General features: G+C 40.3%; 2 protein-coding genes across 6 annotated transcripts; one reads left to right on the top strand and one right to left on the bottom strand.

The window, feature by feature from the left end:
* Positions 1 to 1,879: 1,879 nt before the first annotated feature.
* Positions 1,880 to 72,822, top strand: EPHA1 (EPH receptor A1). Of its 4 annotated transcripts, none has more exons than XM_039338669.1 (18): positions 1,880 to 2,208; positions 10,375 to 10,442; positions 35,632 to 35,907; positions 41,432 to 41,822; positions 55,023 to 55,178; positions 55,655 to 55,990; positions 58,988 to 59,112; positions 59,231 to 59,390; positions 64,669 to 64,768; positions 64,895 to 64,944; positions 65,586 to 65,720; positions 65,812 to 65,997; positions 66,396 to 66,457; positions 68,017 to 68,226; positions 68,546 to 68,695; positions 70,016 to 70,209; positions 70,631 to 70,786; positions 72,315 to 72,822. In XM_039338669.1, exons 1-18 carry the CDS (start codon positions 2,112 to 2,114, stop codon positions 72,391 to 72,393), a joined length of 2,931 nt encoding a protein of 976 aa, XP_039194603.1. In that variant the 5' UTR covers positions 1,880 to 2,111; the 3' UTR covers positions 72,394 to 72,822. The 4 variants fall into 4 exon arrangements, with proteins under 4 accessions (XP_039194603.1, XP_039194605.1, XP_039194606.1 ...); XM_039338671.1 differs by having other exon boundaries at positions 65,625 to 65,720; XM_039338670.1 differs by having other exon boundaries at positions 1,881 to 2,208; positions 65,598 to 65,720.
* A 4,406-nt stretch (positions 72,823 to 77,228) lies between these two features.
* On the bottom strand, positions 77,229 to 103,832 carry ZYX (zyxin). 2 transcript variants are annotated; one of them, XM_039338675.1, is made up of 10 exons: positions 103,513 to 103,832; positions 95,999 to 96,276; positions 84,815 to 85,026; positions 83,043 to 83,141; positions 81,535 to 82,026; positions 79,886 to 80,036; positions 79,458 to 79,627; positions 78,410 to 78,588; positions 78,162 to 78,282; positions 77,229 to 78,071 (listed from the first exon to the last, which is right to left on the bottom strand). In XM_039338675.1, the coding sequence occupies exons 2-10, from the start codon at positions 96,252 to 96,254 to the stop codon at positions 77,961 to 77,963; spliced, it is 1,791 nt and encodes a 596-aa protein (XP_039194609.1). In that variant the 5' UTR covers positions 96,255 to 96,276; positions 103,513 to 103,832; the 3' UTR covers positions 77,229 to 77,960. The 2 variants fall into 2 exon arrangements, with proteins under 2 accessions (XP_039194609.1, XP_039194608.1); XM_039338674.1 differs by lacking the exon at positions 103,513 to 103,832 and adding an exon at positions 96,911 to 97,084.
* Positions 103,833 to 104,293: the final 461 nt, after the last annotated feature.

The following is a 104,293-nucleotide window of genomic DNA, read 5'->3' on the forward strand; positions in this document are numbered from 1 at the left end:
AAAGAACACACAACCCAGAAAAGACTTTCCTCCTCCTCGTCTTCCTCTTCCTCCTCTCCTCCTCCTCCTCCTCCTCCATCATCGTCATCATTTATAATCTGTATTATATTTTACTCTGCAACCCATATTTTTACTTCAAAGTTTTTATAATGTTATATTAGCATTAACCAAAACCTGATATTCAGAATAGCGAAGTGAGAGACGAAAAAAGGCTTGATTAACTAGTATTTTTCCAGTGCTAGATAATATACTACAGACTTCATTTTATGTAACTTCTGAAGAGCTTTTAATCTATTTCAGGTCACTGTGAGAATGTCCTCACTTGGATGGGTTAGCTTTTCTGATGAACTTTCGTAGTTTTGCTGGAGGCAGATATCCCCGAGTTGTTGACAAATTGCAGAAGCTCACGTGGGGCACCCAAAAAGAGGATCAAAAAAAGGGGGAAGATGGTGGATATAACCATGCAGTTGAAGGCTCACATCTTTAATGTACACACAATGCATGTTTAAAAGGAACTTTCATCAATTGGTTGTGTTCACTATCTTGACCTCTCTGATCCCTCCATGAACATCCCTGTCTTTTCTCCATGTCATCCTTCCAAAGAGACCGAAGAATTTGAGGAACAGCTTAAATACTGTTCCAGTTTTAACATTATTTAACACTGTTATTTCTGTTAGGGACGTTAGTAGGTGTCAGCTCCTAACTTTGACTATTCTTTTAAAAAAAAGTGTTAAGCAGGATCAAGCTAGCTTATTCTTTGGATGAGTGTGTGTGCCAGGAAATCCAAGGATTGTAGGCTGCACTGAGAAACCCCAAAACATCACAAGAAGAGAAAGGCAAACCTGTTGGAGATTGTTGCTAAAAATCTGGCATGGTAGATCAATCCTGATTTGAGACTTTGAACCAGTCTTGACTCCTGGTGACTTCCTGAACTAATCTCTCCAGTTTTCTTGGCAACATTTTCAGAAGTGGCTTTCTACTGCCTCCTTCCTGGGGCTGAGAGAAAATGACAGGCCCAAAGTCACCCAGCTGGCTTTGTGTTAAGGCAGGACTAAAATCCAGTGTCTTCTTGTTTCTAGCCTTATGCTTAACTACTACTCTAACCACCCTTCGTTATTACACCGTTTGGAATATTTGAATTTCTATATTAAAAAAAATGAGCAGACCTTTTGAATAATTTACCTAGACATATAATAATAAATAATAATGATAAAGTTGGAAGGGACCTTGGAGGTCATCTAGTCCAACCCCCTGCTCAGGCAGGAAACCCTATACCATTTTGGACAAATGGCTGTCCAGTTTCTTCTTAAAAACTTCCAGTGTTGGAGCATTCACCGCTTCTGGAGGCAGGTTGTATATGAATGCAGGTAAGCATGTTTCTATGCATGAAGGCCAAGATTTTGTGTATTCTGTCCTGCTATGTGCCAGCGTTGCATTTCAAAAGGCAACTGGATTTTCTTGGGGTTTTTTCCTTGAAATTTTTTCACTTCTCATCCAAGAAGCTTCTGAACTGAATGAAGAAACGTCTTGGATGAGAAGTGAAATCTTTTCAAGGAAAAAGCCAAGAATTGAAAAATACCCTTGGGACAACCATGATCTGGATAATTGAGAATCTCCAAAGTCATCTACCCTGCTATGTTTCACACTATCCTGTTGTGAGAAGGAAAGCCTATTGGGCATGGGTCTGAAAAATTGTCACCATGAGCCCACTAGGTGGCCCTGTGGAGCCATCCATGGAGCCTGACAGAGTGCGGAGGTGGGGGGGGGGGGAAACTTCCCAGGAAAAGTGGCAACTACCATTAAGGTGAGCCTATCTACTTGTAGCTGGCCCAACCCCTTTAGAGCTAGTAGCAAGCAGTTGATTGGGAGAGAACTGGTTTCACCACTTCTCTGCCGTACTCTTTCATCATAAGTCAGGGCCAGGCAGGTAGCTTTTGCAATGCAGGAATCTCCGTCAGTCCTTTGGTTCTGGTGAAAGTCTCACATCAAGGGCACCAGGCGAGCACCTCAATGTCCCAGGCCTGTGGCCACCAAGCTGAGAGACTTGTCGAGTGACGGCAGGCACTGAGCCTCAGAGCCAGGGTCTGGGTGCAGGATTGCCTCCACGGGAAATGGAGCTGAGATTCCTTGACAGAAAAGCTGCTCTATCTCTGGAGCTGCTGTTTCTGTTCTCTGTTTCCTTTCTGCAAGGGATACCTGCTAAAGAAGGTAAGGGCAGCTGGGGAGAAGGGAAAGATAATCAGGTTTCAAAATTTGGCGGAGCTGCAAAACATTCTTGGAATGTTGCAAGAGGGAAGTTTTAGATCCTGAAAACTGAAAATGCCAGACAAAAGGAGAACATACTTCGCAAGGAGGACCTGTTACCTTGAAAAACATACAAAGTGGCAGCATGCACAAGGGTTGAAGTTTGGGGAGGAGGGCTGGGGGATTGGGAAATGTTGTCCTCGGAATTTTTTTACACAAAGATGAAGCCTGAATCTGCCAAACTTTACTTAAGGTTTGCTTGTCAGCAGCGTCCAATGATCAGCCTGGATTTGCTGCCCTCTCAATGTATGAAACAGCCCTAGCTTTGGAAGACAATGAGGAGCCTGACAAGAAAGCTGGATTAGTCACGCTCCATCTTTGCCCACTGTGAAGTTAACTACCCTGCTGAAAAGCAGGACGAAGGTGGGCCCTGGCACTTCCAATAGCTGGAAAATCTTTGCAGGTGACACATAATAGCCCTGGAGCTCTGGATTTCCGGGAAGCTTTGGTTGGCTTCCGGATTATAAGGTTGTTTTTCAAAGGATCTTTTTTTTTTAATGAGATTATTTGGTAACTGAAATCTCCTTGGTAAGAAAGCAATAATGCTATGAGTCAAATGAACTTTATAAAGTTGATTACATTAACATCTTAATAGAAACAGGAATCGGGTACCTTTGGCTTGTCTGGAGCAGGCACGGTTCGGCTGTAACTCGTAATTTCTCTGTTGGTTCACAATTGCACACCTCCACCCCCTCTCCTGATACAGTACAGCAGGCATGTAATTTTTTTAATGGTATCTATAAGACTTGCTGGGCACATTATCTATAATTAATAGAAGCAAAATTAGGCTTGTCTGAATTAGCTCCTGTAAAAAAAAAATTACTAGTACATACTGTTAGCAGAAGTTAAAAATATCTTTGTTGTTGTAGAGCATTAGTAAATTCCTTCTTTGCAATGGATATACACTCCAATACCCAAACTTCAAATAACTCTGGTCACCAAAACCCAACCTCAGTTAGCATTATTTAGTGGCTGAGGCTGTTTCAAACTCAGGGGTGCCCAACCTTAGTAACTTTAAAACATGTGGATTTCCACTCCCAGAATTCCCCAGACAGCATGGCTGGCTGGGGAATTCTGGGAGTTGATGTCCGCAAGTCTTAAAGTTGCCAAGATAGGACACCCGTGTTCTAAATTATTGCAGAATCCCTTTCTACCTAGCTTCTTATCCTTACTTACGAGCATCTGACTTTTCATTTTCTATGTTAAAAACAGAGCTAATGGCTCCAAACTGGGATGGAAAATACGCATGTCTTGCAAATGGTCTACAAATGAATTGTGATGTTTTTTGCATTTCTGCAATGATAGGTCATGGGTGGCTTTACATACTGAAAAATTCTTAAGAGAGTCCTTCTGTTTGTTTGCTTCCTTGCTTCACCTACCATAAACCAGCTCAGACCTAATGTAGTGACTCCCATAATAAAGTTAAATATTGTATTGGTTCAGAGATTTCACACATGCTAACTAGGAGAGGAATCTGCAACATCTCACTAATAACCAATTCCACTAATCACCATGCCTGATTAGAATAATTTTACTTAGAATACTTTGGTTTAAGTAGTTTATGTGATTGGTTGAACTTGACACTGTAGCTTTAGGTAAACAACAGAATGGACAGGAATGGCCTTTAACCTCCAATTATTGAAAGACCGACAGTGACCTGGGGTAGAATCCTATGTTTAAATATAGCAGCCAGTTATAAATGTCTGAACTGAATGAACACATGCCACCAGCAGATTCAAGATTCATAAGTTACATTTAAAAAAACCAACAGTTTAAAATTCTAGTACTTTCAATAATGTCTCATATTCCAGGAAAACCTTTTCCCATTATAATGCTTTTCTATGTAGTCTCAGCTTCTGATTAGATGACACTTTCTCCTTGCAGAACTTAGCCATATTGATGACACTGACAAATCATGAGTTCACAATATGACCTTTTATTTCTCCCAAATTTAAGGGCAATTGCCCTGAAACTCCTCATCTGGCCATAATTAAGAAAATTATATAATTTGAGCTGATGCTCTCTTCTTGGCACCTGCGTACCAGCTTACCTGCAGCCACTTTGGTAAGGATGTTACCTGCTCAGGACTTAAGGAATTGAGTTCCCTTGCTCACACCTAAAGAGGTACTGTGTGAGTAAAGGGAGATAGGGCCAGGCCCCCAATTCTTCCTGCCAAGTTGCATACTTCCCTCTCTCTAGTATCCATTCTTTGGTTTTAAATTTCATAGCACAAAAATGGAAGGAACTAGATATTCTACTTTTAAGAAAATAACTTGCACCTATTAATCATTTCAAAGCAGATTTGCTACGGTTCTCTTCTGCCACCTCCATCAGTCTTTATCCAACCAGTGTGTATTCAGACATTCATCTCTTCTGCTAAGGTTTTACTCATTGTATAATTAGAAAAAAGCTCTCAAAGTATTCTTGTGTCTAACTTTCCCTAATGGACCACACTTGTAAGCATTTTTGAATGCAGCCGTCTGTAGGAGACATTTTTATCTATAAATTTTAAGCCAAGAAATATAGGCATTAGCAAACTCTGAATTTACGTGTCTATTTGTACCATGATATATTATTTCCCAGAATGCATTGTTTCACTTGGAGGGAATCCAGGATGAATTTCTTTCACATTCTTAGCATATGTATTGCATAATTTAAGTTTTAGTTTCATTCCTAGCATTCATATCCAGTTACAAGAATTCTTACAATAGGGCTGCAATCCAAACTTGTATCCACATGAATTGCTATAGTTAAGAGGCTGGATTTAAGTATTGTATTCCAACATAAGATTTTTTTCAGATTTGGAGTTTATAACTAACATTTTAGTCATTTTTTTATTCTTTAGAAATGCTATTTGAAAATGTTATTAGCATTATTTCAGTATAGTTAGTGACTCCCTGTGTATATTTTTTTATTAAATTTGTATGCTACCCAACATATGAAGGAGTCTCATGCAATGAAAATATTAACTTTTCACATTCATTGGTTGATGACGTCCAGTCTGAATTACTTAAGAAAATAAAGTTTCCCAAGATAATTAAGTTTTTCTAATATATCTTTAACCAGAAGAACCTATATTGTCATCTTAACAATCAAGCATAGGGCAGACTATGGTGTAGCTACACAGAAGGATCCATAGTAACATGTAATACTGAGAGGTCTGTCGGAGATCCTTGGTGAGATAATATTGGTTAGTGCTTAGGATGCCTCTTTATTATCTATGACATCTCATTGATGTATAGATGTTCCAACCTTTTTAAAAAAATATGATTACCTTTGGTTTTCGCAATAGGAAGATAAGATAAGTCTTCAGAGAGACATGACAGCAGCTGGGAGACTGGAGGGAATTAGTACTTCTGTCATGCCTTCACAGCATGTTCTCATTTTAAAGCCTTCACTCACTTGTGGGAAATATTTCATGACTGAAATTCCTGATGGAAAAGTGGGTCTTAGAGAGGAATGAGGAAGCAGGGAAGTAAAAGCAAAAATGAGAGCATGTACAAATAATATAATAATAATGCCTTTATCCTGTTAGTATTAATTTTTTAAATGTTTCAGGCCACACAAGGACATAAATTAAAGGAGCTGCATTTTTTTTCCTGGGATGGTGCACTGATACAACTGCTTTAAAGAGATCCCTGCTGCCTCACAATCCCAGAAATAGATGCAGTTGCTTGAATGGTTACTTAAAGCACTACATATGTAACCTCATGCACTCCAAAGCACTTTTTTAAAAACTGGGTGCATAGTACTGTACTACACAGTTCTAATGCTTAGCATAAGATTGATTTTAAGATATTCTAGAATGTATAAAGATGTTCCAAATTTATGTTGGAAATGTGGAAAAACATTAATGGGTCATTTTATCATCTAGAATATTTGGGGTTTGAATATATAAAGAAATTTAAAAGTTAATTGAAACTCACCATGAACCACTGAGTCTTTCCTTCGTCTTTCCATGTTCTCATTCCAACTCCTGATCTGTCCCATTCCTTCCTTGATTTCCTTAATACTTGGACTGTGACAGCAGCTCAAACGTGATATTGTTTCCGTGGAGTAAAGAGGAGGGGAGATGTTTCTTCTACCCCTTGTTGGTGCCAGGAAGAGGAGAGGAGAGTGCTGGGTGTAGAAGAAAGAATCTAGAGCAGAATTGATTTAAAAAGGAAAAGAGAAGATGGAGTAAGAACTAAGAAGTTAAGCCCAACAGTATGGGCTTCTCTTTCCCCACCACCAATACAGCATGGAATATAAAGATGAGCCCTTAGAAAAGTCAACTGAAGTTGCAAAGACCTATTTGTATGATTTTTAGATACAACTATTCCATGGAAGAGAAGGGTGTAGAAGGCTGTAGAAGGGTGGTTCCTATTACAATGTTTAAAGTATGTTTTATATTAATCCCAAATTCAACTTTGCAAACTCTCTGCTATTTATAGATGGATTGGTTTGATTTTGGGTATGCTGAATATGCAGAATCCCAAAATTGAACATGAGAATTCCATCACTCAAGGTCAAAAGGGAGCAGAAAGAAAGCAAGGACTACATTTTAACTTTGAAACTCTCTTAAACATCATGAAGCTTCTTGGATTTAAGTTTGATTCACACTCAATCTTTTTACCCATGTAGCAGAACAAACAATTCAGTTATTTGTTGTCTAGATTTAAGACAAAAACGTTTATGAGTGTACAGACTTTCTTTGACTTACAGAGGTTTTTTTTTTCTTTCTTACAGTCTACTAGCCGATCGGGTCTGCTTTTAGTTTAGTTTCCTGAACCTGTACTAATTAACTGGCACTTTGGGTAATTTCCACTTGTCCCTTTTCATGCTTTTGCTAGCTTAAAATGAAATAAATAGTGACATGGTGTTCATTTTTAGAATGCAAAATCTAAACAGGTGGTTGTTGGTTTCTTTTTTTAATTACTCAGATTTATGATGCATGAATCCCTGGAACTGCCTTGATTTTGAAAGATGTTAGATTATGAAATCTAATAAATCAGCTGTAACCTAATAGCCCCAAGGAAATAGTTCCCTGCAAGCAAGGGAAGATGAGCTAACCAAGATTCATGGTTGTTATTCTTTTAACCAAGTGACAAAGAAGCTAAGGAGGGGAAGGGAGGAGATGAACCTCCATGATCCAAATTTCATTTTCTTTGTTCCTTGGAATGGAGTAAAACAAAATTGGTCCTTGCATCCTTCATTGGAACAGTGGGAGGAAAACTCAACAAAATAAATTGAAACAACAGCAAGAAAAATATCAAAGTTCTTTCCCTCCCTCCCTTCCTACTCCTCCTCTATAACTCCATAGAATATTCTGCAAATATTGATTTCGTCAGCTGTCCAATGCCCTCAAGTATTAGTTATAGTATTACAGTGTGGGAGATGCAGAGTCATCAGATGTCGAATAATGTGAAGAATGGCTTTCTTTAACAGTTTAATTTTCTCAAATTAACAAAGAAGATGGATGGTCTCAAGCAACTTTTAAACCAATTTATTAAAAAGGTATGATTAGATCCTTCCAATTATAGTTCCATCTGTGGCTGGTAATTTATACGTTAGTTATCTTAATGGGAATTTGGTTTCTTGGCTGAATGTCAAAAATGCGCTAGGCCCAAGCAAGTTGGATTAGGACAAGCAGTTCAACAGTCGACTACTGTTAGATCTCTGGCAAAAAAATACATAGCATCTCCTGGCCAAAATTCTTTTATTCTCTCTCAAGGGAATTTGGGCTTAAATTTAGCATTACTTCCAAGACTTCTCTTTTTAATTATCTCTCTTTATCTAGAATCTACTATTAGAGTGAGTTGTGAAAAGAAGATAATTTGATTCACCCTATATTTGTCACAAAAGGGCTTCATTGTTAATAATTAGTAGTAATTAGTAATTTTTACCCCAGATTTCCTTTCTCCAAAATTGGAAAACATAAAACTCCAACATTTAGACTTCCATTGTTCCAATGTGCAAATATTATTTCCCTTCTTTCTCTAACAAATATATACCTGAAAGGATATACTATGTGCATTCATGAATTATTATTCCAGCATTTATTTTACTGATAATTTTGGTGAATCTAAAGTAAAGAACAATATTTATAGCTCAGGACTAAAATGAGGGGATACATTAGCACCAAGCACCAAGTGTCCCTCAGTAAATTTAAAATAATGTTTTTTTCCTTTAAAAAATAAGCATATGTTTATATAAAAGGTTCATTAGAGAACAGCCCATGGAACAAAACCAACCATTCAAAGATTTGGGAATTATGTGAGAATAATTTCAATTCAATATATTTAATAATGTTCTTTTTCTTGGGTTGCCTATAGAATTTATGCAGTTCTCAATTCATCCCTACTAGTGTCAAGGCCATTACTCTTTTTTTTTTTTTCTTATCAAGGTTGGAGAGTTTCTTTTAGTTTCTGCACAGATATTTAAAGCTAAAGACTTACTCCATTAGGTGGCCTTGCCACTATGGATTGGGGATTTAATTCAAATTTGGAATAAGATATCTCTAGTTTTTTCCCCATTCCATTCTTTGGATGTCTGAATTTATTATTTTGTTGCCGAGAGGCTGGTTTTCTTTCTCCCAAATGTAGATACATAGGGCTTGATATGCATAAGTCTTGTGGTTATATTAGAGAAGATTATATTAGGTTATATTAGAGAAGAGAGCTACCATTGCACCTGCTTAAGCTCAGAATTGCCATGTTTAAGTCTTTGGCTTGGTTTCTTCTCTCTGCATGTGTATTACCAAACAGGAAACGTTCTTGATCTGTTTATCACAAATATTGACTTCCAATATTCTTAGTGGCTCATGGATTTGTCCCAGTTTCCATTGTACAGGTAGTCCTCAAGTTACAACCCTAACCGAGCCAGGCAATGACAGTCCCAAGTAAAGCAAATGACCACATGACCAGATCCAATTTTAAAACCTTTTTCACCTTGGTCATTAAGTGAATGCAATGATTGTTAGGAGAACATTAAGTGAACATGGAGGTTGTTAAGCAAATGTGGTGGTCATTAAGTGAGTGCAACAGTTTTTAAGCAAAGCCATTGTTCACTATGGGGCATAGAACACAGCAAACAGCCATAAATGCAGACCAATGTTTGAATGCCCAAACTGCAATTATGTGACCACATGGGAGGGGGCAACATCAGAACTACAAAGTCAGGTCATAAGTACATTTGGGGGGGAATCTGTTGTAATTTTGAACAGTTGCTGAGCATCCAGTGGTAAATTGAGGATTACCTTTAGCCCTTAATAATGGATACCAAGGACAGGATAATTACTTGAACAACTCTTAATCTGCTGTTTTTTGAAGTACCAGATTTAGTTTTATCCCCCTTGCCTTACTAATTAGTCACTATCAGAAAATATTACATGATAGCTGCCTTTGCCGTTATAACTATTTGGGTTTATTTGCAGATCTTTGACTGTATAATTACATTTTATTAACATAATCATTAGGTCTGCGCTATCTACAATTGCAAATGTTATAGGAACAAATAGAACATAGAATCATAGGGCTATAAGGGACCTTGGAGGTCTTCTAGTCCAACCCTCTGTTCAAGGCAGGAGACTTTATCCCGGGCAAATGGCTGTCCAGTCTATTTTTGAACACCTCCAGTGATGGAGCACCCACAATTCCAGGATGCAAGCTATTCCATTGATTAATTGTTCTCCCTGACAGAACATTTCTCTTTACCTTTAGATTGGATCTCTCTTTAACAAGCTTCCACCCATTTCTTCTTGCCCTGCCCTGCCCTCCGGTGCTTAAGAGACCTGTCACTTCTTAAAAAATCCTAAGGATCATGCTGACCAAACTCCTAGAGCTATATTTTGTTTCCAGGATTGCCTCTGAATAGCAATCAATGGGAACTCAAGCAGGAAGGTTACTTTACTTCCACGTAATGCTTATGGACTTCCTTGAAAGCATCTCTTTGATCTCTGGAGAGAAGAGACCTCTGGACCTTGTAAGCTTTTGGTGTGATTCTTCATTACTTGTTTCAGGCGAGGTTGGTATGAATTTCAAGTTTTTGATGGCTGACTCAATTTTTTTTTTTTCTTATTCTTCTTTTCAGTTAACCTTCTGGACACAAGCACTTCTCAGAATGAGCTAGGCTGGTTGCCAGACCCTCCAGATTCAGGGGTAAGTAGAAATCACAAAAAAATATAATGCAGGGCTTTTCAACCTTTTCACCCATTGTACCACTTTTAGGATTTGGCAACATCCGAATACCACCAGTCGCCTAGCAAGGTGTCAAAAACTTGATGACCCAAAAAAAAAAAAAAAGGAAAAAAGTGATAAAGTACAGGTAGTCCTCGACTTACAACAGTTTGCTTGGTGACTGTTTGAAGTTACAATGGCACCGAAAAAAGTGCCCCCCAAGCCACAGCCGAGCGAGACACCTGCCTGCCCGCCCGGCCACACTCTTCCTCCTGTCCGAGGTTTTCATTGTTGTGAGCATTTCTGTTGAGGATTGGCAGCAGGGGTGGGGTGGGGGGTGTCTGGTTTTTATTTCCCCCCCCTCTGCTGGGTGATTGCAGTAGGTTTTGGTCACTTCACATGACCCTGGGACACTGTGACCGTCATAAATATGAATCAGTTGCCAAGCATCTGAATGTAAATCACAAAACCCTGGAGATGCTGCAACATTCCAGCTGATCGGCGTTGCTTCTGGGCTCAGCAGAAGCACCAGGATCAGCGCCAAGCTCCAGCTGGAGTCTGGCACTGATCCTGGCGCTTCCACTGAGCCCTGATAGCCCAGAAGATGCGCTGATCAGCTGGAAAGCGGCACTGATCCTGGCGCTTCCGCTGAGCCCTGACAGCCCTGCAGCTCCAGCCATTTCTCGCTCAGGCTTGTGCGGTGCTGCCACCGGTTCAGCTCATTCCCTTCCCCCGCTACCACTTTTCTAGGATGGTCGTGTACCACCTGCCAGGTGCCAATATACCAGGTGCCAATATACCCGTACCACTGGTTGAAAAGCCCTGCTATAATGCAATAGGTCTTGGAGTATAGAGCTGAATTTTCAATGGCAGCTAGGAAATCTCTGCTAGAGATTAGCTGGTTTACTTAATGTCAAAGAGAAATACCTAGCTGTTTGTGTTGCTCTGATGCTTAGCTCCTAGAAAGAGCAAAGTACCCTGACAAATGAGGGTCAATGGAAGCAGAGGCCTTGGAAAAGTTGAATAGGGATTGAAAAGACAGTAAAGGGTGCTGGAAAGCCTGACATTTTAAATGATTTTAAAAGGGGATACTCCAGAAGAAAAAACAAAAGCAAAGATTTAGAGGTGAAGACAGGAATAAAAACACTTGGAAAATGGGCAGAAAGATCTGTCACCAAGAATCTCCCCTTTTTTAACACTTCCTCTCCAGAGGCAAACATTTTTTGCTGAACTTCACCTTATTGATATGAGTATAATTTTGTTAATACACATTACTTTCTGTGTGGTGTTCTAATCTGTGAGATAATCCATAGGTTGCTTCTTGGATAGATTTTGCTGATTTTCTGATATCTGGTCATTTCTTGTTCTTTTCCTTCTTTTATTGTTTTTTCTTTTCTTTTTTCTTTTCTTTTTTTGTTCCCTTTTTATCTAGCTTTGCTTGCTGGTTTATTTTTTATCCTGTTTCAACAACAAGCCCATTTATGAACTATATATTAACTGACCAAGCTTTATTTCTTAGTGCAAAAACTCTTATGCTGCAGTACTAAAGTTTCTAATTCTGCAATGGGTCATCAGTATTTAAGACATTTGCTAGATGAGACCCTTGATCAGATTATAGTCTCTCCCTCCCTCCCCCACCTCTCTCTCTCCCTCCCTCCCTCCCCCACCTCTCTCTCTTCCTTTATGGCTTTATGGAAGACTACCTTGCTGTACTTTGCAATTCTTTGGAATGCACTGTACATTTCAGTTGCCTCTGGGGAACTGTCACACATGTCAGTTTTTTTGATCTTCCTGCAGTGCTTTAAATATTCTGAATTTCTGCCATTTGCTGCCTCCAGTTTATGGGAGAAATTCTCCCTGCCCCCATCCATACAAAAGAATGGATTTTTTCCCCCATTCTTAGGAAAATGAATGCTGCTGTCCTGTTTTTGTGTTTTCATGTTTTTAATAGTTTTATTTTTTAATTTTTTCAATTATTTTGGGCATTCATTTTTGGTTGATTAGGTATTTGTTTTATGGATTTTTAACTTTGTAAGCAGCCTAGAGGCATAGTAGTGAGATGGGTGGCTATATAAAGTGAATGAATGAATGAATGAATGAATGAATGAATGAATGAATGAAAAAAGGTTTACAGAGGCTGTTTCCTGAAATCATAATTCCAGAATTTCTAATTGGTCAATTGAACATCATTTATTCATTTTCATTTTGTAGTTGTAAAATACAGTCAAATGAAAAATCATTAAAAACACTACAAGATGCCTAAAATGTATTTCAATCCCCTTTCTAATTGTAGTTAGAAGAGGGATGGTCTTTTCAACAAGCAATTCTTCCAGAGTAGAAGGCATACCAAGGTAAATGGTGGGACTAACTACTGATGCTAAATACATCTAGGGCAGGGGTAGGCAACTTTGGCTGGCTCAGGAATTCTGGGAATTGAAGTCCACGAGTCATAAAAGAGCCAAGGTTGCCTACCCCTGGTCTAGGGCATATTTGTCCCTCCCCCACACAAGCTGTCCTTCTGAATTCTAAGAGGTAGACATTGATGCAACTCAGTACTAATGGTCTTGCAAACAATTTGAGCCTACTCTGTATCATATATATGCCACAATCAGTACTTTGCACTAATGTACAAGAGGAAGCCTCTGTTCTTATTCTACTTGTTCCCATCCTCTCTGATCTTCCTTGGGGAGGAAGAGGGTCTATAAGCAACAATGCAAGCTTTTGCTCCATTTTTCTTTTTTTCATTTAATCGTGACTGACTCTCAGAGATTGCCTGGACAAGTCCCTGCAGTTTTCTTGGCAAGGTTTTTCAGAAGTGGTTTGCCATTGCCTTCTTCCCAGAGGTGAGACAAGTTGAGTAACCAAAAGTCTCTCAGATGACTTTGTGCCCATGGTGGAACCTGAACTCGCAGTCTCCCAGTTTCTCGTCTTAACCTTAACCCCTACACTTTAACCCCTACACCAAACTGGCTGTCTTACAGCAAGTACAGCCTCCTTCCGTTTGGATTACCCTGATCCAAATCCTTTTTGCCCACTAATTCAGCTCCCATTTTCTTTTTTAAAAAAGTCAGTCACATTAGTGCTAAGGGTGTAATTAAGTTAACTTCTAAGTTATTCCCCATCCCAAACAGGCAGCCTTTATGGTGCAATGGCTAAGAGTTAGACTCAGAGCAAGAAAACATAAGTACTAGTGACCACTCTTAGCTATGGAAGCTCACCGTGTGTCCTTGTACAGTTGTTCTTTCTCAGCCCTACCAACCTCATAGGCTTGTCATTCTGGAGCAGAAAAAACAGGACTTCTGCCATGTTTAGATATAAAGCATATCAAATAAAACTTATTCACTAATTCCTAACTAAAAATACTTGTAGTTGAGGCTTTTGCAATATTGACTAGGAGTATCTGCTGAATATTCAGTGTTTATTCTACATAGAAAGTCTATGTGATCTTTTTTGCTTTTTGTGGCTAAATAAGGTTATGATAGTCACCTTTTTTTCTTAAGTTGTACTACCACAATGTAAGGACACAAGATGAGCTGAGGCCAAGATAAGGAGGACAAGGGATATTAGTTTTGAGAAGGGGGGGGGAGCAATTTATGGCATTTATGGCATTCATCCCACAAGGAATTATGTTTAGCATTACTTGGATATAATTTAACAAATTTTTATCCCAGTTTGGGGTCCCTTTTGATGAATTAACATAGTGCAATTGCCAATTAAGGCTAATGAACGGCAGAAAAATGATCATAATAGACAAAATTATTTACTCATTAATTTACAAAGGCTTATTAGCTGCTCCAATTGAAGCTGAGTCTGAATAGCATACAGTTTCCACCTTCATAAATTCAGATTAAAAACAAAACATTACATTTAGCAATATAGACAAATCCATAGTAAAAATAAATGTAAAAAAGTGGAAACGTACAATCGCCATGCTATTCATTAAGGCTTTCTTCATCAGAAGGAGATATCATATTATGCTGGGCCTCATGGTCAGATGGCCATGATTTTATGGACTTCCTTAAAACCAACAGTTAGGCCATTCTGATGCCTAGGAGAAAAACTTCCAGATAAGGAGGGTACAATTGAAAATGCATACTACCACGAACTTTGCGGGTAACAGTCTTAAAAAAATCGGGAACCCCTAGTATAGGGAGAGGAAAAATCATCCCATTTTTGGGATGCCACAAAAGAACTAAGAAGAAATTTCCATATGACTTGCTATCTTGGAAAAGGCTGATTTCTGATTTAAAGATTTCCTGGAAAAGGCATTTGCTGAGTGATCTTGTCCAGGACAAATGAGGGTTGAAATATAATATCAGCATTTTAAATGTGAAACAAATAGGCTGTGAAAGCCACACCTATGCTTTTAGGTTGGATTATATTGCTGGTCTTTTTCAAATGAAATTTAATTCCCTACAATTTCGTGGACATATCTATATAATTTTTGGGGGGCAGCAACATAGAAATGATTTACTAATGTCCTCTTCTGGCATGACTTTTCAGCCTTCCAACATTACAGCACTTGTTGGAGACTCCCATCCAAGTATTAACCAGGCCTGGCCCTGCTTAGCTTCTGAGTCCAGAGAAGATTGACCACATAATATCAGCTATTAATAATAATACACCACCTGAATCCATCAAGTTTCCCAAATGTTGTTAAAATAAGCTGTATGCCCAGCATAATATAGTAGCCTCTTGGATTTACAGGAGCTTCCATAATAATGGCAAGGCATATGTCTTGTGAATAGATGAGGATATCTCATCGCATTGTGGTTAATGACCACCGAACATTCTTTTGTGTCAGGGTACAACTGACAGCTGAACAGGGTCAGAATCCTGAGATTCTTATAATTGCTAGATAGTGCTGCTAGGCAACAGCCCTAACAAATATTGTGCAATGTTCATCTTTGCCTGTTTTTCTAGTTGAGCCCAAGGCATGTCTCAGTCACAAATGTTGTCAATTATTTCCTTGAAGCCAAAGATCTACCATCTGTGTCCTGACACCAGACTGTGATATTGCTAGGCCTGCATGCTTACTTATATTTCTTCTAACCTTGGCAAGCTGCTGGGTAGCTGTTGGGTCATTCAATGCTGTCCTTTCAGAGTGGAGCCAAAAAGTAATTGCAACATATTGGCTACCCTGAAGGAGACAGGTTTGGTGGTCTCTGTAGTCTTTCTCCCAGCTTGTAACTGAACTAGAACAGAAGACTGGGAAACAGAATTTCATTTTTTCCTCTTTTTCTTGGCATGATTCATATTCCTTTCCTACCCGCTTCATAAAATGGAGACATTTTATGTGGTTTTGCCCTTATTTCTCATGAATGTTAAGTGTTTCATAGGGCTGAAAAGAAAGTAATTGCTAGAAAATGGGCTTTCTATAGCCATTTCAACAGTTGGCATTTGTCCTTATGAACCATCCTAGTATTATCAGCTTAGGAAGAGCTTCATTTGTTATCCTTCTCCCATCAAAGGTATGTTTTGCTAGGAACTCAAGGAAACCTGTTCAATTGCTCCCCAGTTTTGGAATTCTCTCTGAAGAGGATGAAGCTCATTTCCTGTCTGTTATCTTTTGATTGGAAGCAAAACCCATTTTTATTTAGTATTTAGGCATAACAGTAGGCATCGGTCCTGAATCTATAGGATACAGTTTATCGGTGTGTTTATAAATGGTATTCTTAACTTGCTTCATTATTCTACTTTTAAAAATTTGTCATCTCCATTTTTTAGTGAAAAAGTGAAGTATACAATGTACAATCATAAAATAATCTGTCTTTTTCAGAATACTTTTTCAGAAATAAACAAAACATTTAAACAATAAAGAGGGGAGAAAGCACCAAATAATTTTGTGATGATGCAAATTTATAAGAAGTTTGGTATAGGTACAAAGCTGTTAGGACGTGGAGCTCAGCCACTATATTCAGTTTCCTAAATTTGTGTTCCTGACAATTGCAGACAAGCTCTGCAGATTAATTAAGAGATGCATTGGGGGGGGGGGTTTCCACTCTACTTATATCCCTATAGGAAACTCATGCATGCTTTCTTCCTAATCTGTCCACCATCTTTTTAAGCAGAATAATGGAAGAACAGAGTTGGAAAGGATCTTGGAGGTCTTCTAGTCCAACCCCTACTGTTGCATCCTTCGCGAAATGGCAATGACACGAGAAGCAGTTGTAGTTCTCAGGAACTTCTTTATTTCTGTTCAGCATACTGGTTACAAGACGCCGACAACGCCCAAATCTCCCGGCCTCTTTTATAGGCCATTCCCGGGCCAATCTGCAACATTTGGTGCGCCAGCACCCGCACATGCGCGCACGTGCTGGCGACAGCCAGTCTGATCCCGGGCAGCTTGCACCTGCCCAGGACCGTTGCAATGCCCCGAGCCTGCTTCCACAGGCTCAGGAAATAACACCTACCATTTCAGACAAATGGTTGTCCAATCTCTTCTTTAAAACTTCCAGTGTTGCATGGCAGATCTGTGTTGTATTCCTCACAACATGAAGATCTCTGCTTTTCTAACACAAGTAGACGAGAGAAAGAATATGCAGAGAATACAGTTTCTTTAAACACCCCATAGGATTCCTTGCAGTATCAAAGCCTTTTTTCCATGTCACAGTGCAGTAAAAGACATTGTGTTCATCATTTAAATAAATTGGGTGTTGAAACAAGCTTGTATAGAATTCCCTTAATTCAACCTGAGGCAAGCACTTTGTGCTGATTGGGACTTCTCACATTTTGATTGCCACGTGGTTAATTGCATTTTCCTCCATTTCTACATGGGTAAATCTCTTCTTCCAGTGGATGGCTTTGCTAATGCTGACATAGTAGATACTGTATGTGAAAAATAATTTCTGATTCAGTCCAACTCTTGTAGTCTAGCATAAACCTTTGTGGGTCAAAGTGCTTTTTATCATTATAAATAGTCATTTCTGGATGGGAGAACACCTATCAATATATATTTATCTATAAACATACACTACAGTGATCCTTTCATTCATGCACTTCTTTTTCTGAGTGAAGAAAGAGAAAAAAAAATGTTCCCTAAAAGATGAGACCAAGAGAACAAATAGCCCAAGCGGTAGATGTGCGCATGTCAACCTTATGCTGAATTTATATTAAAATAGAATGTAATAAAAGGGCAAGGTCTAATTGGCGTGGTCGTGACTCATTTCCGCTCCTTAGCTACTGTTGATAAAATATAATGAGATCGGTACACTCATAAAAGTTCTGAGTAACTTTTGATTGGATTAAAAAAATTCCAGCCAGCCACTGTTGTTGAAACCAAAAGCTACCATTTCAAATTTGCCAATGAGTTCTGATTTTTCAAGTGCTTTGATATATTATTTAGATCTCCCTGTTTGTTTAACTAAATGTTGAACATAATGTCTGTGACGTAATATTTTGGAATTCTGTGGGGAAGTTCTCCTTCTTAGTGGTTCACTGATCAACACATATATAGACACCTACATTCAGAGTGAAATCGTGACTGATTTTGGTTGCACATCACCTTAGAACTGCCTGCCCCCATTAGACTAAGCTGAATTACATCCTCAAAGCATTCAGATCTGTCTGTTCAGTTCTACATGGCACTATGCAGCTCATTTGGATTATCTTCCATCGGAGCATGCATGTCTCAACAATTTGTTGGTATTAGCTCAGCCTCAGAATCTATCTAACAGAAAATCCAGAGTCCATTCTTGGATGATAGCATGTTCTTCTGAGCATGTGCAAATTGCATTGTTCCTAGCAGTAGACTGCTACAGATAATATTGACTGCTCTGAACTTAGGGGGAGATCCCAGATATGCTGGGAGACATTTCCTTTAGCCCCAGTCTCATTATTAAACAATCTAAAGATGGTCGTAGGAAGCAACCAGGAAAGAAGCTAACAAGCATCTCTCTTTTATTTTTCATTGGAGGAGACGTTGAGGAATTTAATGTTTCCATGAGCTTCTTATAGTTTTTCATGTGAAATTGAAAAGGGAAGCTGTACAAATCAGCTTTTGGGTCAGGAAAAATGTTTATAGTGCATCTTTCTGGATATGTATTTCTGAGCTTTATCTCTTGTAATCAACAATTGCTTTGTCTTACCCAGAGCCTTTAACTTTGATTAAGACACCAAGGAAGATTGCTAGATCATCCACTAAAAATCTTGTCTTTAACAATTTCACACCAATTCTTTTGAACTCTCTGGCTGCCTGTTGTTTTACAAATGTATTACTTTCCTCCTACAATTGCTGTGGATTAAGCAGGAGTTCTTAATGCTATATTAGATACTTTAAAGGAAGTGGTACATAAAGGAGCTCCAGAGAAATAAGCCATTCTATCTTCTATATAATATATAGACATGTCCAGCTGGCTCTTTAGTCAAGCAGAGTAATCCCTGCTTTATAGGCCAACCTTTGAACCAGGTGATCTACTGTATAAGTAAACTACGTATTCTGTGATTAAACAGTGATCCCTGTTATTAATGTAAATTGGGAAAATAGGGTTTTGCTTTAATGTGTCACTGTTTGTCCAACAGTTAGCAATCCACAGAGAAATATTTGACTTCTGTCCTTCCAACAATGCTGTCTTTTAAACATTGGTATCTAACATTGCTGTTTTACAAGCTAGTTACAGATAGTCCTCAACTAACAACTGTAATTGAGCTTGCCATTATACCGTAGTTATAAGTCATGTCAATCATTAAGCAGGTGTGTGGCCAGATGGCTGCAAGGAGTGGGAGCAGCTATTGGAACTTCATATATGGGATGTAAGCATCTTTGGGGGAGTCTGTTGTAACTTGACTGATCGTAGGTGGAGAACTACCTCCCACCTGTTCTATGTAAATGGTAAAAAGCATTGTCAAAGATAAGATGCTTAACTTCCCTGTATTGTTCCAAGGTAGTATATGTGTTGTTGAAGCAAGCACAAAAATGATGTTGATTATTAAAGATAAAATGTTAAGCGTGTAGAAGGGTAAATCCTTTGAAGAATTAGCATGCCTTCTGCAAAAGAAGGTCCTAGTTGATTAATTGCCTAGAATTTTTGAGATTATCAGGAAGCTTCAGGCACCAGGAAGAGCATAAGAAAGAATTAGTTGGATGGGTATTAAAACAATAAATGGTTCAGTGCAAGCAAATATATAATTATGCATATTGGGGCAAATGATTGTGTGATAGTGAGTGAGAAAGAGAGAGAGAGAGAGAGAGATCACAATTGTTAGATCATAATCTCACTAATATACATAACTAGAAACAATGTTGATAAATTCAGCCTTTTTACTTTTTTTGAGGATGAATAACCTCACAAGACTGTTGTTGAGGGGAAAATAGGAGGAAAGTCTGTTGGATCTGTTCGGTGTCTTGTGTTATTTGTAAAAATGAGAAAATATACATAAATGAAAATGAAAAAAATGAAAAAATCTATTATGTATGTATTTATTTATATCCTGCCTTAATTATTTTGATGGGAGGAAGCTTTAGATTTGAAAAGGGCTAATTTGTCAAGTTCAATAATACTCATCTTTCTGGCTCTTTTCTCCAGCCAATTCATTCAATCTTCCTATTAGTTTGCTGTTTTGTCTATGTAAAAATTTATATGCATTTTCTTATTTATTTTGAACATAGAGAACTTGCAGGTGATTGCTCCTGGTATATTTTGTTTGCACTTCTCTATACGATGTACAGATTTGGGGAAATCTGCTATTGTAGTATGTATTTTTGTATAAGCTTTTGATTTAGCCTAACCCACCTCATAGGAGTACAGAGTTAGATATGTTCATTGCTTTGAGTTGACCAAATATGTTTTTATAAGGTGGGCTAAATATCGAATAATAGCAATAACAACTGCAAAGTTGATCACAGGCTTTGGAAAACTGAAAGTAGTTGCACATATACGCAAGTTGGTTCATATACTGTACAGGAAGTGCAAATTAGCTAAATCTGCATAAAGCTAAACAAATTATTCTCACATCCCCAATTAAGTCTGAAGAGATTGCAACACAGAGCCTTTGTTATACTCTATTTATTGCAAAAAAAAAAAAAAAAAACCCTTTGGATTGAGTTTTCCAACACTGCTTGTATCCCCCTGCTGGTTAAATATATATTTTCCATTACTGTTTTGCAAAGATTGAGGGAAAACTGGGTGGATAGGGCAAGGGTGTCAAACTGCCTGTCTGCCGGCCGGATGCATCATAGCAAAACCACGCCCACCCCATTTGCCGGCAATGGCAAAAAATGTTGCGATATGTTGTGACACATCACGTGACATTGCGAGTTTGACACCCCTGGGGTAGGGAGTTCACACATACATACTTTTCCAATGTATTTCCCAGCCAGTGAATAGGGGAATACATTCCTGCATCCCACAGATCTTAATTCTATTATTAAGTGTAATGTGATTAGAGATCTATATAGTGAAAACAAGATTTATAAAGGAGAAGCATAATGCACAGCCTTATTCCAAGCAATTATAGCTGAAGGAAGAAAGTCTGCGTATATTTTGCTGAAATCTTCCATATTCTTCTGTGGATTAAGTTCAAATATATGTTGTAACCGAAGCCACAGTACAGTAGAATATGTAAAAAAATATATGTAGGAGTGTTCTAATATCTAGCTTAGTGAGCATAACACGGAGGATAACATGGGGCAAGACTGAGGAATGATATCTGGGGGGTGTATACCATCATGAAGCAACAGGATAATCTAAGGCAGGGGTGTCAAACTCGCAATGTCACGTAATGTGTCGTGACATATCACGACTTTTTTGCCATTGCTGGCAATAGGATGGGTGCAGTTTGGCTATGATGCATCCAGCCTGTGGGCTGGCAGTTTGACACCCCTGATCTAAGGTGATCCAGTATAGCCACCTTTTCTTAGCAAAGATTATGGACTCAGATCCAGTCTCCTTAAGTAACTCACATTCCTGTTATGCATGCAGGTTTAATCACTACTTCCTCTTCTATCTCTTTCCTTCATCTTAGTCAGCCATTAACGATTAATGTATTTCAGAGCAATTGTGTGGGGCAGGCCACCAAACAACTCAGCAAGCCTTTAATTTAGGACCCTCCTGGTGTGAACTGATCTTGCAGAAGTAATTGGCTGACTGACAGTTTCAAGTGGGGGAAGGCACATGCATGCTTGCATGAGAAAACTTGCTCCCAGCTTGTCACATTTAGATGCAAATATTTGGTTCCCTGGTTCATTCTTGCAAGGAACAATTGCCTTGACAAGCTGTGGGAGATGTTGATGAGGAACATAGGGTTTACTGCAGCTGGCAGTAAGTATAGAATGACTTATTAGTTATTCTAACCATTCCATGCCACTGTAAACATTACTGAAATATAAGGAATTTTATATATATATATATATATATATATATATATATATATATATATATATATATATATATATAATTTGAAGTTGAAACTCAAATACTTTGGCCACCTGATGAGAAGGAAGAACTCACTGGAGAAGGGCCTAATGCTGGGAAAGATTGAGGGCAATAGAAGAATGGGACGACGGAGAATGAGATGGCTGGATGGAGTCACTGAAGCAGTAGGTGTGAACTTAAATGGACTCCAGAAGATGGTAGAGGACAGGAAGACCTGGAGGAACATTGCCCATGGGGTCGCGATGGATTGGACATGACTTCGCAATTAACAACAACAACAACAACAACAATATATATATATATATATATATATATATATATATGATTGAGAGGGAGAGAAAGAGAGATGTACCTATCTCCAAGGAACTTGCAATCAAAAAAGAATGCAGGCAGACAGAACTGCATTTCTGGATAATGTGCCACAGTGAGTGTCTTGATGAGAAACTGCACATATGATCTTCTAACCTGAATTAAGCAAGAAAGATCCTAGAAGACAGACCAGCTTCCTTCAACATGCATAAATGCACTTATACACCGGGGGGGGGGAGATGTAATTCCTAGTATTGCACATCCATCGATGACTATTTCAGATGACCTTCACAAAAACATATTTTTTTTCAAATTTCTGTCTTTTCTGGCTATGCATACAGCTTGTTACATTAGTAACCCGTTTCTTGCCTTTTCCTTGAAAAATCTGTTCAAAGTTCTTTGAAGTTTATGGATCAGTCAGCAAACTAACTAACTAACTACAGTAAATCCATGTTTGCTAAGAGAACATTATGGGGCAAGGGGTGGTTCATAGGAAAGTCATTGTAAATGGGACAGAGAATATGACCCTAGCTTCCTTCTTTTTTGCACTTCTGCAAAACGTACAGTTTCTTAGCTCAGCTGGGGGGGAAAGCACTTTTAGAAAACGCAAGGAGGCAATTGAAGGGGAGAATCAGGAGGCAATGAATGAGGTGATGAAAGACTTCCTGCCCATTGATTCTCAGTTTCCTCAGACCATTAGCATTTCAAGCAAAGCAAGACATTGTAGAGCTTTGTTAAAACCCCCCCCCCCAGGACATTACCAGTAAATTTTCTGCAAAGGGCTTTTGTCAGAGAAACAGAAAAGAAAGTTGACAGCTACTTGTCTCTGATCAAATGCAGGAGTACTTTAATTTGTGAGGCCTTTGACTCTAGGCGGAATATATGCATGTGAAGTTGGAAGAGGGTATCTTCAAGATGCTGCATATACTTTAGGGCCAACATTACTATGGAAAGAGTTAGAACATGTCAGTATTTGACTTAGTTTCCTCAGATCTTCAGTAGAAGAATGTCATTATTTCAATCTGGCCCGTTTTCTGCCAAATAAAATATCATCAACAACTATCATCATCCATATTTTCATAACTAGTACCTGGAGGAGCGCACCAATGTTTTTGCCTATATGAAATTTCATTCTTCCAAGAGGCAATCAGACATCCTTTCCAATAAGAAATATATACATAATATCCTTGCAGCAGTCAGCATGTATAAAACTAATTCAATACACTCAGAATATCTGATTCAGTAAATTTGAGTGTGAATATTGCAGGTTGAAATAACTCAACTTTTAAAATTGATTTCCTTCTAGTAGGAAACGTTTTCCAGAATTGTTCAGCATTGTCACCAAATGTGAAAAATGATCCAACCTGCTCATTGCATTTCCAACTATTTTTTTTAAAAATGAGTTATCTATTTCAACAATCAAAGCTGGGGTGATATATCTATGAGAAAACATGTATATCAATTTTCTCTAATATTCAGAGTCAATTGAATATTCTCCTTCCATTGAAATTCCCACTTTGTGTCTCTGTTGCTGCATTCAATTTCTGCATCCATTTAATCATGCAAATTTTGACTTGTTTGGATTCCACGTTAAACTTTACTATAAAATTATAAATGAAGCCTAAAAGTTGTTCCAAATTGTCTGTTGCAAGATTTTTAAATGTAGTCGAGTTTCTCAATATTCTTCCTTGTTTCTATAATTCTTATAGTGCTATATTACTAATTTGAAGATACTGAAATCAAGCAGATAAACTAGACCTTTGTAAAATAAACATTCCCAAAAAGATTTTATCTTCATCTTTAAAATTATTAATGTCACCCAGGGTCACTATTGCGAAATGGGTAGCTATACAAATCAATGTAATAAATAAATATTATTGATAATTAAATATTGCAATCAAAATCAGATATTAACTTTCCACTGAACTAATTTCAATATTGTCTTCCTCATAAAGTAGATATTTCATAATGAAGCAGTGGAAGAAGGGACTTTGGATTTAATCTTTTGCTGTATTTATTCTAGACATCCAATAGAGACCTTCTTATTATGCAAACTTTTATATATTATTTATTTATTTATTATCAACCCAAAGATATTTGGGCAGGCCATCTGAAAGCCCTGCCATTGAAGCAGATGGGCCAAAGGAAACACAGTTTACTCTGAGATATATGTTAAGCAATTAAGCACAGTAATACAAGTTCAAAGCTTTTTGGACCATAAGTAGTTCTGTACTTATTTATGCCAATCACTTAATATTTTATTTTCAACACGTATTAGACTCATCTGAAAAAGAAGATCAACTCTTGGAGGCATCTGCATTTTAACTGCTGCAGTTCCTCCTAGTTGTATAGAAATATGCTGCCTGCTCTTGTGCTTGTCCAGCTCCATAAATTTACTAAATAAATATTATTTTCATCTTTCTTATATATTTAATCTCTTTTCCAGTAATGTTAAACTCCATTGCTACATGTAGGTACTCTTTTTCTTCCCCTACCAATTTCCATGTCAGCATTTGAAACTTTTCTTTATTAACCCAATAACCTGGCTTACATATACAAAGGTTACATATACAATGGTGCTATATATGGTGATTTGGTTCCTTAAGAGAGTTCCCAGTATTTTTACATAATGTGTTGTTGTAAGTATTAATGGGAGTGTTTCATTTTCAACCTGTGAAGCAATTTTGAATGAGTCAGATCATTTGTACATCTGACCCAGTCCCGGCTACTGTAACTGATGATGGCTGTCTAAGCACTTTGGGAAATATCTTTCCCTGTGCTTTAGCTTAAGATCTATTTTAGGCTGGAGCCTGATCTTGGGACCATTGTTTATTTCTTACATGTGCATTCACATTATGCAGGACTCCCAATCTACTTCATTGGTTCAACAACTCACTATGGGCCTTCCTTCATTATTACCTAGTTCAGTGGTTCTCAACCTGTGGGTCGGGACCCCATTTGGGGTCGAACGACCATTTCACGGGGTCGCCAAACAACGCAGTCCGCCATTTTTTCCCCCCTTTTCCTTAGCTGTGCTACTCCCTTTTATTCTATTGGCTTTTGAAAGCCAATAGAATAGACTCTCTTGAATAGCGTCTAATTCTATTGGCTTTCAAAAGCCAATAGGAATTGTCCAGGCTGTCTCTGCCCTGCTGAGCCCGCCAAAAGTCCCATTCTGCAAATGGTGCTGCACCAGTTGAGTAGTCCTCGACTTACGATTGGTTGAGTAGTCCTCGACTTACAACCGGTTGGGGGTCACGGCATTAAAAAGGTTGAGAACCACTGACCTAGTTAACATCAGCAAAATACTGATGGTAGCTATACAGCAAAAGCATGAAGTTTGAAGCCCCTAGTGCTGATTCCTATTTGGTCTCTGTTTCAAGTCGTTGCAGTCATCTGGCATCCTTCTGAGATAATGGGTGACAGATTCCTTTGAATAATATCAAAAAAGGGGGGGGGGAAGCCACTGCTTGAACATCTTTAGTATAGTTAAGGATCACTTAAGGCTGTCTCATTCATGAGTTGGTGATGACATGAAGGCAACATCATAGGAAAGGAAAGAAAAGTTGCAGGGCATGTTTGTACTTTGGTAACTGCAAGTCTAGAAGATGCAAGTTTGGACACGGTTTATATAAGGATGAGAGAAAAGGATTGGTCCAAGAGCATTTAGCAAACTTTATAGCTAATTGCTTCACAAATTCTTATGAGTATAAAAAAAAAATGTGTGCCTGCCATCCATCCATCCATATATATTCATTTCCAGAAAGTGCAACTGTTCCTTTCTATCTGGTAGGGAAATCCCACCAAAGGAGACATGAACCAACTGAAACAGAAAACCTGGCTCCACCAGATGAACAGAAACCACATCAGCATTATAGACAGGATGTGTCCAGGGAAGAGGCCAAGAGCTATGGTTCGAATTGAGTAGTGAGACTGATTACGGTAGTTTGTCATCACATTAAGGTAGAAGTTTAATAACCTAGTATGTTTTCAGAGCATATAATTGTTATTCAGTTTAACTGCTCTAAGCGTTGACAGCACAGCAGGATTGGCTACTATGGTTCTTTGTACTCTTGGAAAGCTGGAAAGGCTGGTCCTTTAAATAAACAAAACAAACCTCACCCATAGTATTAAAGTTAGGAGACCAAATCAGCAAGTTCTACAATGCAATTCAGCAGGCTTCTTACACTAACATAGTTTCATAGCAACCTCAGAGATCTAATTAACATTTGGTGAAGTGGCTACTTCAACATTCCTCCTCTAAGGTGGTTTCATGCCATATCATCCACTTCCCCAGCCAGGTTAGGAGTTGCCATCTCATGAATTCACTGTAATTTATGTGATCCAACAGTAGTTTTGGTTGGACTTGTGCCATTTACAAGATGGAATTTTTAAACTCTAATGAGATGTACCAGCTGCAGCCAATTAATTTGAGACTTGCAATGAACATCTATAAACAAGACTTAGATCATTTGATTCATCCAACATCATCTTTCCCTTGTTAGATTTATACTCCATCTTTCCTTCACCAGCTCAGGAATAGCAAATATAGCCCTTGTCCAATTCTTCTCGCAACAATAATCCTGTGCTGTAACTATATACCTCTTATGTTGCTGAAATTGATTGAAAGAAACTGAAGATCTTTTAAAGTGCCTAGTTTCTTCAAGTTGATTATACATTTCAAAAATGGTGAAAATAACACAATTTGTACATTTTAAGTAGCAACTAATTGCTTCAAAACAGAAAGAAAGCAAATGAAGACTACACCTGTTAACTATTCCCATGTCAATTAATAGAGCACTGTATTTGCCATCTTGAGTTGTATAATAAATATGTATAAATAAAGATAGGATCTAAATCAAATGAAGAAATAAATTGCCACTTCAGGTCATGAATGCACAATAATTTTGAATACAAGTTAATGCAGCTTATGATATTTCCATTTTATATTTCCATTTATATCCCTACTTTCCTCCAGGAGCTCATGGTATTATTTTAACACTTCCTTCTTCAGTTCTTATCCACCAAAACAAAATAGGATGAGCCACAAGATCTTGACCGGCATAAAGTCACTCAGTGAGCTATTGTGGCTGAGAGTAAACTTGAATCTGGGCCTTCTCTTCTAATCCAAAACCTTAATTGCTACACCAATCTGATACTCACATCGTGGGACAATATTTTCTGTGTGGTATTTTTGACTTCCTAATGCCATTGATAGAGATGGGTATTATGCTGACTTCACATATAAATATATATTTTAATACATACACATAATGTGCCATTAAAAAAAACTATGTGGACTGTGAAAAAGGTGAACCTACTTTGAGTCAACTTAAACGTCTGGTGACTACATAACAACCATGCAATTTTCTTGGCCATGGTATAGAAATGGTTTGGCCTTACATTTTTAGGGATTTTTTTTACTTTCAGTCCTGCTCAGAGCCCCATTATTTCCTAATGGTTCCTATCCAATAACTCATCAGACCCAACGTAATCCAGCTTCAAACCCTTAGAACACAGGTGTCAAATTTACGACGTCACGTGACGTGTCATGACATATCGCAACTTTTTTCCCATTGCCGGCAATGGGGTGGGTGTGGTTTTGGCATGACGCATCCGGCCCGTGGGCCAACAGTTTGACACCTCTGCATTAGAAGGTTGACAGGGACTGCTGTCACCTGCTGCTAATCTCCACTGTAAATAATCAGAGCATTTTAAAATAATCATTTAGCAACATCTCAATATCTTTTGAGATACTGAAATAAATATAAGTGAGACAAGACAGCTGAATGATCAAGAGTTCATTATGAAAGCAAAATTACACCTTAATATTTGAAATGCTAAGACCCTAGCAGATTCTAGATCAAAATTACATGGGGAATCTCCAGAATTTGCCAAACTAAAAATCCCAGAGATCTTACTCAGTAACATTTGGAGGGCTATCTTAATACTTAAAAAAAAATACCTCAAATGTTAAGGGCCACTAATTAACGTGTCCTCCCCAAGATAAATGAGTTCGCACTCACTAACCAAGTATTCAGTTGATTAATATGCCAATTAAACTGATTAAATCTTGTAACCCAATTATCCCTGCACCTAAAATAGCAACTCTGTTTTTAATTATGTAAAAATATTATTATGTTTATACAGCATTTAGCAGGTTTAAAGCCTTTCACATCCTGATCTTCATCTCCGAAATGCCTGCCAGAGTTTTATAAGTGGGTTTCATTATTCTTTTATTGCAGATAAAGGGATGAGGGAGATTTAGACCAAGAATTAGAAGAAAACCACCCACAGTTCATACTCTGAACTCTTCTTCCACATTAGAACTTTAATGTCTCTGATACATGAAGTTACAAGTATATTTTTTGTAGTCTGTCTAGGTTCAGAGGTTTTTCAAACATCTGAGATTCAGCATGGAGGCTGTTTGAATCCCAGTTCCTCAAAATTCTTCAATTTATGAATGGCCAATTCCAGAATAAATTGTCCCCCTTGACTTTGTCTTGCTTAAATCATTAGTTGATCACCTCATCCAATATACTGTAAGTGGGTAGGTTACAGTTGAATGCCAGTCACCATTTAGGGAAAGAGAAAGAAAAATGGGTCAAAATTGGCCATCTACCGTCTTGAAAAAAAAGAGCCAAAGACAAATCTAGATAGATGTAGTATGTGTTTATCTATCGATGTCTGTAGTTGTGCTTGTGCTAGTATTAGCTACTACATAACCCATTTTGTCCAGCTTTTTCTATTTACATCACCAGAGATCTTTTGGATTATTTGCTACTTAATTTTACTTCCAATGGATATTTGAATCTTCTGGAATTTTCTGCATCTGAAGAATACTGAGTTTTCTCATCATTTCCTTAGCAATTAAGACATTGGACTGTTGATTGGAAGGTTGGCAGTTTGAGACCCGAGCTCCACAGGATGGGTGAACTCCTTTTCCTACTCCTGCTCCTGCCAACCTAGCAGTTCGAAAGCATAAATAGGTACCACTTTGATGGGAAGGTAATAGCCTTCTGTGCAACTTGGTGTACAGGTAGTCCTCAACTTACGACCATGACTGAGCCCAAAATTTCTGTTGTTAAGTGAGACATTTGTTAAGTGAGTTTTGCCCCATTTTATGAACTTTCTTGCCACAATTGTTAAGTGAATCACTGCAGTTGATAAGTTAGTAACCCGGTTGTTAAGTGAATCTTGATTTCCCATTGACTTTGTTTGTTAGGTCAAAAAAGGTGATCACATGACCTTGGGACACTGCAGCGGACATAAATATGAACCAGTTGCCAAGTATTTTTGACATAATTTTTATTTTCTTGTTCCATGGCCTTTGAATAGAGTCTGCTGATTGGTATTAAATAATAAAGAGTACTTTAAATAAATTGGACTTTACATTTTTTTTTTCTGCAAACATTGCTTACTTAACCTTGCACTTTGTAAATGCAGGACGTCTAGCAAAAATATTTACCTGCCTCCTTGCTAAAATATTGCTAAAATATTCTACCTGAAATGTCAGGAATTTAATCTGACACAATCTACATGGAAAAGGTGTGCTCTGTTGCCAGATTACTGACCCTCCTTTATTGGGCACCCTGGCATTAACCAATCTGATGGTATTTCCCTAAGCTAGGAAAGAGGGAAATGTCTTTCTCTAGGATAAAGTTTAGCCAAGAGTTTGGGATTCAGAGGAATAACAAATCTTCCTGCTGTTGTACTTGTTATGTCGCCAATCAAAATCTCTTCCCTTGACCTGAAACCATATTGATTATCACTGTATTTATTTATTTACATATTTATTTGTTCCATTTATGGTATATAGCCTCTCAGTTCACATTTGTGATACTGGGTGGCTCACTCAGTGAAAAAATAAGAAGAAAGCAAAACACACAAAAGTAAACAGGCAAACAGTAACAACACAGCCATTTAAGCCAAATTAAAACAGTTAAAATGAACAAGCCATGAAATAGAAACAGAAACAATTAACTATGAAACATAAAATTTGTTTTTCGGTCCTCCGGAGAATACAGCATCTCTCTCTTTGAGGGTCAGTGAAGAAGAAAAGCCACAGGTTGTAATGCCTGAAACTTAAGGTGACCAACTTTTTTACAATGAAAAGGAGGACACAAATAAATTGAAGAAAAAAATATCGTAAATAAAAGAAACATTTTATTCATTGCAACAATAATACAGACAACTCGCATGTGCAAAGTTTGCCAGCCAGGTGTTTTGGCGCGCTCAGCAGCAATTCCTATTGGCTTTCGAAAGCCAATAGTGGGAGTAGCACAGCTCATGCAAAAGTTGAAAAAAAAAATCATCAAAAAAAGGTGCCGGAACCCGGTTTTGAGCGTTCTATGAGGGGAAAAAAAAGCCCTGTAGATTAGTCTTCAAATATCGAAAAGGAGGACATGAAGGAGGACACTTTTTGAGGAAGGACAGAACTTACAAAAGGAGGACTGTCCTCCCTAAAGGAGGACGGTTGGTCACCTTATAAACTAGCTGTGTCCAATCTGCACAATTTATTTCTTATTTTTCATAACAAGTAACACCACAGTGCATGCACACACAGACACACACGGGCATGCACACACAAAAACACACTGACCAGAATAAAGTAATTTCTGTCCCTGCATGTAGATGACCTTTTAAAACTACCTGATTTTTTTTTTTAAAAAAGCTGTATTTTTTTTAAAAAAATATTTGAACCCAAGTCAAAATTACAAACTTTCTGATGGGCAATATACACATGAGGGTGGGAAAGGGAGGAACATTCTGAGGGAGAAAAAAATCTAAGTCAAAGGGGAGAGAGGGAGGGAGAGAGAGAGAGAGAGAGAGAGAGAGAGAGAGAAAGAAGGAAGGAAGATTTCAGAGTCTTCCAAAGAACACAAGGTTTTAATATGGCAGGTTGCCTTGCCGTTGAGGTATTATTACAAAGAATTATATAGCAGACATATATTTCTGTTTTATTTATTTGAGAGTATCCAGTGGTATTTAACAGAAGTATCTTTACCTAGCCGAAACTACAATTACTAAGATGCCTTGAAGATACCATGATTGTTTTATAGCATCCAATATAATTTTACAATGTCAATAAGCCCCAGAATCCTATTTCCTCATTCTGTCAAGGATAATGGCCTAGAAATTCTAATTTGAATTAAAAAAAAAAAAACATTCTTGTTTGTCTCTAATGGAAGCCAATTTTCATAAGTTAGTACCCAGGAAATAAATCTGTTGCGATATTATTACAGTGCCTTTTCCTCCTACAATGGCATTTAAAGAACATTTTTCTCCCACATGGGTGGCTGCCATTAGCAATAACAACCAGTCTGTGCCACCCCTTCCCAAGACAGAATTGCAGTACTAAATTAACCTTAATCCATTGATTTAATAGTACTTTAAGTACTAATCAGTGTGTTCCTTTGATACCCAGATACACTGACAAGTAATAAGATAAAGACAATTGTTTGTGTGTGTATTTATTTGCTTTGTTTTATTTATTCAACAATGGTATTGGTCTCCACAGGGCAAAGGCCACTAGCAAACTGTTTTGTATATTTAATAATATATTGCATATTGTTTGTATTTGTACATTGTACTTACTTTGTACAGTGTATATTTAATATTTAAAGATGATTTTCTTTTTGCTGCGTCTCACTCATATACATACTGTAATATCCACACATTTGCAGACACACTGACATAACACATACTCTTTTGCATATCCTGATATGAACTTATGTTTTCTGAACTTTGTTCAGGAACTTGTGATTGACTAGGTTAAGGGGAAACTGGTTATTTTGAGCTTATTAATTCCCTCAGGGCAGGCTGGATGACTAGCAATCCTGTATATCAGAAGGGGAAGATATATTATTTTGTATGCTATTGACAAGAGCTTAGCTCAAATTGTCAGATCATATAGAGCAGTGATGGCGAAACTTTTAGAGACCGAGTGCCCAAACTGCAACCCAAAACTCACTTATTTATCGCCGGGTGCCAGGTGGGACATGGCCCACTGGGTGGACGTGGTTATGGTGGTCATGGCAGACTGGGTGGATGTGACCAAAGTCAGCGTGGTCACCTCGATGTTGGTCATGGGGAGAGACACCTGTGGGGGCCAGACAGCGTTGGGGGAGATCCAGGGGGTCTCTGGCAGGTGGGGTGGTGGGCAGGAGGCTCATCCTGTGGGGTGAGGCGAGGTGAAGCAGGGCAGGAGTGCCATTGCTGCAGGGCAAGGAGAGGCAGGGGCCGGGGCATCTGCTGCCTGACACCATCAGCCTCCGCACACAGAGGCCAGCGAGCGCATGGGGGCCGACGGTGTCCATCAGCAGCCACAGCCTGCCAGCTCCTTGATCAGCGCATTCTGGGGCTCCGCAGCCCGCCACCAGCAGTTCAGAGAAACCACCTCTGAGCTGGACTGCTGGCCGACAACTGAGGAGGCGATGCAGTGGGTCGTGGCTGGGAAAAGGAGAGCATGTGAGGCCAGGAGGGACAGGACGGGGGGGAGGGAAACCAGTCGTGCCGGGATGCATCCGGCCACATGGGACCTCGGGCAGCTGGTTGAAGAGGGACGGTTGCCATCTCCGGGGCATGGCACGCATACCCACAAAGAGGGCTCTGAGTGTCACCTCTGGCATGTGTGCCATAGGTTCGCCACCACTGATATAGAGTATGGCTATTCTCCCTTTGAAACTGATTTGGAAGACAGACTTTGGGCTTCTCATGAAAGCAGCAGCATTTCTTTTTCAGGCTCATAGAAATGCCTGTTAAAAGATGGCCTGCTTTAATGAGCAGCAGTGAGCAATCACACTCTTCCCAGGTCCAAAGTAATGCTTTCAAATCACTTTTGCAGCCTGCCCAAATTAGCATGTGAGGTATAGGGAAAAAAGGTTTTGCTCCTGTAGATGGTCCCAGTCATATTTCCAGGTTGTACAGAAGCACTTCAGATGAAATACTTTTGTTTGATGCTATCCATAAAATAGTTCTTCAGAATTCCTGTGTTGATAGATGTTCCACATAATATTTTTCTCTTATGATCATACCTTCCAACTGTGTTTCAGAGCTTACTAAAGATATAATTCAAATCTGAATCTACAAGGAGTTCACAGTAATACAATAAAACAATGATCTTCATAAAAACTGGATATGCTAGAAAGCAAGGTTTAAGACTATTTTTCCCTGACATGCATTTATATAAAGACTACAGAGTGTCATGTAAAGTGGTGTAACCTCAATACAGGGCTAAAACTGACTTATTTGATTAGGGAGGGGGGGGAAACTACTTTTATAGAAGACTGGAAACCCTTTATGGACTTTTTGCTTTATGAACCGAGATGTCTATGGAATTTCCTTCCAAACATCAGTATTATATCTGAGTCTATAGAAGAGCTGTTAAAGGTAGACATGTGTGCATACATATATATATGCATCTGCATGCAATGTCCTCAGATTAAAAGCACTGTACACACTGAGGGAACACTTGGCTGCAATTGTAGCTATCACTTCATTTTATGTAACTCGGACTTGCCATCATGGCTGGAGAACCAGCAAAAACCAGTTTAAACAGGATCCTGAAAGACAAAAATATAAAGTTCCTGCATTGCAGAAAGGCATTAGAGAAATAAAAAAAAGAAGAGGCCTGAAGACGGAGAGACGAACAGTAGGATTTGTAGTCTGTCTGGAGATCCATTAAAAGTTGAATAATTATAACATTTTATTTTGAGACACTATTTCAGCCCCAGATCATTGCTCTTATTCGGACAAATTTGTATGAACAAACCCAATGAGCAAACCTGGTCCCCAAAGGAAAGCATTGCTTTTGTCTCTCTTCTAAAACTTAGCCATTCCTTGCCTATCCAAGACTGCAGGAATTCACTTAAGCTGTGTCTAGGAGCAAAATACTGTAAATAAATTTGTCAATGAGTTTAGCTTTCTTTGGGGAAAAAAATTCTAGAGCCTACAGCATGAGATAAAAATTACAAGTATGTTTTTCCTTCTCCTATCTCATGCAGCACCATTGTTCAGAAGGTGAGGAGGGAGAGGTGAAGGTGAAGGAATTTTGTTCAGAAACTGCTGCAAACTTACAGAAACAATCTGTGCTCTCAAATTCTCTTTATGTATTGTTTAATTATACTGAAGGAGGCTGCAAAGTGATTACCCTCTGGAATCCCTGGAAATAAGCCTCACTAAAAACTCATTTGGACTGCCATCTAAATAAGTTTATATCTAATTGCACAGTGCAGATAACAATTTGAGAGGTTCTTGGTGCTCTCTGAGCTTGGTTGTTTTCTTGCAGACTGATGATGTTACCAAACTAGGTAACATCATCAGTACTAATAAGGAGCGGGGTTTACCGAGAGACTGGATAACAATTTATTCTGGCCTTGCTAACTTTTGAGTAGGCATGCACTGGAAAAGTGTTTGCAATGGATGGATGCTCCTTCATGTTTTGCAATTAACTTTTGAGAAGTGATTCAGATTAACTTCAGCCCTATTAAATTGTCAGGTGGCCCTTTGAGGGCCAGAGTGATATAGTGGATTTGAATGACAAACGGGGCCTGAGATCTAGTCTACCTTCAGCAATGGAAATTCATGAGGGGACATCAACCAGACACTGTCTCTGAGCCTAATTTATTTGACAGGGTTCTTGTGGGGGAAAGAGGGAGACGAGAGCTCTCTATACGCCACCCTGAGCTCCAAATGAAAATGGAATATAAATTGAATAAATGATAGCATTAAGTACTGGAAATTTCTTTTAGTGGTGCCTCTGCAAAGATTGGAGACAGAATTGGTCCTTCATGAGATAGGGAGGAGCAAAAGCACAGTGTGTACTGTACATGGCAGGTTGACATAACCACGTCCCTGTGGCAGTCACTTCAGCAGGGCATTTTAGGTCAATAAAATGGCATATAAGGTTGAACAGGCCCACCCCAGAGTCATTTGCTGATCAAACAGATAGGTGCCCTTCATTGCAGCTGCTTTGAAGAAAAGCAAACAAAAGAGAAATCTGATCTGCTGGGTAATGTGTCATTGAAATAAAGAAAATATGAACATGAGCACAAAAAAGCACGTGACAACCAGATTTACAGCCTAAGCTAAGTTTTGATGAGACAGAGAAAAAGAAAGCAAGAGAAGGTAGGCGGATCCAGATAACATATAGGTGAAAACAAACACTGGAAGAATTTTTTTCTCATGAGTGGCAGCATATACATATTTGTCTTTTAAAAACACCTACGACTATCCACCTATCCATCTGCCCTGTGGGCAAAGGATGGGATACCAATTTATTATTAAGGTTGATCACACAGTAGAGCCAGATGTTTAGACTGGATTTGGCATTTTTATCCCCCTGTTGAGTCCTTCCCAAGGAGCTGGGATAGGTTTTATTATTATTATTTCCATTATCACCCCAACAACATCACAATGCTTCTTTAATAATAATAACCTATCGAGAACTCAGTTCAATGTCTTCAATCTTCTCTCATTTTCATACGCAGTGGAGTGAGGGGCAGCAGATGATCAATGGGACTCCTGTATATATGTACCAGGACTGCAGCGTCCTCTCTGAAGGAGACACTGACCACTGGCTCCGCACAAACTGGATCTTCCGAGGGGAGGTCTCCTCTCGCATCTTTGTGGAGCTGAAATTCACCATTCGAGACTGCAAGAGTTTCAGAGGAGAAATGGTGAGCTGCAAGGAGACATTCAACCTCTACTACATGGAATCAGAGCAAGATGTGGGCATCCAGTTCCGCCGTCCCCTCTTCACTAAAGTAAGCTTTGTTTGTCTGCTTATTAATTTAAGGTGTACGCTGCCTGACTCCCAGGGACGAGGGAGAGTTTACAAAGATAATCTATGTTAACAGTAAAGATAAAGGAGGAAAAAGATGGCAAAAACAGAGAACAGTGAAAAACATCCAGATGTTAGTCAGAAAGGGCTTCTGACCCTAACCCTTGCCAAAAGCCTGGGTGAAAGGCCCTGTGAAACACAGAAGGGTGGAAACCACCAGATCTCAGGGTGAATTTTATTTCAGAGGACAGGTATGGTAACAAAGAAAACGTGATTCCAGTCTTCCAAAAGACAGCATCCTAATCTGCAGCATGCCAACTCATTGGATCAAATCAGCCAGATACTATGAGAAACAGGTGGTCCCTCAGGTGATTAGGCCCTATGCCATGTAGGGCTTTATAGATAACAACCAGCACCTTCAATTGCATCCAGAAGCAAACTGGCAACCAGTGCAGCTTGTGAAGCAGGGATGTTACATGGGCATACTGAGGCATGCCCATCATTGCCTGTGCAGCTGGGTTCTGGAACAAGTGAAGTTTCCAAGTTGTCTTCAAGGGCAGACTCAAGTACAGCACACATTACAATAGTCAAGCCACAAAGAAACCAGAAACGAGTGACTGTCTGAAGAGCTTTCCACTCTAGGAAAGGGCACATATACAGTAATTATGCAAAGGCCTTCTTGGTTGTGAGCTGCCACCTGCTCATTAAGCAGGATCTGTTAGCCCAGGAAGACCCCATTGAAGGGCAAGTACTGTAGAAAGATTTAAAAGATAGTAGTTATTCTTTTATATAGTATCTTCTGTGTCCAATTTCATGAGCAGGAGAAGAAGGGTCCAGAATGTCAACACAGGGGAAGAAGAAATAAGGCTAGCACAAACAAGGCGAATGCAATACATGTCTACATTGGTAACAACCAGGTTTAAGAAGGAAAGAAGACGTGAAAGAAAATGTCAGGGCCTGAATGAGGAACTGGAGAGGATGTAGAAAGTCAAGGCCAAAGTGGTCCCGATGATGGTAGGAGCACTTGGAGCTATGACACTTAAGCTGGGAGAGTGGCTCCAACAGGTCCAAGGAGCGACTGGGAACAGCTAAGATCCTGTGCTGAACCCTCAAACTCCCAGCCTCTGGTAGAGACCCTGAGACTGAAAAAGACATGCATCATCCATAAGAGTGAGAAGGGAATAAACCAATTCCCCTGCATATACCCAAAGTTATACAAATGAAGCTGTTCAATTTTTTAAGTACAATATACGTGATCCTTAGCAAAGTTTTTCAGTTCCTCATCACTGATGAAATGCCTCAATTTCAGATTGGCTTGGAGATTAGCCAGATTTCTTATATTCATTCAGAATACAAAAGTATTCAGAAATAAAAAAAAAATGGCAGAATGATCAGAAACGTGTAACAACCTGTTTGCAATCATAGATGCACGCACTAGTTTGTTCTTCAGACATTAGATACAGGTAATTTTCAGTCAGGAAGAATATCATTGACATGAACAATAACTTGGTTTAGAAGCTGAATGCTATGCATTTGGATGGTGGCCTGTAATTTTGCCATGGTCGAAGATTTTCACAGATTTTACAAAGCCAAAAATATCTTTTATAAAATAGTATCATGAGGTAATTCTAATCAATCTATCTTTGTAAATAAAGAATAAAAGTGTTCTGCTCTAGAAGTTACATACAGTACAAGGAGTCTTTACTTACTGACTGCTTTGTTTAGCAACCATTATTATGGCAAATAAATGGCTGTAATTAGAGGACTTCCTTTCAATTGATTGTTCAGTCTCAAACTCAGTGGTAGGATTCAGCCAATTCGCACCACTTCGGCAGAACCGGTAGCTAATTTGTTGTTGCCCAGGCCCAGAATGGACTTCCAGAAGCGGCATCCACACAGAGAACCGGTTGTTCTCATATTTGAATCCCACCACTGCTCAAAATCATATCGCAAGAGATGGCCTGTAAGTTTCTATTGGCTATCATTGACTGCCTTATGGATGATGTTTGTTTTTCAACATCTTATATGATGGAAAGTAGTTTTAGTTTAGTAAATAATATATTAACAAATGAAAGAAAAAAATTGATATATCGTCAGGGGGAAAATTAGCATTAAACTTACTAGCATCACACTAAACATCAAACTTTTAATGAAAAAAAAATCAGATTCAGCAAACCCACAGAATCATTCTTGGATAGATAACTTTCCGTTGTAAAGTAGTTAAGTTAAAAATTAAATTCATTAAAAATAATTTTTAAGAATTCAATTTTTTTCTGTTGTTTTATTTTTGCTTGAAAAGTAAAACTTTTGAATGATTTAAAATGCTTATATCTATTTGTATAAATTGCTAATTTGCTTCTGTAGTTTGATACATTACAATTTATAGAAATAAATTATATTTAAAGTAACTCAACAAATATTAGAAAGTCAAATTAAATTTAATTGCTTTTTAATTTTTAATTGAACTTTTAACTTAAAAAATTAATCATTCTTAACCCTTAATTTAAAATAGTTTTATATGCTACACACATGTACTGATATGCAATATATATGTGATATTAAAATTTCAGGGGATTGATTAAGGAAAAACTATCCAAAAAGCCTCCTTTTGATTGGGGGGGGGTATAATGAAAAAAATGGTTGAGAAATATTAGGTTGCATGGAGGGAAAAAAGGAAAGATAACTCAATTTCCTGCTCTCTAGTGCAGATTTATTAATCTTGACGACTTTAAGATGGGTGGACTTCAACTCCCAGAATTCCCTAGCCAACATGGAGAATTGTCGGTTTTGAAGTCCACCCATCTTGAAGTTGACAGGATTGAGAAACACTGCTCTAGAGGGTGGAATTTTAATGTTGCTTCATATCCTGAGAATCAAAGCTTGGGCTGGTATGGTAATATTTACCTGAATATGTATTGAGAGGAGAATGGACTTCTATGTATACAAATTGCATCCCTTCATGAAGAATAAGATCTCTCAAACATAAAAAAATACATGCGAGGATTTCTCTCTATGTAATTTCTCTCTATGTAATTGTGATCACTAATTCTTTTAACATTTCTTACTCTGAGGAAATTCTATGAAGATCAACTTGGTGAGACTCTTTAAGATTTCAGATGTGGTAGTCGAGATCCAGGGATCACCTTCCATCTCCACTGTCTTATCTTTGCCATACAGTAACCATATTCATTTTAAAACAATTTTAATATTTTGCCCTCTGCATGTTTGCATATGATGTCATTTTGAGTGACCCTTGGCATTATGTTCAGTCTTTTAAACATAGTTCTTGGATCGTTGTATTTGTGTATAATTTGATTAGCTGTAAATGAAGAAGGGGTCACTCTACTGCACACATGACTGGCAGAATGTCGAAGTGAACAGAGCATGCAGGAGTCCAAATTTGGCAGCAGCTTTTCATAGAATTGTTTAGCGTTTTAATTTAATGTTTCAAAATAATGTACTAATTCAGAGTAGAAACCTACTCAGAGGTTCTCCCTCTTACGCCCCATTGAACATGTTGTGCAACCTTCTGAATCATTGGAGCAATGAATTTTAATTTCATTGAATTAATGTTTTCAATATTATAATGAATTAGATACACAACCTGAGGCCACAGCCCACCCCAAGGCCTGTTAAAACCCAGCTCTTAAATTTTATGTTTTAATAGAGCAGGCATTCTGAGTGGAGAATGATCATTTATTCTCTTTCCCTGCCACCTTTGTTCATTTTTAAGTCAATCTGAATGTTAATATTTATTAGTTTAATGTTTTATCTTGTTGCTTATATGGGTTGTAAGATGCCTAGAATCACCTCTAGGCAAGATGGGCAGTGTATAAGTTTAATACACAAATAAATAACAATCATCTTAGCAACATTTGATTTTAATTCAAGTAAGTGGAATCAATAATTCATATATTTTTTGTCTTGACTTTTGAATGCGTGGCTCAGAAATAACAGTAGGAGCCACTTTCAAGTAGCTATTGATATTGTTATTACCTTGTTATTATTAACTCCTGCACGTAAAAGAATAACATCTCAAAAGCATCACTAGATATGGGGTTGAATACTGAATTACTTTCAGATGGGAAAAGTACTAACTAGAACCTCCCTGCACTTTAGCTTACTTGTCTCTTCTGCTGGGTTTTTTCCCAAACCAACCAACTAAAAAAAGAAATAAGAGCGCAAGAGCTCCCACAGCTGCCTTTCACTTTTCTATTCTTCATCATCAGCTTTTCAGAAGTGAGTTTGCTCACACCCTCTGACCGGCTAATGGGTATTAGTATATTGTCAGAGCATTAGGCTCCTGCCCAGACAAACCCCCCTGTCAAAACAGTAGCCCTGTGTTTAATTTTACTTGTTTTCATGGGATTAAACATTACGCATTCTCAAGGGCTATTAGTCAGCTTCTCGAAAGGGAGTGCCTATGTTCATAACCAGTGTTTTCCCGAACGCTCGTTCTTGAGGTACATCTGGATTCTAGTCCTTGTTGCAGCTAAAAGCTGGGCATCATGGCCTCTGGATTTTGACCAATAAAGGCCAGGCAAAACAAGTATGGTCAAGTAACTCCTCTGGAGATATCCCATTGGTATTTTCTTCCAAATCTTCCCATCATTTAAATAAAAGTACTTGTCAGAACTTGCCAGCCGAGGGCTGACAAGCAGTTTTCTTTTATGTCCTTTCTCGATTTCTTCACACGACACAGTATCGTGTAGCCCATATCTATTCTCTGCTTATTAGCGGTATTCTACATTGGTCTCTTTATTCAGTTCAAACCATTTTATTTTCTGGTGTATATTTTTCAAATCAATTTAGTATCTTTTAGTATTGCAAGAAAGAGTTCCTATAACTAATGCAAACTGTTTGGATTACATGTAACCTAAATTGGTTCTGAGCTTTCTCTTATTATGTCTGCTCTGTGTCAAGAGAGCAGACTAATTCTGTTTCAGTACTGTTGTGCAACCTTCTAACATGCTGTAGTCTTAAGGGATTAATTTTACATTTTTGTATTAGCCAGAGCTTTATTGTTGAATACAATATACTTGGTTTTATACCCTAGCTCACCCTAGGCTATCATGATGGATCTGTTATGCCAAATTCTGTGTTTTCCAAATAGCTAAAAAAATGTTGATTTAGCGGTTTTTTAATGTCTCTTTGACTGCTGAATATTTTGTTCCAACAGCAATGTATATCTGATTTCTGCTATATATATATTCAAATTATATCCTGAATTGATCTAAAAGAAGGTGAGTAGGGATAGGTTGCATACATGAATTAGGTTGTTTTTTTTTTTAAAAAAAGGAAAATATTTTAAAAAATAACCTGCGTTTTAGAGACAAAGCTAAATTAAACTCCTCTCCTCACATGCTTAAAATAGGCAGGGAGTTCTGAATATTGGTGAGGATTCAAATATACTTAATTTACTTATGACAGAACCACTATGTTTCAGAAAGGAATTGTGTTTGGTTTAAACAAGTGGCTCAACTGACTTAAATCCTTTTACTTTCCAGATCAACACTGTAGCAGGTGACAACATTTTCACAGCTCGAGATGTTGAGGTCGGCTCACTGAAGTTGAACACGGAAGTATGCTCCATTGGGAACCTACAGCAGCGTGGTTTTTATCTGGCTTTCCAGAACTCAGGAGCGTGTGTGGCCTTGGTTTCAGTGAGAGTTTATTACAAGACCTGTACAGATACCATTAGTGGATTGGCCCATTTTCCAGAGACGCTTGCAGGTCCTGAGGGTCTAACAGTAGTGTCTGGTGTCTGTCTGAAGAATGCAACAGAGACGACGGGTGTTTCACCCAAGATGCACTGCAGTCCCAATGGGGAATGGTTGGTGCCAGTGGGCAGATGCACATGCGTCATTGGTTTTGAAGAGGTCAAAGGAAGATGTGTGGGTAAGTACCCAAGGGGGCAAGCCCTGGGGTGGATTTGGAGGATTTTCCAATTTCTAGGTTGGAAAATATGTCATTTTACAAACAGAAGATATGGGAAGTTACTCATAACATGACTGGGGTACATGATCTCCTAGTTCAGTGGTGGCAAACCTATGGCACAGGTACCAGAGGGGGCACTCAGAGCCCTTTCTGTGGGCACGCGCACCGTTGCCCCAGTCCTAGGCCTTCAGCTGGGTTTTATAAAACCTTTTCACTTTAGGCCTTCACCACCATGTGCAAAAAAAAAAAAAAAGTTTCAATCAATCAGTCAATTTCAACTTCTCACAGGAAAAAAAAAGATCTTGCAAAGTTGGAATTGATTGCTTGAACTTTTTAGTCCCACCCAGTCTGCCGTTACCACCGCAGCCACGCCCACCCAATGGGCCACACCCACTTGGCACCCAACGATGCATAAGTGGATTTTGGGTTGCAGTTTGGGCACTCGGTCTCTAAAAGGTTAGAGGTCACTGTCCTAGTTCTTAATGCATCAGATATCCTCATCCCTTTTTGTTTCATTCTATTTCTGACAGTAAATTAATCTGATATTTTGCCCTTCCGCTCCTTCTTAATTTCCTGCAAGTCTTAGGAACAGTTTCTACATAACTACTTGTCCAACAAATGTATTCCACAAGAATTATGGCCGTAATTAAATGTTAATCAATTGGAAGATATTTTATGAACAAGACACAATGTATTTCAATACATAGGAGGAGACATCTTAGCTAGAAGAGTCATCCTGTTTGGTCTCATCTGTTCCTGATGGATTTGGGACTGTAAATCCCAGGATTCTCAGCAACTAAGGACTATCCTGGCTGAAATTCTGAGAATTACAGTGTCTCTGCATCGGGATTGATATTAATGAAGGAAAAGTCTTCATCAGGATCGTGTCAGTTGAATTTCCTTAGTCCCAAAATGCATGACCCACCCCCACCCTAAAGCCTCTTTCTTTAAAAAAAAAAATCCTTCTGAGAGATAGTACATTTTTTTTTAAAAAAAAAACTAATTTCTTTTAAAAAGTCATACAAAGTTGTCTTCAGAATTTCAAGCTCTTAAAAGAAGGCTCATTATTATTTCAGTACAGGTAAACCTCGACTTACAACAATTCATTTAGTGACTGTTTGAAGTTAAAACGGCACTGAAAAACGTTTTTCACACTTATGACCATTGCAGCATCCCTGTGGTCCTGTGATCAAAATTCAGACGCTTGGCAACTGATTCATATTTATGACTGTTGCAGTGTCCCAGGATCAGGCGATCACCTTTTGCGATCTTCCGACAAGCAAAGTCACTGGGGAAGCCAGATTCACTTAACAAACGTGTTCCTAACTTAACAACTGCAGTCATTCACTTAACAACTGTGACAAGAAAGGTCACTTAATAGCTGTCTCATTTAGCAAGAGAAACATTGGGCTCATTTGTAGTCATAAGTTAAGGACTTCCTGTACTGCTTTGCTAATAAATATTAAAATTCAGAACAACACTTCTGAAAGGTAATTTGAAGTAGTTTCTGCTCCTCCCTTGCTTTCATCACCTATACAAGACAGGTGTATTAAAAGAAAACCTTGGGACTCTGGACAGCCACTGGACTGGAGAGACAGGTTGCTTGGTTTAGTCTCAGGGAGTTCCTCTTTGGTGGTAGAAAAATATTCCTATTCAAACATTCCAATAATGTAATTTCAGACCTGCAAATGGGAAAGATGGAAAAAAGAGCACCCTATGAAAAAAAAGATTACTGAAGGGCTTTGGAATATATATTTGAAAAAAAGCAATTAAGGAGGACATGCCAGAAAGAAGGAAGGAAACTAGTCTGATGAAAAAGCATATGTCTGTGTTACAATACTAGAACTAGGATCATCATGTAAAGGTGAATTGTGTTGCATTGAAGGCAGATGAAAGAAAGTACCTCTAAAGCACACAAGAATTTATGGAATTTCATCTGATGTAGCAATGCCTATAAAAGAAGCTTAAACAAAATTCTAGAGAATAAAATTTCCAATCATTACTAGCCAGAATAGCAATAGCACTTATATACCACTCCATAGTGCTTTACAGCAGGGGTCTTCAACCCCCAAGACATGGCCCACTACCGGGCCATGGCCTATTCGCAGTCAGGCTGCACGACCGGCAGGCCGGTGCTCACATGTCTGCATGCAGCTCAACTTGCATGAGCAGTAGCTGGCACACGTCTACACCTGTGTGCCAGCTCAACTTGTGCAAGTCAAGCTGCATGCATGTGTGCATGTGTACCAGCTCACCACTCACACAGCCCAGTTCTCCTCTCCCCTGGGCCACCAAGCCACAAAGGTTGGGAACCACGGCTTTACAGCACTCTCTGGGTAGTTTATAGTGTGTAGCTGCCAACAATCTGGGTCTCATTTTACCAACTTCAAAAGGATGGAAGGCTGAGTCATACTTGAGCCGGTCAGGATTGAACTCCTGGCTATGGGCAGAGTTAGCCTGCAATACTGCATTCTAATCATTGTGCCACCAGGATGGCCCCCTATTCTTGGTAAAATCAAAGAAAGTGTGCCTCTGAACCATGGGAAATGGGAGCAGAAAGAGACTCTTTGTTGGTGAGCTCATAGGACCACTGCATGGTCAAAATGCTAGACTAGAAAAGTTTTGTCTGATATACAGTAGTTGCTCTAATGATCATATTCTCATGCACTGAAGAGATGTATAGATGATACACCCATAGTGCAACTTCCCAAGGTGCTTCCTTTTAGATTGTTTCACAGCATTGCCTCCCTCTAGAGGCTAACTTACAACTCTTGGAAGTTCCTGGGCAACTACTAAAGATCCATGTTCCTTGGTCTAATTTGCCTCTGTGCCCTTGGGACCAGAAGAAGAGGTGAGAATTTTTTCCAGCGTAGGATTTTCCCCTCCCCATTCCTCTTCCACAGCTCAGCCAGTTTTTCCACTTAGCTGCTACTGTGACTGCTTTCTCCCCGCCCTCCTGGGTTGTGAATAGTCTGCTGGAATGGGATAGAGAATCCATCCTGCCCAGGCAGGTCCTCTCTGACTGCACTTACCCAAGTTGTAGCTGGCATGCTGTTGATCCTTAGCAATGTTACGTATAAATAATGAAAAAGATGTCTTCCAACCACAGAGTCAAAAGAATGAATGCTGCTTCTCAGAATGAGGAGGCGAGTTTAGAGTAGGAGAGTGAAAAACGTTTTAAGAGAAAAAGTCATAACTAGAATAATAGCCATTGCTAGCTCAAGACAGAGCCAATGTAATAATGAGAAACATTGGCTTTATATCTACTGTACAAACATCTGACTGGAATTCATCAAGTGAATTGGTTGTCTGTGTTTTATGAGAGAAGAAGTAACACTTCCATGGGGCCCTAGTTAGCAGGGTGATGGGGACTGGGGAGACATTTAAGCTTCATACTTTGTTCTCCTTTATTTTTTCTTGATCAAAGGATATAGCTGCTATTTGCTCAAGGCAATCCTGTCATGGGTACAAATCAAAATTTTAATGGCAAGGTGCAAAATGCCTCAGTCTATGTTGCCAAATTATTTTTGTGTGGTCTAAATGACAGCTGGACATCTACACATGCAGCCTTCCAGCAGAATCACAGCTATGTTGTTTTGAGTGCACACTGGGATTTTCAAGAAGCTGTCCATGTCCAACATGGCAGGAAATGCCTCTCTTTTTTTCAGAAAGCATTCTTGATTTTAACCGAGCCCTTCTAAGGACTAAATAGACAGACAGATAACGTCTATATATCTTTGGACGCATTCGTAGCCCCACAGTTTTAAATATTACCTGATGCTGATTATGGATGAAAATAAAATAAATTTGAACTAAATTCCTCTCAAAGTCAGGGCTTAATCCAAACTTTAACAGACTCACCCAATGTTGGGAGCATGCCAGGGATATATGTTTTGGCCTCTGTTCAAAGATCAGGGTGGGGTCATCTTCAAATAGGATAAAGAAAAGGCTAAAGGGGACAGCCATATAGCTCTGATCTTTGTTCCATCTGCATGAAAGATGGAAAGGGAAGATGCATGCTTGAACTTTAACGTGCATTGCAGTTGAGAAAGGACAGCTTATTCTTCATCTTGCTGGGAGAGGGAAGTTGTAAGAGTTAGTCAGACATGATACATGTATTGTGATTAAAATAAATCATTATTCTTTTAAATACTTGCAGCCAAATATTGAGCAGATTTTTGTGGCCTTCATGATCCAGATTCTGCCCTACATTTAGTTCATTATCTCTGTGGGCAAAGGACAAGGCAGAAACTGAAATACGCAGGATATTTTATGGAGTAGTCTGACTAGAAAGATGGCTGATGGTACTGAGAAGCACTGTAGCCACAAAGGATCAGGAGGAGTCTGGTAGCATCTTTTCTGACTAATCAACTTAATAAAAACTTCCATGAATTGTGGCTATCATAGACTGTCACAAGTCTTCTCCTATAAACTATTTGTTACCTTTTCAAGAGTATTTAGGGCCTCTTCAGTCTTTAAAAATACTGGCAAAATTCCTGCGTTATATAGGGTGAACGATGAATTGGGCAAAATAGCACATCCATGCTTTCAACTTGACTTTATGACATGATGAATATTCAGCTTTTATTTTTTAAAAAATCTTGATTTTACTTCCAGAGGTGCAAGTAGTCCTCATTTAGTAATCATTCAAAGTTACAACAAAACTGAAAAAACTGGTTTATGACCATTTTTCACACTTACAACCATTGTAGCATCCCTGTGGTCACATGATTAAAATTTGGACACTTGGTAAGTGGCACATACCATATTTATGATAGTTGTAAGAGGTCATGTGATCACCTTTTGACAAGCAAAGTCAGTGGGGAAGTCAGATTCACTTAACACCTATGTTAGTAACTTAACAACTGCAGTGATTCACTTAACATCTGTAGCGAAAAAGGTAGTAATATGGAGCAAAACTCATTTAACAATTGACTTCCTTAGCAAAAGAAATTTTGGGCTCAATTGTCACCATAAATCAAGGACGAGAAGTATTAATAGGGAGGATAAACACCATTTGTTGAACTACATGTATTTACAGCTTTTGGAAGCCCCCTGGGGAATACAGTAAATCAGAGGTCCCCAACCTTTTGGGACCGATTCCGTGGAGAAAGGTTTTTCTGTGGACCAGAGAGTGTGTGGTTTTGTGTGCTGCCTGCATCCCATGGATGGGGCTTTGCTTCTTTGTGCGGACCAGGAGACCCCTGCAGTAAATGTTCAGCAAATATACTTGTCAATTATTTATTTGTTGGACTTACTTTTGTTTCAGGGTGGTTTTGCGTGTCCTCCATTTCCCTGGTTTGTACGCTTCGTCTCTTTCACTGTCAAAGCTATGGAAATATACTTCCTAGTGCCGTTGAAACTTTCCGTCTTTGGAAATTTCATATCATGGTCACATCCGCCAATATTCTCCTGATAAACAGAAATGAAAGCTGGGGTCCTCAGAGAACTTTATTCAGCCCTCCCATTAGAAATGGACAGATCAGTTTGTTTCTGGAATTTGCCAGAAGGCTCATACATCTATCTGCTCCATCCACTTTCTGCATTTGCTTTCTACCCACAGAAGAAGAAGAAAAACAGTACAACTTGTCTTTTTTTTTTAACATAACATATTTTTTGTACACATTTTCCCTCAGATAGGCACTTTTTGTAAACACAGTGGACTAGAATTCACATTTTTGTCTTTTTCTTTTGAGCCAAGACCTGTATCATGCAATCCAAATATTTGTTTGTACTGAAAGAGCTTGACCTATGAACCCAGGAAGGGCAAATCAACCTCCTTTGCTTAAAATCAAACAAAGTTCTTGAACTGGCCCAACTATTAGCTCGATTTAGAACTTTGGCACAGAATATTTACACCTCAGCTGGGACATTTCCTGTGGTATAGATAGCAAGGGCTTGAGTCAGAGTCATCTGTGTATTTCACTTGGAAGAAAGAAGATTGGCTCAGGTTTTGTGCCTTCCCTGGCATGACATTAAATGAATGAGAAATTCTTCTGGGGGTTCTAGAAGATCAAGGGGGCAAGTCATTTGCTGTGAATGTTGCTTAGTTCATGAACTGAGGAAAGGGAGGAATGATATACCATTCCATTTCTTCTTGATCTTCCATCGTATTTCTTCTTGACTTATTGTAAGGAAGTTCAGAAAGCTTCAACTGAAGAATCTCCCATATGAGACATAGATCAGGTTGAGATGTAGACCAGGTTGTAAGGATTAACAATTTTCAAGTCACAGCATAGGTCAGGGATTGGTTTCTGCCATATTGTATCTGTTTTCTTCCCCAAACACATCTAAGATGAAAAGGGCATAGGCTGCTGTGAGGGGACAGAGACCACATGGTGATTTCACAGGGAGAATTCTGACTGGCTGGTTGGCTTATCTCACTAATAGTGAAACTTTTTTGGCTCTGGCTGAACCGGGGTGGCAGCACCTTCCTCTCCCTTCAATTTAATGAGCCCATACAAACTTGTTAAAATAATTGCTGGGTGGTGGTAGCAGTTGAGCTGGTGCCACTGTCTGCCTCCCCCACAAAGGGGAGGGGTGTCTCACGGCCTATTATTTTCCCTCGCCAAATTGCAACCAGATTCCCCTCTGTCTGCCTACTTTCCTGCTGCATGTCTCAGAACAGAGAAAATGGACCTTCCTGCATCTTACAGGATAAGGCCCAGGTGTTTATTCGCTACTCCAAAGTCAGAAAGAAATACAGTGGCTGTCAAAGTTGAATCCAGAAAAGCCCTGAGATAACTGCTGTATCCCGAGGAAATTCTGGCAGTTAGATTTCCAATCTTCTGCTGAAGGAGCCTCCCTTCAAACATTTGTTTATGGATTTATTTGATGCACTTTTGAAAATATGAAAACATGACTGTGACTAACATATTTGCAAAATATGCATCAAGCAAGATTCTACGTTGGCTGTCAGCTCACTGAATGTATAGTGTGGGAGACCCATGTTACCATATTATGTGCAACCAAACCAGTGAGGAGTATTTATAAAGCGGCATTACTCATCTTTGGCTCAGCATCAGCACAACACCCATCAATTTATGCCTTCCTTCAAGGAAATCAGACTGTCTGCTCTGAATTAGTCCTTGCCTATTCATATCAGAAATAATTAATCCTGGTTGACAAGAGCCCCAATCCAGGAAAATGGAGGATAGTTGGAGGAGGGGCTGAAAGACAAATGATTTCTTGCATCTGATTCATTTCAGCTTCTGCAACAGGCTCAAAGTGTGATGTAATCACCTGAACCCATTGCATAACTTCTCTAATGAATAACTTCTCTAATAAAGAATATTTCTAACTCAGGGTTGAAATGAGGGGTCCTTTGTGCTCTCTAAGCTTGCTTGTTTTCTAAACTAGGTAACATCATCAGTGCTAGTAAGGAAGGCATTTTGCTGTCATTTTGTATTCTAGTGGCTTGCCTGTCAGCATTGATGGGGGTGGTCTTAGATATATTTTGATTGGGTTGTTTGTTGTTGGCTTATTTGGCAGGTTCTTAACTGTGGTATTGTTTACTTGATGGTCTGATGTTAACCTTGGAAATAATCTATGCTGATCTAGGTGGTGATTGCTAGTGGAGAGGTGCTTGGATCTTTTTGTTCCTTTTTGTACTGGGTGTTAGTCTCTTTTGCATAGTCTATAGATGTTGTTAATGTCTATATGTCTATTGATGGCTGATTTGTCAGAATGTCAGACTTCTAGAAATTCCCTGGTGTTTTTGGACTTGGCATGATCTGGCGTCTTCTGCATTGCACTGACTACAGCAATCCAGAACAGTAGAAAAAGGAAATAGAGCATCTATACAACATATTCCAACAAAATGTTATCAAAAAGCCCCTGACCCAATACAGCCCAACCAAAACAAACTCTAAAAAGAATTACACTGCCATTCATCAATAATATTTCAGAAATCCCAACAGACTACTACAGCCACATGGAATCAGTGTAGCACACAAGCCAACTGAAATCCTTCAAAACATCCTAAGCAGACCAAAAGACCCAGAAGAAAAAACAGGAATCATCTACTACAACATACAATGTAAGGGCAGCAACAACCACTATGTAGGACAAACAGGTAAAAAACTGGCAGAACGCATCCATGAACACCAACTAGCAGTCAGAAGACATGATGATTTTTTAAAAAAAAAACATTTCACAACATATAGACAGATTTAACCATAGCTTCACTTGGGAAAATGTGACCATCGTAGGCCAAGCCAAGTCCAAAAATGCCAGGGAATTTCTAGAAGCCTGGCACTCTCACAAATCAGCCATCAATAGATACATAGACATTAACAACATCTATAGACTATGCAAAAGAAACTACCACCCAGCCCAAAAAGGAACAAAAAGACCCAAGCACCTCTCCATCAGCAATTACCACCGAGATCAGCATAGCATAACTCCAAGGTTAACATCAGACTAACCATCAAGTAAACAATACCCCAATCAAGAAACTGCCCAAGAAGCCAACAGCAAACAGCCTAACCCAAAAATCTCTAAGACACCCACCACCACCAATGCTGACAGGCAAGCCACTAGAACAGGGGTCCCTAACGTTGGCAACTTTAAGACCTGTGGACTTCAACTCCCAGAATTCCCCAGCCAGCATGGCTGGCTGGGGAATTCTGGGAGTTGAGGTCCACAGGTCTTAAAGTTGCCAAGGTTGGGGACTCCTGCGACTAGAATATAAACTGACAGCAAACTTCACTCCTTACCAGCACTGATGATGTTACCTAGTTTGGGTAATGAAATGTCTGCGAGAAAACAAGCCAGCTCAGGGAGCACCAAGGACCCCTCCTGAATAACTTCTTGCTGAACAGTTTTCATGCTTGATAATCCAGGAAAGGGGAAAGACTTTCCGTAGAGAAGGATGAAAAACAAGAATGGTCCTTGCTGCCTTCTATCTTAGCTGGAAATTGAGAAAAAAAATATTGGAAAAAGACAGTGGTAAATCCCTTCAATACTATTGTCAGGATTGTTATCTGGACATTATGAACATTATATCTAGGTGAATCTCAGACAAGGCCATCTGCAACAGTAGTCACTGGCTTCAAAATGGCAGCTGTGATCAAGCGAACAAAGCCCTGCCCCTTTTTAATGTTTGTGTTATGCATCCAACACACGTTAAAAAGTTGTAGGCCTTGTCAGCCCATGCCCACCAATTTTAAGCCAATGACATTGCTGTGGAACAAATGACTGAGAGCTTGTGGGAGACTTTTAATAGAAGAAAGAAAAATTATTTTTATTAAAATGCTGTTGTTTCTCTTGAAGAAAACATAATTCAATTCTTTGGAGTCACATTTGCATTTTAAAGGTATAGTTTCCCCCTTTGGGAAAACTATACGAGAACCAAGTTAGACTATAGTAACCAACAATTATAAGGAATCTCATACAACTCCATAATACATATGATGAAGTGAGCCTATAGCTTGCAAAAGCTTGTACCTGTTAATAGGATTTCTTAGGCTGAAAATACGATATCAGATTCTTTTAGGCCAGGGGTAGGCAACCTTGGCTCTTTTATGACTCATGGACTTCAACTCCCAGAATTTCTGAGGCAGCTATGCTGAGAGGAAAGGGAAAGGTTTCCAAGCTGAACCATTCTGGCTCAGGAATTCTGAGAGTTGAAGTCCACGAGTCATAAAAGAGCCAAGGCTACCTACCCCTGCTTTAGGCCCTTTCAGTGAGAATACTTGGCCTCATTATATACATTTTTATTTGGACCACACTGAGTGTCAGTTCTAAATGCCATTCAATATAGTGTTGGAAAGTAGTTTTAATAACCATTATGAAAACGTTAAACAAGTTAATGGACTTAGTTTGAAAAAAAATCCAATATATTTATATTGGACTATAACTATAAAGGAAAATCTACCTTCCTATGGCAGGTGCTGCCACCTGCTGTTTTTATTTATCGTGCAAGGGCATGTGTGGTGTAACCTTCCCTAGCTTCATTCCTTTCCCTCCCTCTGGTGACATAATCCAGCTGGAACCTGTTACTGATTTCCCTATGTCACCTTTGCTGCCTCCTTCCACAGGTCTCCAGTGCTCCCTTTAATGTCACCCACGTAACAATTCTCCTCTATTTTGTGTCTGCAGAAATAATACAGCCAAATATGTTATGGCAACTCTTGCATAATATGTAACAAAGGACATCAGGGCACTTAGGAAGGGCTGAGGGGAAAGGCCCAAACAGCTCATTTCTCAGACATTGATGATGCCTTTTGACACGGGTGGGTCTGGAAAACCACTGGGAAAGTTTTGGGTGGGGACAAAAGAATTGGCAACAATCTTCATTTTTCTGCTTCTTTCTTTCTCCATGGAGCCATTAGTAGAAGCTGGGTTTTTTTTTAAGGTGGGGCATTGAGATGTGAAACTCAGCTCAAGGGAGAAAGAAGGAGAAGAATACCAAAACAAGATTCATGGATTGCTGGCACTTTCGCAAAAAGTGATTCCAACTGTTAAGCCGATTTCTAACTTAACCATTCTGAAGCTGGTTTTCAGTGGAAATCACTAGAGCTGTTGATTCCTTATTGAAGGAAACTTTGTCTTCCTCTCAGCTCCTGAGCTTCAGCAGCTTCCACAGATCAGATAAGGGGAATTCTGGTTTGACAGCTTGGTAGTCCCCCCCCCCTGCCCACCCATATGCTCAGACAAAGATAGCAAGTGTGAAAACTGACAAAAGCCTGTCAGTTTCCCAATCTCTTAGGCAATGGCCAAACTACAAGGTTCCAGGCTTCTTAGGGATTTTTTATTTCATTTCCTTCCTCCCTCACTTTTTGGGTAGAGTGGCAATAGGGGTATTTTTGTTACTTCAGGATCAAGAGCAATGATTTTTTTCAGCTTATTCTCAGAGTCTCTGGATTAGCAAAAGTCCACGTCATTGCAGGTCACTTGTTATTAGCTTTTCAGTTAATGGGAAGGGATGGTAGTGTGAAAGTGGCTGAGAATAATACAGTATCTGGTTTGATTGTCGCCTGGATCAGTCCCTGTGTGGATTGTCCCCACATGGGGCTTCAAATTGAATCCCTCCACACCACCACAAATGACTCCCAAGTTTCTGAGCCTTTAGCAGGACTGTTGCCTGCAGAGTTTGAAGATTATTATTTTTTTGCATTCATAAGAATTGGACATTTTCTCTTGGGAAAAGGTGAACCAGTTTCTGACTTAGAATGCAGTAAAAACAAATGATTAAACCCTCCCTCTCCTCGTGCACAAGTTCTGATCCAGACAGAATGCCAGGGCTAACAAATTTTATATCTAAGTTAGTCCTCAGTTGAACCCAATAAATAGCCTAGGCCAGGGGGGTCAAACTGCAGGCCCGTGGTCCGGATGCGTCATGGTGAAACCGTGCCCACCCCATTGCCAGCAATGGAAAAAAGTTGTGATACGTTGCGACACGTCACATGGCGTTGCAAGTTTGGCCTAGGCTTATTCTGCATTCCAACAGAGCTTTGGTAGACACTTAGATGTAAATATGTTTCTCATCCAAATTGGACCTCATGATTATCAGCCAATGTATATGTACAATATGAGTGAATAGATAAATCTTTATTACAGCTCCATACCAAAATATGAAGAAGCAATTCAATGTCACCCATACCTTATGACAGTTTACAAGTAATACAGGGAGCAAGGAACTTTAATATTTGGTATATGTGCAACCATTTTCTACTTAGCTTAAGTTGGTGCCTAGCTTCCAGATAGAAACAGTAAGGCTTAGCAGCTTGGATTACGGTTTTGTTTTCTAGGCCAGGGCTTTTCAACCTTTTCACCCATTGTACCACTTTTAGAATATGGCAACATCCAAATACCACCAGTACTTCCTCCTGTCCGAGGTTTTCATTGTTGTGAGCATTTCGGTTGAGAATTGGCAGTGGGGGTGGGGTGGGGGTGTTTGGTTTTTATTCCCCCCGTCTGCTGGGTGGTTGCAGCAGGTTTTGGTCACTTCACATGACCCTCAGACACTGTGACCATCATAAATATGAATCAGTTGCCAAGCATCTAACTGTAAATCACAAGACCCTGGAGATGCTGCAACATTCCAACTGATTGGCACTTCTTCTGGGCTCAGCAGAAGCACCAGGATCAGTGCCGCTTTCCAGCTGATTGGTGCTTCTTCAGGGCTCAGCAGAAGCACCAGGATTAGCACCAAGCTCCAGCAGGAGCCTGGCGCTGATTCTTGCGCTGAGCCCTGACAGCCCCGAAGAAGCGCCGATCATCTGGAAAGCGGTACTGATCCTGGCGCTTCTGCTGAGCCCTGACAGCCCTGCAGCTCCAGCCATCTCTCGCTCAGGCTTGTGCGGTGCTGCCACCGGTTCAGCTCATTCCCCTCCCCCACTACCACTTTTCTAGGATGGTTGTGTACCACCTGCCAGGTGCCAATGTACCACAGGTGGTACCCGTACCACTGGTTGAAAAGCCCTGTTCTAGACATCCAGAAAGTAGATATCATCATAATATAAAATCCACTAGGAAAGCTACTACCTTTATCTTTAGAAATACTATAGTAAAACTGGAAGTGTGGCAGTATCAGAAAGGTAATCTGAAGATCTAAGGCATGAGGATAGCCAGGAAATGATAGTACAAATACAAATAGTATTAATATAATTCAAATTATATTAAAATAATTTAGTTCTCAATTTTATAATATTCTTTGATGATGAAAAAAAAATCTGTATTTTTTGTGTTGGAATTTTGCTATCTCCCAAAAAAGCAATACAATAAACAATAGAATGGTAAAATTAAAATTAACGTAATACAAAAATGAAAATAAAGTAAATATTAAACTGTGGTTCTGCTATCCATTTTGGGTCCTGAAGCCACTGATTTTTCAACCATGATGCTTGATATATGGTTCAAGTCCTAGTGTGATCCTTGAGCCAACAGAAATTGTACACCCGGTCTATGGAACTTGTAGAAGCTAAATTATTGTTTATCATACCTAATTCAATAACTCAAATTTTATAAGTGAAATTCACCATGAGTTAAAATATAAAAATAGCTAATTATTAACCTGCTTTTCAGTTCTAAAATAAGATTCTACAAGATTTGGATAAGCGATTATTTCTATCGTGTATATGACTATGCAGTTTGAAGGTTAATTTGGGTATAGCTATTCCCTTGGAAGTATTCATGAGGTACTTGTCTTTTGCACAGCCTGCCAGCCTGGGTTCTATCGTCACTCTCTAGAAATGGAGCAGTGCCTGAAATGTCCTCCCAAGAGCATCTCCCACTCTCCTGCTGCCACAAGCTGCCCCTGCATCCAAGGCTTCTTTAGGACATCCATTGAGGACCAAACTGTGGCCTGCACAAGTAAGTCCTCCAAGAAGGGAGAACCTGCTTCTAGGCAGGGAAAATGGTCCTTGGGAGAATGAAGCCCTCCCATCTCTTGTAAAATGAAGATGAAAATGTAGTGGAGCTGTACTACTGTTTTGATATCTGTCTGTTTTACCTACTTCCATTTCTCTCCCAGTGGAGGTCTCAATGCTTTGGAGATATATTGTAAGATGAAGATGTGTGTCCAAGGCACAGAGATGCAATAGATTCCCTTTCCTTTGGTATTTTAGGCTAAGGATCCCATCATCCCTATTTATGTTGAAATCCACTGAACATATTCTGCCCACTGCCTGCAGGTAAACTGTGCCCAGTGGAAAGAACTCATAAAGATGGGCACCACTGCAGAATCTCATTATGCATTGAATATATAAACTAAGAAAAGTATAAAAACTGTGAAACAGGATTTTGCAGGATGGAATGATTAACACCCTTTCTTCTCTTTGATTTTCCAGGCCCTCCTTCTGCTCCACGCCATCTCAACTTCTCCCTTGTGGGGACACAGATTTCCCTTTGGTGGCAACCTCCCCTTGATCGGGGTGGGCGCCAGGATCTCACTTACAGTGTTTCCTGCCAACTTTGCCATTTTCTAGTGTGCGAACCTTGTCAAAGTAGTGTGATGTTCTCCCCCAGTGCTTTAGGCCTTCTCAAGCCAAATGTGGTCGTGGATGGTTTGGAAGCTTATACCAATTATAGCTTCACCGTACGGGCTCATAATGGAGTATCAGGGCTCAGCCTTGCCTCACGTAACAGTACCAGTTCCCCCATCTGGGTGTCTGTGGGCCATGCAGGTGAGTTACTGCAATGGGTAAGGAGGAAAGATGTTGCATCCTCAGGAAGTGAGCAACCAAAGCTGTAGTAGAGTTAAACTATAGTTCTTGTTGTGTTCCTTTTGCTAGCTAAAAGCAGCCAGCTGTGTTTATGGAGATTCTCAATCATCCAGGTCATGGTTGAAGAAGCTCCTTGGATGAGAAAGTGAAATGTTTTCCAAGAAAAGAAAAGAAAAAAACAACAAGAAAGTCCAATTGCCTTTTGGAAAAAGCACCTTTGGGACAGCTGTGTACATATAGTTTATAAGATGAGGGCATGCTGTAATAGTTAAAAGTGATTATCTGACTCAGTACTAATGTCAACTATAAATTATATTCAGTTAGGAATGGAGAGCCTAGTTTTGGATGCCAACTTTCATCAGTCCCAGACAGCATGGCAAATCCACACGGACAATTAGAACTAGGACAAATAGTGATATGGAGAAGGCCCTGGCTTCCCTCCAGATCTGCCAAAGGAAGCCATTCACTATCAGACTTACCTCTTCAGGTCTACTGGAGGTCATCATCCCAACCTGCTGTGCAGGTTGATGGAAATATTATGGAGAACTTTATAAAAGGATTGAAAACACTGAAGAAGTTATATAAATGATAAGACGAATGGTATAATTCTTGAAAGGAGCATTTCCTTTGAGGAATATAATCTTTCCTTAGAGCTTAAAGCACAACTGTTTATGTGTAAGGGGGGAAAAGCAATTTTCCATTGAAATGTTAGCCAGCATAGTAACATTTACGCTAACAGAGACCACTAAGAACTAGATCAGATTAATTTGGTAAATTAAATGTGTTGATGATACAGATGCCCTTTCAGTTCTCTTATACCTGATTATTCTGGTGAGCAGCTCTGCCTTTCTGTTTGATTCTTGAAATTCAGAAGTCTGGAGAATAAAACCTGAGGTTTATTTTAGCTCATATTAACCCTCCCAAAATCAGTTTGTAAATTGCTGCTATGTGTTCAAAGCTCCACCAGAGGCCACTAACACAAATATATTTGATTTTTTTAAATTCTCAATCCTGATGAAGTGGTATCAGAAGAAAATTCTACTTCTTTAATCTAGGATTATTCTGGTGCTAAAACTACTTTGAGCAACATATTTCCATGACAAACACTTACAGTATATGATTCCCAGTCTGACTTTGAGAAGTCGTTTTGTTATGCTACAGAAATGACTTATTTGATCGTTTACGGAGAACCAGACAAGCCAGAACATATCTAAGTAGCAGTGACAAAAGGATTTATGCAAGTTATTTCCTTAGCAGAAACATCCATTGTGACCACATTAGCAACACATATAATCAGGAACTTTGAACTCTTTTAAAGGCTCCAAGACTCTAATTTGGTATCCTACCTATCCCTCTTCTGCTTCCTTGGTCCAAGTTGCAGACCATGTCAATAGGAGCCACTTCCAAGCACAGCTGGGTCTCTCATCACCTTTCTAATTATTTAGATTTCAGTTCTACCTCTCCACTTTCCTCATTACGAAAATGAGTTGCCTTGCCTACGAGTTGCTTCTGGAAACAAGATTTTCCAGTCTTTATCACATCTTTTTTTCCTAGATCTTGGGCTGATGTATAAAAGTCTATCCTACATTATAATTCTTCTGAGTGATAAGTGATGTTGACACCTTTATGGGATTAGGTTAATAGTTGCAATTAACAATAAAGGAAGAATATTCTAAAATAAATAGTTTTAATAATAGCAGTGACTTGACAAATAGACTATGAGCAAATAATGATTTAAATGAGTGTAAAACACTGCTTTGATTCATAGTATTCCAATATTTAATAGGGAGCATCTTTTTAGGTCTTCCTTTTAAAGTTAATTTGGATGTAATTGTTTTATTTTTACTTATTTGATTGGTATCCTGCTTTTATTGACAATATCTGAGGATGGATGGCAGTAATGTAAAACAAGTACCAATAAAGCAGTGGTTCTCAACCTTTTTATACCGGCGACCCCGGTCATAAGGACGCGCCGCGCATGTGTGGTGCGGCGCGCATGTGCGGCACGGTGCGCAAGTGCGGCACGGTGCGCATGTGCGGCGGCGCCCCATGTGTGGCTCGCATGTGCGGCGGCGCCCCATGTGCGGCGGCGCCCCCATGTGCGGCGCGCATGTGTGGTGGCGCCCCCATGCGCGGCGCGCATGCGTGGCGTGGCGTGCAGGCGCGGCGTGCAGGCGCAGCGTGCAGGCGCGGCGTGCAGGCGCGGTGCCACCAGCTGAGAAAAAAATGGCGGATCGCGTTATTTGGCGACCCCCGTGAAATGGTCGTTCGACCCCAAATGGGGTCGCGACCCACAGGTTGAGAACCGCTGCAATAAAGCGTTGATTAAAAAACAACTTTTGAAAAAATATCGATAAAACCGTAGCAAAGCAAACCAAACTAGAGATTCTATCACATTCTTGTATAGTGAGCATATTTATATAGTAAGCATATTTCATTGTAGAAGCTTCCGCCGAGTTCAATATAGTACCTGTTTCTTTTAATAAAATTTAAATGGGCAATGATACCTATAGTAAAAGTTTGTGTCCTGTTCTTGGTACGTGGATGTGCATAAGAACAGGAGAGTCTTTGGGGTCTTCCAGCTCAAGGACAGAAATGTCCTGGACCATCATATATGCAGGGTACATTCTGGGCGCTAGAATCACTAATCAAAATGTACCATGGAGCGAGATGCCAATCTAACTACTTGTAGAGGAACTGGCTCCAAAAGTCAAAGAGTTTGAAAAGGATATGCAAAGGATGTTGGCAAATTGGATTTCACAGGTGAGATTGGCGTTTCTTGCTCGATGCTCTTTCATAGCGGGCCCCTTATCTGCGCAATTTATCCCGGCTGTTGTTACTTCCACAGAGCAAGGTAACCCAATACTGAGAAATATAAACTTTGAATGGGTTTGGCATTGCCTTCGGCTGTAAAGGGGGCAAGTTAAGCTTGACCATCTTGTTTCTCCTTCCATGCAGCTCCAGTGGTGGTGACCAATATCATTTTGGATAAGCAGAATGACAGCAGCCTCTCTGTGACTTGGCTCCCTTCCCGTCACCGCAGCCAGAGCTCTGTGAACTACGAGGTTCTATACTTTGTGAAGGTGAAATGTGCTCCTCCATTGTCCCCCTGCAAAATCTATAAGACAGTCCCCTTCGTTTGTGTAGCTCTGCATCTCGTTTTGACTCTTAGAAAGCAGTTCTGATTGTTGAATTCCACAGGGAGAAGAAAAACACTACACTGTTCATCACCTTCAGAAACCTCAAGTAACCCTGGCCAACCTGCAGCCTGACACAGCCTACCTGCTGCGTGTGCGATCCATCACACCGTTAGGACCTGGACCATATTCCCAGGAGCAGGAATTCCGCACTCTGCCGCAAGGTTGTCTTTTCAAATCCTACTTGAGGGATGTTTGTAGCTCAGTGATTTAGAAGCCAATTCTGAGGCAAGGAACAGTCCAAATTGGAAGTGCACTGGGGGCAGGGAGGGCATTCTCTCTTCATGATGGGTTTTATTATAAGCTATTTCTCAAAATTAATATTTGTATCAAAAGAATTTTTGTTGAATATTTTAATTATAATTCTTTTATTACAACATTTTATAATTACAACTTAATTCACGTTTTATAGCTAAATCAAAAAACAGTTGTTGATGGAAACAGTTTTCCTAGGGGGAGGGGATAAATTTCCCTCCTTCCCATGTACTTCCTTATTTCCCCAGCAGTGAAAACCGTCTCAGTATTAATAGGATTCCTGGAGAAAATTATTTATGTGGTTGCTAAGAATAACTCCAACTAAACGGTCAGTCTAGTTATTTAATTAATAACCATTTAAAAAGCTTCAGTACCAACTATAACAGTAGCGGACTTACTGAAGTTGATCAGGCTGTCTGTGCTCTTTTGCAATCAAATATATAGCCATAAAGCCCCTGATTCATTGTACTAAAGAAAGCAACGTGTACGCACCAAGAATTAAATATGGGAGGCTGCTTTTGGCACTGAAGTGAATTTCAACTGCCTGGATTTGTCCCTGCAGTTGTCTTGGGAAGAGTTCAGAAATGGCTTGTTCTTTCCTTCTTCTCAGGATAGAGAGAGAGCGGGGGGGGGGACTGGCCCAAGGTCATCCAGCTGACTTTGTATTTAAGGCAGGACTAGAACTCACAGTCTCCCAGTTTCTAGTCTGGTGCCTTAGCCACTGTACCCCACTAGGTCTCCACAAAATGAATTGGAGAAAGCCCATTCATAAGTTAGTTTAATGTACAAATTAAGTACTCTGGATTTACTGCAAATGTATCCAGTTGTGCATGCCAGCTCTGTATCATATATTACCCATGGCCATTACTGGCTTCTTTAAAGTTTATTTTGCCATTTTCATGACACTGGACGCAATTTCAGATTGCCTGTAAAAAAGGAAAATGATCTCAAAGCAAGCCACAGATATTTTTATAGTTTTGTTTCTTTCTTAACACAAGCAGCTGTTTCTGCCAAATGACTTGAAATAAATAAGCCAACTAGTGACAACCTATGAGCCATGCATTGTTGCAGAGGGGTCTGGAGAGAAACCAGTACAGATGCTTGGGCACATTCTGTATTTTTTTCTAAACATTATATTAATTCAAAATTAATTTGTACAGCAACATAAAATAATGGCATAACATCTCTTCTATTTAATGATAATCAGGAATCAGCAATTAGAAAAATAACAATTTTCTTTCTAGAGTTAACAGACTAGAAGGTAAAAATAGCTACTTGATTACTAGTATAAGAAATATTCACTCTTACAGAAATTAATCACCCAGGACTCTGACCCAGCCTTTTTTTGTTCTCATCGTTCCATAAAGTGTCTGTATAAAACATAGTGTTTCATATTCTCCACTTGACCCTGACTAAAGGGGCAAAGGCCTTGTTTCACTGGAGATTTAGAGAATTTTTCCCCGAAGGAGTGCTGAAGGCAGGGTTTGCAAACATGAATGGGTAAATACCCTCTTTGGGTGTATACTCATAAGAATGGATAAATGTCAAGAAAAGGCCCCGTCTTTCTTCTAACAAGGTATCTTTTAACAAAGTAAAAGAAAGAGGTAAACTTGGAAGATTGAATTGCATTCCATCATCATCATTCATCTTAGAAGGCATCCCGTTGTCCCAAAGATTAAGATTCTGCAATAAAGTCAGAGAATGCAGCCACAAAATGCCTGAAACTGTATTTTGTTTTTGGCGTTACCCATGGATTCTCTCATGGTTATGCCTAATGCAAGATTTCATCAAATAATAATAATAATAATAATAGTAAAGTTGGAAGGGACCTTGGAGGTCATCTAGCCCAACCCCCTGCTCAGGCAGGAAATCCTACACCATTTCGGACAAATGGCTCTCCAGTCTCCTCTTAAAAACTTCCAGTGTTGGAGCATTTACTGCTTCTGGAGGCAGGTTGTTCCACTTATTAATTGTTATCACTGTCAGGAAGTTTCTCCTTAGTTCTAGGTTGCTTCTCTCCTTGATTAGTTTCCACCCATTGCTTCTTGTCCTGCCTTCAGGGGCTTTGGAGAATAGCTTGATTCCCTCTTCTTTGTGGCAGCCCCTGAGATATTGGAATACTGCTATCATGTCCCCCCTTGTCCTTCTCTTCGTTAAACTAGACATACCCAATTCTAGCAATCGTTCCTTATATGCTTTAGCCTCCAGTCCCCTAATCATCTTTGTTGCTCTTCTCTGTACTCTTTCTAGAGTCTCGACATCTTTTTTACATCGTGGTGACCAAAACTGGATGCAGTATTCCAAGTGTGGCCTTACCAAGGCATTGTAGAGTGGTATTAATACTTCACGTGATCTTGATATAGTCATCCAGGAGCTATCAACTTTCTTGAAATATTTTAGCATTCGTTTTTAAATGAACTCTAGTGGAGATTGAGGGCTATCCTGTTTCTGTTTTACATGGGTCAGCAAGAATATCCCAAGGAATTTCCCTCAGAATATTATCCTGGATTGTCTCTAATTTAGCATTTTGCCTTCCATGTCCATCTCTCTGCCCTGTATAATGCTGAGGAGCTCCCGGCTCCTGAAATCCTTTAAGATGGGTAGGCAACCTTGGCTCTTTTATGACTCGTGGACTTCAACTCCCAGAATTCCATGGCTGCTCAGGAATTCTGGGAGTTGAAGTCCACGAGTGATAAACGAGCCAAGGTTGCCTACCCTGCTTTAAGAGGATTGAGTGCTATTAATTGTCCTCTTTAGAAAGGACGTCCAAAGGACAAGACATGCACCTAAGAAGTCTGGCAATATTTCCAGGATCAGACCAGAATCTTTCCATCTTATGTTTCCCTCTTACAAAGAAGATGTGCATGTTTCCATAATTTCCACCTGTCTTCTATAAGAATTTCTAAAAAGAAGAAATACGGGTAGTCCTTGATTTATGACCACAGTGGAGACCAGAATTTCCATTGCTAAGCGTTGCTAAGTTAAGAGAGGTATACCCAATTTCATTACCTTTTTTGTCGTGGTTGTTAAGCAAATCACCATGGTCATTAAGTGAAACAAATGTTCAATAAATGAATTCCCCTATTGACTTTGCTTGTTGGAAGCTGGCTGGGGAGGTTGCAAATGACAATCACATGACCTCAGGATGCTGCAGCTGCCAAGCCATCCAAATTTTAATCATGTGACCAACATGAAGATGCTGCAACAGTCATAAATGTGAAGGCTGGTTGAAAGTCACTCTTTTCAGTGCTGTTATAACTTAGAACGCTCACTAAATGGAGGGTTGTAAGTCAAGAACTATCTTTAGTGGGTCTGAATAAGCTGTACTGGTGTTTAGAGTGCCAGATTAATGTTTAATAAGGAAATGCATTAACTAAACTTTGCTTCATGTTGTGGAGTTAATACCAGTTTTAAAAGCGAAGAACCAGCCAAAGGATGATAAGTCATGTTGCCCTTGTGCAATAAAAGAAAGGGGCAAATGCAATTGCATCTCGTTTTCCAGGGTCTCTCTGTTGCACCCTCCTATATCCAGATGGAACAGCGTACTATTATTACTGAAGTGTAATTTAAAGATGCTGCCTGCAGTGTTGCCATCATGAGCAAAGATACATTAACTTCATGACAGCTGCTTTTTTAAAGGATGTGATCAAAATATGGAGTTTCCAAATGTAATTTGACTTCGTCCTGGATGATGTTCTTTAAAATGCCATTAAATAAATAAGTAGCACAGAGCAAAATGAACTGATAAACACAGTTCAAAAAAACAAGACTGAAAGGATTCCCGTGCTACATACTTCCACCTCAGCTCCATGATTTTGTGAGCCCTTGTTATTTCTTTTTGGGCAGCTGAGCCAATTTTCAATGAACTGTAATGCCAAAGAAATGCTGTAAAACTGGCTGTAACAGGAACCTTGGAGCTCTGCAAAATTTAGGGACAAGCCATTCCACCATTGGAGAGAATTCTTGTTTCTCCCCCTCCTCTTGACCCCTGAGCTACATCTGCCCTAACGGGTCTTCTAAGTGGAATGTTGGCTTTGCAGCTCTCCTCAATAGCCCAGGCCAGTGAAAGGGATTAGAGATTATAGCTGTTTTGCTCTTTTTGTATCAGTTGCCAAACAGCATGCAGAGTGCCAGACTTTTTGGAGATGAGATTTTTGTTCCACCAGGCTCCATGGCACTCAAATTAGAAGAGTAATTTTTTTATCATTTTCTGAGTCAGCAGAAGTTAGGGCAATCAAAGCACTTTGGAGAGACTGGAGAGAGGAAGTAATGGCAGCTAAAAAGTCTTTTAAGGAAAATACTTTTCTTTTGGCAACAGATCTGCCGCATAATTTACACAGCAGCTATGTTTGTCATCCACAGGGAATCGTGCCAGTTTCTGCAATAAAATATGAAGAGCAAATAAAAACCTATGAACCTTGATATGGCTTCCTGATGCCAGTTCCTTTTTTTTCCACACATATACATTTTCCCTGGGTCCATCACTGTAGCTGCCTATGTTGAATACAGTTGCAGTATGAAATTCCTCTAACGTCCATATGGTTCCCTTTATGGCAATTTAAGCAATGTCAGAAGAACAAGCATGGTGGAAACCATCAAATATTGTTTCTGTAAATGGAATTAGGAAAACAACATACAGGAAGAATTACCCATAAGGCAGTCATTGCTAAGAGCATTGTTTGAGATCTGGTCAAACTACCCACTTATAAAAGCTTCAATATCCCCCCTGAATATAGAATTTTCAGATAAATTTAGCATTTCTATTTTGGGCATAGACATCATCACTGTTTATTTCCATCATTTCCTCTAATAACCTGATGCATCAGGAATTTATAAATAAACCAGAACTGATTGCTAAATAGTGCAACCACTTTGATGTATTGTGCTTTAAAACTATTTCTGTAAGCGTATTAAAGCACAAAGTGTATCATGCAAAAATATATGTAACATCAAGTAAAATAAAATGTATACATAGCTCCAATAATCCAGAGTCCATACTTCATAAAACAGGAGATAACCATATGGAACATTTTTGCAGTTTTAATGATGCATTATGACCATTTCCGTGTTGACATTCAGTACCTGATCCTAATTCTTATTTGAATAAAAGAGTTTCAATGTGTATTTATAAGTAGCTTTTCTTGTTCGAGTGAAGTGATGTCTGAAATACGTCCTTTGATCTTGCAGACACCGGTATGCTTCCTGGAGGTGTGATTGTGTCAATTATCTTTGGAATCCTGTTGTTCATTGGGCTGATCACTGGGATCATAATCTTCCGTCGTCGAAGGTAAAGGCAGTAGCTCCCAAGGGAAAGAGGCGATGGGTGTAAGAGTTGTCATCAATGACAGGAGTTTGCTCTGTTCTATTCTCTGCTTGCTTACGGCCTCTATTTATATTTATTCTTATTCTTCAGACGAACTCATCATCACCGAGCACGACCATGCCACAATGGCTACAACCGAGGTGAGGTTTTTTTTTTTTTTAAAGGCAGATGACAAAGGACTGCATTCTAGAATTCAAGCACAGTGGCCTTCTCCAGTCTTTAAAACCTTCAGAAGTTTCATGACATGGGTAGAGAGGCAATTGGCATTGCAGAAAACGTATCTGTGGAATGCCAATTAGCAAAAGACTGTTACATAGTAATCAGGGGGCATTCGAGTAACCAGATAGGGGTAATCAGAATAGAGAAGTTTTAGTAGATTGCTGGCCAACCTTTTCTGACCACTTTTTCCCCAAATGCACCCTCCCGAAGCATATTTTTTGAGCAAAGGGGGGGGGAAAACACTAGAGGAGAATTAATATGGAGAAATGGTTTCTCTTATCATTTCTTCATTCACACTCAGTTCCCAGGGCATCACTGTTTACCCATCTCAAAGAAGTACCGTGATGGATCATATTGTTGGAAGATTTTTCTGAATGAGGAAGTTTTCAGCAGCCTGGTGTTTATTCCTGAAAGTAGGGTTTATGTAGTCCAGCACAATTTACTTCTTATCCAATATGTTTAGGACTGCAGTGTGGGAGGACCCTATTTCTCATCAAGTCAATGAAATTGATTTTTCCCCAGCTGTCTGAAACTTTTGAGAGAAACTAGTTTATATTGTCAGCTTTTATTACAGATGAGATGTGGTTGAAACCTTATGTAGATCTCCAACCGTATGAGGATCCCAGAAGGGGTGTCTTAGAATTCACAAAGGAACTTGACCCATCTCTTGTCTCCATTGACACAGTTATTGGTGAAGGTAAGTTTCATTAGGTCTGATTGTCTCTGCCTCTCCTGATAACATTTCTCCATTTTCTTTACGCTCTGCCTTCTCTTTGGATGTTCCATAGGAGAATTTGGGGAGGTCTATTGTGGTGCCCTGCACTTCCCAGGGAAAGAACGTATTGTTGTGGCCATCAAGACCTTGAAGTCAACTTACTCAGATTCAACCTGGTGGAATTTCCTCCGTGAGGCAACTATCATGGGCCAATTCAACCATCCCAACATTGTCCGGCTAGAGGGAGTTGTCACAAAACGTACGAATTCAGAGTTGTAATGGCAGTGGGACATATACACACAAAGTGATGGTTGTGAGATAAGATAGAGGTAAGTTGGTTGGATGTGAAGTTGCTGTGGTTCCCTGGAAGAACACAGGTTTTGTGCACAAAAGATTTTTGATGTATAAAATGCTCTTGAAAGGTTGTGTTTAAACTGGGGTAGCTGTTGCTAGTTTGAATAAGCAATAGTGAGCTAGACAGGGGAAAGGACTGATTATGTGGGTAGTAGCCTTTAGCTCCTCCAAAAGCATATTTATCAGACCTCTTGGACTGAAATAAAATCTGTGTTCTTGGCCAAAGAAATGGGAAGGAAGGTGAAGATATGGGGATAATAAGAAAATAACTTTAGTATTTTTTTTCTTCTCCCCCCCCCACAGGAAATCCAATGATGATTATTACAGAATACATGGAAAATGGGGCCCTAGACACCTTTTTAAGGGTAAGAAACTGGAGAATGCTTTAATCTAAGAGTTTGGTGACTACGTGGATTTAAACCTGTGAATGTGTGTCTGAGCTGTAACATTTCCAAAATGAATACAAGTTTATTTCATGGTACCTCCAAAGAAGAATCTGAACTACTATGGTCAAGGCGAATTGGCTGTAGATAAGCATCAACAGAATTCAAGGAGAGATGGACTTAGGTCTCTTGCAGGTGTGAAGGGACTCTAAACTAAAGTGCTTGTCCCCTCCCTCAAGCTCAGCCTGGTCATCTTCTACACATACAATGACCTCTTTACAGTTTGGCAGCAGGAAATACAGCCAGCTCTTAACTCAGTATTCTCATTCTTAGACATGGGTCTTTCACTGTGATAGTGCCACAGGTGCTGTACGCATGATCCAGTGGCCATTTAGCTAAGTGTTTCTCAACTTTATCAAGGTAAATATGTGGATTTTAGGGCGTTGAAGTCCTCACATCTTACAGTTGCTGTGGTTGAGAAATACTGATTTAGCTGATCCCAACTTTGTTAATTTTTTCCCATCCATTTAAAGCTTTGGAACTCTGTCTACCTAAGTCAGTGATGGCAAACCTTTTGGAGACGGAGTGCCCAAACTGCAACCCAAAACCGACTTATGTATTGTTGGGTGCTGGGTGGGTGTGGCCCATTGGGTGGGCGTGGCTGCGGTGGTAAGGGCAGACTGGGTGGGACTAAAAAGTTCAATCAATCAATTCCAATTTTGCGAGATCTTTTTTTTCCCCGCGAGAAGTTGAAATTGATTGATTGATTGAACCTTTTTTTTTTTTTTTGCATACGGCAGCAGAGGCCTAAAGTGAAAAGGTTTTATAAAACCCAGCTGAAGGCCTAGGACTGGGGCAATGATGCGCGTGCCCACAGAGAGGGCTCTGCATGCCACCTGTGGCACAAGTGCCATAGGTTCACCATCATGGCCCTAAGTTATGTTCATTCTCCCAGGCTGCATAGCCATAGGGTGGTACTCAGTGGTTCTGGAAACCTCCAACCTCTGCTTACTTTTTAGGAGTATAAGTAAATACTACCTAGCAAAATCCATAGCTTGTTTTGATTGAGTGAATCCTATGTTGTAGAAGCATCCTGGTGGTCTGGTGAACTATTTGAATACCGTATATTCCAACGTATAAGACAACTTTTGAGAGCGTTGAAACAGCCTCCGAACTCGGGGGTTATCTTATACGCCGAGTCGTCTTATACGTCGGAAATAAGGTAGTTTCTGGCATATAAGACGACTTTCTAGGCATGTGACTTGGCATCGATCATCTTATACCCTGGAAATACCGGTAGTTTCTGGTGTATAAGACGACTTCCTAGGCATGCAACCCGGCGTCGAACTCGGGGGTCATCTTATACGCCGGGTCACTGTATACGCCGGAATATACGGTATATCCCTAAAGTGAAGGTTTTCAGCTGGGAATGGAAACTTAGTTCCTCTTACCTAGGATAAATGTAACCCCCTTTCCTTGCTGTGATGCAAACAGATGAACAGAATACAAAGATTCATTAGTGTCCCTTGTGTGCACTTCAGGAGAACATCGACAAGTTCAGTTCGATGCAGTTAGTGACGATGCTGCAGGGCATTGCCTCAGGGATGACCTATCTCTCAGACCGCAACTATGTACATCGTGATCTAGCTGCCCGCAACATCTTGGTATCACAGACCCTTCAGTGCAAAGTCTCAGATTTTGGACTTTCTCGAATCCTGGAAAACGATGTGGAAGGAACATATGAAACAAAGGTAATGCAGAACCGAAGCTATTAGGGGGGTACTCCTCACTGAGGGGAGGAAATACCAGCATGTATTTATGCCCCACAATATTAAAAAAAAACTTGATTTTTTAAAAATGTCTGCAAAGAATATATTCCCATTCAAAGAGCCATACAGCTGTCAAAGCCACACTGTTTTTCTGTTATGTTACAGAATGCAAATGCATCTATGCCCAAAGAAACAATTGTGCTTTACATAAGACAATCTAAAGTTTAACTTCACAGAGAATGTCAGCCCTTAGCACTTGCAAAATCTGAGTATCAGTTTCCGTTGCAATCTCGTTGCACAGGGTGGCAAGATCCCTATTCGATGGACAGCTCCAGAGGCCATTGCAAATCGAATCTTCACCTCTGCCAGCGATGTCTGGAGTTTTGGCATCGTCATGTGGGAGGTGTTTTCATATGGAGACAAGCCCTATGGGGATATGTCCAATCAGGAGGTAAGAGGGAAAGGAGAAACAGGGATTGTTAGTCAAACCATCCTCTGAAACAAGCAAATATTGGAGCAAAGAACCTGGAGGGGGAAAAAATGGTTTGGTCAGGTCTCCATTTTTTTGTTCAGTCATAAATAGGCTGTTCTGTTGAAGAAATTGTTGATAATAAATCGTGACATTTATGTCAACATACTGTATATACTCCTGGGTCAGAAATGTTTATCCTACCAACGGGAGAACTCTGAATTTCACATAAAACATTTCCACTGGTAGAAAGCAAAAGAAGAGAAGATACTTTTGTTCCTTCACCATGAATTGCCTCAGAGGTTCCTCACTTCATACAGATCTGGGGTGGGGTGGGGTGGGGGCAGATTTTGTTTACTATAGTCGACAAGCGATCAACTAAGAATTTTCTTTCCTTTATTGCAAGTGGGGAAAAATTACTAGAAGAATTGTGCTATTGCTGAATTCTGCCCAATGTCCTTAGGACCATTACATGCTTCGAACTTGCCAACAGTGCGGGAGGAAGAGAGGGGAGAATTTTGAATCCGTAGGGGTTCTTATCAGTGTGAGAGCCGGAGCTGTTGAAAGATTGTTTTGGCAAACTAAAATTTCATCTCCAAATAATTACTGAACGATGAACTGGGCAATGTGACGTGAACCTGTCAGAGAGGGGAGGGAAAGTTGCATCCTTTTAATTAACTGCTTCCCACCATTTCCTCAGAGCTGGCTTTTCCTTTAAACCTGCTGGTTTGTATCTGCTCAATAAAATATACATTAGAGCAGGGGTCCCCAACCTTGGCAACTTTAAGACCTGTGGACTTCAACTCCCAGAATTCCCCAGCCAGCATGGCTGGCTGGGGAATTCTGGGAGTTGAAGTCCACAAGTCTTAAAGTTGCCACGGTTGGGGACCCCTGCATTAGAGAACGCAACAGCTCTGGTGTTTTGCTTTGGTTGGCTTTTCAGCCGGAGGTTGACACCCAATGCTTTGGGGAAAAAAATACACTTCTTTTCATTTGAAATGACTCATTCACATCATAATCACATAACCTTCAGAGGGGCCTTGCCCTGATAGTACTTTGCACTTTTTAAAATAAACGTTTTAATGCTTTTAAAATACATTGATCTAATCATGTAGGTTATTTAATCTGGTATCCGTGGTTCAAACAATAACCTACATCTCTGAAAACTCATGATTCTAATTCCAAATGATTTCAGTGCTTAGATCCGAGATCAAGAAATGCCCAGAACTCGTCATACTTCTGCTACATTGTTGAAGGAATTTTGCTCAGACAACCTGATTGATTGCTTCTTTTCCTGGGTAGGTGATGAAAAGCATAGAGGATGGGTACCGACTCCCCCCACCAGTGGACTGTCCCTCTATCCTTTATGATCTGATGAAAGTGTGTTGGTCATATGATCGGACACGGAGGCCACGTTTCCGGGAGATCCAGGCTCAGCTAGAGCACTTCCTTTCCAGCCCACATTTGCTTCGAACTGTGGCTGATTTTGACCCTCGGTAAGAGATAAGCAGCTCCTTTAGAACGCTTTGGGAGATTCTCCCTAAAAATAATTCTTCAGCAACAAAAGCTGAATTTTACCACCAGGGTTAATTGTACTTGTTTATGAGGAGATAAACTCTGTATACAAAGCTCTGTTTGGTGCACCTGCACATTTGTATCCTACATGTATTCATTTAGGGTGCTCTTTCTGTAGGCAATGTGCGAAATCATCTTCATGTCCCTATTATGGAAAAAAGCGCTGACTGTGCAAGGCTAGTTTCCATGCAAGGCAAAGAGTGAAAAGCGAAATTCTCCACACAAAGTTAGGAGCTTCTCAGCCATTGAAATGGTTTCTAGCTTCATCAAAGTAGGATCCTGTTCTCCAGAGTTACAGTTTTAAATGTCATAATTGGTCTGAATATGTCTATCAATGTATAGGGTGACCCTTCGACTTCCAAGCTGCAGTGGGTCCGATGGGATTCCTTATCGGACTATCCCCGAGTGGTTGGAATCCATCCGCATGAAACGCTACATCCTCAACTTCCATACTGCTGGCCTGAACACCATGGAATCTGTCCTGGATCTGTCTGCTGAGTAAGCCTTGGGTATCAGGGCTGTGGGTTTTGATCTAGGGTAGAAGAAGGCTGGTAAGCATGAGATACGGTTAAATGCCAGAGTATCTATTACATTTTTACTCGAGTACAAAGAACTTCATAGCTTTTGCAGGTCGCTTGTACTTCACTAAATTCATAACACAACAAAGATACTGTAGCATCCTCATGCTTCCACACCCTTGCATTGACCTCCATCTGTTTGAAAAAAACTTGGTGAAATATACATCAGCTAACCTTTGGAAGTACCACTGTAGATGTTAGGATTGCTATCATTGTTCCTCCACCCTACTAGCATGGACGGTATTTTTCCTGATAGAAAGAAAGATGCTAATTCCACATATTAACTTTCAGGCTATATCTCAAAAAGAGTAAAGCAGCTAAAATCCAAGTAGCTGCTTGGATCTGTATAGCAACAAGCACATAGCCATAGCAATACTGTTCCTTTGAGGAACTGGAAATGGGTAAAAAGCTACAGCCAACTCTATTTTGGCTTCATTTTGTAAATGAGCAGTTAGCGAGGGTAAAGAAAAACATTTCTTTGGGTTTCAAAGAGTGAGAAGTGGCATGGCAAGGACATAAGAATCCATGAGCCATTTGCCAATTTCCACTAGCATTGTGATATTTCCGGCCAAAATAGCTTTCTAGGCTTTTACAGTACTTCAAAAACTTGCAAGAACTCTTTAATCAACAACAGAAATAGGGTACAGAATGCCAAATGACAGCTTTTATAACACTAAAAGAAAACCCCTGCCACCCAAAAGAGGATACTATGAATAGGAATATGAAAAAGTCACAGGACAAGAAAAAATCTATGTAAATAATAAACATGTCTCTTTTGTTATAACATGGTATACATCTGCAGTATTTCCTGAATATATCGGACATATGCAAGTAATCAGTATTGACAACATAGCAAAATTCACCAGCCGGAAAGAAAATTTTTGGCAGATAACACTTTTAGGGAATTGTTGCACAAGGATTATTTTAGCATATATCTAATATGACCTTACAGATACGTGACATTTATGCATAGGTCTTAGAAAGTATTGCCCATATAGATTTAAATTAGATGTTGTTGTAATACAATGACACACAGTGGTCTGTTTTTTATAAGACAAGAAATAAAGCTAGCTGTTTAAAGCTCTGCACTCTCATTTCCCTTTTCAATAACATTAAAAGCATTTTAGGTTCATTATAAAATCTTCAGCTACTGCAAAAAATATTGTCTGTCTTCCCTTCTTAGTGTTTGCCAGGTCCCATTGCTAGACCCAGAAATTGGGATTAACTTAATTAAATTAAATTAAATTCCATGTTTCACATATTGTAAGTTCATGAAGAATGGATCTTGAGAAATCATTTTCTATTTATTTTATTAATAACTGGAAAGGGGAGGGGGGACTACCTTTCACGGTTGCCACCACTCTAGGAAATGATCCATTCCCGTAACTTGACCCCTCTTCTCTAGCAAATGCAGCAGCTAACGTTTCTCCTTATCTGTGTGATTTAAGGGACTTGAAGCAAATGGGTGTGGTTCTTCCTGGTCACCAGAAGCGAATTCTGTGCAGCATCCAGGGATTCAAAGAGTGACATGTGCCGCCATACGGTGCTGAGCAAGAATTGCTGCCGTCTCCCTTTGCAGAAGACAAAAAATAGTGACCCTGTGGCAGCCCTCCTGCAAATCAGAAGCCAGAGGCGAACAGCTGCACCTTGCGCAAAATTGAAACATCATGAACAGGCTGGGGCTGAGTAGCCTAGAAAAGGAAAGAGCTTCCTGCACAGGAAGCCAGAAAGCAGTACATGCTTGAAAAGCAGATGTTGTTCTCTTTTCTCACTCTTCCACTCTTGCAGAGGCTTCTTGCTTGACATACTTTGTATCTGCTGAGGACGTAACATGCCACTGTAAGGAAACACTGAAGTAAAACCATACCTACCTGGAAAGGACCTTTTCTGCTGCAAACTCTAGGCCTCCAGATGTTTGTGGCCAGATGTCTATTACAGTATTGTTTGCAGAGAGCACAAACGTCTTCCTTGTCATTTAGTGGGTTAGTTCTCATCGTTATGTTCCAAGTTCACGTTGCTTTGTATATAAGGTCTCTCTCTCTCCCTCTCTCTCTCTCTCTCTCCAATCTACTCCTTAGAGAAGAAAAGGCTTGTTTAAAGCAGACCAGCACTTGCTCTTGGGACGTTTTTTTTCCTCAAGTTGAGGACCTGCTTATATATTTAAAATATCAGGGAGGGGTGGCATAAGGGAGAAAACCCAGACCTGGACTGATCATATGTTGTATATATGATTTTGTAAATAAACCAGTAACCCAGAGCAGAATTTTTGTCCCCATGACCATTTCCATTTTTAAAAGTTGGCTGTTAAAAACATCACAGGAGGAAAAGTAAGTTTTGTGCACACATTAGAAAGAAGGAAATGTTTAAAAACTTAAAAGAAATATTTTGTAAACGTTCTACGCAGTGCATGGAACAGAGAGAGCTGGAAGAATAGGAATACCTAATGAATATCGGAGTCACATAAAGGGATTTGTTTGGAATCATAAATACAAAATGAGATGTTAGTCCAAAGATTCTATGTAGTTTAGGTGCACATGAGCACCCTAAACAACAGCAGTTAGTGGGTGGAGAACATTTAAAGGAGGATACGTAGAAGTATCTTTTAGCAGGAAATGAAAATCAACCAAGATATGAAGCAAAAAAATAATGAGAACTTGCTTGTTGCATTTACTGAGTTGTCTTCTGTCACTTGATATTTAGGGAAGTGGTGTCCTAACACTTGCTTCAGTTTTTGTAGTAATTACAGCTGCTCTTTAGTGTAAAATCCAATTCAGTATGAGCTCAAACTATGGACCCTTTACAATACCTTTGTTGTGACCTCTTAGCTCAGGGCTCCCCAACCTTTTGGGGACCCTTTTTGATTGTGTGTGTACCATGAATGTTCAGTGAAAAAAGGCTGAAATTGGGAAGATATGTTCATGCATCCTTTAGTGCAGTGGTTCTCAACCTGTGGGTCGGGACCCCATTTGGGGTTGAACGACCATTTCACGGGGGTTGCCAAACAACGCAGTCCGCCATTTTTTTCCCCTTTTCCTTAGCTGTGCTACTCCCTTTTATTCTATTGGCTTTTGAAAGCCAATAGAATAGACTCCCTTGAATAGAGTCTAATTCTATTGGCTTTCAAAAGCCAATAGGAATTGTCCAGGCTGTCTCTGCCCTGCTGAGCCCGCCAAAAGTCCCATTCTGCAAACGGTGCTGCACCAGTTGAGTAGTCCTCGACTTACGACCGATTGAGTAGTCCTCGGCTTACAACCGGTTGGGGGTCGCAGCATTAAAAAGGTTGAGAACCACTGCTTTAGTGGGAATAGCTAATCTCAAAATGTTGCCTTTATCAGAAGCGAAACTAATGAGATGCTGCTCACATCACCCTTTACAACCCTCCAAGGTAGCAATTATCCACCCAAGTTTACCCTTGTGTTTTTCTGGCGAGATGCAAATTTTACAAAGCAAGCTCTGTAGTATAGGCACTTGACATTTTAATTTTCCAAAAAAGTTTCTGTAGAACCCAAGATGAACTTGAAAGCTGGTGATTTGCTTTATCACACACAGCTTTTTTTATTCTGTGAAGTTCAAAACCATGGAGATATCCACACTTGCACTTGTGAGTGGCGCAGTGAAGATTCTGGTGTTTGCTTCTATGCCAGGGTTGCAGCAAGGCCTTTTCCGCCTATTCCAGGGGTAGGCAACCTTGGCTCTTTTATGACTCGTGGACTTCAACGCCCAGAATTCCTGAGCCAGCCAAGCTGGCTCAGGAATTCTGAGAGTTGAAGTCCACGAGTCATAAAAGAGCCAAGGTTGCCTACCCCTGGCCTATTCCATCAAAAGAAAGTCCAAGCATGCAGCACCAAAACAATGGCCCTAGACAAGGTTCTACACCAAAGTCCTAGTGAAAGAAGAATTGTTGGAGAAAACACCATCAGATACAGATGCCATTTATACGCAGGACACCAGTAACTCTACTGGTGTTTTAGTAGCATCAGGTGCTTTAATGCAGCTGTCTCCTTCTTTGAGGACTTCTCAAGCTTTTTTTTAAAAAAAGATTGTAAATCGAAGTGGGTTGTGCCAGTTAAAATATATATATCAGATCAAAATGCAAGGAATGAGTTTTAAGAAAGTGAAGATTGAAGGCTGAGGAAAAAATATACAGAAGCAAATGGACATGAAAATACTTCTGTGGATTCACTGGCGTAATTTCCATTTCAGAAGATCACATTCTGTACTTACTGTAAAAGTGGCTCTTTTACATCATAAAAAGATCTCAATTTTTTTTAACAGAGGGCTAAGGAAGATTATGTAAGAATGAAATATAGGCAAGAACCAAATGTTCTTGCCTACATTTGTACAAAACAGATTTGTACAAAATCCAGCGTTAATCTAAGATACCCCAATTATGCTTATTGGTACATTTGGCAGCTTCTCATTTGGTTGCAAAAACACTACAGAACTGTCTGTCAAAATACAGGGTACACTCCCCCCAAATTTCAATTTTTCAACAAAATTGGTTGTGTGAATACTGCACCAGAGCAATATTCAATAATCTAAGCCAGCGGCTCCTAATTATTTTTCACACAGGCTGCTGAACAACTAAAAAAAGGTTTTTGAGAACTTCAAGCCAAGGCAGAGTAACAACATATCTGTCAGTCCCACGGTACACATAAACTTCTTCCTTAAATGGTATCTGCAGGAATCTAAAATAACATTTTATATTTTGGAAAATTGCTAAGATTTGGGCCCTTAAAAACAAGCCAATTTCAAGTTAATTATAACATGGCTAACCTTTTAATAGCCATGTTTATATACAAACTGATTTCAAAGAAATGGAGACAATCTGGCCCATACTGTATTTTGGCTTTATATGGATTAAGCATTTTAAACCTCAATGAAGGTTTTGCAGTAAGAAACAATGACATTTGTAAGAGGTTTTTTATTTAATTCCATTCACACTGCTCACATATTTAAGCATGCGTTCTTTTTGCATAGCTATTCCAAGCCCAAGGCTCCAGAGAAAAGTCAGCAGGCAGATGCAGTCTTAGAGGCCTTCCTTACCAATGTCATTCATAAATATGGAATTCCAATTGCTCTTGTTTATTTGAAATCCCTCCCATATTTTCCTATCATAAATGTTTGAGGATGTCTTGTGATTAGAACTCTGATCTGAAAAATGCATCCAGAATAGTGCCCAAAGCTAAATGCTACAACAGCAGTAATTCTTGTTTCTGGGTGCCTCCACCAACTTTGCTATCTTCCCAAACTGTAGTATATGAAAGTTGAAAGACCAAATTCATTGGTGGTAAGTTTATGACTTCGTGTATACTTTTTGTGGATGTCCAGTCTGCAGATTAAAAGAACATACCATCCAAAGAGAAATGCATTGGTGAAGGTTCCATCTCATAGAAAAGCTGGAAAGGTCCAAGTATACTGTATCTTGCACCCCTGTTCTAATTGAATAAAGAAGTGAAGTCAAAGAGTGAATGCATAGGCCAGTGATGGCAAACCTTTTAGAGACCGAGTGCCCCAAAACCGCCCCGTTGCGCCACTGCCCCACCTGCCCGCAGGACCACCCACCGCCTACACGGCCCACCACAGATCGCCCAGGTGGTCCAGCAGTGCCATGGCGGCCACGCAATCTGCCTCCACTCCGCAGCATTGTCTGCACACAATGGGACACGAGGGCGGAGTTTTGTCCCTGCTGTCCGGCTGCCAAGTCCTTGGCTGCTGTGCTCCGTGCGAGCCGCACCTGGGGTGAGTCATCTTCCGGGGGGACTGCTGGTGAGAAGAGGGCCATGGGGGGAAGTGGGGCTGGGGCGATGACACGCGTGCCCACAGAGGGCTGAGTGCCCCCTCTGGCACACGTGCCATAGGTTCACCACCACTGGCATAGGCCCTTCTGTCAGCAAAGTCAAACTTTCTTCTACATCACAGGTCCCCAACCCCTGATCCGTTGACCGGCACTGGTCCACGGCATCCCAGCAACTGATCCATGCAAACAAAGCGCCAGTTGCAGTATGCAGGCAGCATGCAAAACCACACCCTCTCCAGTCTGTGGAGAAACCTTTCTCCACGGAACCGACCCCTGGTGCCCAAAAGGTTGGAGACTGCTGCTCTACATGATCTTTAAGGCAGAAGAGAAGACTACTGATAGTTTGAAAGAAAAGATGACTGGCTGGTATTGTTAACGCACGAACTCTGGCTGACTTTGGGCTAGTCGCTCGCTCTCTCTCTGCCCAATTCACCTTACAGGGTTTCCCTTGTGGGGAAAACAGGAGGAAAAAGGAACATTAGATATATTTGCTGCCTTGAGTTGTTTATAAAAATAATAATGGTGGAATATAAATAAATAAATGATTGGAATGACAACAGGGGAAAAAAACTGCACAACTTTATTGATGCAAAACAACAATTGAGGAAGGACAACTCCTGATTACACCATTATGCCAGCTCCACAATAAACTCCAAAAAGCCCATTGTAAACAAATAAGTAGCCCTTTGAATAGTGTGCAGTGTAGAAGTGACTAGGCCAAAGTATCACACATTCACACACACAAAAAGAGGGACCACCTTGATTTGGGAAACACATGGAGAAAACTGGTCCATTAACTCAGGAACAAACAGTTCTCTTGCTGACACAGAGAAGCATCTTGGCAAGTGAGTCCAGTACAGAAAACAAGACAGCTGTGAAATGTATATTCTGTCTCTAAAATAAGATATAAAATAGTAATTTACATTCCACATTTGAACAGAAGACAGGGCAAAGCTCCACAAAGAAAGAGCAGGTTGGAAGAATCCAGCCTTTTGTTCCAGGACTACTTTATTACTCAGTAAGACCGAAAAGCTTATAGCAAGGTAAATTTCCAAGGCAGAAAGTGAGGACTTAAGACCTTGTATTGTAAGGGATACATATTTTTTTAAAAAAAAAAAAAGAAGAAGAAGAAGAAGAAGTGGAGAAGCCCTTAGTGAAAAGGGAGGGATATTGCCAGACAGGCAAAATGCGTTCATGATCTTAAGAAGGAGTCATAAGAAAAAGCATACAAAATATCAGGTCTGCTGCTTTGGATGGGAGGAATACACTGAGGGCATCTCCTGATTCAAGGTCCTCAGGCCGCAGCTTTGACACGTGTGGTGTGACATTTCCTACACAGCACATGGCCATCCAAAGGGAAGCAACCATTGTCATCTGCTTCAATGGACAGGGGCTTCCCACAATCCTGAAAGGTGAACAGGGAAAGAAATGAGCAAGGTAGACTAAATGCCAACGTCAAGGAGAAATGGGGAGGGAAAAGGCAGAAGGTGCTCACCTCACACTTGTAACATTTCATGTGGAAATTCTTCTCCAGGGCCACCACACGAACAGTCTCATCCTTCCCAGGCTCTGGCATGATGGGCTCGGTACATACTGAACAGCGAGGAGCATATTTTCTGCAAGTGCATAAGAGAAAGTACAGGAGATTCAGAAGCTCAGTTTCAGCCTTCAGTCATATCCAAGCTTGAGGGCACAGAGGATCAGCGTGGCCAGAGAGGAGAACATGAAACTTAAGGGACATACCTGTGATAATCATCAACACAATGTGGCTGGTTGGCTTTATCCACAATGAAGGATGCCCCTTCCAAGGGTTTGTGGCATACCACACATGTGAAACATTGAGGATGGTAGGAATTACCAGTAGCCCGCAACATCCTGTCTGTGATTGTTTGCTTGCACACACAGCATTTCTCTAGGGTGCCCTGAATAATAAAAAGCAGATCAGAAAGGAAGCACATCTGCTCCAGTTGACAGCATTACTTCTTTCTCTGTTAGGACACAGCCATCAACATTAGCCAACTTAATTCAACCAGATTAACAGTCAAGAAGAGAAACTGTAAAGAAAATAAACCCAGTTCAATGTAACCTTAGATTATTTTAGTAACATTAATCTCCCATACGCCAAGGCAATGCACTGGCTTTCTTATTCATCTGATTTAAAAGCTCCCTTGAAATTTTCTCCTATAGCCTCCTCTTGTGAAAGTAATTTTCTATCAAGTGAAATTGAATGGTTATTCACAGTTAACCTGAGCATGCACACATCTTTGTATGTACTTGACTACATACAAGATACAATTCAGATTATACATTTACACAAACTTGGCCATTCCCTGTGGTTGAACTTCTCATGTGACCCAGCACAGAGGGAAAAAAATGTGATTCTTTCTCAGATTAGTACTCAAGTTAACTCACACCAAATATACTTTTTGGGCCCAAACATTCTATCACTTTGGCTGGCCATACCAAAGGAACTTTGTGAAAACTGCTTTTCATAATCTGATGTCCTTCAGTTAAGTTGACTACAACTTCCAGCCAACATAGCCAAACTTTGTATTTTTATTTATCTGGAAAATGCTTCCTCTCATAATAATAAACAATCGATCAAGGCCGGTCAAGCTAGCATAAAAGATCACCACATAATTTACACAGGTGGCTCTCATCAGCTGACAGTATAATTCCTCAAAATGAGTCCATGAAAACAGGCCATGCACTGCTAAGACAATAAGCATTCTCCCCTCTCCCAAGACTCCATGATTGGCTACCTTATCCTTCCCCCACCATTTTTGCTCACCGCGTAGCATTCTTCACAGAAAGGCTTTTCATCCACATTGTAGAACTGTTGCCCCTGCAACTGTCGCTCACATTTGAAACAGGTGAAACATTCGACGTGGAAGAGCTTGTCCAAGGCCCTGACTGCAGGCTGAGTCCGAGATAGTGCCTTACTGCACAAACCACACAATTCTTCAATGGGGAAAAGAAAGGGGAGGAAGTTTGAGAAGATATTTACGTAAGTACATTATTCATCCCTCTAGACTTTATCTGCTCTTGCATGATTGCAAAAGTGGGCCTTTTTTTGAAAGGTTTCCGGGAGACCTAAAAGTTAGAAAATTTCCCACCTCTAATGTATTAAACTGTTGCTAAAAGAAAGAAAAGGAGCAAATAGATTGTAGTCCCACTCTCTCCTACCCCCCCCCCTAAAATTCACACACTCCCACAGACCAGAAGTGGAGGCTTCAGCATGAGGTGGATGATCCATGTCCTTCATGAGCCTCTGGGTTAACATCTCCAGTTCCTCTACTTCCTTCATGGTCAGAGCAGAGCTGTTCCTTGGTGGATCTGATCCAGCATTTGGAAGAGATACGGGGTTGCGCTGGACAAATAAAGATTATCTGAGATAAGTGCAAATCTCCAACTTGTAAGCGCTTCACATTCTGGAGCATATATTCAAGATCAATTCATGCTCCCTTTAACACTGTTGATCAGTGAACAAATTCCCTGTGCCATTTGGCCTTTGTATTCAGTCTACACTTTCTTTCTTCAAGTTTTACTTTAAATTAAATGACCAGGTTTTTTAAAAAAAATAGGGAGAGATTATTTTTATTGTATCAGTGGCATTTAATTAGTAAATTTTCAGGTGAAAATTATTAGGACTGCATTTCCACTAATGCAAATAGCTTTGACATGACTATGGAAACAATCATTCATTCTCTTTCACCTCCTCACCACAAAAACTAGAAAATATATACTCTAAGGAAAAGCTATATTATAAAGATATAAAACTAAAATACAGAAATAAATGTATATGCATGTATGATATGCATAGTTATTCTCTGGATTTTTTTTAAAAAAATAACTTCTTGCCAATGGTTTTTCTGTAATACTATAAGGCAGACATGTCAAACACAAGGCCTGGGGGCCGGATGTGGCCCGCGAAGTGGTTTCATGTGGCCCGCGAAGCCATCCTGGAAACAGTGAGGGAACGGCCCCCGCTGCCTTGGCCCTGGCCAAGCCAGCCGGGAGCCAATGTACAATTTTGTGGTGGCCATCTTGGCACTTGCCCTGGTCTCACCCCCTTCTGCCAGAGACCCTCAGATCTGTCCCACTCCTGCCCAGGTCCCCATAGGCACCCTTGACACGAATGATGTAGAACTGGCCACGCCCACTCAGTAGGCCACACCTACTCCATCCACGCCCACCCAGTAGGTTGCACCCACTCTGGCCACACCCACCTGCCCCCCCCAGGGCAACTGCAATGCTGATGCAACCCTCAGTGAAACTGAGTTTGACACCCCTGTATAAAGTATATATCTATAAGGTATATCATGCATAGGAATGTACCTGCCACTGAGAAAAGAATAAATAACTAATTTAGGCTTGGTTCTGTAAAAACACACTGATGCCAAATTCTGAAATCCTATTAAGGCTCTTTTTCCTCTTTTAAACGCTAAAGAGGTCTCTGTACGAAACAGAGGCAGACAATCCACAGTTCAAGGGTTGCCAATTCCCCCTTATCTTTTTTTCCAGAATCCACCTATCCCATATCATACTAAAAATATTTGGCAGCAAACCATCAAGACTTTTTTCCTTAAGATATAAAGCAAAATAAATGTGTTACACCTCCAATAAACCTATTTTGCTTAATCAAAATAGGTTCACCTCCAAAATGCAATTCAGGTGATATCAGCCCCATATTCCCTATGCATCCCAAATCACCTCCAAAATGCAATTCAGGTGATATCAGCCCCATATTCCCTATGCATTTGGAGTAAGCAAAAACCACCTGCCTTTGACACAGGGAAATTAATTAACAGGATATCCTGGGTTTTTTGCATGCTATTCTTTACTCACGTACAGCTTTGCATCCTCACCATTTCTCGTGGGGCAGATGGCTGGCCAGTAGGATATGGCTTCTCCTGGACTTGCGGTTTTTCTCGCTGCTGTGCGTAAGTGAAAGTGGGAGGCTGTGGCTTCGGAGCTGAGCCTGTGCCCGCAGGGGCTGGGAAATGAGACTGTGCAGGAAATGAAGCAGGCTGTTTTGGCAAAGTTGGAGGAGCCGCAAGAGCTGGTTTAGGTACAAATCTTGGACCCGTGGCAGGAAGAGATGTAGTGAATTTAGGAACTGATGGAGCTGGGGGAGGAGCGGGTGATACTGATGACGGCAAGTCTTTGCGTTGCTTCATGGCCACCCATGGTAGAGGAACAGGAACAGTTTCCTCTGGCTGTTTGGCCACAGAGTTTCCACCTGGACCGGATGCAGCCTGGGTAATAGGAACTGGACTGTCTTTAGTTGGAGCTACAGTTTCTAAAGAACTTCTAGAAGCAGAACCTATATTTGCTGGAACTGTAGGCCCTGAAGACAGCTGAAAGGTAATGATGAGAAAAAGTCAATGTAACAATCTCCATTTCCATCCCACTCAGATTCTGGTAGTCTAGCCTAGCTTCAGCATCCAGAGGAAGAACAGAGAAAGGGGCGCCCAGACATTCTCGCCCAAGTCTTCTTTTCTACTTGATAAACATAAGTATAGCTACTCCAGACTGAGATTTAGTTTGAATGTCTTTTTTTTTTCTCACAGAGATTTTTCATCTCAAAGTCAAGTACAGGAAACTTGATCCACTGCTTTTCACAAAACCCAAGGACTTGCTCTTAATTTTTACAGAGTTAGTCAAGTGATGGCATGGCCATTTCTGATTATAGATGACTCTTGCATAAACATTCTATTATACAATATATATATATATTCACACAGAAAGGTAGCCTACCAAACAAAGTACCCTAACTCACGTTCTCCTTAAAATACTTTTCTTTCCTTTTTAAAGAATGCTTTTTGTAAACATTTTATTTATTTATTTATTTATGAGACTTATATACCGCTTTAAGTGCAAGCACTCTCTAAGCCAGTGGTTCTCAACGTTTGTGTGACGGCGACCCCCGTCACACAAATGTTCTGCGCATGCGCGGCACCGCCCCCATGCACGGCGCGCATGCGCGGCGGCACCCCCTGAGGGGAGAAAATGGCGGATCGCCTTCTTTGGCGACCCCCGAAAAATGGTCGATCGACCCCAAATGGGGTCGCGACCCATAGGTTGAGAACCGCTGCTCTAAGCGGTGTACACCAGTAAGCAATGTATTTATATTGCTCCCAACAATCTGGGTCCTCATTTTACCTACTCCGGAAGGATGGAAGGCTGAGTCAACCTTGAGCCGGTGAGATTTGAACCACTGACCTGCTGAACACAGTCAGCTAAAGTGGCCTGCAGTACTGCACCCTAACTGCTGCGCCATCTCGGCTCTTTAGTCATGCTGTGCCTCTGTTCACTGACTTAAACTTAAATGTTTAAGCTAGGTTTGGAAAGGCCATCCTGTACTGCAGCTCACCCGGGTTTTGAAAGGGTCATTCTTCTCCATGTCCTCCAGCATTGAGGACAAAGAATGAATCTCCAGATCAATGCTGCTCATCTTTCCACGGTCCTTCTCCTTCCATTATAGAAAAGAAAAAAAGATACATGTTGAGGGAGGTTATTAAACTCATAAACCACTACGTCAGTCAAGACAACTACACAACCACAGAACAAAAAGGGAAAGATTGCCAGGGAGGGTCCCAATAAGGAACAGTTCATTCTGAATTCGCATCACTTCCACAGAGTCAAAACTCCATTTTAGACAAACACCCGTGTTTTCAAGAGGTGCTTGCAGGATGTGGAAATCTCAGATGCTTGAAAGGTGACCGCTACTGCTTGGGGGACAATCTTTCAACGTAAGATTTTCCTTTTCCCCACAAGTCTCAGAAATATGTGCATGGTTGAAGAAAACTCCGCACCACTACTATAAACTGTAGAATGTGTACCTGCACAATGTACACATGTATCCAAAGACATTTAAAAATTCATGCAGAATTGCAATTAAAATTCCCTTTTAATTATGGCAGAACATAAGGAATATTGGCAGGAGCACATGCTTTTTTTTAATCAAAATTTTATTTATAATACAATTAAAAAAAACATTGGATATAACATGACAGACCAGTATATACATTCTTATCAAATTATTCCACATTTTACAATTGGTTCTTCATCTCTGAACATACATCTAAATTTTATATACAATACTTATTCTAAAATGACCTATATTTCTATCTTAACTCTAGCCTATAATCCCAACCGTCCTCCTCAAATCCTTCCAACAATAAAATTTATCCCAGGTTTCGAAATAAACTGATCTACATTTGTCTTTCAATACCATTGTGAGCCTGTCCATTTCTGCACATTGTAATATTTTATATAGTGTCTCTTCCTCTGTGGGAATTTCTTTGCTCTTCCATTTTTGTGCAAACGCAAGCCTAGCTGCAGTCAAGACATGTAACAGCAAATAGATTGTTCCTTTATTGTATTTCTCCATGGTTATTCCCAACAGGAAAAGTTCAGGTTTTAACTCTAAGTCCAATATTAATATATCTTTCAGCCATCTTCGTATCCTATTCCAATACTCACAAGCCTTTGGGCATTCCCACCATATATGGTAATATGATCCTATTGCTGTTTTACATTTCCAACATAAAGGTGAGATATTTGGACCCATTTTGGCTAGCCTTACGGGTGGGAAGTGCCATCTATAAAACATCTTGTAGAGATTTTCCTTGTATGAGGTAGCTAGAGTGAGTTTCCTATTTCTTTCCCAGAATTCTTGCCAAATATGCAAATCGATACTGAAACCAAAATCCCTACACCAAATTAGCATAGTCTCCTTGACCTGTTCTTCATACATTGCCTGATCTAAAAGAAAGTGATATATTTTTTTAATCATTTTATCCTCCGGGCCCTAATAATATTTTGTCTAGTTCTGTTGGTTCTATTTTTATACCCCACTCTTTTTTGTCTTTCCTATATCTTGCTTGTAGTTGGAGGTATGCCCACCATTCTAATTCTATCCCTGCATCTTGAAGATTTTTCCTCGATTTTAATTCGGCAGGAGCACATGCTTTGCTCACAAATATACCCCCTTCCTTTCTCACTTCATTTTAACAGACATGTCCATTTAGACATCCTTGGGACTTTCTGATTATTTATTAGATTCTGCCCTAGCATACACTGGAGCCCAAATATCTGAAACATAGTAGGAACAAGATAACATTATCTTATGTGAGGACTCACCTGAGAAACAGACAAGCCACTCAGAGACATGGGTTCTTCCTCCAGCATAGGAGGTGGAGGGGAAGGAAAGACCTCTTCTTCTGGAGCAGGGGGAAATGGTTCCTCAAAAGGAGGAGGTGGTTCCTCAAATGGAGGAGGTGGGGGAGGGAATGCATTGTTTGAGACCATCACTATCTCTTCTCCTGGAGGCGGAGGTGGCGGCAAAGGAAAATCTGTAGAGAACAAGAATCACGGAGGATTAGCAAAGTTCATCCCTAATCATATAACATAGTGATTACAAAAAGAGTTGCATTCCCCCCTTGGCAGCAGAAGCATATACCCAAAGCAGTGATGGCGAACCTTTAAGAGACGGAGTGCCCAAACTGCAACCCAAAACCCACTTATATATCATCGGGTGGCGGGTGGGTGCGGCCCATTGGGTGGGTGTGGCCCATTGGGTGGGCGTGCTTTGGTGGTAACGGCAGACTGGGTGGGAGTAAAAAGTTCAATCAATCAATTCCAACTTTGTGAGATCTTCCCCCCTGAGAAGTTGAAATTGATTGATTGATTGAATGAGCCTTTTTTTTTTTTTTTTTTTGCACACGGCGGTGGAGGCCTAAAGAGAAAAGGTTTTATAAAACCCAGCTGAAGGCCTAGGACTGGGACGATGGTGCACATGCCCACAGAGAGGGCTCTGAGTGCCACCTGTGTGCCATAGGTTCGCCACCACGCGTGCCATAGGTTCGCCACCACGGCCCTAGAGTGATAACAACAAAGAATGTCAAGCAGTTCTATTGGACTTCAGCTCCCATAATTATAAAACAATCTTCCCAATGATCAGGTTATCCAGGAAGTTTTGATCAAGCAGATTTAGAAAGTACATAGCTGGGAAAGGCTGATCCACTTTCAGCAATTTTATATTGAACCACATCTTCACGTGTAATAATATGTTATTTGAAAAACATTTGACCAATATAATGTTATAAATATAGTTCAGAATTACAAAATATATGTAACAGGAAACCAATTCACCTCTGATTTTAAAAAAACCCATTACAGTAATTTGCAAGCTGCAAAAATCCAGATTACCTCTAGATGGGAATAAAGAAGGAGTTGTTACTGGGTTTTTTTTTTTTTAATATTCTACTGCCATCGATGTCATCTGGATTTCTGCATCCCGGAACTGATAGCATATTACACACATAGAACATAGATATACTGTACACTTATGTTCCTTTGAAAAATCAGATCTTGACAATAGCACGAACAGAGAATGCTATAGGATTTAAAAAGTCAAATGCTTGCCAAAACTGGGTTTATGCTTTCAAAACAAATTTTTCAAGAATGTTAATTCATATAAAGGTATTTTTGTTTTTCATTATGTTGTGTTACAGTTTTACTTAGTTTAGGCCAGGGGTGTCAAACTGCCGGCCCACAGGCCGGATACATCACACCAAAATGGCACCCACCCCATTGCCAGCAATGGGGAAAAAGTCACGATACGTTGTGACAAGTTACATGACGTTGCGAATTTGACACCCCTGGTTTAGGCAACTGTGCTATATTTCCATGTGCTCGAAATCCAACTAGTTTTAAGCATCTTAACAAAATTACAGGTAGGCCTTGACTTACAATAGTTCATTTAGTGACTCTTAAAAGTTACAATCTCACTGCAAAAAGTGAGTTATGACCATTTTTCACACTTGCAACATCCCCATGGTCACTTGATCAAAATTCAGATGCTTGGTTTGTATTTATGACAGTTGCAGGGTCCTGGGATCATGTGATCATCTTTTGTGACTTTCTGACAAGCAAAGTCAATGGGGAAGCCAGATTCACTTAACAACCATGTTACTAACTTAACCACTGCAGTGATTCATTTAACAAGAAACGTCGTAAAAAGGGGACAAAATTTGGGCTTAGTTGTGATGGTAAGTCGAGGATGACTTGTATTGTTTATAGTCCTCGATCATTTCAATTGCCATACAATCACCTGCAAACTGATGAATAAAGTGTTGAAATTTCACTTTACAGTACTCTGTAAAAGTATTCCAGTGATACGTTCCATCCTTTGAGCGCCTACATAAACACCCCTCAACCTCTGGAGATTCTGAGCCACCTCTCAATACAATTATGGGGGAAGGATAGGGGAATTGCAATAATGTCTATGTGGTGAGGGGGGAACATTTAATAATGCCTTACATCTTCACAAGGATCTCTGATATTCAACACAGCCTTAAAAAGAAAATTCAGGCACTCCAGGAAGCCTCAAAAATTGACACCACATACCGTAATATCAGCAAGACAAGATCTTCTACATTCCAATGTCATCCTAAGAGACAAATTACTCTTGCCTTCGGGGACAAATAACATATTTTCTTACAATGGACTGTGCTAAATTAGAGCCACAACTATCAGAGAAAAGAGACAAAATGACTTGCTGAGAACGGCACCTTCACCCTAGAACAGCCTAGATCACCACCACACAGAATATCTCAAGGGCTTTGCACATTGCCATCCAATTATTGTGACAGGAACTTTTTTCTATAAATAGAAAGCAGAGAGTAACAGAACAATACACACCACTGCACCAGTTCCCAGCAGTCAGATTTTACTGTAATAAAAACCAAAACTGGACAGAATTCTGTACATCGCAGGACTTTCAATTCTCTAAATTTGGAAATCCCTGGTGGCTAGAAGTCAGTTCACCCTCAATGATGGTTTCAGTTTGCATGGTTTATTTCTTCACATGGAAGTGAATTTGTGTCAGAAGTAGAGGCAGCCCTTAAGAGACCAAGCCTCTGTGGTACTGTATCCTTGTTTCTTGCAATAATTGAATCCAAAATTTCTGTTATTAAGTGAGACAGTTGTTAATTTTGTCCCATTTTATGACCTTTCTTGCCACAGTTGTTAAGTGAATCACTGCAGTGGCTAAATTAGTAACACGGTTATTAAGTGAATCTGACTTTGCCTGTCAGAAAGTTGCAAAAAGTGATCATATCACCCCGGGGCACTGTAATCGTCATAAATATGAGTCAGTTGCCAAATGTCTGAATTTTGATCACGTGACCATGGGGATGCTGCGTTGCTCAAAAGTGTGAAAAATGGTCATAAGTTACTTTTTTCAGTGCTGTTGTAAGTCTGAACGGTCACTACGTGAACTATTGTAAGTCGAGGACTACCTGTAATTCTCTTTTTGGGAGGAAGAAAAAATATTTCTTACATTTTCTGAAACAAAGCAATTTGGGGTTGGACCAGGGTTCTTGCTCTGTCCCTTGTTGTGTCCCAAGTTTGGAAAAAGGACAGATATCTTCCTATCACATCATACACGTTTATTTACTCTAGCATCACTTTCCATAAATTACTATCCACTCCTTTTCTCTGATCTTTGCCCTTCCTTTCATGCTCAATGTCACTGGACATATTTGATAACTGAAGGCAAGAAAGAAAGAAGAAGTTAGGGAAACAGAATCATCACTACCCACTAAGATGCCTCAAACAATGGTTCTTGTTTCACTTTCTGTCATTCACATGTTTAGCTAGCAAAGCTGACACCATCAGCCACAGACTTACAAGAATCACAAGGATTAATCTGCAAATAATTTATATCATCTTTTGCAAAGAAAATTGCAACCTACACCCTAGACCAGCCTTTTTAACCTGCCATTTTCTAGATATTCTGAATACCATTAACTCATGTTTATTTATGATTTATTAAGTTGGACATCTAAAGTAGTACGGAACTGCTGCTACTCTTTAAATTCTAAAATGCAGACAACTTTGTCTCATCAGTGCTAATCAATGCTATCTCAGAAATATGGAACTCTGCCATCCTCTAAGTACTGGCCTATAGTTAGATCTGAAATGCTGCGCTTCTATTACCTTACCAATTGAGATGGGATCAATTTCCACGCATATCTCCCAAACCAAAGCAAGTTCCCTTGAGAAATGGTGGGAAAATGGTAAATACGAATGAACAAATACAAAGATTCCAGCCATAGGCAATCTATCTTCATTAGAAAAAAGGGAATATATACTATCTTAAGATAGTGGTGGTGCAGTGGTTAGAATGCAGTACTGCAGGCCACTTCTGCTGATTGCCAGCTGCCAGCAGTTTGGCAGTTCGATTCTCACCAGTTCAAGATTGACTCAGCCTTCCATCCTTCTGAGGTCAGTAAAATGAGGACCCAGATTGTTGGGAGTCAATATGCTGACTCTGTAAACCGCTTAGAGAGGGCTGTAAAGCACTATGAAGAGATATATAAGTCTAAGTGCTATTGCTAAGTGCTATCTTAGCTATTTTTTCCCTTCCCATCTTCTTATAATATTTCTTATCGAAAGGCCTGATCGGCAACTTAAACAATGGGTTAAAAAATAGGGCTAAAGTTTAATGACAGGAAAAAATATAAGGTAGACAAATTCATATTCATTTATGTAAACAAAGAAGTTGCAGAGTGTTAAAGAACCAAGCTAGAAACTGGGGGACTATAAGTTCTAGTCCAGCCTTATTGGATGACCTTAGGCAGTCACATTCTCTCGGCCCAACTCATCTCACAGGCCTTTTCATGTGGGGAAAACAGGAAGAGGAAGGATTATTGGCTACGTTCACCACCTTGAGTCATTTATAAAATAGTGGGATACATACATATATACATACATACATATGTATGTATATATACATGCGTGCATGTATAACCCCCCACACCCTCTTGCTCCCTTCAATAATGAAGGCAGTTCTCCTATTTATTATGCAATAATACTATTATCTTCTTGCAGTAAAGCCAAGGAAGAGCTCACCAAAGAAATTTTGTGCATTGTCTCTCCTGGGAGAAAAAACAGCCAAGTCAATGCATAAGAGGAGGACAAGGACTAATGATGACTCCAGAGGAAAAGAGTCCAAGTTCCAGATGTTGGTTACCAGCTGCCTATCTCTTTGGAGGAAATGAGGTTGCAGAACTGAGCTAACAAAGACTTTTTTGCCCAAGCAACATTTCTTCCTGTTTGGGAAGAAACAAGGCAATATATGCTTTATTTTTCAGGCAAGTTAAATTTTTGCTAACATATAAAGCACAAAATTGTCCCCATATCAAAACAAACAGAAGCTTTCAACTATGTTGGATCTACCCACAGTGACAATGTTCTTGCTTGGGTTATGCATATTTTTGTCACTACTGATGGGCAAGCGACTTCAGGTCTCAATTCTGATTCCTTTACCACCTTATTTAATATTTGCAACATTTATAATCTGCGCCAATCCCCGCAAATCCTGGGTAGGGCTCACAAATTAATACAACACCCCAATATTTCGGTATTCTATTAATGTGTGCACCTCAACCAGAATCTGATGGAATGAGATTATAAATATCACAAATAATAAACCAGATGTTCAAATTTACAAGTGTGACAAGGCCAATTTTTACTTAGCAGTTGAGTAAAGTAAGATTTAATTGATGACCTTTCACAGACTTACAGCCCATATTGATTATCTTCATAACCTGTCCCTCACCCAAAATTAAAATTACAGAAAAGATATTATCAAGCTCGGGGAAAAGCTGAAACTACTTCAAATATCAGGGGATATAATACTTTTTTTTCACAGTTTCTGATCAAGGTATTAAGAGGAACTCAAAGGTTTAGCTATTTTCCAGTCGTGTTTAGTAGCTGCTATTCTATAAATTCTCAGATACCAAAATGCTGAGAAGCCTATCCTCTGAACAGCCATAATACCACTGTTCAAATAAAACTGGCCAAGAAAAATTCTGAATTCTAGGCACTCTTGCAATTAAGTACAGATGCTGAATTGGCGGATTTAATCCCAATCTGTTCTCTAGGGATGAAAGGTTTGAGAACAAAGGAAGATGAATTTGCCTATTCTGAATGCTAAATGATGTAGGAGTTATACTGCATGAAATCAATTCAACAGTCTGCAGGACCAAAATCCAAACCAAGTGGCATACCAAGGTAATGAAGGTAAACAAAGCAAATTTGATAACAATTAAAATGCCAGTAGATGAAAGAAGATAAAGAGAAAGGGGGGAGGGGAAGAAAGGAAAAAAAGAAAAAGATTATTTGGTTTTTCTGATTTCCCCCTTTTTTGTGCTTCTGCTAATTTATAGCTTTTATAAAATATTTGGTCTGCACAGAAGCTAAACTGTAAATGTTTGAATTCGCCATGCTGTATACTGTATATTTTATGTATGGGAACTATTCTTGCTTAAATTTGGTTATGGTTCTGTTGTGAATATATACTCTTAGTTTTGCCATTGCTGCATATTCTCCAGATTCCCAATCAGATATTGTCAGAATTGTATCTTTTTTCCAGTAGTGGGCAAAATTTCTTCCAGCAGGTGTAGGTATTTATTTCATTAAATTGTGATGCTTCATTGCTTTTTTTTTTCTAGAATTATGCTTTTGGGAAAAAATGTGGTTTGCCTGTGTATATCTTTCCAATACTTTTGAGACTTTTTTTTTTTAACATGTCTACTATTTGAATATAACACTGATGGGCTATAGAAAATCAACCATGTTGCATGGCCTGATTCTATGCCAGTTGACCAGGAACTAAAATCATGGCATTTGTTTAGGACCAAGTGATTTTAGAATTGCTTAGAAACAAAGATAGGATAAGAGTCTACAAAATAGACTTTTCTCCACTCTCCTAACTGACTGAATGCAAATAATTTGCAAGTGAGCAGAGAACACAGAATAATAGAATTGGAGGGGACATTAGAGGTCTTCTAGTGAGTCCACCCCCCTGCTTGAGCAGGAGACCCTATGCAGGGGTAGGCAACCTTGGCTCTTTTATGACTCGTGGACTGCTGGCTCAGGAATTCTGGGAGTTGAAGTCCACGAGTCATAAAAGAGCCAAGGTTGCCTACCCCTGCCCTATACCATTTCAGATAAATAATTGCAGTCTCTTTTTGAAAGCCTCCAGTGATGGAGCACTCACAACTTCTGAAGGCATATTGTTCCATTGGTTGATTGCTCTCACCATTAGGAAACTTTTCCTTAGTTCTAGGTTGCTTCTCTCCTTGGTTAGTTGCCATCCATTGTTTCTCGTCTTGCCTTTTGGTGCTTTGGAGAATAGGCTGACCCTCTCTTCTTTGTGGCAGCCCCTCAAATATTGTAAAGTTCCCATTGCAGTCCAGCAACAATTTTATCATTTAATTTATAGATTATCCAAACTATCGCTGAAATGTGACTCAAGATGTCAACTAACTCTTCTGCACTAGGAGTGGTATTCTTTCCAGCATTCATATAATTATGTTGTTATTTTACTTACTCCCCCCGCCATCAGGGATCAAAACCAGATGTTTTTAAGGGCCAAATATTTCTAGTCATGAATGAACAGAACCGATTCTGCTAAGTCAAACTAATGAATTGTTGAGCATTTCTAGACTAGGAAAAGAGAATCAAAGTGAATTTACTACTAACCTGGAAACTATCAAGTCTAGTTTTCTTGCTCATGTAATTATAAGCCAGAATTATACCTTAATCATGAATAATACTCTCTTAGTAGTACTAGGTTCATAAGCCATGGTTGATTCTTTATTTGGCTTATCACTGTGTGCAAATGCTAAGTCATCCCCATTATGGAAACATTAACCACTTCTGTATCTAGTTTCCTTTGCCTCTCTAGCCTTCATAGATGCTCGAGTTCTGTATCCATAAAGTACTATTGTTCTTGCTCCATCTTGACAATATTTCTCCCTGCCTTTCCTAACTCTCATTAAAGAAATCTGGGACTGAGGAGCAACCGTCCCCTGGATTTCAACTATTCACCAATTAGTAAGGTAACCAGATCATTAATTACTAATATGCCTGGTTTGTCCCATTGACTTTTTTCACATCCAGATATCCCAAAGGTATTTTATAATTAAAATGTCAATGTGTTTCCAGAGAAGTCCCATCAACAATAACAGAGTATGAATAAGAAAAACAAACATATTTATGCAATACTTATATATGCCTTAGGCCAGTGGTGGCAAACCTATGGCATGCGTGCCAGAGGCAGCACTCGGAGCCCTCTCTGTGGGCACACGTGCCATTGCCCCAGACTCCTCCCGTGACTCCCTCCTCACCAGCAGCCCCCCTGGAGGAGAGTTGCCCCCGAGCGTGGCCCACACAGAGCAGCGCAGCCAAGGTCATGGCAGCTAGGCAGCATAAACAAGACTCTCCCCTCACATCCCATCGCGCAGTTGATGCTGTGGGGCACGGACAGAGGGCATGGCCGCAATGGTGCTGCAGGGCTGCCTGGGCGATCTGCAGTGTGCCCTGGAGGTGGTGAGTGGCCCTGCAGGCAGGCGGGGTGGGGGCAGGGCAGGAGGTGGAGCAGGGGCAGGGGCAGTTTTTGGGCACTCGGTCTCTAAAAGGTTCGCCATCACTGCCTTAGGTTGAAGAGACAAAAATTATGCAAAAGCTAGATTTGGGATACAAGCCCCAGGGATTCAAATGGAGCAGATGCACTAACTGAGAAGCCATAAGAGTTGTGACATCTCAAGGATCAAATATTATTCTGGCATATTCAATTATATTAGTAAATAGCAATCAGGCATTTATTTTTGATAATGAAGAAGCCAATCAAGAAGCCACTTTTAATGTTTGTAAACATTACACAATGGATTAGGGAAAAAAATCAGTTAAAAGTTTCAGATAAACCTACAGTTTTGATCACACTTAATTATATATTGTGACCAAGTCATCCCAGAGTCATTTCTATTATAACTTTAAAAACAACCTCCCATGTTGGGCATATATACACATATATGTATATGTATGTATATGTACATATGTATATATGTATATATATGTATGGGTATATATGTATATGTATGTGTGTATTTAAAGACTGTGCCCCAGAAGTGCCTCTTCACAGCTGGGCTGAAGAAGACACAAGAGCAATTCAAGCAATTCAACACACGTTTTCCTTAGGTTACTCCAGACCAGATGAAAATCTATGTATACTTCTTGTTTATAGTCGTGGAAAGAATTTTAATACTACCCAAGCTCAGCTATCGAGTGAAGGACATGCTGTTGGGAGTCTGCCAACTTTACTAGGGCAAAAATAAGCAACTTGAATTCCAAGGATATCAGAAACCAAATAATGAAGACAGTATCCTACTGAAAGGTATTTTTTTAAAAAAAAAACAAAGACAGACTAGAAAGCCCTCTGTTAGACAAGAATATCCTTGTCTAAACTGAAGGAAAGAAAGAAAACAAAGAAAATGTCTTAGTCAACAATACTTGCAACTATTCGTTTAGTGACCATTCGAAGTCACAACGGCACTGAAAAAAGTGAGCTTTTTTTTACAGCGGTCACGTGATCAAAATTCAGACACTTGGCAACTGGCATGTATTTATGCCGGTTGTAGAGTCCCGGGGTCATGTGATCACCTTCTGCAAACTTCTGACAAGCAAAGTCAATGGAGCAGCCAGATTCACTCAACAACTAAGTTGCTAACTTAACAACTGCCGTGATTCACTGAAGAATTGTGGCAAGAAAGGTTGTAAAATGGGGCAAAACTCTCTTAACAGTGGTCTTGCTTAGCAATGGAAATTTGTGGTCATAAGTTGAGGACTACCTATAATTCATTAAGTAGGTCTAGGAAAAGGGGTTAAAACAACTATGACAACAGAGGAAGACATACAAACAGAAAAGGACCAGTAAAAGGACTGGAGGCTAAAACATATAAGGAACGGTTGCTAGAATTGGGTATGTCTAGTTTAACGAAGAGAAGGACAAGGGGGGACATGATAGCAGTATTCCAATATCTCAGGGGCTGCCATAAAGAAGAGGGAATTAAGCTATTTGACAAAGCACCTGAACGCAGGACAAGAAGCAACGGATGGAAACTAATCAAGGAGAGAAGCAACCTAGAACTAAGGAGAAACTTCCTAACAGTGAGAACAATTAATCAGTGGAACAGCTGCCTCCAGAAGCAGTAAATGCTCCAACACTGGAAGTTTTTAAGAAGAGACTGGACAGCCACTTGTCTGAAATGGTGTAGGGTTTCCTGCCCGAGCAGGGGGTTGGACTAGATGACCTCCAAGGTCCCTTCCAACTTTACTACTATTATTATTATAAGATGGATAAATTAAAATGTCTTATTGAAGTAAAACTGGCTCTGGACTTTTGCTCTCCAAATATGAACTTGGTTTCAAGTATAAATTTAAAAATTCAGGTGAGATTCCCACGACCACCACTACTGTATCCGCATCTGAAAGCTGCAGAAAGTATACCCAAAGGCTTTTGAGGCTCGGGAAAGTAAATCCAAAATACAGATGTATTTAACCTCCCTTAATACATCTGTTGTAAGGCTTAACTTTTTCCCTAAACAGGGAGAGCTCACAGGAGTTCTGCAACCACATTTTAGTAATTTGGTCCTGATGATTTGGGGAATGGGGCAGACTGCTGACCTACGCAGTAATTAATCTCTGTCTACATCAGGGGTTCTCAACCTTGACAACTTTAAGACTTGTGGACTTCAACTCCCAGAATTCCTCAGCTGAGGAATTCTGGGAATTGAAGTCCACAAGTCTTAAAGTTGCCAAGGTTGAGAACCCCTGGTCTACATGTACAAACAGTTTGTACCAAATAGTTGCAATCTAGAAATAGAAAGGCTTCTATAACTCAAGCATCTCTTGGCAGCACTCCAGAACCAGAATCTTAAACTAATTTTTGAAACCTGTGGTAGAACTCTTCCTACTAATAGATGCCTCATCATTACATCACCCCTGATTATATTCATTTATTACCACTGCGAGCAAGGAGGAGAGACAGTCAAATTAAGAATCCACTGCTAGCCCAAGGCCACTTATTAAGTTTCTAATGAAGACAGTTGCCTTCATCCCCAGCAGGATAGTTATCTGATGCTCCTCCCGCAAGTCTAGCATTGTTCCGTTGAGGGATATAATATTCCAGATGATTCAGAGGTAAATCATGGAGAGTCAGCCCTCAGTTTGAGACTGCTTTCTCATTCTTCACTCAGCAAAGTTCTGCAGCCACACCCTCACAGAGATTATTCCACTTTTTTTTTAAGAGAGAGAGCCACACCTCCTAACCTGGCAGCTACAACTTTGATGTGATTGTGAGACATTTCCTCCTCGCCACTGCCACAACCCCTCCAACCACTGTTACTTTTCCATCTTGTCCTTTGACTGAGCATCCTTCACTTTTCCCAATAAAAGACAACAAAGACGACTTACCTTCCGCTGGGGGAAGAGTCACAGCTATGGGAATCTCCCCCACTTTTCCTATCTGGGCACATGCTCCTGCAGCTGGGGGCAGCCTCTGCTCTGAAGCATTTTCAGGGATCGATCCAGCAGCCTTGAAAGGATTCACTTTGGGCTTGGGAGCAACAACGGGTGCAAATTTCTTCTGAGGGCTGTAGAAACTTGGAGTGGAGATGTTGATGTTGACAGTAGAGGTCATGCGAGTTCCTGGGGCACCAGATGAGGCCATCTTGCTGAGAGTGACACAGGACCTAGATAAGGAGGGCAAGAAAGAAAAACCCTCCTATCAGTCACAAACAAGGCAGGAGTGGCATGGAGTCTGGGGCACGAAGGATGGATGAAAGTGTTTAAGGTGGAAAGGGAAAAGGAGGGGGGCTGTTAAAAATGAAGGCATGTTAAAAATGAAGGGCAGAGGCAAGCAGGATGCAAGAAACAAATAAACAAGGTCCAAAGTGTAGATAAGCCTCAGCCTCTGATTAGGGTGAAAGAACAGCCAGGCCTGAACTTCCTCTCTGCACATATTTTGGGAACAATCAAAGCTCTGTCACATCGGGAAAGATGGATAAATGCCACAGATGAAACCACATGCCTCAAAGGATAGGTTCCACTCTTAGAGGCATGCTTGAGAGTCAATGCCACTACGTGCCTGAGAGAATAGGAATCTGTGTATTATGGCACAGGGTGAAGAGGACGACACTCTGCAATTTCTACCCATTTTAAGGCAGATAATAGAATTGTCCACCTCCTGCTATCTTCCTTCATGCCCTTTCACACTCTTCTCTCTTGCTTGCTGTCCCCTCTGTTTCACGTCACCTCAAGGCACTGGCTATCGCTGGTCAACACAAAGGCAATTTGGCAACAGATAGGAGAAGAACAAAAGGAAACCTGTCTGTCTCCATGGCATTGGCATCTGTGAGGCAGCCTCTGGAGCCCCGGATATCCATGGGCAGCCTGGTTGCCCCCTCCTCCTCCTCCTCCGTCCTGCAGAGGGTCCGTCCTGCCTGATCCTTCTGATCCTTCCCGTCACAAGTGTTCTCGGGCAGCATCCTTGCCTCTCAGCTATCGGTTCTGCCACTCCCCCACCCGCCCACACAGGAAGCAGCTCCTAGACCCAGCCAGCCCTGCTGATACGTTCCTGGAGTCACAAGTCTTCCCTCCCCAGACTGAGCAGCACAGAGATTGCCCTCGAGCATGCACGCCCTGCTGTTGGGCTTTTCTGCTGCTGAAGCCAAGGCACACACAGGGAGCAGCCAATTATCAGCTGCAACCCTGACATAGGGTAATATATTTTTTTTAATTTTTTTTAAAGGCAACTGTTCCCAAGCAGTTAAAGCACAACGTTACCAGACCAATTTAAATTAATAAAACACTAATCCTCTTTTAAAACATTAAATGCTTGCCCCTGCAGTTTAAAGCACAGCAACTGTGCTGGGAAGGGTGTTTATTTAAAGGCCTGCACTTAACAAAAAAGATTTTTTTTTATCAGTATGTTTTAGGTGTTTATACACATCATTGTCCAGGTGATGTCATCAAGGTGCTCTCCCAGTGCCTGGAGGCTGTGGAGGTCTGGAGGGGGGAGAACAGCCTTCACCTGATCCTTGACAAGAACGGCTGTGGGATTTTGGGTCTTTTGCCTCATTCAGTAATGTTTCATTGTTAACTCTGGATAGGTAACACTCCTCCAGACAGAATTGGTGTATAAGCTGGGGGTCCTGCTCAAAGAGAAGATGCAGCTATGGCCGGAAAAGCCTTTGTCACCTTGTGTGCCAATTCTATTCATTTCTAGATTGGGAGGCATTGCTCAGGGTCACTTGTACCTGAATCACCTCTCAAATGGATTATTGCAATGCACTCTACATGAGGCTGCCCTTAAAGAGCATTCAGAACTTTCAGCTGGACCAGAATGCTACAACATGTGTAGTGAATTCACCATGTGCAGCAGTAACACTTGAGCTGCATTGACTCCCAGTAGGCTTTGGGATGCAATTCAAAGTGCTAAAAGCCTTATATAGCATGAGGCCAGGTTACTTGCAGGACTGCCTAACCACAATAGTTTCTGCCCATCCCACTACATCCAGTAGAGGGGACACGCTCAGTGAAGCAAGGTCACCTGGTAGCAGGAGGCATGCTTTCTCTGCCATGGTACCTGCCTTATGGATCAACTTTTCCCCTGGGTTTGGATGGGCTGTGAAGATTTTGCTTTCCAGATGTCAATGGAGCCCAGCATGTATGGAAGGGAATATATTTTGGTAAGGCGTTCTTACTGTGGCCTTGATTGATCGTGTGTTATGTTTTATCTTTTATTCTCCATCCAGAATTCCACTGGTGTATGGATGGCTATATAAATTTGTTAAATAAATATACACAGAAATAGACAAACTACATCTTACTACCAGGGGCTTCATTAACACACATTTGAGACAATTTTTATTCATTCGGAACTGCAGATTTCTCATTTTATTGGTACAGCCAGTCAAAAGGATGATAATGCAGTTTACCACACCATTAGAACTGGACCCGCAAGAACCATATCAATATGAAATCATTTGAAGATGCAAGAAAATATCTTTAACACTCTACTCCATATATACAGAATGGGGGAAAATATTAACAATGCTGTTATATTCCAACCCAAATTCGATCAGTTCTCATGCTTATTCATTAGGTTCAGCTAGGTTCAAGGCTGATCCAAAGCAATATAAAAGCTGAAGCATATGATTATTATATGATTATAATCATGAGTATTAGATTTCAAAATTCAGAATAGTTATCATTCCACTGTCCTTCCTAGGATTTAACATATGGCAGTGGTGGCAAACCTATGGCACACGTGCCAGAGATGGCACTCAGAGCCCTCTCTGTAGGCACGTGCGCTGTTGCCCCAGCAGAGTTTGCCAGAGTAGCAAGCACGTGGAAGCAATGGGGTAGGAAGTGAGCGAGTAAGTGGTGTTGGACCCCAGGGATGCCCCGGAGATGGCGAGGGACTGGCCCCTGCCGCCCTGGCCCCAGCCATGCTCACTCAGTCTGCCGTGTCCACTGCAGCCACACCCACCCAGTGGGCCACACCCCCACGCCCCCCCCCTCGAGGGAACCACAATACTGATGCAGCCCTGGCACTTTGCGATAAAAAGTGGGTTTTGGGTTGCAGTTTGGGCACTCCGTCTCTAAAAGGTTCGCCATCACTGACATATGGGAACCTGCTTGTTCTGGTCTCTGCCTTTGTATCTGAGTAGCTCATATTAGTTCCCGTCTAACACCAAGAAAGGCATTAGAAACAGTTCCTCTTCAAGTCCTAAGGCTTTTTCCTTACCTGTAAACATTTCTGTCTTCATCCTACTTCATGACATAGAGCTCATTATTAAAGTCCACATTATTTTTTTTTCCCGAGTTACATTAAACATAAGGTTCTGCTTTACCAACTTTTCTGACTACATTTGACCAATTTTCCAAGAGGTGGCGGAATCGGATCAAATAAAAATGGAAAAGCTCAGCATTGATACAAAGACTATGGAGTCAGCTGTCCCAGTATGAGCAGCTGGTCCAACTCCTTGGCTCTCCCCCACAACAAGCCACTTTCCAATTGCAGCTGCCCTGCCCATCTTATTCCCTTTCTTGCCTTCACCAGCAGTAAGTCAAACACTACATTTTGCAATTGTCTCTCCAGAGACACTTCATTTCCAAGGTCAACTGATAAAAGGAGTCCAATTGTGCTTAAGAAACCAAACAAAAGCCAGAGAAAAGAGTGAGCTTTAATGTTCATATGGGCAAGTAACAGGCAAGGGAGAATATTTCTCATATGAGCAAGTCTCAACCAGTTATTGTATCTCTAGGCTGTAGAACAGTGTTTCCCAAACTTGACAATTTTAAGGCATGTGGACTTCAACTCCCAGAATTCCACAGCCAGCATTGCTGGCTGTGGAATTCTGGGAATTGAAGTCCACATGCCTTAAAATTGTCAAGTTTGGGAAACACTGCTCTAGAACAAGCTATTTGGGAGAGTGGCCACAAAATTTTCAATGACTACCTAATGGCTTTTGGTCAACCAGATTAAAGCTTTGGGTTTAAAAGAGTGAGAAGAAGTTGAGTACTTTTTAGGAGTACAAACTGCCTTCAAATCAGTGCAAACTGCATGTGCAGCTCATTTTAAATTGCTTAGGATTTCTACAAAAATATTATACTTCCTATCATGCCAAAGATTGAAAATGAAGCTCTCCATCATACAAATTCATCCTTTTTTAAAATAAATGAAAAATAAATCCTCAAAGGTTTCCACCTCCCTGAAGAATTCCTTCCATGGAGAACTACACTAAACTAACTCTATCAAAATGCTTAGAAGACAGACAAAAATTCCCCTTCACAAGAGTTGGTCCAACATACAAGCTATACAAATGCTACACTCTACTTAATTTTCATCGTCATTACATTACCCTTGATTTCGTGGTGTGATGGAGGAAGAGATTCCATTACAACTGAATTAAAAGGTGAATGGGATGTTATGCACATGAAAAATAGTATTATGCATAAAATGATTAACGAATTTTAGGTGTTGTATCCAAAACCCTTTAAACAAAGGTCCAGTAAATCAGGAGTACACCATATCTACAATTATATTGTTCCCTTAGGTAGGCTGGAAAGACAAAATGCTACTTCTTTAAACAAGAAAAAACTTTCTAAATATTGATATATAAAAATTATGGGAAAAGGCAACCTCAGTGGCCCTATAACATTAGCCTTATACCTCCCTTTCCCTAATTGGCTTTTTAAGCATATTACACAAATTCTTCTTTTCAGTAACTTACAACATTATCTTCCTTCTATCCTCACCACTCCCACCAAATGTTCATTGCTAATTGCTCATTACTAATCCTATACTTTTTGTTTCATTTGTTGGCAAAGAAAGTGAGATTGCAAGAAAGATTCAGGAAGAAAAAAAATGTGGGAACGGCCAGTCTGCAGCCAGTCTGTGTAATTTTTAAATGCATACAACTGTTAAAATAGTTTCTAATTAAATATTAAATATATCAATATATCCTCAAAGGATTTCTCTCATTTTTGGAAGTATAGTAGCAAAACCACAACAACAAAAACCATCTTAAGACAGGGGAGTTCTCCTTTAAATATTAAATGCCTTTATGTTCCAGCTTATGAAAAGTGTTAGAAACTCTCAGTCTCATCAGTTCCAAAATTTATATTGATTTGACATTGCAAAGTGATCTTCATGTTTCAGCAATACCAGTCTTCCCCATTCAAATATGCTGAATTTCATTTTAGCCCCAATCAGGATGACTGGTAATAAAGGACTGTGGAGTTAACTGTCAGAAAAACTCCAAAGGACACCATGCTAGGAGCAATTGGACCACCCATCCTGCTTCAGTGCAGTTTCAAGTATCTAGTGGTCAACCACTGAATACATAGGCATAAGCAGCTCCACCCAATATAAAGAATGAGTCTAATATCTTCACCAAAGTCCATATTATAAAGTAACTGTAAGATTTCTAGTGGGCCTGCTACATAAAAGCATTTTACTTTTGACCGCCACTCCACTTGAAGAGTCATAGCCTACTTGCTTGTATGATCATGTTGTCCTTCATTGCACAATTGCTCCAGAATTACATAGTCTTACCACATAGCTCAAGTATATATTACTTTTACAAATGCACTTCATTTGATCTTTGTAGTGTTACAGTCTTCTAACACTGGTGGGATGTTTTATTAGGGATAATTTTAAATTTGTGCATTGCTTTGGGCTCCTCTGGAGGAAGAACATTATTTAAACAACCAATAATAGCCTGGCTTTTCTTTAGATTGGGAAATGTTCAATATGCAGTAACTAAGGGCTGAGGAAAAGGGTGAAGGATTTATTTTTTAAAACTGAAATGTTTTGCACAACTTCCTAGTTTCAGTTCCTTTCTGGTAGCAGCTCTACTTACACTATACTACAGCTCCCCAATTAATATGTTCAGCTCTGGAAATGCAAGCCAATTCCATTACTAGAATTTAGGATGCCTTCAGGGCTCAGACATATCCAGATTGGACTCTGCTTCTTAGATAAGACTTGTAACCTGTGATCTATCAACCACAATACAGCATATGTGTCATGGATTATGTCTCTGGTTGGATGCATGACAAACCTCTGGTTCTCATAGACACAGACAGTCAAGCAGGATGTTTACCAATGTTCTAAGAGTCATTCTGCCATATGTAGATTGTGGATTGGGCTGGGCTTAGCAGTTCTCAGAGGTATTCCTGAAGAGATCAAACAATTGAACTTTGTTGCCTCAGTCAACTTGGGAATAGCAGAGGCCAGAAGATTTAGAATCAAGTAGATCTAGTTAGGATTAATGAGGACAATGTGGAGGTGGGATTGTAATTATACATCTGAATTCTCAATTCTGATATATAAAAAGTATAATTATGTGAGCAGCCGGAGAGTCACATATGGTCCTCAGTGGAAAGAGGGTAGTAATAAATAATAGGACTGTGAACATGTTGCCTGAATTCTTCATCTGCTCCCTATTTTTCCTCTCCACTCCTTCTCATTGCTCATCGTGTGCCTTTTTGGTTAATAAAAGAGAGAGACTGCAAAAAGGTTCTGGGCAAAAATGAAAGTTATATTAAGACTGCAGAGGATGTCAGTATTTACCACTTATGTAGATAAAGTCACTCAGCCCAACTTATTTTTTTATTATTTTCCATTGGGAAGACTGTAAAAATTCGACCCTCCCCCCCCCAAAAAAAGAGAAAAGAAACAATCCAGGAAAGCTTCAACAAGCAGCAACACTAACAGTCTTTCTAGGAAGGACACCCAAGTCACGCAAGAGCTGCCGTCCGGACAAGAACTTGCAGATTCTTTCCGCTATCTTAACACATCTGGAAAAGCGCTCGGGGGCACGGGGTTGCACCACCCCCCTCCGGCTTGTTTTAGCTTAAAGCAGGCAACAATTCTCGGCGCGCGGCTCAGCTTTCACCAACTGGCGGGACTTTCCAAGACAAAGAAGGGGAGTCGGCCGCGAGGGATACTGCCCCTTAGCAAGGGAGGGGGATCGCAGGAAAGTCCACAGAGGGCGCCCCGCAATTTGTCAACATTTCCCCAGAGACGCGCCTTTCCTTAGAATCCTGCCCTGCTCTTTCGGCCCCAGCCTCGCTAGTCTCAGGGTAAGGCGCTCTCCCTTTCACCCGAGACTCTCAAGGAAAAGGGCTCGCGGTTCCCCCCACCCCGGCTGCATAAATGCACCTCTCGTATAATCTTCGCCTAGCTTGTTGCACGCGACGGGGAGGCACGCATGTCACGCACGCACAGCCGCCATCCAGGGCAAAGTGGACGGTTTCACCTCCCCCCCCCAATGACCAATCAGGGCCCCCGAGGAAAAATTGGGATCGCTCGCGCCCTCCAGCCCGAGGCAAGCAGACATTGGGAAGTGCTGCAAGGCAGAGCGATGGAGGCGCGAGCGGCAGCTCTCCTCCGCGGGGGGAAAAGGCGACCTTACCTTCAGGGACCAAAGACCGCTCCGGGGTTCGGCGGGATTAGGAGGCGCTGCGTCTCAACGGCAAGCGAGGCGCTGTAGTTCACAGCCTCTGGCGGCGGTGCTGCCCGTGGCCGGGCGTCTCTGCCTGCCTGGCCCGAGCGCAACTTTCTAAGCAGCCTGGGCTTGCCAAGAGGGGAGTTGAGCAAAGCGGGGATGGGGCGGAGGAAGCCGAGCCGCTGGAGCCCCGATGCTGCCGAAAAGAGCCTCCCCCTGCCCAAGCGTTTGACCATAAAAGGAGAGAGGCTGCGCTGAGCTAACAGCTGAGCTCACTCTTCGGGGAATGTGGCAATCGGGGAGGCCGGCGACGGAATGGGGGCGGGGGATGCGCGCCGAGCGGGGACCGAAGCTTCCGCTCTTGCAGAATTCCGGCTCGCCGCTCGTTTAGCCTGTGCAGTCGGTCCTACTGCCCTGGCTCCCTCCGAAGTGCGGGAGTCCTGCGCAGCTCGCGTCTCGGGAGTCCTAGGAAGGCAGCGTGGCTGAGGGTCACTGGGCATCCGGGCGCAGAAGCAACTCCCGTTGGGCTGCACTTAACGTTAGCGCAGCGCCCCATCCTGTTAACATTTATTCGGCGGGCGAGTTTTACAGCCTTTTATTCTAAAGAAAGGGCCGCAGTCCAAATGAAAAGGACAGAGTCGTTTATAGGTTATCGGGGCTGCCGCTTTTGTTTCGCTCTTTCTTTAGTCCCGATCCTTTAGTCCTGCGCGACTTTTCTCTCGTTGGGGGCGGCCCCCACCTCCCCTTG

This window comes from Crotalus tigris, unplaced genomic scaffold (genome assembly GCF_016545835.1).
Source record: "Crotalus tigris isolate CLP2741 ecotype Arizona unplaced genomic scaffold, ASM1654583v1 scf7180000017716.2861928, whole genome shotgun sequence".
In the NCBI taxonomy this organism is placed as follows: Eukaryota; Metazoa; Chordata; class Lepidosauria; order Squamata; family Viperidae; genus Crotalus; species Crotalus tigris.

Excerpts from the sequence above, each read along its gene's own strand:
- EPHA1 (XM_039338669.1), top strand. The coding sequence starts at position 2,112 with ATGGAGCTGAGATTCCTTGACAGAAAAGCTGCTCTATCTCTGGAGCTG. Across the intron at positions 65,998-66,395 it reads AGAGGGAGTTGTCACAAAAC|GAAATCCAATGATGATTATT; the intron begins GTACGAATTCAG and ends CCCCCCCCACAG. Across the intron at positions 70,787-72,314 it reads GTCCTGGATCTGTCTGCTGA|GGACTTGAAGCAAATGGGTG; the intron begins GTAAGCCTTGGG and ends GTGTGATTTAAG.
- ZYX (XM_039338674.1), bottom strand. The coding sequence starts at position 97,071 with ATGCTGCCCGAGAACACTTGTGACGGGAAGGATCAGAAGGATCAGGCA. Across the intron at positions 83,142-84,814 it reads GTGGCTTGTCTGTTTCTCAG|GAGAAGGACCGTGGAAAGAT; the intron begins GTGAGTCCTCAC and ends CTATAATGGAAG. Across the intron at positions 79,628-79,885 it reads TGCTGAAGCCTCCACTTCTG|AATTGTGTGGTTTGTGCAGT; the intron begins GTCTGTGGGAGT and ends TCCCCATTGAAG.